Source organism: Engystomops pustulosus, chromosome 1, assembly GCF_040894005.1.
Source record: "Engystomops pustulosus chromosome 1, aEngPut4.maternal, whole genome shotgun sequence".
Classification (NCBI taxonomy): domain Eukaryota; kingdom Metazoa; phylum Chordata; class Amphibia; order Anura; family Leptodactylidae; genus Engystomops; species Engystomops pustulosus.
In genome coordinates this window covers 254,177,996-254,322,174 of record NC_092411.1, presented here as the reverse complement: position 1 = coordinate 254,322,174, position 144,179 = coordinate 254,177,996, and the positions used below count along the sequence as shown (strand labels likewise).

Sequence of the window (144,179 nt, the reverse complement as noted above, 5' to 3'; positions counted from 1 at the left end):
GCCTTTTTTAGTTTTTTTACTTCCATTTTTCACTCCCCACCTTCAAAAATCTATAACTTTTTTATTTTTCCACATAAAGAGCTCTGTTATGGCTTATTTTCTGCGTAACAAATTGCACTTCGTAGTGGCGGTATTTAATATTCCATGGCGCGTACTGGGAAGCGGGAAAAAAATTCCAAATGCAGTGAAAATGGTGAAAAAACACATTTGCAATGTTTTCTTGTGGGCTTGGATTTTACAGCTTTCACTGTGTGCCCCAAATGACAAGTCTATTTTATTCTTTGGGTTGCTGCGATCACAGGGATACCACATTTGTACAGGTTTTATAATGTTTTCATACATTTAAAAAAATTAAAACCTCCTGTACAAAATAGTTTTTTTTTTATTTTGCCATATTCTGGTGCTAATAACTTTTTCATACTTTGGTGTACAGAGCTGTGGGTGGTGTCATTTTTAGTGACTTTTGATGGCGTTTTCATTGCTATCATTGTTAGGACTGTACGACCTTTTGATCACTTTTTATTAATTTTTTTATATTTTCCAAAATGACAAAAAAATGTCATTTTTGACTTTGGATGCTATTTTCCGTTACGGGGTTAAACGCAGTGAAAAACCGTTATCATATTTTGATAGATTGGACATTTTCGGACCGGTCGATAACTAATGTGTTTATGATTTTTACTGTTTATTAATATTAATATCAGTTCTAGGGAAAGGGGGGTGATTTGAATTTTTAGGTTTTTTTAATATAATTTTTTTTTTTAAACTTTTTTTTACTTTTACTTTAACTATTTTTCAGACTCCCTAGGGTACTTTAACCCTAGGTTGTCTGATCGATACTACCATATACTACCATACTGCAATATGGCAGTATATGGGGATTTTACTCCTCATTCATTACAAAGTGCTGATAGCACATTGTAATGAATGGGTTAAAACGAGACAGCATCGGGCCTTCGTGAGACCCGATGCTGTCATGGCAACGGATCACCGCTCCCCGTGACGTCCATGCGGCGCCATCTTTTTGAAGCCTTTTTGAAGCCTCCGGCAGCATTGCCGGCGGCGATCGCCGTGAAAGCACCCTCGATCGGTGCTAGCACCGATCGCGGGTGTTACCGGTAAGCCTTTGCTGCAATATGCAGCAAAGACTTACCGGCTACGGAGAGGGCTCGGCCCGCGAGCCCTCTCCATGCACCGGGACCCGGCGCGTCGGGAAGGGGTTAATATATATGGGTGAGAAATGTTAATTATATGTTCAGGGAAATGATGTTTTCTAATAATTTGTTGTATGTTATAATAAATTGGCTGCTGTGGCCAGATGAATCCAAAAGGCGGTGTCTGATTCTTTCTTTAGGTGCAAGGGAGCAAAAACAGTGATCAGAATTACCCCAGTACCGTGTCATGTATTCACAACACATTTTAAGGTTATTCTCTATGGGGGTCATTTACTAAGGGCCCGATTCGCGTTTTCCCGACGTGTTACCCGAATATTTCCGATTTGCGCCGATTGTACCTGAATTGCCCCGGGATTTTGGCGCACGCGATCGGATTGTGGCGCATCGGCGCCGGCATGCGCGCGACGGAAATCGGGGGGCGTGGCCGAACGAAAACCCGACGTATTCGGAAAAACCGCCGCATTTAAGAACTGAAAATGTGTCGCTCGGGACCCGCTTACCTTCACTCAGACGGCCTCGGTGAATTCCGGCGCGTTAAAATGCTTTTCAGCGCAGCAGCGTCACCTGGTGGACGGTGGAGGAACTACCTTATTAAATCCCGGCCGGACCCGAATCCAGTGCAGAGAACGCACCGCTGGATCGCGACTGGACCGGGTAAGTAAATCTGCCCCTATATATCTGTTGGAGTGTTTAGGCCACTGTCCCGCTTAGGACCCCATTGACATGAAATCAGTCAAAAAGGTGTCCTTTTGGCTTACTATAAGTTGAGTTTTGATCATTTATGGCGATGAGCAAATCTGAACCTGCAATTCGGGACCTGAACCGGACACTAACCACTAAGCACCACTAACCGGATTCTAGGTAAAATGGTGGCACACACGCACCACTGGCATTTCATTTCCATCACCAGTTGTGCTAGCCAAAGTCATCAACACTTTAATACATCTGGCATTTATTTTAGGCTACATTCACACGAACATATGGGGGACATTTATACGGCCAACATTTATATACGGAACATATACACCCCACATACACTTCAGTAGCCTATGTTACTCTATGGAGAGGGGTGGGGGTGAGCAGCGCTCATCCCCTGCGCCGATGTATGCCCGTTGTACTATGGTACGGCGGCCATACATCGTGTGAAGGTAGCCTAGCATTGTACAAACCAAGAAACAATCCTTTTTAACTTGTCCAGAACAAGGAAGTGACTTTTGCTGTGGTTCTTTGATTTCAATATGCATATTCTGAACATGGGGACATAGAGGAGCATACCCTTACCCTTACAGCTTAAGTTTAAGTACCACCAAGTAATTGCATATGAAGAATGAACTAATTCTTGAACCGAAATTAAACAGGTTAGCTAAAATATTCAAAAATAATTCCCTCACCAAACTGTCTGCTGACATACCTGTGTGTTGATCTAGTGTAAGGATCCTGTAGGTCCAGACTTCTCAACAGCTTCTCACTAGTTTAAAACTGCAGCTCTTTCTGGACACTTCCAGAGATGGCACTTGTCAGAGCCCAAATTAGGTCCTTAGTTACATTGCATGACCACACTTCCTCAGTCTGAGACTGCCAAAATACATATAGCCACAGTTGATACTTCCACCCAAGCTGACTACATCTAAGAAGGTGATTAGTATTAGGATATTAGTATACTCTGCTCCCGTGGCAATTGGCAAATTTGATCCTGTTCTTCTCTGTTTTGCTAAAACAATGTCATCACCAACCTTTAGAAGTCCTTATCCTTATCCTTATGGATCCTGGCTACCCTTATGAGCAACCTTTCATAGACCAGGACCATGTTCTGCTTCTGAGCTTAAAAAGAGAAGTGCTGCCACAAAGTTGAATGGAGATCCATTAGGATCCGGTCAGTCCTCAAACATTCCACCCAGTGCCAAACCTCCACTTGTATCAATTCTCCATTGGACCTTTCATAGAAATTGTCAGTTTTGTCCAGTCAACTCCCTCATCTTGTCTTGGGGACAGCACATTCTCAGTTAGGACCATCTTCAAGATGGCAGGTGCTTAAGTCAACCAATAAGTGCTCAGCTTTCTTCTTCCCAGTCATTTCTTTTAATTTTTTCTTTAAAAAAAAAAAAAAAGATTTCAAATAAAAGCCACACAAGAAAAATTACTGATTCTTTTCAAAATGTTATTTTTACCGTTTGTCATTTACCATGACAAATTTTTCTAATAATCTCACAGTGAAGCTATTTCAAAATGAGCCTTCTGGGTCATAGCTGATTTAAGAAGGTCCCGTTTCCATTGAAAAGTGTCCACCTTAGAAGTTAAAGAGGCTCCCATCAGTTACGACCTGCTTGTCTTACACAACTCCCTATGCATAATAAAGTGGAGCTCATGAATATACATTATCGCTTCCGTGACATTGGACCAGGCCCTGGTAGGTTACTGTTCACATACATTATATGGCTTGTTACAGAGCAGGTATAATAGAAAATACAGTAACAAATGTATTTAAAAGTAGTAAAACTGCCAAAATATTATGATATGAGATATCGATTAACCCCCCTATCTCTGGACCTGTTTTCCAGGTTAATGCCCAGGTTATTTTTGTCATTGCTGGGACGAAATGTTGGGCCGAAATGTAGTTTTTAATAGCACGATTTCGGGTTTCATATGTGCTTCTGTTGAACTTTTATTAACCCTTTCTGCAGTATATTTAAAAATCACCGCAAATCTGACATTGTTTTTAATAATAAAAATTTTCAGCATTTATTGTGGAACCTAAATAACATAAAGAATTATTTTCTCTGGGTCAATATGCATACAGAAAAAACAAATTTATAGGGTTTTTATTTTAAATGTATACTGAAATCCTTTTCCATCATCAATTTTCAATGTGTCTGTAGGAGGGCTTATTTTTTGCATTAAGACCTGTAGTTTTTATTTGTTCTTTTATCGCGTTTAATTTATCGCATACATTTTTGTGTGATGGATGGTTAAAAAATGTCAATTTGTTCATCTTTTAAAAAAAGTTTTTTGTTGTGCGCGATAAATACTACTATGGATTTTTAGTCTCGGTTGGTATGGGTGTGGAAGTAAAAAAGATCTGTGATTTGGCCTTGAACTGTTGGCTGATCGCGTGACGGGATGACGTGAGTACACGCCGCTCCGCCTCCCGATGTCCGCGTCATAGAGATGCCGGTCTGAAATGAGTGTCTCCTGCTGATCTGTTGCTCCCGCTCCCGCCCAGCTTGTTTGGAATGCCGGACGCGCCACCCTACGCTGCCTCACTAGCTGTGTAGGCACGCATAGCGGAGACCCTGGATAGAACCCCGCTGTACACCACTGTCTCGTGTGAGCCCCGGAAAGCCGAGCAGTGCGGGGCTGGGAGTGGAGACCGAAACTGGCCGCTGCCTAAATGCCGCAGATGTGAAAACGGCGAAAACTCTCTAACACGCCGGTGAAGGAGTGGGGAAAGGAGTGTCCTGGGCTGCCCGCTGGGACGCGTGCTTTGCTCCCGGGAGTGACTTCCTACGTGCGGATGCCTTGCTGCGGCCGGGCATCGGCTCGGAGACAGGACCATCGAGGAGCTTGCACCGATTCATTCTCTCCAAGACCCAGGTTTACTACCGAACCGCTAATCCACCAGGTGCTCAGCATTCATCTGAAACGGTAACACCTTGCTTTTTTACTACTTGCCAGAGACATATGCATACTCTGCCTGAGTTTGGTAAGACGCTTATCTACTTAACGCTTGTTCAAGATACTCTGCAAGTTTACTAACTCTCCCAGATTGGGGCCTATCACTGTACTAACATCTGGCTAATAACTGGCTAATAACTTTTTCTCCAAGTTTATGCTATAACTCCATTTCTTCCGCCTGAATATATGCCACATTATATATTGCACTAACTCGCTGCTTCTGGAACGATGCTACACAGCATAATTTACTAACCCTCTGTTCTAAGGTCTTCTGGATTCAGGCTACACAGCAGGACTTACTAACTTCAAGTTTATGCTATAACTCCATTTCTTCCGCTTGAATATATGCCACATTATATATTGTACCAATTTGCTGCTTCTGGAACGCTGCTACATGGCATAATCTACTAACCCTCTGATCTAAGGAACGCTTTGCTGAGAGTTCCTTCCTGTTTTTTTGTTTTTTTTATTTTTTGTTGCTCTTTGTTTTTTTTTTTTTGTTTTTTTTTTGTTCAGGATACTCTGTAAGTTTATTTACTCTCTCAAGTTGGGGCCTATCATTGTACTAACATCCGGCTAATAACTGGCTGATAATTTTTTCCTCAAGTTTATGCTATAACTCCATGCCTTCCGCCTGAATATATGCTACATTATATATTGTACTAACTCGCTGCTTCTGGAACGCTGCTACGCAATATAATTTACTAACCCTCGGTTTTAAGGCCTTCTGGAGTCAGGTTACACAGCAGGACTTACTAACTTCAAGTTTATGCTATAACTCCATCTCTCTCGCCTGAATATATGCCACGTTATATACTGCACTAACTTGTTGTTTCTGGAACACTGCTACACAGCATAATTTACTAACCCTCTGTTCTAAGGCCTTCTGGACTCAGGCTACACAGCAGGACTTATTAATCTCTTGCTTTAAGGAACGCTTTGTTAGGGGTGTTTGTGTTTTTTGTGTTTTTGTTTCTGTGGTTAAAGTTTGCACTTATAACTGTTGTGTGACAAAATCTGCCAGAATCGCTGAGGTTGGCTCTTTAAGAGGAGTGGGGTACGGCTCCGGTTTGGATTTCAGGGCCTAGCATACTGTTATTTTCTCCTAAGTTATAGTGAAGTGCAGACCTAGCAAATAGGGGATTAAGCAAAGGGATGTGTTAACTTTGTTTGGCCGTAGCTGGAAGTAGCTGGAAGTTATATCTTGCCCCTACAGCGTTTAGCCCCGAGGCATTAATCCAGCTAAATCCATCTTTTGGCGCACAACTAACAGCCTCTGGCCGGTCCCGGTTTAAAGGAAAACTTGATAATAATCTGTTATAAGGTCTTTCTTTTACACGTTATATACCAGGCGGTAGAGGCCACCCGGGTCTGCTGACAGGGCCGGTTCTAGACAAAGTGGGGCCCTGGGCAAAACTAAAAGTGGGGCCCCAAAATAAAACTATTTTATGACCAGTCGCAGTCAGCAAGAGGCTCCTTTAGTATGGTAAAACAAACTGTAATATGGGAGAATTTTATAGGAGATAGATAAATGATAGGGAGATTTATGGGCAGCATGGTGGCTCCGTGATTAGCACTACAGCCTTGCAGCGCTGGTCAACATCTGCAAAGATTTTGTATGTTCCCTCTGTGTCTGCGTGGGTTTCCTCCGGGTCCTCTGGTTTCCTCCCACACTCCAAAAAATTACTGGTAGGTTGATTAGACTGTGCGGCCCATTGGAGAGAGGGACCGATATTTTCTGAAACATTTGATTAAAAATACTTAAAATTTGACTTTGATGGCAAAAAATTTAATCCAAACAGGAAATGTTTACCTTCACATCTCCTAAATGTAATACATGGACATTTGTAGAGTTCACAAATGTGCCCTAATGATATGTTCACATAAATAAATCCACATAATATCACTAAAACTGTAATAACTAGATATCTGCTTTTCAGCTAGACATTTTTAGACAGTCACAACCTGCAAAATATATCAATAAAACAGAATAAAAAGTAAAGGCGCCATAAAACCTATAGAATTTTGAAAGCAGACAACCAGGCGATGCATTTGGCAATTAACATCTTCAAAATTTCCTCTAAAATATGTACAAATCCAGATACTTATATAAAGAAAATCTACTTTCCTAAAACAGTAAGATGTGAGGAGATCATACAGAACCCACACCAATATATTCACCAAAACATGCAGCAAAGGGAACTGCAGAAAATTCACACAGATCTATCATTGTCTGTTCCTTAAACAACGGTAACCCAAATACATAACTATATATCCATAAACCTCTCTAATGAGATAATAAAAGTCACTCTTAGATGTGCGCCATTGTATTAGCCGCACAATAACAGATCCCTCCGCGCTTCATAAGAATGAAAGTGAGAACGTCATAACATAGGAGTAAGTAATGGAGGATGATGGGAAATACAAACTTTATTCCAGGACACGTGTGTGTTTTTGGTGTTACATATAACTTTAAGGACATGTTCTGGTCGCGGTGTAGTCACATTAGGCGAAGAGGATTGAATGTTCATCGTATCAGTCAATTTTCCCAACACAAAATAAAAGGGAATAAGAGAGAAAGGGCAACATTTATCACTTTTGTGCGCCTAAGTGTAGTAGTTGCGCCTAAATTCTGGTGCACTGTTTTCCAGAATTATCACAAGCTACAACCATCTGTGATAAGGTAATTTCCTGCCTCTTATTAATCACTTTACTTTAACACAGTTTAGGCGCAGTTTAGGCGCAATGTTAGATTCGGGCACTTACATGTGATCCTGCTACAAGCTCCTCTCTGCTTCTCCCACATCCCAGCATGAAGATAACACTCACAGCAGCACCCAGGTGTGTGACACCCAGCACCCAGTGACCTCCTCAGCAGGGGCTTCTCCTGGAGGGGATCCCCCAGTGCTGGTCTCCTGCTGCACCCCTGTAATTCTGCACAGTATCCCCCTCAGACACACTGGTGACACTGTGCAGAATTACATGGGGGACACTTGTATGTAGTATCTGCAACATTCTGTAACTTTCTCTTCTCTCTTGCTTTGAGCTCAGGATTCTGCAGAATGTTTTGTAAATAGAAGGTGATGAACTGTAAATAGAGTCTGCAGCTCCTGTCTGCAGAGGATCTCATGTCTGTATGATGATGTTTGTGTTTCTAAAATGTAGGAAAACAGAGATATTAACTGTTAAACTGCCATCGGGAGTGATTTTTAAATATAAAAATGGCACCCGATATTCTCACTTTAAACCTGAATATCTCTGGATCCAGAGCACCTAGAAACAAAATTCAAGATTCATTTGAAAGAAGAGATTCTCCCCTTTCTCCCAGGGGCCCTGGGCAATTGCCACCTTTGCCTACCCATAGCGCCGGCCCTGTCTGCTGAACTACCGGCCTCTGTATATGGTATTAGTATAAGTGGTATAGGTCATCCCACTCTGTCATGGCGCCAAAAAAGCCAGAAAGGAGGTCAGGGGGGCTAGATAAAATGTGGAAAGCATCCCCAACGAAAACAAGACAAATTAGTAAGGAGGACTCTCACCCCCCAACCTCCAGTAATACAGGGTCTAATCCCTCAGCTAATGAAGACTCCAACCCTGCAAGTGAGGAGATTCTGGCCCAGATTCTTGCCACGGTTCAAGAGACTAAAACATCTGTCTCAGAGTTAAAAAAGGAGGTTGGCAGTATTAGCTCCGACATCTCGATAATGAGGGAGGATTTGAATTCACTAAGGGATAAGTTTAAGGGGGTGGAGAAGAGTGTTAGGAAAACTGAGGAAGATATTAAAACGATCCAGAAAGGCATGAAGGAATTGAGGGAAGAAAACGGCCAGTTAAAAGAAAAGTTGTTAGACCTTGAGAACCGGTCAAGGAGGGCCAATATACGAATAATTGGGTACCCAGAGGAGCCTTCTGAAGGGAATATGACCACTAATATACAGAAATGGTTATTGAAAGTATTCTGTAGCGAAGAGCTATCTTCTAATTTTGTAGTGGAAAGAGCACATAGAATTCCCTTCCAGAAACCCATACCAGGGGCACCCCCTAGGACAGTGATGGCCAACCTTTTGAAGACAGATTGCCCAAAGTACAAACAAAAACCCACTTGTATGTCGCAAAGTGCCAAGTAACTTATTGATCGCTGCTGTATTACAGGTTTCACTCGTACTGGCATCATGAGATCACCAATACAATAGAAAGATGGAAAAATGTGGATTGTAGCTTCCCTCCAGGGTCCCCTGAAGAAGAATCAGGGTTCCCAGAACAGCAGCAACTCTGTGTTGGGGTGAAGGCCTGGGTGCCCACAGAAAGGGCTGTGAGTGCCACCTCCGGCACCCGTGCCATAGGTTCGCCACCACTGCCCTAGGACAATTCTGGCTAAATGTCTCAACTCACAAGACAGGGATTATATTATCAGGAATTCGAGAAAGAAAGAACAAGAGATGATGTTGGATGGTAAAAAAGTGGCCATTTTCCCAGACTTCGCGAGGGAGACACAGAAACTGAGGGCCAGCTACAAGATGGTAAAAAATAGGCTGCACGAGGCAAATATACAATTCTCCCTGCTTTTTCCGGCCAAGCTGAGGGTCATCTATAAAAATAAAACCTGTTTCTTTTTGTCACCAGAAGAGGCCTCAGAATGGCTGGAAAGGCAGGGGATTTAGATAGGGGGTAGGGAGGACAGATAGAGCAGGGTAAAAGAAAGAGGTCTGCTGTAAAGGGATATTAAGGCATATTATACACTTAAGAAAGATGGTTTAACGGACGTCGGGAGGGCGATGTTAGAAATGGGACCCTCTTGTACGACGGTACAAGCGGATCAAGTCGGGGTAAGGGGGGGAGGTGGGAGGGGTTATTGGCAAGAGAGGGGAGGAGTTGGGGTTCTTTTTTTTTTTTTTTTCCCCTTCTGTTTATCTTTTTTTTGAATGGCGAAGGTAACAAGAGTTTTGTGTTGGAATATTAGAGGTTTGAGTGATAGGAAACGAAGATGTGCAATATTTGATGTAATAAATAAACATCTGCCTGCAGTGGTAGTACTGTTGGAGACCCACTTAACTCCAGACTTAGGATGTAGAATAAAAAAACGTTGGGCTGCATGGGAATTTCACGCATATGGGGGTAATTACTCTAAGGGAGTCTCGGTCTTGATCCATGGTAGTATAGACTTTAAATTATTCGATAAAAAAGTGGACAGTGAGGGTAGGTTCATATTTTTACACTGCACTCTGAACGAAACAGAGTACCTTTTGGCCTTTTTGTACATTCCTCCTCCTTCCTCGTTGAGGGTTCTTTTGGAATTCGCCCACTTTATTAAGGATAAAAGCTGTAGTAGAATCTTGATTATGGGTGACTTGAATATGGTCTTTGACCCTATGCTTGACCGCCTTAACCTTGAGGGGGAAACAAAAGTAAACCTCAACGAGGGAACAAAATTGAGAAATTTTTGTCAAGACATGGGTTTGCAGGACATATGGAGAGCAAAATACGGGGAAAAGAGGGCCTTCTCATGTCACAACAAATCCTGTAATACTCTGTCCAGAATAGACCACGGGTTGGCTAACTCGCAGGTAGTGAGGAATATTTCCAGGATGACATATGAACCCATTGTGATTTCAGACCATGCCCCAGTATTGGTTACGTTGGGGGAGCCATCACTTAGTCGGGGAAAGTTTAAACTGAACCCCCACTGGTTAACTCTCCTTGAACCCAGCCTGGATCTAAAAATTATTATTAGTGATCTTTGGGATAGAAACATCAATACTGCAAGCACATTAGCAGTCTGGGATACGCTAAAACTACATATTAAATCTACTCTTTCTCATGCTATCAATGTTAGAAAGAAAGACTTTAGGAGGAAAGAGGCTGACTTAAAAAAACAGGTAGATGAAACATCAAAGAACCTAAGTTCTTCTGGAGACAGTACGAAAACACAAGCATATAAGAACGCTAGGCAAAAATATGAAGACTTTCTAATAGAAAAAGCCCCAAAAAAAAAAGAAAACAAAAAAGAAAAAACCAATAAAAGGGAAAAAAGAAAAAAAAAAAAGAAAAAAAAAGACAAAAAAAAAGAAGAAAAAAGATCTGTGATTTCATTTTATTTAAAATTACTTTGTCTTACAAGGGGGCACTGAAAAGAGATCACCTGATATATTTTATAATTCACTGCATAAGTGCATGCAGTGCAGTGCATTATAGTATCAGTTACTGTGAATTACATAACCTATTCAGGTTCGGGTCCGAAGATGATCCTGAAAGTTCTGTTGGGTTTGAACAGGAAACGAAACACTCACCCTCACCAGTAATTCCTCGCTAAATAAACTATATAAAACACACACAGGAGAACATACACACAGGACTGAATGCATACCCTATGGTCAGGGCCGGCGCCAGCACCCAGCTTACCCGGGCAAGTGCCGGGGCCCTAGAGCTCCCACAGTGCCCACCAGGATCAGAAAAGTCTGTTACATGCCTTGCACCCGTCCCTCCCCGGCTACTCAATATACTCAATTGCACCTACTCAATATGTACCTCATACAATATATACATGCCACTCGAGTAGTGCATAAGTACTTATATATTCACCCCAACGTTTTTCTTCTTTAATTTTGACCTGCTGGATTTACCTGCAAGATGTCCAGTGCTCCGGGCTGCTTATTACTCAGCACCCAGCACCTCCCTCTTCAACATGGGAGAGGGAGGAATCTATCATGCAGGAGGCTTGATGTCAGGCTCGAGGGGTAGAGGACCCCCTGGACCACCGCTGACGATGACGTAAGCCAACACCTGGGACCGGAATCTAAGTGGCACCCGGTTTTCAACAGAGCCTGCCGCAAAACGAGTTGGACTTGTTGCGGCGTGGTACCACCAAATCGTTCCACAGGTGCAGTGGCAGCCAAGGCGAGGTACAGTGACGTTGAGCAGGATCGTAGTCAGGGACAGGTAGGAGTTCAGAACGGGCAGCACGGGATTGGAGTCGGGGACCTAGCAATAGGTCAAGGCAGGCAGCAGAGGAGCGTAGTCAGGAATGAAACCGGGGGCAAAACGGGAAACACAATAACAGCGCAGGGCATGAGACAAAGCTTCTCTAAGGCACAGGGCATGAAGATCTGGCAGGGTGTGAAGGGAGATGCTTATTTATATAGAAGTCTGGGAAATGGTCAGAGACAATTAACGATACTCTGGCCCTTTGAATTTTTTGAAGCCGCCGTGCATGAGCCCTATGAGACAGGGACGCGCGCGCACGGCCGGAGGAGCGGGAGCCGGAGCTGGGATAGGTAAAAAGTACAGGCGCCGCGCTTGCGCATACAAAGGGGCACGGGTGAGCCCGGGACCTGCGACCCAAAGCACCCGGGACAATTGAATTCACGTATGGAAGAGGGAGTTGCAGGATGCATGAATAATTAGCAGCCTGGAGCGCTGGACTTCTGCTAATTATTAGTCTTTTTACCAGGTGTTCCTGGCATGTCAACATTAAAGAACACCACCAGGATCGGGATGAAGAGGTGAGTGTCTGTAGTTTGTTTTTTGTTATTGTTAATGGTAGTTTTCCTTTAAGTGTCTGTTTTACTGCATTTGATTTATTTTGGTGGTTATTTAGTAACCATTCCCTGCTTTTGGTGACACATCTGGAAACAAGCATTTTGTGTAGCGTATAGTCTTAGTCTAGTGTTGACCTCATATCTCTAGTGATGAGAATTTTGCTGCGGGAAGCCATGGGGATCATTATATATAAAACATTTCATATGATACTCTTTAAGAACACTTAGAGATCAAAGAGAACATGTTAATAAGCTTTATTGCAAAACTGCTTATGCCTTAAATCCCAAATTATGCAAAATACTGCATGGCAGAAAGTCTTTTTGTCAAACGTAAACTAACTTTGATGATAATGGATGATGTCTCATGTGATTTGCTATAAATGTGTCAAAGATGAGGGAATTCTGCTACAGATTGCGAGCTTGAGTCATTTTGAAATTGGCAGATATCTCTTTGTTATTAAAGCCACAGTATGTTTTCACACTCAAGATTTTACATTTGACTTTCTTTTAGATCATCATGAAACCCTATAGGCTTATATTTAAAAATACTGCTATCTCTCTTGTGGAATTGGCAGGTCTTGTGGCTGTTGTGTTATGAGAAACCAAAATTTTAGTTGTGAAACAAGGGATTAATGATTTGGTGTACAAACCAAAACATACAGAACTGTCTCCACATTGACGAAGGTGAAATAGAACTCCATAGAACAGCCTTTAGCTGCTCTATTTGTGCGCCAAAAATTGCACCACAAAACCAGTTGGAAGAATAAAAGTGCTGGAAAAGTGTGGGATTTACAAGCGGTGCCACAATTTTGCACCCAAAAACAGAGCAGGTCTTGAGTGTCGGAAAAACTATCAAAATTGTGGCATAAATAAGCCGCAGGCGGCGCAGCAAGGGTAAAAAAGTTTTCCATCTGAAAGGCAATAATTAATGACCCCCACTGAATTAAAGTTCCACCTGCAGCACCCCCACCAGGGGCTGATAATATATGGGGCAGATGTAGGCCAGGAACTGAATGGCTGGCTTCAATGCTGTAGGTTGAATATCTGTATGAAGTGAATTGTGGGTCTTCAGTCATGCACTACTGATGCAGGGGCTGGGGGCTCACCTAGAACCAGCCTCCACTTATGGCTCCACCTGTTTACCTGTGGGCCAAGCCTAACAAGAAATATTAATTTTCAGAAAATTAAAGTTAGGTTAACTCCCCCGGCTTACTACTTGATGACCCTGACCACTTATGTTGACCCTGAATGCCAAGTACAAAGCAGATTAACTTTTTGACTGGAGTCCAGATAATCTTTCCTGGAGACACTTTAAAGGACATCTACCACCAGATTACTGGTGGCAGAGTGTCTTAAATAGGCTGCTCATTATGTCTAGGGGATGCGGGGACTGTGTTTTACATATGAAAGCCTCCTGCAAACCTCCTCCTGATGCTGGCCGGGGAACTAGGATCCAGTCAATGATGCCAACGGGCCGGGGGGTGGAGAGAGTGGGTCATGTGCTATCTCCTAGTTTCCCAGCCAGCGGCAGTAGGAGGCTTACAGTGGAGGGCATGAATATATTAAAATCCAGGGAAGCCAAGAGGGCTTTGGTGCCATCAGCCTGAGCACCTCCGGCACTTTGGCAATAAAAAGATAAAAATATAATAGAAATATATGTAAAACACAGTCCCCCCATCCTCTAGTCATAATGAGCAGCCTATTTAGGACACTCTATCACCAGTAATTTGGTGGTAGTTGCCCTAAAGTTTGCAATCTGTTCTGATGGGAAACATCCATACTCTCCATACAGAATACATCCATGTTTATTGGAACTAAGCATACATATGTATGGGGGGAAACAGGAAGGATTGATATTGAATTATAGAAAACGTAAAGGGATGTTATTATAGAAAACGTAAAGGGATGTTATCGGACAAATAAAAACAAGAGACTGGTTTTGTGAGCAGACCATTTTTGTTTATTCTTAGACCACAGTAAATAATCTTGCTGGAATTAAAGTAAAATCAACATAAAATTATTGTATAAGGTAAAATACCATAAAACGGCAACCCTTACTTTTGGTGGGGCAGCCCTTAAAGTTTGTGTGTAGTACCCCACAAAAAGTTGAAAGTTTTTTCCTGTTAGGTTCAATCAGGGCCACTGACATTGCAGTGATACATTTTCTTTTTTTCCCTTTCTTCTGTATCGTCTGAAGCACATATAGTGTTCTCCTGCAAGGAATAAATATTTGATAGCAATAAGGAAAAGTGTAAAACACAGCACTCACCTTCCTTCTTTTCCTTTTATTTTATCGATGTAAAAAGCTTGCATCCATCGCATAGTGAATAAAACCACAACAGCAGGTTTTCCCTATTGGCCACTAAAAACATGCTGAATGGGAGCTTTTTCCTTCCATCAAATAAAGCAAAAAAATTGTGATTGCTATGGGTTTTTTATCTGTAATATTGCTATGCTGAGTTTATTTCACTTGTAGCTGTGCAATATTAGATGACTGAAAACAAAAACTGCTGGAAAAATTATTTACAACATGGATTCAGTGTGATTTTGAAGAATATTATTAAGGCCTCTTTCCCCCATGCGAGTCAAATCAGTAAAAATTGCTCCCGACCTCCAGATCCAAACCTCTGATCGCAGAAGTGCACTCATCATGTCAGACCCTTCCAGTTATCACAGGTTTGGGTAAGGAGACTGCAAACTGGCTGCACTTGCTTGTGGGCAAGAGACCCAAGGGGCAATCTGAGACTTACAAGCAGGGCAAGTGCAAGGGCCCAGGGCTGCTGGCCGGGGGGCGGGGATGGGGGTCAAAATAGGCTGTACATAAGGAAACCATGGGGGTGAGGGAAGCTGTATCAGGCCCCTTTTTGGTTTTGCGTTTCCATTTTTCACTCTCCACTTTCAAAAATCTATAACTTTTTTATTGTTCCACGTAAAGAGCTGTCTGATGGCTTGTTTTATGAGTAACAAATTGTACTTCATGGTGGAGGTATTTAAATTCTGTGTACTGGGAAGTGGTAAAAAAATTTCAACTGCATTGAAATTGGTGAAAAAATGCATTTGCGCTTGATGGGCTTGGCTTTTATGGCTTTCACTGCGCACCCCAAATAATATACCATATTTTCTCGTGTATAAGCCGAGTTTTTCAGCACAAAAACCTCCCCTCGGCTTATACACGAGTCAATAAAACACAAAAAAATTTCCATACTCACCCTCCGGAGGCCCGATGGTCCGCGTGGCTCCCGATGTTCAGCGGCTCCTCTTCTGTCTTTTCCGCAGCTGGTCTTCGGTCTCCAGTCTTCTCTGTGTTGTATCAGCCGGCAGACACGCGTCCACACGATCTGCCGGCTGGCGCACAATATCACGTGATATTGTGCACCAGCCGGCAGATCGCGTGGACGCGTGTCTGCTGGCTGATACAACACAGAGAAGACCGGAGACTGAAGACCAGCCACGCGGAACGGAGCATCAGGAAGCCGTCTGTAGGTGAGTATGAAAGTTTTTTTTTAATGTGCTTGGCGGCTTGAGGCTGTATACATAAGGGGGCTGGAGGCTGTATACATAAGGGGGCTGGAGGCTGTATACTTAAGGGGGCTGGAGGCTGTATACTTAAGGGGGCTGGAGGCTGTATACATAAGGGGGCTGGAGGCTGTATACATAAGGGGGCTGGAGGCTGTATACTTAAGGGGGCTGGAGGCTGTATACTTAAGGGGGCTGGCAGGCTGTATACTTCAAGGGGGCTGGCAGGCTGTATACTTCAAGGGGGCTGGCAGGCTGTATACTTCAAGGAGGCTGGCAGGCTATATACTTCTAGGGGGCTGGCAGGCTGTGACCAATGCATTTTCCACCCTTGGCTTATACTCGAGTCAATAGGTTTTCCCAGTTTTTGGTGGTAAAATTAGCGGCCTCGGCTTATACTCGGGTCGGCTTATACTCGAGTATATACGGTATATCGGGTATATCCTTTATTCTTTGGGTTGGTACAGTCACAATGATTCTAAATTTATATAGATTTCATTGTTCTTTGATACATTTATAAAAACATTCTTCATTTTGCCATCTTTTGGCTCTAATAAATTTTTCATACTTTGGTGTATGGAGCTGTGTTAGGTGTAATTTTTGCAGGAAAAGCTGATATTTTCATTGCTACCATTTTGGGGTTGTACAACCTTTTGATCACTTTTTATAACGTTTTTTAGATGTTGCAAATGGCAAAAAAGTGGCATTTTGTGGCGCTATTTTCCGTTAAGGGGTTGAACCAGGAATAACTGTTATGATATTTTGATACATCTGACATTTTGGGATGTGGAGACACCTAACATGTTATTATCTTGAAGTTTATTTTTATATTAGTTCTAGGAAAAAGTTGGTGATTTGAATTTTTCGAAATTTTTTTATTATTTATTTATTTTTTACCATTTTTCAGAATCCCTAGGTTGTCTGATGGATCCTACCATATACTGCCATATTACAGTATGGCAGTATGCAGGGATTTTACACATGATCTATTATGATGTGTCACTGGCTCATACATACAGCCTAGGGTCTTATAAGACCCAAGGCTGTCATGGCAATAGATTGTCACTCCCTGTTAACATCACGGGGAGTGACCATCTCAGCCAAGATGTCGGTTCCCAAGCACCACCGGCTGTTAAATGCTGCCGATGCGAGCACCGATTTGTGTGTGTTACCAGTGGGTGTTTTCTGCAATATGCAGCAAACACCTGCCTTGTATACACCTGCAGCTGATGTGTGACATACTAAGATGTCACACATGGGTAAATTCACTTGTTGAATTATAGATTTTAACATGGTAGAAACTTCAAAGTAGGTCTATGGGGGATATAGCTTTCTGTTCTGAAAATGAATAGACTCTTTATATTTTTCCTGTAAGAATTAACTCTGGAACATTAACTTATTTTGCATATTTCAATCTTTTATGCTGTGTTTCTTTACTCCGCTAAGCAGGACACTTTAGGTTTACACATTGCTGAACATGACATTATTGCACCTTATATAAATCCATCACTTTAGAGTTTGCAAAGTTACTCAGGCTTAAATGATACTTCTCAAGTCTTTAATTCTAAGCAGAGTGGGAGAAAGTCAGTAATGTGCGAGCATTTTATCTATAATTTCATCAAATTTATTCAACCCCCTTTTTCAAATAAGGTTTAAAACTTTCATCTGAAAAAACAAACAAGAACTATTTCAATAGCTCAATACAACTTATATATACATAATAACAAGGGGTTTCTCCAAATCATAACAAAATTAGGCTATGCACCTGTGGGCAATATCAAGCTGCAAATGACCTGTGGTCCACTCACACGTTGATAACAGTAGGAAGAGACCGCAGCGCGCTAGAAACTACACATGGCAAAAAAAGAGTGTTTGTGTGTAAGAAGCCTTATAGAAAACTAACATGGGCTCTAATGGGTTACAATGGGGGTCATTTACTAAGGGCCTGATTCGCGTTTTCCCGACGTGTTACCCGAAGATTTGCGCCGATTTTCCCTGTATTGCCACGGGATTTTGGCGCACGCGATTGGATTGTGGTGCATGGGCGCCGGCATGCACTCGACGGAAATTGGGGGGCGTGGCTGAACGAAAACCCGACGGATTCGGAAAAACCGCTGCATTTAAAAAAAATGATTGTGTCGCTGGACTCGCGCTTACCTTCACCAGGTATAGGCTCGTGCATTCCGGCGGACCTCGGGAAACGTCAGGGCAGCAGCGACATCTGGTGGACGGCGGAGGAACTACCCTAGTGAATCGCCGGAAGACCCGAATCGACCGCACAGAACGCGCCGCTGGATCGTGAATGGGCCGGGTAAGTAAATCTGCCCCATTATGTTCCGAATTTGTGAAGAAATAACACTCTCACTTTGTGGGAACCTGCCATTCAATTAACCCTCCCAAATTAAAAACTTAAAAAAAAAAAAGCATTGCCCTTATCCTTAAATGGTTCTCTGCTTCTATCATGCTGCTTTATGGATTTAGTACGGAGGGAACATCTGCCAATATTCCAATATAAACATACAGCTTCCCCTACTTTCCTCTACAAGGGCTATATGACATGCTGCACAATCCCTTGCTGGAACATTGAGAAACAGATAGGGGTTATGTGTGACACAGCACTGCTACATCATTTACCACTCCCTCAGGAATGAGGAGGCTAAATGCGCATTGGCTATGTGCCTTTGGGAATCCTCTTCAGAGAGTCACATGTTTCTCTCATTCATGAGGGGGCTGAGTTAGCAGTATCAGCTAGTTAGGAGGCAGGAAAGCTTGACTGTGTACTACAGCTCCCTGCCTCCATGACTTGAACAGATAACATCAATAAAAGTCTTTTTTGGAGAAATGTTTGCTATGCTCCCATGGGGCATCAGTGTAACATGTTTAAATCATCTAAAAGGTACTTTGTGTGGTTTGAGTAGGGGGTGGCAATGGTGATAGTTGAAGGCCACCATATATTTTTCTGCATATTGTATTGTTAGTTCACAGAATAAAGAAGTTACCAGCCCTGTATTCCATGTGAAGCTCAGTAAGCTGAACCAACCATTACACATTTAATGATTTCTGTCAGGATCAGGGTAGTGGACCCACTGTACCACTGCGATTGATGACGCAAGCCGAAACCTGGGAGCAGAGTCTAAGTGGCACCCAGAGCCCACCAAAAAGAGGGTTGGACTTGCTATGGTGGGATACAAACAGGTCGCTCCACAGGTGCGACTTTTTCGCAGTGGCGGCAGTCAGCAGGCAGAGTCGTTATCAGGCGGAAGGTCAGGGCAGGTGGAACAGGATCGGAGTCAGGGATGTAGTGGAAGGTCAAGACAAGTGGCAAAGAATCGAAGTCAGGAACGTAGCAGAAAGTCACAAAGTGTAATACATGGACAGTCAGGAAACGCTTTCTCAGTGGCATAAGGGTCCAAAGATCTGGTCACAGGAAGCAGTTGGCTATTTATAGATTTTCAGGTGGCCAGCCCCAATTAGTGGTGCACTGGCCCTTTAAATTTCAGACCTCCGGCGCGCGCTTGCCCTAAAAGGCGGGGATGCATGCGCTGAAGCAATGGACTGTCACTGGAGCGTAGCTAGGAAAGTGAAGCTGCTGGCGTGAGGGGGCACAGGGAGGTACACGGGTGCGCCTGCAACCCGGGACATGAGTCGCAGGAACACCCCTGACAATTTCTTTACTCCTAAAATGATTCAACCTGAATGGACCTGAATGGACCATAAGTGCAGATTTGCAAATCAGGTGTTGCCTTAAAGATTTTAGTAGATAAAACTCATCATATGATTGGACTGGCTAGTGAATTCTTAACTGGTCAAAAAAGTTGTTTCTAAAAGTAAAGAGAAATGATAATTTCCTTGCACAAAAAGGGACAAATTATATAAAAAGATCAGTGGACACTGCATTTTAATAGATGTACAATTGGTATTTCCAAATTCAAACTTAACCATCAGGACGCAGCCATTTTTTAGTTTTTCACTTCTTGCGTTCCAAAAGCGAATATATATATTTTTAATTTTTACATTTACAAAGCCATATGAGGGCTTTTTTATTGTACTTCCCATTGGATAAATTCACTGTATCATGTACTGGAAAGCTGGAAAAAAATTCCAGATGAGGTTTGATTTTATTCTTTAGTTCATTTTATTCTTTTGTTCATTTTGATCACTGAGAAACTAAATTTAACAGTTTTGTTATGTTTTAATCCCTGTAAAAGTTAGAAACTTTATTCATATTGCTATATTCTAACACCTGCAAATAAACCATACTTCAATATAAGTAGCTGCGGAAAGTGTAATTTTTGTTGTTGGACAAGCTGATGTTACCATCTTGGCGTCTGTATTACCTTTGGTGGAGATTTATCCAAATTTTTATGGGTGGCAAAATGTTTTTCCATTACAGTGTTTACCATAAGGAATTATTTTTATATTTTGATAGATCAGACATTTTGAGAAGCTGGGATACATAATATATTTAGGATTTTGTTTGTCATATATATATATATATATATTTTAGGGAAAGGTGGATAATTAGATTTTTTTATCTTTTACGTTTTATATTTTATTTTTTAAATATTATTTAGGCTCCTCTAGGGTGTTTGAAAACTAAGGAGCCTGATTGCTCATAGAATATACGTTTTTTCATGAGTATTTTGTGAATATATGGCGCTTCTTTTATAGCCTGCCTTATCATGGCTCTGATTTGTACCCCTATCCCTAACTGCTCTGTAGTTTGGTTTTTACATGGTGGGGGAAGGGGGAACACTGGTTAAACTACCTGGACATGGCAGAAAAAGGCATCTATCCCTGACTACCTCCAGATTCCAAAGGAATAACAGCCAACACAAACTAAGTTGCTCTACTGAGTTGGGTATCGAGGTGATCAAAGGCATCTGAGAAGAAGACAACATTTTTATCCTTTGTACAAGGGACGTGAATTAGCTCCTGTTATCTGCAGAACATATCATGTTTAGCACCGCACACACTATTACATTTTCAGCTTTGGATGAAATCTTCCACACCACAGATTAATGATAATTTGTAAGATCTTTCTCACCTCACAAACCCTAAGACCGATGTAAGCACTTAAAGGAGCGCACACAGAACAATCAATAGAGTTCACTCTTTATGTGTCCTCTTCTGGTTTGCAGATTAGATGAAGAAAGGATAATTAGCCATTTGTAGACCTTTACACAAAGCACTTTCTGGACTGTTGGTTTCCTGACGTCTGCCCTGAAAGCTACATAATTACTTTTCATAAAACAAGATAAAAACAAGATAGTTCATTATAATTATTCACTATTGCAAGTTCTGCCTTCAAACATTTAGAAATGATTAGAATGATATCAGTAGAAGTATAAGGATTTCTTTATTAGAATTAGTTGCAAATCAACAGGGAACATGGTTACAATTACATTTTATATACATTTTGTTATTGTAAAATGCTTTTTTTCCAGTGTATCTAGAGCACCTATAGAATAAAAAACTGGGAACACAGATAAGGAGAGGGGGGTTTAATTTTATAGGAATAACCTAGATAACATTTAGCTGTGTATCGTGACAAAGTCTATCAAGTGAAATAGTATCCAGGTCTGTAAGGGCACGTCTGCAACAACCATAAGGCAAGTCGAGACTTTTGCCTCAGGCAGTACCACCTGCAGCAAGATGGGTGCAGCAACAGGGGCCCAAATTATCTGAGACAAAGCACGACCTGCTTAAAAAATAGTAGGGCACATGTATCAAGCTTTTGGCTTGCTTTTTTCTTCAATTTTTGAGACTTTTCATTTGAGACTTTTTTGTGCCTTAAACAGTTTCCCTCCTGTAATTATATATATATATATATATATATATATATATATATATATATATATATATTGTATTAACTGATAAAATTTTAGAAGAAAAATTTGCGTTGTCTAGTTTTCTGCAGTACTCCCTGAGTTATCACATGAACACAGATGTGAAAGTTGCAACATTAAAAAAAAGTTGCAAAAAAGTCGGGAAATTTTGTCTCAAATCTAAGGCTGCTCCTGACCAGGCGTAGAAATTAGCTTGGAACCGATTGCAACTTTTATTTTAAAAATTAGCAATTTCACTAAAGACCAAAAGCCACCTCAATATCAACAAGGAAAAACAGCTAAGATACATTTGAACAGCAGAAAAGCCAAAAAAGTCCCAAAAAACAGACGTACAAAGCCAGACTTCTGACACATGTGCATTAGTGATAGAGAAAAACAGGACATAGAAGCTGATCAAATGGAAATGATGTCCCCTGCTTAAGTAGAAGATTATTATCTCCTTATGTCTGAACAAGTGAAAATTATGATATGTGATTATGTTCTTATGGATTGTTTGAAAGTTAATTAACAAAAACTGTGCATCATTATGGGTATCCATCAAAAAAGAATGTTCTTTTCCAACCTGTAACCCAGCAGCCAAACCCCAACTGAAACTACGGGTCCACTTATCTCTACTAATCTCTAACTTCAGACTAGCAGATTTTTTGTATGGTAACAAATCTAAAGTACTAAAATTTATTTTCGACATACAAATCAATATATCATGTAAAATAGGACTGTGAAATATAATCTTCACTGCCTGTCATGTGATATGCAATTATAAGATGATTTATTCCGCAATATAATTTTTTTCCCATGCAATTGCTCATAGCACAGCTTTCAATGCTCCCTTTAAACTCAATCTCTTAGAGTTGCATGTGGGCATTCATTTTAATATTAAATCTTGTTCTAGGAAAACATCTGTACCTTGAAAACAGATGGTTTAAACACGCAAGTCATTACCTGAGCAAAATTACCTTAAGGATAATGGAAGACTTCAGCTAACAGTCATCAACCACTATCTCTGGGCTGCAGCATTGGCAATTAGAGGTTCCCGTTCCTTTCATCATCTTTCTTGTGTGAAAGTTTTTGCAAATGAAGATACCACAGTATAACCTACTACAATTAGAAACACCAAACTAGCATATAAGAATGTAGTGGATGTGTTATTTTATTAATAATACACATTTTTTTTTTCAAAATCTCACTAATAGCCACCCAGGGCAGAAAAAGAGTAGTGCTTATATTCCTGCTACATATCCTTAGGCTCCCTGTACTGTAACGCGTGCATTTCATGGGCCCAAACAACAGGTCCATAGTCCACTGTTTGCGGCTCATATGTCAATGAAGTCTTCTCATAACCAGACTTTTTGGGTTTTAATTCGGTTTCATGGATAGGACCTGCTCTGAGTTTTGTGTCTCAAAGAGACGGCTTGCAAAAGGGGGTAGTGGTAACACCAGCCATGCTTGTGAGCTCATAGATAAGATAGCTAGGATAGCTTGAAACGCGTCAGAACGCTCAGTGCCGCTACTATGTTTTAGAATATTGAAATAAACACTGGAGCACATTTACTTACCTGGTCCCTGCGCAATCCCCGATCCGGAATGTCCGACGAGGATGAAGTCTGCCAGGATTCACTACCAGCGTGCACCTGATATCCTGCTTCTGTTGCTTCCCCGATCAGGTCCGCCGGAGTTCACCTTCTTCTTCCCGGTGCATGTAAGTGCTTGGCTTGCGACACAATTTTAAATGTTAAATCCTGCGATTTGTCCGAATCCATTGGATTGTCCGTCGGCCTGCCCCCCATTTCTGTCACCTGAAAGCCAGCGATTGGGACACAATCCGATCACGTGTGACGCAATCCCCGAAAACATCAGAAAACCCAACAGAAGTGCGGCCACGGGACCTTAGTAAATAAGACCCAATGTTTTTATAACTACTTTGGATTTTTTTATGCCTGGAAGCTGGCTAACACCCTTGTTTTTTCTTTTTGTGCTATCCTTGTTGACATATGTAGCTGTGTGATAAAATATAGCATAAATACCAACTCATCATTGGGAAATATATTTTGCCTTCAGGACTACTCTGACTTATCTGGAAATGTCCTTTTATGGCAAAGTTTGTACAACCATTACAAAGGATTGTCTGCTGTTCTCAACATCGTGATGTTAACTTCAAGAACCTGGGTCCCAATAAAACTCTTTATTGGGACCCAATGAGACCCCTTACATTGGGATCTCTTCTTTTTTTGGCGGAATATCCATTAGCCCCACTCATGCTTTAGAGCCCAGCCTCACATAAGATAATTACTGTTCTGCCTATACTTTTCAGAGAAATCTACCATCAAAATCAAGTATGATAAACCAGGGACACTTATTCATAGATCCAGACAGGGTCGGCTTCAGGTTTCAGTAGGCCCCTGGGTGACAGAGCCTCAGTGGGCCCCTTTGCAGTGAACTCACATGGCGGCATTCAAAATTCAGAATCTAAAACCGTCTCCTATTCTCTTAAATATTCCCTAATTTATCATCCCAAACAGCCCCCACATGGTTATTTTATATAAATCTCCCCTCCCCCCATTAGGATTGATCAGATACAGCCCCGCTTACCCCCTATGGATTCTTTATGTACAGCCTAATGTGGGCACCCCCGAGCAGATCTGGGCCCCGGCACTTGCCCAGGTATGCCCAGTGCTGGCGCCAACCCTGGATCCAGATACCGTGACCATGGTAATCTTCTGATCTTCTTCTGATCTTTCTGGCTAATTAGCATTATGTTCAAATTTAAAAATATAAGAAGATTACCAGAGTCATGCTGGATCAATGAGTAAGTGTCCCTGGTTTATAATGGTTGATTTTGATGATAGCTACCACACCCAATCCCCCATACACATGCTAGCTTAGCTCAGGTGAGCATGCATGTCTTCTGAAAAGAAAGCACATGCCCAGATGACTTCTGCCTTATCTTGCCAGCAAGTTTGGCCAACATACTGACTGGTTCATAAATGAAAGTCCTCTACAAGATAAACCTGTACTCATGTGTTTGCATACAGGTTGCTTTTATTAGGCAAACACTTACAACAGTGACGTATATGAGGGTGAGAGATAGCAATGGATTCACCGATGGCAGCCGATCGGAGGATAACTGTTTGATTGATACTAACTTGCTTTAGTCTTTTGTAAGGAATATTGAGATAACTGTGTAAGGATATAGTTATAGACCCAGTACATCATTTATCTTGATGGTTTCCTTGAAACTGCAGATCCCATATTACAGGTTGGATATTGAGCTCAGAGAGACAAATGTCACGCCAGCTATGTTAATCAATAGGCTACACACGGGAGAGGATAATTACCAGCAGCGCCAGCATATCTAATGGCCACATGCTAGTATTATGGTCAACATTTTGTTAAAATATTTAGCTGCCATTCATTTCATTTAGTGTAATTAGGCTTGCAGTGTCGAGGACTGCTCTTGATAAATCATAGAGCCACCACTGTTTAGCTGATGGATATAATGCTGGATATAATGCTTTATTTGTACTTCCAGCTGTGGCAGAATAAAATGAGTAAAATGTAGCTGAGACGAGATAATAAAGCAGAGAATCAGAATATTTTATACATGTGACATAAAAGTAGTGGATGTAAAAGAAATGTACATGGATCCCACCGATTATGTAAAGCAGCCGCTGGAAAGTAAAAAGACTTACTGTTATAGATTTAGTACAAACAAGGAGGTGCACAATAGACAGAATGTGATCCAAATACATAAAAATCATAAAACATAGTAGAACCTTTGTAGCAATTTTTTTTTAATTTCAGAGATGAATAAAGCAGGTGATAAAAGTAAATCTTGCAATATACTTCATTATGTAAAGCAGCTTGTTTGTGCCTTTTTTCTGCTTCTTTCTCTTGCAGTGAGCAATGTAAGTATAATCTGAAACCCTTCTATAATCTGAAGGTCCATCCACTTCAGACAGGTAATAAAATCTATTAGAAAGTTTACTATATAATTATGACTTCTATCATATATTGTTATCATGTCGAAAGTTTAGATGCACTTAATCAAATCACAGAAAAAATATTTTACATTATAGAAAGGTCTCTTTGTTGTGGTTTCTCTTTCTTTTCTGGTGTTATATTTTGGTGCGTATTTATCCTAACTAGGGCTGGCACCAGCACTGGTTATACCCAGGCAAGTGCCGGGACCCAGAGCTGCTGGGGGGGCCCACATAAGGCTGTACAAAGGGCATCCATGGGGGTGAGGAGGGCTGTATCTAATGAATCCATTGGGGGTGAGGGGGGTTTATATAAAATAACCATGAGGGGGTTGTTTGGGGTGATTAGCTATAGAATATTTTAGGAAACAGGAGCCTTTTTAGCTTCTGAATTTTTAATGCCGCCCTGGGAGTTCACTGCCAAGAGCCCCCCTGAGGTTCTGTCGCTCAGGGGCCTACTGAAACCTGGAGTCGACTCTGATCCTAAGGATCTTTTTTCTATGTCACCAAGGTTTTGCTGACATAGACGCTTTCTATAGAATGACAGCAAGCAGAGATCCAAAAATTGTGAGGTATTGATTCAAAAAGTATACTGGAAAATTGTCTAACTTTTCATCATAAAAACAATAACATTAATTTGCCGACATTGGAATTGGAATAGAAGGAGAGTAGGAGCACATGGGTGTAACATCATGTAACATCATGACCATATATATATATATGTGTGATCTTTACATAACAAAAATGTTATTTTAAGTTTTTATTTAGGCATGACTTTTACCTAACCACTTCTATTTAATTTGTGGGTGAATTATGAAAAGTGTGTGTGAGCAGAAGTGTTCTAGTTGTCCATGCCACCCAAACAGAGCGGTCCCCTACTTAAGAACACCTGAGTTAAAGACGACCCCTATTTACAAATGGACCTCTGGATGTTGGGAATTTACTGTTCTTTGGTTCTTATGACAATCCAAAATTTAAAAAATTTACAATGATAAAATATACAGTTCTGACTCGAATACAAATTTCAACTTAAGAACAAAGCTACAGAACCTATCTTGTATGTAACCCTGGGACTGCTGTAGCTGTGGGGAAAATGAAAGCTGAGCTGTGATTGGTTGCCATAAACAACTAGAACAGTTCTGCTCTCACACACTTTTGATAAATCTACCCTAATGTATTTAAAGAAAAGATACTAAATTGTACGAAGACGCTCTTAACTTTACAACATGTCAGTTAATTAAAACTATTTTTGTTAGTTGAATGTTATTTCATAATCCAGGTTTTATATACGTCCGGGAGTAAAAATTTCCATAAGCCCTTTTATTCAAAGGAGAACAAACCAAACCATAGTGACCTAGTGAGGTAAATATGATTTGTCTTCCTGGAAATGGATCATAATCCTTCCTGACACTTAATTTAGCAATACAAATATATGGATCAATTGTAAATGTCAGACACTCAATAGCAGTTACCTTTAATATCCTGGTTTTCAAGGCAGCAGTTAAATCAATGGTTTAAACAATCATAAGGGGTATGGAGGGTCTTAGTTATGAGGAAAGATTAAAACAACTAGATTTATTTAGTCTGGAAAAGAGACGACTACGAGGGGACATGATTAATTTATATAAATATATGAATGGTCCATACAAAAAATATGGTGGTAAGTTGTTTCAGATTAAATCAAATCAAAAGACGAGGGGGCACTGTCTCCGTCTGGAGAAATCAAGGTTTAATCACCAGAGGCGACAGGGCTTTTTTACTATGAGAACGGTCAATCTGTGGAATAGCTGAGCTCAGGCGCTGGTCACAGCAGGGACAGCGGAGAGCTTCAAGAAGGGTCTAGATGCCTTTTTACACCTAAATAACATTGATGGTTATGTTATATAGAATTGTTTCCCCTAAATCCCTTCCTCATCCAATCCCTTCCCTTCCTTGGTTGAACTTGATGGACAACTGTCTTTTTTCAACCGTATAAACTATGATACAATTCATTGTGATATTTTTCATAGTTAACCCATTTTAGCTATTTTTCACTCTTTCTAATGCCCATATGCAGATAACTTTTTCCAGCAGTCCTGAAAGTATTTCCCTCTCGCTGTGTGAAGGCTCGCTTGTACTTATGGCTTTCTGTTCTTCCATTAGTAATAGTGATTGCTGTGACGTTTGGTCGCATTGACTAAACAGCAGTAAATCCCAGCAGTGAGAAATCTACTAATGAGCAAGCTCCAGTCGCACAGCGCTAATACCATCTATAATAGCAGCAGCGGGGATCTGTGAAGTACTGTATTGTAGGGGAAAATCCAAAGTTGAAAGAACAGTTGCACGTTGAACAGACATGTCTCTAATCTTCAAAAAGAATCACAATATAATTTGACACTTTCTTAGACATACTTGTAATTAAAGGGAAGCAGCGGCCATTGATTTTAGAATTTCATCCCAAGTGTTACATAAACTAGTTCCTTTTTAAATTGCCTTGGTCCTCCTACATTTGGTGTGAGGTTATTATAAGGTTACATTCACATCAAGTTCTTTGGATACGTTCAGTATAAGCAGCAGGAAATATATGCTGAGCATATCCATAGACTACAATGACAGGTGCAGGCATCCTTATTGCCTCCTTCGGCTCAGAATACATCACATCCAGCAAAAGCTGTATTTTTTCATCATAAAATTGTAAATGCTTCGTGGAGGCCATATTAGCCTATGTAGGACAGATGTCACTGCATTGCATCTATCCCCGCCTCTGCTGAGTGTACACTTTTGGAGGTCTCCAGTGATATGACTGTCCACATAAGAACAGTTATGTCACTTTAGATACACCCTGGCCTGCAATCACTGGCTGCTGCCGATTCTCGCTTTCAAGGGGAAGAGATGAAAAAATTAGGACATACTTTATCCCACTTCATGCTCATATGTTCTAGACCTTCATTGTTAAAGGAAACCTACCATTTCAAATGGTCGGTGTAAGCTGTAAACACCGAGCACCAGCTCAGGGTGAGCTGGTGCCGGTGCTTAGTTTCGTTAGTGTTATAAACCACGGTATCGTGGTTTTAACACTTTTTAAACTTTATAGCAGAAGCTGCTTCGGCGCTGCGCGCGACCGTGCGCGCAACGCCTGCGGTATTTCCTATGTAGGCGCGCGCACGATCGTGCGCACGCAGCGCCGAAGCAGTTTCTGCTATAAAGTTTAAAAAGTGTTAAAACCGCGATACCGCGGTATATAAGACTAACGAAACTAAGCACCGGCACCAGCTCACCCTGAGCTGGTGCTCGGTGTTTACAGCTTAAACCTACCATTTGAAATGGTAGGTTTTCTTTAAGGTATGTTGGGAATCCACCTGGACGAGATGTGAATGCAGCCTAAAATGTACAGTTTCCAGAATACTTGGTATATTTTCCAGATTTATCCCAAAATCTCACATCTTGTCTGTTTGCATGTCAATATTATAATTTCTACAATGTCTGTGACATATTTATTAAAATATAAAATGACAAAAGTGGGTGTAGCACAGCCAAGAATGATAATTTTTTGAGCCAATGCACAAATATCAACATGAAAGCTTTCATATTTATTAAAATATCCCACAGCTCTAGATGAATGTCCCAGTAGTGCCCAAATTGTGCCCTAAAGCTCATTCAGGTTTCTGCTGCACTTACTGCACTACAGTGAGACTATTTAATGGGGCAGAGCAGTGTGGACCTGATTTCTTTAGTTTCAGTGCTGTTTTTCGCATGTCACTTTTATCATTGTGCTCTTGTTTCACCTACTGACTCCTATTGTTTCCATACTTCCACTGATTCCAATGCATTTTTCAAGAAAGAATCAGTGAGGAAAAAACTTTGTATAAAAGTAGGAGCAGAACTTTGGAGTCTGTGCACTGACATGACGTTATGAGATCTTTAAATCTCTTTTGTGAGAATTTAATAAAACACATTTTATTCAAAGACTTATTGGAAATCTGCACCTATTGGAAATGTGTTGACACCATTTCACCTAGATTTCACACTTTCCTATTAGAAGCCGGATCTCTCTCTGAAACTGCAGGAGACGTCTGCTGTGAACTGAGAAGAAGGTTGAAGACTATAATCGGTCCATTCTTGAGCATGGATCATCCTATTTTATATATTTCTACTGTCGGGAATACCGGTCTGGTCATTATTACCATAATTTGCCAGTTATTCCCACCATGTTTCTGACCTATCCAAATACTGGCTAATAAACAGCTAAACCTACAAAAATACAGTTAGTTCAATTTCATAAAATGATAAAAAAAGATATATATCTGTATTGAATAAATATGGTATGCAGACATCACATATCTACATGAGGAAAGTCTAGAACACCGAAAACAGAGAGGGGGGGACACAACACTAATCTGGGGTACATGGGTATGTACAGGTGCCCAAAGGTGTCATATTAGTCATAACTATTGGGGCAATGAACATGTTGCCCCTTCAGTGTCATCACTATACATTTATAAATGAAAAAATAGTATGCTAATCCTAGTGGATGAAGTAAAATATCCTTCATTTGTATAGGTAATTGAAAATAGGCAGCACTCCAAGGTATTCAGTGAAAAAGTGGTGTTCTTTATTCCATGTTAGAGTACATTAAAGTACATAAGCAGCGACGTTTCGGCTCCAGGGAGCCTTTTTCAAGCCAAGTGAAGACAGTGGAGCTCATATATATACCAAACAGAGTGATCACATGATTAAGTAGCCCCGCCCCCTAATTTGCATATCCCGTCTAAATTTACAAACATGATAGGCATTAAATATCCACAAAATCATCAATAAATATATACATAGTGAAAGTGCATGTGCTGTGGTACAGTACATACCATTGATTTTACAAATATCATCAAGATTGTGTATTATAAAGTGCTAAGTGCAGTGTTACAATCAAAAACAATGACAAAAGATTCCAGGATCTCACCATCCCATCCACGCGCTGCAGAGGGAAAAAACCAGCCTGTGAGCGCGCCGATAGCCTCCGTGCATTATACGCACATATGGAACGCAAGCCAAAGGAGGTGTAATGCGCATGACCGGAAATGCTGCTATACCGTTGTCTAGGAGACCAACGTCACTAATGCTCTGCTGTCACTCATATTACTAGAACCAGTCGGTGTAATGCAAAGCGGTACATTGTAAATTATATGCGTGTGTAACGCTGAATAGATTAGGGTCAATGGCACAAAAAGAGGGCATATATAGTTATACAGAGTCGGCACTTTTAGTGTCCGAGGGGCCAATAATGGCCAATGAAAGAGGAGGTAACGGGTCAGGTCCCTGCGTATTCAGGAGACAGAACCCACGGGCATCTAATCCACCCTGCAGCATCCAATTAGCTTGTCAGGGGATACGGATCCGGTGCCACTACTCCCCATGTTAACCCTACACAGGAAAGCCACTCCCTTGGCACATAATATGACCACTGGGTACATTAACTGGTACCGTGGGTACCTTGATTTATTAAGGGAAATTGTACAAGAGTAGACAACAAGGTGAAGCAACAAATCCAAAAAAGGCAAAAAACGAAAAAGTAGCAAAATTTAAAGTAGATGGCAGCATATGGTGGTGTCGGATGGTGAGGAGACTCCCGGTATTGGCTTCAATACATTCATATATTCATGTCATCTGGAAAAATAAAAGAAAGACATTTTAGTAATATTACTCAAGTGTCGTAAAAATATTTAGACATTCATTAGAGGTGTTATCACTTTGTGTCAACACATCCTATAGGATATCATAAAGGTCTCCAGGCTAGAGCATTGTCACATACATTTCAAATACCGTCAACTTAAAATCAACATTAAGACCTTTTGGTCTAAGGGTGTCAAGGACATATATCCATTCTAACTCCTTCTTTTTCAAAATGCGTTCTCTGTCCCCTCCTCTACGCAATGGGGGTACATAATCGATCAATTGGAATCGTAAGTCCTTTTCTGTGTGGCCTGCCTCAATAAAGTGTTTCGGCACGGGTAAATCTCTCCTACCGCTACGTATTGTGTAGCGGTGTTGGTTGAATCTAGTTTTAAATTCAAGAGTAGTCTCTCCAATATAGATGAACCCACAAGGGCAGCTCAGTTTATAGATCACATAGCAGCTATCGCAGTTAAGGTAGTGTTTTATTTTATACTCAACATCATTGTGAAGGAACATCGCACCTTTATCCATTTGTTTGCAGTTGATATAACTGCGACAAGGATAAGAACCCTTGTTTAGTTGACCCATAATCCCTGTTTGTCTGGTTTTTCACATGGACCCCACGTCCGATTTGACTATCCGATCTTTTAACGAGTGTGACTTTCTAAAGGAAAAAAGGGGAGGATTCTGGAATTCGGGGATATGGACTGGACCCCCCGATAGTTTAGACCAATGTTTGCGAACAATATTAGAGATGGCAATACTTTGTTCACTATATGTGTATACGAAAGGGAGTCTTTTTAGGTTAGGCTCTTTGGTCACAGGGGATAACAGTTGAGACCTATCTATTAGATTGGTTTTGTCAAGGTTTTTCTTTATAATGTTGTGAGGGTAACCACGTTGTGCAAATTTTTGCGCCATAGTATGCAAGTTATCGTTTGCTTTTTGTGGATTACTGGTAATTCGTTTCACCCTCAGGAGTTGGCTGTAAGGCAAGGTTCTTACCATTGTTCGTGGGTGATGACTTTCGTATCTTAATAAGGTGTTCCTGTCGGTGGGTTTTACATATAGGTCAGTGTGAAGTGACCCTTCCCTATGTACAACAAGCACGTCCAAAAATTGGATCTCACTTCTGGAGTGTACCAGTGTAAATTTTATAGAGTCATCAATGGTATTCAAATATGAGTGGAACTCAAACAGTTCCTGTTCGGTACCCGTCCATAGGAGGAAGACGTCATCTATGTACCTCCACCACCGCAGGCAATGCCTGAAGTGGGTGGAGGCATAGATGGCATCCTCCTCCAGGACCCTCATAGCAATATTGGCGTATGTTGGTGCCATATTGGCACCCATTGCAACCCCCATTAGTTGCAAAAAGAATTCATCTCCAAATAAGAAATAATTATTTTTAAGAACTAATTCCAAAAGGTCAACTATGAACCTTTGTGTTCTAGGTGTGTGTCCTTCAGTACGTAATTTACATCTAACTGCATTTATCCCCCTTTGGTGATCAATGGACGTGTATAGGGATACAACGTCGAAAGACGCCAGCCATATGTCGCATGGGATGTTTGTCCCTACTTCATTAAGTTTGTTTATGAAGTCGGTTGTGTCCTGGATATAAGATTGCCCTGAAACAGAGATATTACGTAAAATTTTATCCAAAAAAATTGTTATATTGGAAAATATAGAGCCACTACCCGATACAATCGGCCTACCCGGCGGGGATATGCGGCTTTTATGTATCTTGGGCAATATGTACAGTACAGGTGTAATTGGATGTTCGATAACTAAAAATCTGTACATGTCCCTGTCAATGACATCATCAGATATTGCCTTGTCCAATATACATTTAATTTTCCTAGCCAGGGAAAATTTAGGGTCAGATGATATCTTACAGTAGACCTTAGTATCTGCTAGTTGTCTGCGGATCTCTATAGTATACAAAGTATAGTAGAGTTCACAGTATAGTGTTTACTCACCCATAGCACATTGAACACCCACATCTACCCAGATGCCAGATACCCCAACACGTGTTTCGGTGCGCTGCCTTCATCCAGGGGTGGTGTCACCTAGGTAGAGGGAGCCAAGATTCCACCACTGGAAGACGCTGTGTGTCAATTACTGGGTTTCGTTGTAGACCAGACCTGTAACTTTAATACATACATAGCAGTCCAGGATTACAAATCTCAGGTGCCCACATTGATTTTGCTGAACGCCTTGAAGTCAAGATGAACGTTGGGCTCACTGTCCAGATAAGTTGGGGTTCACTGTGACTCTGTGTTCCATGATCCCTTATGTACCTGGAACACAGTTAATAGACCTAGAGCAAGTGACATGTGTATGTTAGTATTATGTTGACACTGTTGGCACAGCACTATTAGTGGACACAATGCATTGATCGGGGTAGGAATATAGTCTATCTTCCTTCTTAATTATGTGACATGCACCAGTAACTGCTCAGATCTCTCATCTTCCATTTGATAGTTTGATGCAAGTTGTACACATGAACAATCTTCTACGTATAAAGAAGCCACAAAGCTATAACTATTAGTACAAGCAATGACATAGCAGCATACAGTACAAAGGGTGTATGTTATACTGCAATAGCACTCTAACTCCGATTCTTAATGCTGCCTCTGACCTCTGCTAGAAGCCGATGAACCATAGCGTCTCCATTACAGCAGCAATATACAGGAAGCTGCATTTCCCATCCTCCACTTTATGTATCACTATACGCTTGCAGTTTACAGATTGACATCTGGATGTCTAATCTATATGACATTTTTAATGATTAAGCCTCCAATTGATCTGATATCTGGACAATGAAAAATAAACTATCCTCAGTCACTTCGCTAAGTATTGATTTCTTACCGTGTGCCGGTCTGTAAAGGAAATCTACCATTTAAAAAAATAAAAACCATGTACAAATACTCACCTCTGCTCCTCTTCATCTTGATCCTGGTGCTGTCCATCGCTAGTCTTGTCATGCCGGGATCATCTAGAAGAGAAAATTATAATTAGCAGCATAGAGCACGGGGACAAGATGTCCGGTGCTCCGGGCTGCTTATTAGGCACGCCCCTGCACCTTCCTCTCCCATGTGAAGCCATGGTTGCAGGTTTTTTTTGTGAGTTTAACCCCTTAAGCATGCAACTATTTTGTAGCTTAAATGACATCTACCACCAGGAAGAAGGATTGTAAACCAAGCACACTGACATACTGGTGTGTGCCCCCACTAGCTTCTTATGTCCTGTTTTTTACAAAAAAAAAGGTTTTTAAAATTATTCACATGAGCTCGAGGGGCTCCATACATTTTAATGGAGCCTGGAGCACTTCAGGCTAATTTGCATCGTTTTTAAAGTTTTTTTCTTAAAAACAAGGGCGAAGGAAGAATAAAGAAGAGCAGATCTTGTCAGTGTACACACCAGTATGGCAGTACGCTTGATTTACAATCCTTCATCCTGGTGGTAAATGTCCTTTTAGGCTCAATCCCTTTTTTGTTGCTTTAAATGGTTATGGCCTTTGAACACTTTAACTAAGCAAAGTAATTTTGAGATTGGTTTTATAGTGACATGTTATGTTTATGTTATATTAGTGGAAAATTTAGATTTATATGTTTTGTTTTTATTTGTTTAAAAAAAATTGGCAACATTTTTGAAATATATAACATTAGAAACCCCCTTTATATATCATCAAAAGTGCCACCCTCAAACTATAGTTTTTACACATTTTTTAGGAAGATTGTTAAGCCCTTAAGAGCATTATAGTAATTAAAATAAAATGGAGGTAAAATATTGAATGGTCTATTTTGTCTAAATTTCTCCCTATTATGAACACCATCAGTGTCTGTATGAGCACATTACTTGCTGAGTGCACGAAAAAGGGAAGGAGGGCCCTGTAGTAGCCAGTTTTGCCCTAGAGAATTTAGTGGTTTTTAGTTGGTTTATGGGTGCACCTTTAAGAGCTATAAAATATATTTTTTTCTGTTAAAGTCACTATGTGAGGTCATATTTTATCCAGGATGCAGATGCATTTTTCAGTGAATTTAATTTGGGGTGGCTACGCCCGTTACTGATTACGATTGAGTAACTTTTGTTTGTGGGGGGAGTAGAAAAATCATCAGTTTTGTAATAGATTTTTGCCTTTTTATTTGGTGTTCACCATATAGCCTAATGAACATGTTACCTTTATTCTATGGGCTAGTACGATTACGCCTTTACCACATTTCTATATTTTTCTTACATTTTACTAAGTTTACAGAATAAAACCTAATGGCCCACATTTATCCAAAACAATGCAAACTGCATTATGTGTAGAGGGTGCAGGGCGCGACAGATTCATGAAATGTGTTGCACGTTCTTCCAGAATCTGGTGCCACCTGCACAGCTACAGCAGAATGCACCAATTTTTTTTTTTGGGTGCACCTTTAACATAGGGGGGGGGATTTCCTAATTCTGGCGCAAGCACGACTGTTGGCATCGGATATCAATCTCCTGAAAGCACAGCCCAATGTATTAAAGTGGCACACGGCTGTAAGTAATTAATGGGTAGACGGAACTAATCAGTCGTGCACCATAAAAATGCCGACATCAATGAGATGTGCGCCAAACTCTTACATGGACTGCGCCTTAATTTTGCTTTCTGTTCATTATTTTCCTGGTCTTTTGTGCACCAAAATTTGTGCCTAAAAATGGCGACAAAATACACATAAATGTGACAGAAAATGTGGAAAAGTTGGCCCACGCCCACTTGCGCAAAAAAAACCTGGAGGAGTCGGGATAGTAGGAAACATCTGTTCTTTTGGGCGCAAACTCATTATAAATGATCCGCAACAATTCTGCGCCCAAAAAAAACTGGAGGAGTCGGGATAGTCAGGATAGTTTTCTTGCGCAAACTCATTCTAAATGATCCGCAACAATTCTGCGCCTAAAAGAAACTTAAAATACCAGATTTTTTGGGCGCAGATACGATAATACATGTCGCCCCGGGTGTGCGACACAATTCTGTGGAATTATGCGTGATAAATATTTCGCAAAATCCAACTGTGCATAGGAATGTTCCTTTCAGTGGAGAATTTTGTGTCGCGTTGGGTATAATGCAACCTTCTTAAATACATGTGCAAGCAGTTTGCACGTTCTTTTCAGTGCACAGTCAGACAGAAAACTGGTGCAAATGCTTTAATAAATCTGGGGCACTGTGCAGTTTGCCTATGTAGCGTGGATTCAGGAATTGTGGCTCACGTTCTTCATGAATCTGGCGCCCTACGCACTGCCTCAACACAATGCACAGCTTTTTTTGGTCCACCTTTAACATAGGGCGTGCGACACAATTCTGCCGGGTTAAATGTGGCACATGATCCGACTTCACCAGAACACCTTTTGCAGTGCAGAATTTTGTGTCGCGTCGGGTATAGTGTAAAACACATGTTGCACGGACACTTCTTAAATACGTGTGCAAGCACATAAAAGAAAAGTGTAATACAGGCGGTCCCCTACTTAAGAACACTCGACTTACGACCCATAGTTACAAACGGACCTCTGGATATTGGTAATTTATTGTACTTTAGTCCCAGGCTACAATAAACATCTATAACTGTTATCACAGGTGTCTGTAATGAAGATTTAGTGTTAATATTGATTCTAATGACAATCCAACATTTTTAAAATCCAATTGTCACAGAGACCAAAAAAGTTCTGGCTGGGATTACAATGATAAAGTATACAGTTCCGACTTACATACAAATCCAACTTAAGAACAAACCTACAGACCCTATCTTGTATGTAACCCGGGGACTGCCTGTAGTTTGTAAAGCCAGATCACATGGGGGCTAGGAAAGTTGATTTTAGAAGTAAGGAGGCCTTGGATAACACATATACCACAGTCACGGTGCCTGGATCTATGAGTTAGTGTCGCTGGTTTATCCATGCTTGATTTAGACATTAAGATTTTCTTGAATGGTCCATGCTATGTACCAGGAAGCTGGAAAAAATGCCAAGTGAAGTACAATTGACAAATAAACACATGTATGCAATGACACCTCCCCTTTATTCCTTCAGTCAGCCCCATCATGGAGATACAAAAGTATATTTTAATACTTAAAATAAATGAAGGTTTTAATTTTACTTCAAATCCAAGGAAAGGGGGGTTATTTGGAAACACTGCTACCTGCAGTGCTGCTACACATAGGACGGAGCGTAAAGCAGACAGCGCTCTGTTGTGTAGTGGCGGTGCAGCCTGTGTATAGGTGCCGTATGGTGGAGCAATCCCACGGGTTACACATAGAGCAGAGGATAGGTGTCCCTACATTATATAGAAATATTTTCTCTATTACAGTACCGGCACGCTGTTCGGCCAGCAGAGGGAACATCCTTGCATTATATTTCAACATATAATCATCTGCTCTGTGTGTAGCCCGTGGTGCCACCATATGGCACGTTTACGTGGGCCCTTACGGCGGGTTGGGCTCTCATTGATGTGAATAAGCAATGAGCCTGGGGTGAGTGTGTACACCTTATAGGGAGTTCTCTACCTCCGCCTGCGGTGTGTAACATCATTGCCCACACCGCTGATTGTTGGTTATCTCAATAATCTGTATGACCTAATGACTACAAACGTTTGCTGCATTGTTCTAGCCATAAATTATCTGCATAGTAAATGTGACTGATAACAGATCAAATATCTTTCATTGAGGAGTCCACTATTTGTAATTATGAAGTGTTGTGAGTGTTACTGGCAAGTGTACAAAACAGATATATATCTATCGATCCACATTCTGCTCTGGTTGTTTGTCTGGAGACTCTAATGACTTTTTTTAATGATATTACTCTCCGAATCAGTAAAATTTACATGAAAATCCTGTAAAAGCCACTCAGGGAAATTCACAATGTAGCATTAGTAAACAGGATCAACCATCTTAAACATGGCTCCCTGTTGGCAAATCACAGCTACATTGTGTTTGTGTTCTTCTGTGTTATACGCCCCATTGCTCTTTGGAACAATTTCGTTCTGGAAGTTGTTTTACTTTCGTATGTGCTGGCAGGCATTGAGGTAAAAACAATCATTATTTTTTTCACTGTGCCAAAAAAAAAATCCTGCTTTCATTTAGCTTTCTCATACATGTTGCTAAGATTATTGCTATGAAAAAATGATTTCTAAAACGGAGTATTAGGTGCCTTGCTTATTATACAATGCCGGTGTGTTGTAATGTGAAGCCAGGGCTCCAAGGCACATGATGGTCCTATATACTTGTGCAATTAAAATTCTTACACCACATACTTTCAAAATGTTGCATTGAACAAAGAGGAGCAGAAGGTTCCCTCCCTGTGCCACAAAAATAAATTGTGCCCTAAGCCACACCCTTTTCCCCGCTGCTAATCTCTCCTTCATAGTATTCCCACACAGTATGCTACTTACTTTAATGGCCCCCACACTGTTTATACCTCCTTTCCTGTTTATACCTCTCCTCTCCTTTCCACTTTAAAATGCTCGATCCTAAATAATTCCCTCTTCCCCCCTCACATTATGACCTCTCCTCTCCTCCACCCCTTACATTGTGCCCATCTCTCCTCCCCTCACATTGGGCCCCATCTCTCTTCCCCTCACATTGGGCCCCATCTCTCCTCTCCTCACATTGGGCCCCATCTCTCCTCCCCTCACATTGGGCCCCATCTCTCCTCCCCCTCACATTGTGCCCCATCTCTCCTCCCCTCACATTGTGATCCATCTCTCCTCCCCCTCACATTGTGCCCCATCTCTCCTTCCCTCACATTGTGCCCCATCTCTCCTCCCCCTCACATTGTGCCCCATCTCTCCTCCCCTCACATTGTGCCCCATCTCTCCTTCCCCTCACATTGTGATCCATCTCTCCTCCCCCTCACATTGTGCCCCATCTCTCCTTCCCTCACATTGTGCCCCATCTCTCCTCCCCCTCACATTGTGCCCCATCTCTCCTCCCCTCACATTGTCCCCCATCTCTCCTCCCCCTCAGATTGTGCCCCATTTCTCCTCCCCTCAGATTGTGCCCTCCTCTCAGCTCCACTCAAATTCTGGCCTCTCTTCTTTGCTTCTTCTCACATTGCAGCCACCCCTCTAATTCACCCCCTTACATTGTAGCCCCACTCTCCTCAATCCACTCAAATTGTGTCCCCCTCTTTGCGCCCTCTCACATTACATCAACCTCCTCTCTGCTCCCTCCCACATTGTGACATCCCCTCCTGTCCTCCACCCCCTCACATTGTGACCCATCTCGCCACACATTCTGGACCCCCTTCTCTGCTACCCCTCACATTATGGCACCTCATCTCTGCTTCCTCTGACATTACAGCCACCGTCTCTACTCCAGCTCACATTTTGGACTCCCTCTCCTGCTCCCTTTCACATTGTGGCCACCTCTCTGCTCCCTCTCACATTGTGGCCCTATTTTCTCTATAACCACTTACATTTTGGCCTTCCTCTCTCTAAATTTTCTCAAATCTCTCCGTTACCCCAAACTTTCTTGTTTCTGTATAATAATAATAATTTAAACAAACACTGGTTACTCACCTCTTCCAATTCCCTCGCAGCAGGACTACATACACCTCCTACACATCTACACACGACTCTGAATGACATCATCACATCGCTTCTGCTTGCCTCTGCTGCCCATAATGAACTCTAACTATTTTGTATTAACATCTGGGACTTCAATGCAGGATTCGGGATGGTTGGGAGACAAACAACATCACATGCAATATTAGTTTAGCTATTTGACCAAATTAGACACAACCTGCAGACAGTACTGTTGGAACAAAAAAATCAGCTATTGTTTTTGATCCTGGGCAACCTCTTTACTGAGGACTGAAAGGTTCCCTTGAGATGTTTTTTTTTTAATGGGAAAACGGGGTCATGGTACACATTGTAGCCACCAATAGGAAGTGTAAAAATAGACAAAACAGACTTACACCAGATTTCTCATCCAGTATCACTACCTATGGAATATTTTCACTGCCCAACTTTTAAAAAGTTTTACTTTTTGTCCTCTTACATTTTATAAAATAATAATGCTACTATTCCTCCTGGAATAAAACGACAATTGGGTATGAGCATTCCTCTTACCAATAGTGTAGGACAGTCCAATGTAAATTGTAGGAAATTTCGGAATGGAAATGCTGGTTGGGACAGTATATTTTATGTATGCAGCAGAGTAATAGTTATCTTTGTCTCTTTACAGGTTGACATAAAATCATTGGGATTTCCCATTTATAAAGGAACTCTTCCATTGAGATGGCATTGCTGTAACATAACTGCAATGTCTATGTGTACTGTAGGCTTGTACAGATATGCCAGTAGATCAGAGCAGGCATATAAGAAGCACAAAATATCTTAATGTTATTTATGCAGATGTTATTTTGCTGTTCTATAGTTTGCCATGAAAAATTTGCAGGATACTCGTGCATTAATGCAGAGAATCCAGCTTTATCTACAGCACAATAGTTTAGTCAATTTTACAATCAATCCACAGGAAACCTTCACAAAAATCAATATTTTAATCCAGCGTCTTTGTAAGTAGATACTGTATCTTTTACCTCTAATGATGACAATGTAATATTACTCAAGATCTTTATGTTGCACATTTACTGTATTATTTTCCTCTTAGGTTCATTAACCCTGCGCAGTGGATGCATGTCCTCATTTAAACTGATCTCCATGATCAGCTCTATGAAGCGACATTGATTCTGGGATATGAGTTGCACATTATATTGGATTAGATTGGTTTCTGACATACTATGTGCCCACTCCGAGGTCAGAGTCATTCCTATCTCATGTTCACATTTCTCTGCTTCGCGGCCGTCTTCCTGTATATGTATATTTAAATATAGAATTTGTTATAATGCACATTGATTCTGCACAGGGGCATAACTACGAGAGGCTGGGACCCATCGCAGACTACTCAGTGGGGCCCCTTAAATAAATATATAAATATTTGTACAGTCACAATCATACTTTTATATATATATACATACATTTATATACTTACATAGATACATATACACCATAAACATAGATACAGCATATACTCACATACATACATACAGCACATGCACACATACATACACTACTGTATACGCCCATACAGATTAAACACAGACCTACAGCATATACACATCACATATGCACACATATAGAGCACCTACACATCACTTATACATACAGTACAATACAATATACAAACATACACCAATACAAACATACACACAACACATAGAGAATATACACACCCAATACCCCAGGTGACAGGGCCCCTGATACTGTGGGCCCTATAGCAGCTGCAATGGCTGCTACCCCTCTGGTTACGCCCCGGATTCGGCATATGATAGTTGAGAGATACAGCTTGTAGGTCACGTTCCATTGAATGTTATATGTATGAAAAGGGACTGTACACATTAAAGAGGTTTTCTGGTCCATGAACAGATTTAGGGATCCATCACGAAAGACTTGTCGAAAATACTGGGGTCGTCTTCTCAGCTTTCAGCGGTTCCTAGCAGTGACTGGCTGAGCGACCTCCAGTAGTGCTGTCGGTTGTGTCATAAGACAGTCATGAAGTGCAGTGCAGAGCAGAATAGGAGCAGCGGGGAGGAGCGAGTGGTAAGTACATTAAGTAGTATGTTATGGACCCCACAACCCGTAACCTTGTAAGTGCTTAACAGAGCTAAAACTGTGTATATACTGTGTATATACTGTATATATATACTGAAGTATAACACATGGTGCCAAGTTGTAGTAGGACCTCCATGTATAAGTTATGTGTACTAAAATACAAATACTAAAATGCACCTGTGTTACAGTCATGCGAGAGTAATATAATGCAGGGACTGCACCCTATAGACCGTCGGTGCCCAACCTACGAGTTCCATCACTGATGGAAAAGCTTATTGGTACAGGAGTACATCTAACAAGTACTCACCAATCCTGGGTCTGCAGTGCCCAGTTAGGGGTAGTGCCAACTCAATGTTGGTTCTGCCAGGCACCTTCGAGGTGTCACCACATGTTTCTGCTTTCCAGAAGGGACGGTAAGGTGTGGTGCACCCTAATGGGAAATAAGTCCAGAGAGTCAGGGTCTGCAGTGAACAGTTTCCTTTTTAATGAAGAAATTCAGTTACAAAGCAATACAAGCTGACTTCTCCAATATCCCACATAACAGAAGAAGTGTTCTATGCTCAGAAAAGCTGTCCCTCTTATAGAAGGCTTATACCATGCCAATGACTAGGAGCCCAAGGTTCAATGGCAGAGTACATTAGAGACCAGGACTGTACTCTTTACATACCTTCTGTTTTAGCACAATGATAAAGCATTCCCCCATAGACTTACATTAAGTCTCCGTAATATTCTATGGCAGAAAGTTTCTAAAAAGGTAAACAACTTTTCAGACACCATCTGTCTGCTTGTCTGGCTGTCTGCTTTTCTGGTAAACAAGTCTGTTTTTCTCTATTTATTTGTAATCTAGCTGTAAAAAATTACTAGCCTCTCTTTAGTTAGAGATATAAATCTGAAATGTTTCCCAGTGTTTATTAAACCTCTCTACAGGTCTTTGCAGATACAGTACTAATAAGTAAAATGTATGAAACAAAATACTAAAGATTAATGCAAGTTAACCCTTGATGTAAAATAAAATAATAAGTTTTTTTTGCCTTTTGGATGCCTGGGAGGGTGACCTCCTTGCTTTCTTAGTGGGGGGTGAGGGGAGAACTTTTCTGAATGTCCGTCAACATTTTGCGCAAACAATCTAGTTTGCAAAATTAAAACCTGCTTCAAAAGAAGCAAATTAATTTCTGTCAATTTATTTTGTGGATTAGTCACTTGCCCAGGAATAATCCCTATTAGTTGAATTCATTGTTAGTGGTAATGTCTGCTATTGGGGACATTATTTTTACAAACAGCTCAGTAAAAGAAAGATACATTAATCGACTCAAATGCTTCACTTCTATTGATAGATAATTGTAGCAGCAATTTCCGTGTCAGTCTTGTTTGCCTTTCTATACATCTGTTCGGTGATATTTATCCGAGGTTTATTTTTATCTTTGCATGGCTTTTACATCCAAGGAGCAATTAGGCAGGATGTTGGCATGTGCCTACCTTATATTAGAAGTTGTCAAAATATGTCACGGTGTAACAGAATTAATTAATATCTAATCAATGCGCAGTTCTAAAGGTCACTCCCCACCGAGACCTGCCGGGTGCTGATGGAATCTGAATTGACTCGGTGTTATACCGTGCGCTGTCAAGGTCCTGCCTCTCCCTGCTCCTTTGTTCATCGTAAAATAAAGTATAGGAAGGAAAAGCATTTTAACTTGCTATTAAAGTAGAATACATATAGCAGAGTGCAAATATGCAGAATTAATGAAGGTGATGCAGCATATAAGAGTGAAACTGCTCTAAAATTTGCATTGTAAAATCTGTAACAAGGCCCCCTTGTAATGCTAGTTATCGGAGTGGATTTCAGTGCCCAGAAGCAAATGTTACCTTCGAACCCCTTATATCTCTAACCTTGGTAGACTTTTCTGCATACAATTTAATAGGACTTTGTTGAGCCTGATGCAATCATGTTGCTCCATGAACCTCTAGATTTTTCCTTACCTACGCACCAATAACTAATTTGCATTGAGTACTGTATTTTTCGGACTATAAGGCGCACTAAAAATCCTTTGATTTTCTCAGAAATCAAAGGTGCGCCCTTTAGTCCAGTGCGCCTTATATATGAACCGCACTTACAGACAACAGCTGCCTTGAACTGTGCACAGGTCTGCCACCTGCTGGTCATTCACCTATACTACTCTCCAACTCAATCCTGGCACCGGTCTTCTTTAGGCCCCTTCCACACTTGCGTTGCAGATCACGCCAGAGTTTGATCAGGGTGCGATCAGGGTTTGGTCAGTGAAAAACGCGCATTTTGCATCAGAGTGCAATCAGTTTTCAGTCAGAGTTTGTTCAGTGTCTCAATTTTTCACGCACGTTTTCAATGCAATTTCGATGCAATTTCAATGCGTTTTTCACGCGCAGAAAATGCACGTGAAATGGACTCAGGACTGAGCTCTATCTTTTCTATGGCAATTGATGCGTTTTTGATGCGTCTCCATAGACTTGTATGGTGCGTTTATCACGCGCGTGACTTGCAAAAGTAGAGCATGTCGAGATTTAAATGCGCGTTAAAAAAAAACGCGCGTGTGTGCGTGGAAAAAAAATGCAAGTCTGAAAAGACCCATTGGTTACAATGGGTCAGAGTGCAATGCAAGTTCTGCACGTCAAAAGCACGCGCAGAAAACGCACGTGAAAAACACAAGTGTGAAAGGGCTTTGGGATCTTCTGAAAATGAATGTTATAAAAAGCAGCCTGGAGCACAGGGACGTGATGTCCGGTGCTCCGGGCTGTTAATTATTTCCATAAGAGATGTGATGTGATGCGAGAGGCGTGAATAATAGACAGCTCAAGGAGCCGGACATCATGTCTCGCTGCTGCTGGCTGCTTTTCATAACTCTATTTTTCAGGCGATCCTGGCATGTTAAGCTTAAAGAAAGCCCGTGCCAGGATCGAGGTGAATTTGACAATAGGTATCTGTAGTTTAATTTTAGTTAACTTTAGTGGCAAATTTCCTAAAAGTTAAATGCCTCTCTGTGCAATACAGACCAGTACTATAAATTATGTGTGAAAAATAAGAGTTCATGTTACAAATTTTCTATATAGGCCCAGACCTTTTGGCATGAGAATTTTTAGAATAAGCCGTCACATGTGCACATGAGATCTAACTGTTATGGCCGTGTCTGTGTCTTGCTCGATTTGTGCTAATTGGTGGGGGAAACACTGAGGGGGTCATTTACTAAGGGCTCGAATCGCATTTTTACGTCGTTTTACCCGAATTTTACCAATTTGCGCAGTTTTTCCCTGAATTGGCCCGGGATTTGGCGCACGCGATCGGATTGTGGTGCATTGGCGCCGGCATGCACACAGCGGAAATTGGGGGACGTGGCCACCGGAAAACCCATCGGATTTGGAGAAACTGCCGTATTTTTTTAAAAAATGTGTCGCTAGTCACTTACCTGCACCCGGCCTGGCTTGGTGAACTTCAGTGCACTCAGAGGGAATTCAGTGCAGCAGCGACACCTGGTGGACATCGGGGGAACTACCTTAGTGAATCCCGGCAGAACCCGGATCCTCCACAAAGAATGCACCACTGGATCGCGAATGGACCGGGTAAGTAAATCTTGGGGGCTTTGAACTTTAGGTGCGATTTTTCACATATTCATAAAAAACACAAAATCCTGCTATTGAGGGACCTGCTCAGGTTACAAGTCACTTTGAGAGGCCTAAATAATAGTAAAACCCCATAAATTACCTCATTATAGAAACTACACCCCTTAATGTATGTAAACAATGTTCATGAAGTTTGTTAACCCTTTGTTTTACACAGGATAAGGCCTCTTCCACACTAGCGTTGCGTTTCACGTCAGGGTGCAATGCGTGAAAAACTGACGTTTTTGGCTGCGTTTTTGTTCCATTTTTCCTTGGAGTAATTAGCGTTTTTGCGTTTTTCACGCGCGTGTTGTTAGGGTTTTTTTGCGTTTTCGGCGCATTTTTCACGCGCGAGTCAATGGGAGAATCGAGCATTTTTCAAAGGGACCATGGTTTGGGATTAAAATGGGTTATTTAATTAAAAAATAATGTCTTCTGATAAGTTGCAAACATCTGCGATCTATTCTTCACTGTTTCCCGTGTATATTATCTCCCGACAAGTTAGCAGATGTGAAGAACAGTGAAGAATAGAATAAAACCAGTGAACACCAGTAAAAACAGTGAAAAAAAATGTGTGTGAAGAACAAATTGCAGATGTTTAAATACATCTGCAATGTGTTCTTCACACATATATATTGTTCTTCACATGCTATTTTGGCCGCACCGTTCCGCGCGTATCTCCCGACAAGTAAGCAGATGTGCCGAACATCTGTAATCTATTCTGCACTGTGTTCTGCACTGTGTTTTTCTCTTAAATGATCCTGTGGTCACTGTTTTCACTGTGTTCACTGGTTTTATTCTATTCTTCACTGTTCTTCACTGTGTTTTTTTAATTAAATGATCGTTCGCGAGCAGGGGAAATACTGTTATTCTGGTCACCTAGCAACCCTTACGTTTAAAACGCATTGCACTCGCATTGCACTTGCAATGATTGCGAGTGCAATGCGTTCTTGATGCATCCCCATAGACTTGAATGGGGCGTGAAAATTGCGCGTGAAGCACGCGCGTCAAAAACAACGCTAATGGAGAAAGAGCCATTGAATACAATGGGACAGAGTGCAATGCAAGTTCTGCGCGTCAAATGCACGCGCAGAACTCGCTCGTGAAAAACGCCAGTGTAGAAGGGGCTTAAAACAAAATCAGATGCAATTTAGAAATTTACATTTTTTGGGGTAAATGAATGTGTTTTTCAAAAAATGTATAAATTCTCAGTAGATAAAATACCAAAACACTCAACAAGCTTTGATACCCAATTTCCCCTGAGTATTACAATACCCCATATGCAGTAACCGACTGTATGGGCACACACTAAGGCATTAAAGGGACGCTGCGCCATTTAGAGCAGATAATGCATGGTCCCTTTGTAACGGCTATACAATCTTAATTTCTTTGGCAGTTTGGCTTATTTTCTGTGGTGTGAGATGCACTTTACAAATACTTCATTTTAGTTGGTCAAGAGCTTATTGATGAGATTTATTAACTCTTGAATGTATGTAGGAAAAGAAAATCGTAAATTTTGGTTTCCTTTCTTTTTGTATTTTTTTGGGTCGTACACCATACCATAAAGATAACATAATGGGGCGCATTTACTTACCCATCCCGTTGACGCCGTGCGTCCAATTTCCTGCATGTGTCGCTTCCCCGCTGAGGTCCGGCAGAGTTCACCTTCTTCTTCCCGGTGCATGTGAGTGCTGATCTTGCAACACAATTTTGAAACCCCCCGATTTGTGTCGCATGCAAGCCAGCGCCGATGCCACACAATCCGATCGTGTGCACAAAAACCTGGGGCAATTCGGAAAAATTTGCGAAACCCGACGGATATGCGTCCGACGGTCCCTTAGTAAATGTGCCCCATTATCTTTATTCTATAAATCAGTACGATTATGATGATGCCTCATTTATACAGTTTTTTAAATATATTTTTAAAAAATTTACTGAAGAAAAACTAATATAGAGAAAATCTCATTTGTTTTCCTATCATCATCTTTTCGGAGACATAACTTTTATATTTTTTAGTTGTCAGAGCTGGTTTAGGACTTATTGGGGGTCATTTACTAAGGACCCGATTCGCGTTTTCCCGACGTGTTACCCGAATATTTCTGATTTGTGCCGATTTCCCCTGAATTGCCCCGGGATTTTGGCACACGCAATCGGATTGTGGCGCATCGGCGCCGGCATGCGCGCGAAGGAAATCGGGGGGCGTGGCCGAACGAAAACCCGACGGATTCTGAAAAACCGCCGCATTTAAGACAAAAAATGTGTTGCGAAAATTACACTTACCTTCACCAGGTATGGGCCGGTGAATTTCAGAGCATTCCAGCGCGCCTCCGGGGAACTTCAGTGCAGCAGCGCCACCTGGTGGACGGCGGAGGAACTACCTTAGTGAATCCCGGCCGGACCCGAATCCAGCGCAGAGAACGCGCTGCTGGATCGCGAACGGACCGGGTAAGTAAATCTGCCCCATTATGTTTCTGTGTTATTCTACAGGGGAAAACATTTGTGACCTCTCCTATTGTCCCTACTTCCAAAGTAGTGGAATCGTTTTTCAACAAAGTATCAATATACATCGCTGTTGAAGGTTATGCAAAAATGTTGCTGCAGCCTCACAGTTATATCCAGTTTTAAAAAATGTGACTTGTAGTGGGCCCACAATTTTCATACAACCCAGAGCCCATTGTAGTTTATAAACATCCCTGACCACATGGCAGACACCAGACAGCAGTTATTCTCTTTTCAAGACTGAACTTTTAAATGGACAATATAATAGCGGTAAAGTCACTGCAATACTCTTGTAGGGCAGATAACATGGCCCACTACTATATTGCCACAATGGGGGTCATTTACTAAGGACCCGATTCGCGTTTTCCTGACGTGTTACCCAAATATTTCCGATTGCAACGATTTTCCCTGTATTGCCCCGGGATTTTGGCGCACGCGATCAGATTGTGGCGCATTGTGGCTGGCATGCATACAACGGAAATCGGGGGGCATGGCCGAACGAAAACCCGACGGATTCGGAAAAACCGGCGCATTTAAAAAAAAAAAAAAAAGTGTTGCGGGACTCGCGCTTACCTTCACCAGGAACAGGCCTGTGAACTTCAGTGCATTCCAGCAGGCCTCGGGGAACTTCAGCGCAGCAGTGCCACCTGGTGGACGTCGGAGAAACTACCTTAGTGAATCGCCGGAAGACCCGAATCCACCGCAGAGAACGCGCCGCTGGATCGCGAATGGGCCGGGTAAGTAAATATGCCCCAGTGTGTCAAGGTGATGCCACCATAGGCAAGTGGAGCAGCAATACATCCTAGTAACAGTTGTATCAGTAACAGTATCCTAGTAAAGATTACCGTATATGTGTGTCTTTAGAACATCAGTTTGCACATATCCACCTCCTCCACATCTTTTGCTCCAGGTCTGACCCAGAGGCACCTCTTATCTCCCCACTATGTCTCTACTGACTCTGATAATTCAATATTCAATCTTTTCCAATTTTATAGTCATTCAATAGTCATTGAATTTTTTTCCATATTGTACTGATGTTTTGGCTTTGGTTACTACCAGCCCTACAAAACTGTATGCCTATTGAAGCCTTTTTATAGCCCATGATCCTTATTACCATATTTGTTTGACATTTCCTGTTGTCATCATAATTTTCTAAATAATACTGTTTTTTAAATACTATTTTTAAATTTACTATAAAAATTCTATATCAACATTGTTATTAAATTAGTTTTATACTGTACTGCTGGTACCACTAGCCATATGCAGCCATTTTGTAACACTATACTTATTCATTTTGGAAAATTATAATTTAAAAGATTCCAAAACAAAAAACTGTATATTTTAAATTTTATTAAAGTTATTATACCACTACAGCTGCACAGCCAAATATCTACCGTACTTCCTTTTCCATCACATGTTGAATCTGCCACTACATCTTTCATTTCCATCATTTTCGGTCATGTTTTTCTGCTGCCACTACTACTACCACTGGACTGTTGGACGTCTCTTGCCATGTCCATACTGCGCGGCTGCTGGGATTGGGAAAGACATTGTGCAACAGCAAAAAATATGTTAAAAAAGTTAACTGCATTGTCACAAAATCACATCAATGGCAAACGTTTTCAGGGTGCTTCCAAAAGCTGCATCCTTTCAATAAGTTTTATGTGTGCACATACTACACATGAGCATAGATGCCCAAATTTACTTATTTCTAGTACACCATCTTGAAACAATATGCAACTACATGTTTGATGCTCTGCACATAACTGGGCTAAGCCCATCTGCAGGTAGGATCCCCTGGTCCGAGTAAAATATGAAGCAAGGACTCCCTATCTTAAAATTATGTTAATGAAGCTCCGTCGCTCCTGTTGTTGCCTCAATGCTTCTCCTCACCCTAATTATGGTGAGGTTTTTTACTTTTTAAACTTTTAAACCTGCGTTGGTGTTTTCTGTGTGTATTGTATTATATGTATGTTATAATCCTTATTGTTCATATATGTATAACTGTGATCATGGTTGGAAGTGTTGCTACTACAAATTCAATTTCCCCTATTCTATCTATCTAAATTCCGGAAAAGGCAGCACTCCAAAGGTAGTATCAATCAAAGTGCGGTGTCTTTATTCCATAAGCAACGTTTCAGCTCCTTACGAGCCTTTATCAAGCATAATGCATAATGCTTGATAAAGGCTCGTAAGGAGCTGAAACGTTGCTTATGGAATAAAGACACCCCACTTTGATTGATACTACCTTTGGAGTGCTGCCTTTTCCTGAATCTATATTATAGTCCCCTGGCCTGGGGACCTACAGTCCGTGCACCCACCAAAGTTGCTGTGCTGCTCCGAACTTTCCTTCATTTTATCTATCTATCTATCTATCTATCTATCTATCTATCTATCTATCTATCTATCTATCTAATTATGCACTGTTCCAGCCTTGTCCTGCCCAGCATAAGCCAAGAATATGTCATCACTGTGATGACCCTGAAAGGCAGAAGTAGTCAATCGGTGCCCTATCCCCCAGCTCCTGTGTATAAGTCATCCAGCTCAGGTTGATTAGTCCTGTCTGGATAGTCCAGGCAGCTCTTTTATGCACAGAAGACAGTCTGCACCCAGCTTTCCCGGGGTCCTGAATTTTTAAATAGTTTTTTTGAGCAAAACCATTCAGGTCAGGGATCAAACAAGATATGTTTCTGCATCAATGTCGCTACAGAATTCTCAAAGTATGTTAAGCTGACAATGCATAAAAACAAAAGGTAGATTTTCTTTAATGCTCCAGCCTGTTGCTGTTACAATACATTGGTACAAACTTGGAGATCATTGTGTTTTTGTGACTTACTTTATCACAGCAGTTTTACTAGACACATGGTTTAACACCGCAGATCCACCAGGATATTTAATAGCTTTATTCAATCAAGCCTGTAATTGGAGCAATTCTGGATGTGATTGGATTCGTCCGGCTATGTAACGTTCCGAGCTTTGTGCCCTGATTGCAGCGTCCAACCTATAACTCAGGCAGAGTAATTACCTCCACTGTGACTGCTTCTAATAGTGAGTTACAACCACCTCCAACCATTATGTATTATAAAACATGCACACAACAGGTAAATGTAACACAGAAAGAAAGCAAATAACAGAAAAAGATAACTATGCTTAAAAATAATTATTTTTTTCAGTTTAATATACAATTTACTTAAACCTTTAGTATAAGGAAATTTATAGCATCTACAGTGTGATATCTACAGCCTCCGATGATCTTACTTCTGTCATTAGTACGTAACTTTAATATCTTTCAGAACTGAGAAGACAAAACTCTTTGTCCCTTTGTATAAATCATTTTATAGTTACAGATTTTTATTTTTGTTTTGGATTTTTTATACACTGTGGTGGCAATTTATTATTGGGGTTTTTTGTCTATGTTTGGCGTTGTTTTGGTGCAGCTGTGGTACAAATGCCGTTTTGTTACTTTCAATTGCGCCAAATGAACATAGGACAGTGCAAAGTTATTTTGACCATTATTTGCATAGACTGGTTTTCACATTATGATTTTTTGATTTGGCGCAAATTTCCGTCTAGGCACAAGTTTCAGCGCAAATTTACACCAGTGCCGACCCTGGTTTATGTAACGACTTTTAATGGGGTTTTTTTTGAGACTTTTCATGCAAAAACCACATTGAGGGTTTTGAGACTTTTCACTGCCAAAAGTCTCACAGGACTACATACACCTCTTCATTAGTCTGGCCTAAACATAGAACTACTGCTAGTGCAACACTGTGCAAAGTCAGATTCATGACTTGAGACTTTTGTAAAAAGTCTCCTAGTCACTCCAGTTGCCGGCTGATGTATGTGCTGAGACATTTTATGCATTTTGGGACTTTTTTGGGACTTTTTGAAAAAAAAAATTAAAGACAGAAAATAGACCATAAGAACACGTGCAAGATATCGGGCACACGATCTTAGTGAATCACAGCACAGTACATTATCGTAGGACAATGCATTTTGGTGAACTCCAGTGGACAGCTAAGTAAATGAGCCCCATTTTAATGAATTTCCCCCACAGTATTCAACCCTGTTTTTGTGTTTTCAAAGCTACAAGGGCTTGTTTTCTGTTTAAGAATTTTTGCTTCCTAGTGATGGTATTTAATATTCCATGCCTTGTACTGGAAAGCTGGAAAAAAAAAATTAAAATGTGGTGAAATTAACAAAAAACACATTTGCGCCATTTTCTATTGGGCCTGTTTTACGGCTTTCACTGTGCGTTCCAAATGACACCTCTCCTTTATTCTTTAAGTCAGTACGATCATGGAGATACCAAATATATGTAAGTATTATTATGTTTTAGTAGATTTAAAAAAATTTGATCTTTTGTACAAAATAAATCTTAATTTAGCCATATAACTTTTTCATACTTCAGTGTACAGATCTGTATAAGGAGCCGGATGAGATGATGATGATGTTTCCATTGCTAACATCATAGGGTCTGTACGACCATTTGATCACTTTTTTTTTTAATTTTTATGTGTTGCAGAATGCTAAAAAGTAGTGATTTGGGGGTTATTTTCCCATCACTGCTTGGAATAGCCGTTTTTACGTGGCATGCAACTTTGCTGGAGGCAATTAAATTGTTCACACCCGCGATCGGTGCCGGCCAGTGAGACCCCTTTATACACTTGGCGCCACACCCTGACGTTGAGGTCACAGGTTAATGTTATTTTGTCATGATATGTCTATAAGTTGGCTATGCCCTTCTTGTAAGATGAGTTGCATGTGAAAGGATTTACTAGGACAGTGATGGCGAACCTATGGCACGGGGCCCAGAGGTGGCACTCGGGGACCTTTCTGTGGGCACCCAGGCTGTCCCCCCAGGACAAAGTTCACCAGACAGAACTTAAATCTTTTAAGGTACCATTTATTTGTCTGATTGGAACTGCAAGAGGAGTAAGAAGGTGTGAACAGGGCCAGAATTTTTTTGGAGGTCCTACTACTGGCCCCACAATTCTTCCTGTACAGAGAGACCCTGGAGAGAAGCTACAATGATATCTGAATTTGCCTTCCTGCTTTCAACTGTATTGGTGTCCTCAGGGCGCTGATACGATTGAATGTTGTGGAACAAAAGAGAGCTGTTTAAATTGTCAAGGTGGCGCTTGATGGTAAACAAGTAGGTTTTGGTTGAAGTTTGGGCACTCGATCTCTAAAAGGTTCGCCATCACTGTACTAGAATGTCCTGAGTATGAATTACTTTTGTATCATAATGTTCCTTAGAGTCTTTTTAATAGTCAATCTATTAAATGGTTGTCCCTCCCCCCCCCCCCAATGACAGCCAACTCTGCCGACCTGCATGGCCTACTCAATGCCCCTCCATGCCCACTTGGTGTGAAGGCATAACAGGCCTGGCCAGGAACTGTGAATTTCCAAGGCTTTTGTGCCAGTACAAGCCTTGATAAATTCCTCACATTGTATATAACACATTCTGAATCGTAAACTAGAAGGAATAAAAAGTAATAAAAAAGAAAAGAAATAGTCCAAGCTGGAGATGTATTTGTGTTTTATTTCTAAGATGGTGGTCATGCAAACTAAATATTTTACCGCATTTACACATATTTCAGAAGTTCATGTTGGTAAAATCTACAGCACACCTCCCAACATTGAATTCCCAAGTCAAGAGTCACATTTAGCCCCACCCCACTCCACCTAAAATAAACTCCAAAACACCTTTTAATTTGTAAATATTTCCCTACCCGTCACAGCTTGGTTTGTGGGGGAGTCACAGGATAAGGGTCTGTTGGGAGGTACTTTCCGAATGTTCATACTGTTATTGTTTTTTTTTTTTTTTATTGTAATTAATGTTTTCACAAAATGTAATATTAGTGAATGAAAAATTTCAAACAGTAGAAGTGGTCCCTTGAAGACATGCATGGTATGTTGTTATCTGTTGTCACCAGAAATTTCTTGTGGAAATTGACAGTTTCTATACCAGAACTGTTGGCGTTTTAATTGTCACAAAATTACAACTTAAAAATTCATATGCCAGATGCACAGAATTCTATGCAGTACATCGAGGTCGTGAAAACAAGGGAACTCAGTAGAGGAAAACACAAACACCCATCATGATCGGTAAGGAGGAGATTCCTATAAATCATATTTTTCTAATAATTCCATCTGCCATGGTCGTTTTTTCTCCGGAAAATAATCTGGAATTTTGATTTTCTTAAATTCTTGAATACACTTTTTCATTTCCTCTTCAATGCTTGGTTTCTCACAGACTTTCCTTTTCGAAAGGTTATTATCTCTAGATTTACTCATCAGGGATTGGAAGAGTTCACTGTTCCTACGTTTATCAGGTTGAGGAACCCACTGGACTGTGTTTTTTTTGGATGAACGATCCAATGTTAGGGTACTAGGTTGATGAGAACTCGATTGTTGGAGCACAGATACATTTTCTTGAGGGGTGCTAGCTTCTGATTGGCTATCACAACTAGACGTAGACAGTTCATTACATGATGTTCCACTTTCACTACCTTTGTCTAACGCTTTTTCACACTTTGCTTCTTCACAGTCCGGTTTTGGAGATACTAACTTTAGAGGGGATCCTGTGAAAACAAAATGACGAAACATAATTATAATGATATTGGTTGTATTATTAATGAGTGGAGGTCACTCATTAGTAATAATTAATAATACATAAAACACTGTCTGTATATTAATCCCAGCTTAATCATATGATGTCATAACTATCTGATAACAATAATTCTTTATTTATATAGCGCACACAGATTACGCAGCGCTGCACAAAGCATGACAAATTGATCCTTGTCCCCATTCGGCTCACAATCTAAACAGCCTACCAGTATGTTTTGGAGTGTGGGAGGAAACCAGAGTACCCAGAGGAAATTCACGTAAACACAGAGAGAACATACAAACTCTTTGCAGATGTTGACCTGGGAGGGATTTAAACACAGGTCTCCAGCGCTGCAAGGCAGAAGTGCTACCACTCAGCCACCATGCTGTCCACATTTCCCACCTCTAGGACTTGCCATCTATTGATAGAAAAGAGGTCCCTTAACGCAATGCTCTCGGTTTAGTGGCCCGAGAAGGGATTTTAGGAACAGATCAGTTTTCTTAGCTATGCTATGGTCCTGAGAGCATGAATATAACTCCAGGTTTAATGATTTAATTAGGCTCTGTCCGTGGTTCAGTGATTTCCACGGATGCCTCACAAAGCCATTGAGTTCCATGGATGTTTTCACATTGGTTTGTATTTTCACTGATTATTGTCCATTTTAAAAAAAAACTGGACAAAACGGAGAAAAAATACAACAGATGCGCAACTGAAGCTGAGCACCAACGTAGGAGCAACCAGGCAGGGTGAAACATATTAGTTAATAAACTGTAGAGTGCTTTTTGTGTATGCTGTTGGAAAGTATATGCTCGGAATTTAGGGAATAAGTATAATGTGAACATTGGTGAAATTGCATATTACTCTAAATGTTTTCAGTGCCTTGGTTTTTAGAAGTCCATGGGTTATATTGCTGCTTATAACAAGTCTGACTTATAGGGCAAAGCATGATAAGCAGCTGCTTCAGTTATAAACATCCAGCACATTATGCATTAAGTAAAAATCATTGAGCTTTTACTTCTCCGTGCCTGTTATCTTTCGTAGCACACATTGTTTTTCTGCAAATGTCACAACACTTCGCACCAAACACTGCACAACCATGATGATGTGATGGCGAGTGCACCCCGAAATACTGTATCATTCATATAACATTCTAGAATAAGACTGCAGTACTGTGTCAGATTTCCCATAATGGACTCTTGGAAAACAATGTACAAATCCCTAGAAAAGTTGTAAAAGCAACAATGACAATTATCTCTATCTTTTCAATCAATAAAGCTTGACTCAGTGATGAGGGCAAATTTATCATAATGATTGAATAAAGCATATTGTAAACTCTTCTCCAGTATCTACGGATCTTAGGGCCCTCCCACCAAATATGAGAATGGGTACCTCTGCCACCGCAGTCCATGAAGCATAGCATGGAATGTGTAGGAACCACCTGTGCTCTACATGTAAGGACCATGTACTACCTCAGAAGTACCTTATAATTAGCCTCCACCAAAGCCATGTTAATGGATATCTTTGCTGTATTCTGCCATTCTCATAATGAAACAGGTTTCCAAGCCAACATAAAGCCTAATTTTTCTGTGCTTCTGTTGAGGAAAGAGTATATAGTAGACAGGACATGCATAGTGCTTGGAGAATTCAGGCAGAGGCCCTCGAAGGGTGTATAAAATGTAATAACTGGGTAGTCATTTTTGAGACTCTGCATGAAATTGTATATCTGATGGAACCTGAACACTTCAGTGTCTGGCAATGCGTAGGTGGATTTAAAACAAATCACAAGATCTGAGACACCGACTATCACAGAAGTCTCCAATTTGAGGCCTTTATTAATCCACCAGAAAAACTGCCAAGGCTGAAGTCCTGGAAAAAATTTGGTTGGAAGTTAGGCCACTGGGATATGCAGGGATTGTTATGGGATTAAAATCACCTGTCTATCTTTAGATCTTAGCCAGGGTAAGGCATCAAGAGGTACTTGTGGACAGGCACATTGTTCAATTAGGGCTAATTGGGGTAGGACTTTTCTCCTATACAGAACTACCAAAGGCACCAGTCTGACTGCATAATAATGTTTTAGTATATTTGGCACCCCCAGGCCCCCTTGCACCTTGGATGTATATAAATATACGGCTGTGACTCTGCTTCTTCTTGGACCCTGTATAAATTTATTTATATCCCTCTGAAGGTATTTCAGACATGATGTAGGGATGTCGTTGGAAGCAGTATAACAGCCGCAGCAGCAGGGTCATTTTCACTGTTGCAGTGCGGCCCATCCATGACATGTTCAGGTTTACCCATCGGTTCATATCAGGCTCAGCCTACGAAAAAGGGGTTTATAGTTAAATGCGACTGGCATTCGATGAAGTCAAGTTCATGCCGAAGTACTGTTTTCTCTCCTCCCTCCACTGGAAGTCAAAATTTAGCTAAAGAAATTTAGGGCCATAAGGGGAAGGACAGAAATATTCAGGTCCACTGAGTTATCATTATTTACTTCTAAACCTGAAACAGCCGAAAAGTATCCAAGCGTCTTATATAAATTAGGAATGAAGGTCAATACAGAATTTTTGGGGAAGACAGTGTTAACAATATGCCATCAGCAAAGGGTCATCCCCCCAATCTTGAGACCCTTAGTGTCAAGAGTACAGGGAATAAGGGACGTCCCTGTCACGTGTCTCTCAATATCACCATAGCTGACGGGGAGGAGTAAAGAACTTTCAATAAGCCTAAGAATTTGCTCCCAAATCCCCATTTGTTAAGAGTAAATAGTATATAATCCCAATCTAAGGAATAAAGCGCTTTATGTATGTCGTGCGATAAGCACATTACATTATTTATGGGGTCCTCCCTCCACTCCGAGCGAGCTCAAGTCAATCAATCTACATGATTGGTTCACAGCTTGTGGTCTGGGACAAAACCCACCTGGTCAAAGTGAATATATTGTGCAATGAAGGAATTAATGCTTGAGGCCATGACCTTGAGGAAGATTTTTAGATTAACATTAATAAGCAACATAAGTCTAAAATTCTGATATAAAGAATTATCTTTGTTAGTTTTGGGTATAACGGAAATCAGGACCCGCAGGGATTCCGGGATTGGATGGCGCCAATCAAACAGTTGGTTAAAATATCGGACTAAACGGGAACTTAGAACAGAATTAAGTTTTGTAATACAGGCCCAGTGCTTTGTAGGGCTTTAGGGCATTAAATCTTTAGTTTTTATGCCAAAAGAGAATGCAAGGTTTTTCATATCATCTTTTAAATTCCATTAGCCAGCATCCAGACAGTATGTTTGTGTCCCAAATTTCATGCTCTTTGTTTGTGAATCAAGACAGAAGTGTGAGATGTGTTAACTTTGAGGGGAAAACAAAAACTTAGCTTACAGTTAAATACAGATATTAGATGAGATCCTAATCCCCAGTTTCACTAATAGCAGCATGGAGATTGTTATACAGCAGTCAGGAGCAGTGATGTCGAAAAGCCTGCACTTAGTGGAGATGGTAGCTGCAGCACATCTGTGTCTTTGATTCTATGTTACTCTCTTTGCAGATGCTCCTACAGCCTCGTTCTCCAACAACTGTAACCTAATCTGATAATTTGTGGCTTGCAGACAGTGAATAAAAAAGGTAAGTTGTGGGAGGGGGCGGCAGTGGAGTCTAGTAAGCAGGCAGTTTTTTCACCACTAACATTATATCTGCAGAAAAATAAAAAATTAACTGAGTAAAATGAACATTTCCAAAAGTTGAGCTATAACTTCATAAGAGCCAGTCACAAGTAAACGCTACAGAAATGCTATTATATGAAATAAAAGGAAAAAGATGGTAACAGAAATGCAGAAAATAAGTACTTTACACTATTCTATCATAATAAATCCTGAATTACCACAACATAATGTAAGACAGATGCTTTGTACAGTACACAACACCTACAGGTTTGCTTAGGAATTCATAAAATAACTTATAATTCCTAATGGGGTTGCCCAAAAGTGTTGAACAGACATAGTGCTACAACACAACCGCAAACAACAGCTTGTACTTAAATCATGAGATGAGCAGACCCAACTTTCAAGTTGGGTTTCGGCCTCCTGAACAGGAAGTATTGCCCAAGAGCCAATCTGCAAATGGGAAGATATCCTTGACAATGATTGGCCAATACAGCAAAATATCTGGGTCAGGCGTCTGAACTCGAAATTAAACGTTGGGTACGCTCATCTCTAATCATAACTAAAAGTCAGTGTAGTTTTTCTGCAGGAAAGAGGGAATCCTTGCATCACATATCACTGTCTCCACCACAGTGTTCAGTCTCTGAAATCTGGCCACCACATGATCCCCGATTCATGGGCCAAACATTGTTTTAGCCCTAAAGCTAAATCGGCATTTCAGTTTTTCATTTTTGAGGAAGAGAGAATCGGGGAGAAAAATTGTATTTGTGATAACATCCACAACATCCATTTCATTGGGTGTTTATATATTTCAGTTTGTTTTCTGTTAATTTAGTTTTACGTAAATGTAAACAATAAATGTTCATTTCCATCAGACTCAAGTTTTTGAATGGTCACGCCAGCAAAAGCGTTTCCGCTAAAAACTGGAGTCTGACGGAAAAGGAAAGGTCAAGTATTTTTTCATTGACATGTTTGGGGATGAACAGAAAAACTGAGAGCACCCTTGATCTTTCCGTATTTTTAAAAAAATTCCTTTAAATAGTAGGGCGCACTGTTTTTGGTAAATTAGCTTATACTAAAGCCAATACTAGCCACAAGATTGTTCATTTTTATTTCCTTACAGCACACAGAGAGAAAACCCCAGAAAAAAAATAAAAGGTTCCCACCCCCTTGACTAGTAAGAGTTCATTCATACATGGACTGTCTCGGTCATATCTATAGAATGAGAGGGCAATTTAATAAGAAACAAAAACCTTATACAATTATTTAGAAGAGGACCCATTTAAAGGGGTTTTCCCATGAATCAAAGTTAGGCCCTATCCATAGGATAGGGCCCAACTTGCTGATTGGTGGAGGACTCAGTGAAATCTCCGTCAGCTCCAGAGTGATTTATGGAGCAGAACGGTCATGCGCTGCCGTCTGCTCCATTACTCTCCAGGAGAGATGAGGGTTTCAACTGAGGACCCCATCGGACTCCTCGTTTTTGAGATCATCACTGAGACCCCCACCGATCAGCAAGTTAGGCCGTATCCTTTGGATAGGGCCTAACTATGATTTGTGGGAAAACCCTACTAATGTCTATTTGCTTTTTTCATACCTTACATATATGACCTATTTAATGGCTATATTTATCATTTCTTACTAATAAAATATTCCCAGTTTCACTCATTTCATGAGCAGTAACAGATAACTATGCTAAGTGAGGTAATCGAGCAAGATTAACTGCCTTGGGCTTGGAAGTACTATGATAACAGACCGGAAATCTCCCCAGGGAAACTTTATGGATGTGCAGATAATTGATGTCAGTCTTAACATTAAATATTTCTTTGATTTAGCGCTCAACCTACTGTGTAAATGTCAATCAAGTCCGCCAGCCACATGTCTATTAAATATATGAAGAAGAAAAGTGATGACATCTCCTATTTGATGTTCTCAATATCCATGAATACGGCTCACGTGCACGATCGCTGTCCCTTATCCCAGTACAGGGTACATGACGCTACACGTAGCACAGGCCTCGTCATAAATTAGGTGCATGTTCCGCTATAATTGACTCTAGTCTAGGGAACTGGAGTCACCCTTTGCCTACGCCATTGCTAAAATTCTTCCCATTGAGTGAATGCAGCGTTGGATTCATAGGGATGATGTGTGCCACACCCAAAAACAAAACTTTTAAAAATGTTAACCTCAGCTTAATTTTCGAGTCGAAGATAACAGGACTTAGTTGTAGTCGGTAGTGGAATATAATATTGGCGGTTTGGGTGACAAGTCTTCTAGGGGGCCCATGGTCACTCAAACCACTCAGGGCTGGGGAAGGGCTGGGGCCTATAGCTGCTGGGGGGCCATACATTAGACTGTACATAGGAAATCCACAGGGGTGAGGGGGGCTTTATATAAAATAACTATAAGGGACTTTTTAGGTTGATAAACTAGGGAATATTTTAGGGAACAGGAGACTGTTTTAGTTTCTAAATTTTTAATGTCGCCACATGAGACCACTGAGGCTCTATCATCCAGGGGTCAACTTAAACTTGGCGCCGACCCTAAAACCACCCACCAAATTTTATACTGAGTAGGACCTTCACCTATGAAATCCTTGTACATCTGTTCCTGCTCTCACTATACACATGTACACATGAACCATTTCAGGACCTTTGAAGGTCCTCCAAAGGTCCTGAAACCGTAGATTGAAAGCGACAGAAGGGAAGGATCCTCCATTCCCCAAGAAGCTTGATTCAAGTATTATATGCAGGAAGTGATTCCCATACATCTAGGGGTATAATATTCGTACCCATGGCAGTCTTAATCCTCCCCTGGTTGTAGTACTACACACAACCTGTAAACGGGTGTGGTGCTGTTTTTGGGAGAAAGCAGACACGTTTTTCTAATCCTTTAAAAAATTTTATTTTAAACTAAGAATAGTATATTTATGTAAGTAGTATGCATAAAAAAAGCAGCAGCACTGCAAAATAAGGTGAGAATAAGATGGATTTTATTGCATCTCACACAAGTAGTATGTAAGTGATAAGATTATATGAAGAATGTAAAAAAAATTAACAATAAGCTTTATGTTTGCATATTTTATAGGGTTTTAAATTTTTTGTTGGGTTTTAGATGGGTTTAGTAGGGTTTTAAAAGTTTAGTTGAGAAGTGGTCATAAAACTTTTTAAATAGGATTAGTTAAATTAAAATATTTTATATTATTATTTTATTATATTATTATATGTTAAATGTTCATTAGTGTCTCAACACAAAGCAAAATCTGAAAATTGCTGTCAACTTGCCATAAAACAACTAAAAAAAAAATGACTTATTACTTACATCTTATTATTGCTGCTCAAATTTGTTCTTTCACATACGATGAGATGCTAAGCTTTCAGAAAGCCAAAAATACATTGGGTTGGAAATTTGGTCCTAAAAAGTAAAGCGTAGGGCTCTGTAAATATCAAGTACATAGAGTTGTGAAATTATCTACAGCAATAACACGATTTTGTAAGGCTGAACAATTTTTAGATTTTACAGAACACATGGACGCATTTTAGTTAAAATACTACAATTCTATCCTCTAATGTGAGGTCAATAGATTTCTATGTAAATGGTTAATAGATAGAACTGGTTATGATGAAGATTCGGAATCCCCCCTCCTTCCAGACTCCAACTACACTACTTACATAAATGCAAAATAAAAGTACAACAGCAAACTACGACAACAAATATATATATGAATCTGTATGCTAAAGCATACATCATTTATTAGGACAAAAGCTGATATTTATAAATAGAATAGGTGTTTAAAGAGAGTGTACCAGCAATTTTGACAGTTCAAAGCTACAGACAGTGTTATGTATTTGCCCTGGAGATATTTGTAACCATATCTTTGTGTGTTGTTAGTACCAGCAACCGGACTTTAAAAAAGTATTTTATATTTCCGGATTGTAGCTGGACTTAGTGCTGTGTGAGATCTCTTCACTGGACATTGCGGAGCCCCATCCCCTGTTTTGTGCATCTGCAGACCTGCAGATCTGTAGACAAGGAGCTGCGGAGCAGTTTGAATGAAAAGTGGTCAAAGTCTAGCTACAATCCTGGAATAGATTTTTCATAGTCCTGCAGCTACTTAGTACATAAACACAAAGTAATTTCCCAAACTTCCAGCAAGTGTATCTAACACTGCCGGCAGCTTCACATGGTCTTTAATAAGTGATAATTGGCCTGCTACACACGTCATCCTTGGTGATCAGCTAATTGAAGCAAACATCTCTACCCCTAGTGTAGTAGCCATCGTATCTTACTGCCACTACCATCCCCATTATTTCCCACATGGCCTCATTTTGTTTTGTTTATTTTTGTAATGCATCTCAAGGTGAGTAGACCAAGCTCTTAATCCCTAAAGTGTGTCTCATTCTAAATTGCACATAGTGCAGAAATTTTATGTATATAAAAAAACTCTCAATGACACTGTAAGCAGCAGGAACAAGTTGCAAATGTACCGTTTTTAGAAAATGCAATGATCCATAGATGTGTCCTGGTGCAATCATTGGATGCAGGAGAAAATGGAAAGCAAAGGACTACAAGACGTCATGAGTAAGTCCTCGCTTGTATTTTTTCTGCTACTGACTGTATCTACAAGATTGCAGCTGGACTTAATGAACTGAAGGTGTGTGCTGCTATTTTCTGAGATTTCTTCATTAAATAGCTCTCCCCCCCCCTGGGGAAGCAAAGGAAAGGGGCTTTGGAGAAGACCAATGAAGATATCTAAGAGCACAGGATACTCCTTTATTGTTTCAATTCCAGCTGCAATCCTGGAAAATAAGTTAATTCAAATAATGTTTTTTTCTTTACATTCTGTTTATTATCACTGCATCTGTATAGACTAGTAAAAGGCTTAAAGAACATTGAGAGACATTTCTGATTTCTGTCTATCTATCAGAGAAGTCAGAAATGTCCCAACTATAGCAGAAGTTGTTCTGTAGAAGAAAAACATATTTGTTTACCAGACAAGAAGACCGACTGACCTTTAGAATGACAGGTGCTGTCTGGAAAATTGTTTACACTTTAGAACCCTAGAATATTATGGAGACTCAGTGTAAGTCTATGGGAAAAGGCTTGGGTGGCATGGTGGCTGAGTGGGTAGCACTTCTGCCTTGCAGCACTGGGGTCCTGAGTTCGAATCCCACCCAGGTCAACATCTGCAAAGAGTTTGTATGTTCTCTCTGTGTTTGCATGGGTTTCCTCCGGGTCCTCCAGTTTCCTCCCACACTCCAAAAGCATACTGTTAGGTTGTTTAGATTGTGAGCCCCATGGGGACAGGGACCAATTTGTCATGCTTTGTGCAGCGCTGCGTAATCTGTGTGCACTATATAAATAAATAATTATTATTTATTATTATTATTATGCTTTGTCATTGTGTTTGTGCAAAATGTAACCACTCCTCCCCTGGTAGAAGGTATATGAGGAGGACAGGCCCAGTCCACAGTGTGTTGCAGTTAGGGAATAGAAGTGAGATGTTCTGCCATAGACTCTGGGCTCAGCTAGTCCAGGCCTTTCCTCAGCTTTCAACTAAAAAAACTAACGATGATCCAGCAAATAAGAAAAAACATCCAAAAAAAGTCTACGCATTTCAGGTGGAACAACTACACTTAATCATGACATAAACGCCAGCATATGATAAATATCCCCCCAGTGTCTAAATAAGTGAAGTAAGTGGGGGGGTTGGATATGAAGGCATCAATGGTGTGTTGGCCAATAAATAAAAGCACATAAAGCAGAACTATTGACAAAACCGTCTATCCCAAGAAAGATTGGTAATGTAAATCATCCCTCTGAAGAAACAACCTTCAGGATGTGAGTTAAAGAGATGCCTGAGGAAGGCTGCATGAGTATTAATAATGACCTGGGTACAAATCAATCCATCTACCTACAGATGTTGCTGTTCATTCTTGGATTGTGTGATCTCCAAGACTACAATAACAAACCTTAAGGAAGAAAATAAGAACATATAACATATACAGGCAGTCCCCAGGTTACATAAAAGATAGGGTCCGGAGGTTTGTTCTTAAATTGAATTTGTATGTAAGCTGAAACTGTATTTGAAATTTTATAGCTGTTGATCTAGATAAAAAATCGGAGTATCAAAATTTTTTGCTGTAATGGGACCAAGGATTATAAATAAAGCTTCATTACAGACACTTTATAGTAGATCATTGCAGCCTGGGACTAAAGTAACATCCAGAAAGCTTCATCAGAGGTCACAGTGGGCAGAGAGGTCATATGTAACTAGGGGTCGTCTGTAAGTCAGGTGTCCTTAAGTAGGGGACCGTCTGTATCCAAATGAAAAGACTACTGATATCCAACAGTTTATTGCATAAGAATGAAGTTCAAGGAGCGACACCAACACTGGCGACCTTGTGTTTGCCTGAAAACATCTAGATATTCCACATTGCTACCAGACAATTTTTTGGGGGGACAGATGAGACAACTATAGTGAAGCATAAAATACAAAACAAGCCAAGTGAAATAGTTTCCTGATTACTCCACTAGGGATTCATAACAACGATACAATTGTGGAGATATCACTTTAAAACAAAACTTTTACTCCATCTAGATAAAATGAGGAGACCCCCTCACCTTTGGCTTATGCACTTAATAACATTTTTTACACTGTTCCATATCTTACTAATCCTAGAATCTGGGGATTTAGATGATTAGGAAAAGTGAGCCCATTTAGAGACAGGTTCCAGTCAGGGGAAAGCAATGGTAATCATTTAGGATTGTTACTCCGAGTTGAGGCTTTTTTGGTGTAATAGGGTACATTTCATACCATAGGGCCTATTAGGACTCATTATTTAAAAGTAACATCCTTGTTGAGTCACTTGGTGTAACCATCTCTGTACCCCTGTGTCTCTTGGCCCTCTTTACCTGTCTCTTTTTGTCTACTTCTTATTTTGTGTCCATCTGCCTCTTTATATCAATACCGGGCATATACAACATCTCTATAAAAGATTTCCCGGATCATCATAAATGGGCATTAGGAGGTATGAGGTTGTATTTTTATACCTTGTCTATGCCAATATTATTCTCTGGCTGATAGACAATTCTTAGGTCAGTGGTATCATTTGCTTGCTGGCTATATCTTTATTGTTCTGCATGTATAGGTGGGTATATTGATTAAAAGTTATGTTTTAAAGTGGTATTTCCACAATTGTATCGTTTTTACTGTAGTGATGTATGGATGCAAAATGCTATTTGGAGTAAAACGAGCACTGAAGATCAACAGCAAAATCCACAAGAAATGGGACTTCCTAATTGGTGACAGTACAAGACCTCGACCCCCATGGTTCATGAGAATGGGTTCCTCCAGCAATTAGAATTCGGATCCCCCTCTCACTAATGGATGGAACTGGAAGTGTGCATCCTGTCTCTCCATCCAGTTCTATGGGGTTGTCATTTGTGCTTGGCAATATCCGGCAATATTTTTTAAGCAGTGTTTCGGAGTTTGCCGTGTAGCAGTAAACCTCGTTTGCACCTAATTTGTCTTTATATTACTCCTTCTTCCAGAAGTTTGCGCCTGATTTAACTTTGATTTTCGCCTAAAAGAGAGCAAATAATTGCGCAAAAACATTCTAGTCTTGACCAAGTGTAGGAAAAAAGATGGAATGAGTTGAGCAAGAATTTCACATAAAAAGTATAAAAAAAACCTGCTTTTGACTAAGAGCTGAGACCACGAAGAGAACTGAGGGGCAAAAAAGACTCACTAGAGCAGAAAGAGCAGAGGGAAGGGGAAAAAAGAGAAATATCCCCAAAGTCTTCTATATTGGAGACACAATTGTGAACCTATGACGCATACTATTGTCTGCTCAGGGGGCATTGAAAACAAATAAAAAATAACAAATGCAATATAATAAGAAATTGGTCACAGTAAATTACACGCTCCAAATCTATTCCCCTATTTTCATTTTATTTTCACTTTTTATGCCAATATTGACAGTTTTGAAAAGTGTCCAGTTGTTCTGCTTAGCGGCTGTGAAGTATATTAATAACCGGGTTATTATGAAAAGTTTGAGCTTGGAACATCTTCTATTACTTCTGCCATTGTTACTTGAAATTCACTGTGTGTACCCTGCGAGAGGACGCAATTTACTAGAATTGCTGTGTTCTAGTAGACTGCTGCCATTTGCTTTGTTTGCACTATTTGTGCTGACTTGCATGTCTGAAGAAGTTCATCTAAAGTTATTAACTTTAAGCTTTAAGAAACTTCCGTTAACCCTTGTTATGGTAACACTTAAGTAACACTGGTCTGATAATTTTGTAGATAATATTTTATTATGTATAAGGGCTCTTTCAAATGATTTTTCTATCCTAGTCCAATCATTGAAAAAAAAAACTTAACAGATAGTCAATGGCTCCATTCAGTTTTTTTCACTGACCTACAATTGTTGAGAAGAAAACTTTGTTTCACGCATTGTACTTGTTTCACCTGCATTTTAGTCTCTCCCATTTAAAGGACACCTGTTATCGGGTCTGTGTCATTTGTGCTGTCACCTGTTGGAGCAGCTCACAAGGATCCCATCCCAGCCTTTATCTAGTTATTTCATACATTATTCATTGTAAAATCATCTATTTTTTATCATGTAAATGAGGCTGGTCACATGGTCAGAGGCAGTGATGTCACCCCTGTTACTCCTCCCCTCTCCTCCCCCTGCTCATGTCTGTGTGTAATGTATAGTAAAGCATTGCTAGTGTATCTGCTGACATGCTGCATCCTCCTAATACACAGAGACACAGACATCAGCTACACATGAATCTGACATGTTCTGCTGTAACATGGCTGCCTGGAGCTGCTGTATCTCTCCTATACACACACACATACACACACAGGCTGCAGGGGGTGTGGCCACCAGCACCAGGAAGCACATCATTATACAGCCTCACATCATTATACAGGCTGTCAGTCATGCACTGGGGGTGTGGCTGTGCCTCCCACTCATGAATAGAGTGGACAGTTTGAATATGCTAATGCTTCATTGGACATTTCACAGGTCATTTGCATACAGCTTTAGGACCTCATTGCTTAGGTTTACAGGCATGTAGAAGGACAATGAAGGGATAGAGGCAATGCTCTCTAATGGCAGTTTATGAAAATATATTTAGTTTAGGGGGGTTATTTTGCATGACGGGTTCTCTTTAAGTCTATGAGTAATAGGACTTTTCCATTACAGTCAGTTGTATCCACCAAAAGCCCCTGGTGTCCATATTGTAAGGGATCCATCACTGCCCCCTATTTAGATTTTCAATTAATTAAGGGAGATTTGGCAATAAGACCTAGCCTACAGCGACAACTTCTAATATCCACTTTATTTTTTTAAAAGTGATTGAACAAGTTTAACCATATAGAAAACTTTTGACAAAAGATTTAAACTATCTTAAAAAATACATTCATGGAGAACTGATCCCTGGCTTCTCCTTTTTTGATACTGCTCATGTCCCCTAATCTATGTGGTCTCTCACAGGAAATGAGCGCCAATCAACCAATCATTGCCACTTCCTGTGTGTCAATAAAGACCAGGAAGTAGTGACCTGTTGGGGCCTCGAGGAAAATTAGAACACCTGAAGCTCCAATCTGAGAACAGACCCCTCTTAAAGGGGTTGTACCTCTTAAAGGGGTCGGACCCCCCACCAATCATGAGAACAAGGATTCTTTTCTTAATAGATGGAGTAGCAGGCTCAGTTTGCAACTTGCCACTTCATTCAAAACTAAGGAAAAGGAAGTTGTCAAGCACATTGCTCGCTTATCTCTGGCACTACCATTCACTTTGGTGTATGAGAGTGCCAGATATAGCTGAAGGGTATACTTAGCAATTTTTGAAGCTCCAATTGTTTTTCCCCTATCCTGTGGAAGAGGTTAACAATCAAAAGTTGTACAAGTCATTTAAGACATATCTGTTGAACATATCTGTCGTTTCCTCTGAATTATTTACATTCTGGCAACATTGCAATGGACCTGTTTGTTTTAAAGAAATCCAAAAACAACTGCAGTGACTGACCACATTTTTTATTCTCTGCATTGTGGATTACAAACTGACACTTTGAGCTATTTTGCTGTTAAGCTACGAGTGAACACTGCACTGCAAAGACTGCACTGCCGGACTGAGATTACAGCCCGTCCCACACCATGGGCTTAATGCGGCAGTCACCGTCTCCTTGTCCCGCCCCCTCATGAATACGCCGCACCGCTGTAAGCTTGGTCCTGCATTCTGATGGTATGGTAGTGCAGTGTTTGCTAGATTTATCCGAAAGCTAGCAGTTAACACTGCTAAGAAGCATCCCCTAGAGCGTTTTTTTTAGGGTGACAGGTCCTCTATAAGGTGGCTGTACATTGGCGAGATTGTTCAAATAAACTGACATAGTGGGGCACATTTACTTACAAGGTCACCAGAGTTCACAGAAAGTGCATTGTCCCACTCTAATGCACTGTGCTGCCATTCACTAAGATCGTGCACCCGTGTCGCTTCCCCGCTCAGGTTCGACAGAGTTCACCTTCTTTTTAGTGGTGCATGTAAGTGCTAGGGCTTGCGACACAAGTTAAATCCAACTCAGTCCGAATCAGTTGGACCAACCGATGGCACACCCCCTAATTTGTGTCGCATAGAAGCCAACGCAGCTGCGCCAAAAACCAATCAAGTGCGTCACAATCCCAGCGCAGACACTTCTTAAATAAAGCCCTAAAAACAGTACAAAAGTGTGCGTGCGACCCTTAGTAAATAAGTCCCAGTGTCTGTGGAATTTACTGGCCTGAATTTAGGACTACTGGCCAAAAATTCCCACAGACATATGGAGCAACTTTGTCAGAACAAACTCACCTATGTACATACTGCATTAATATGTGGGTTTATTGTAGTTAGGATTCAAATCAGACAATATTATTGCAAGGAGGACTGGGACTCAGAAAGACAAACAGGACAGTGAGCCCTAAGCTAAGCCCCCAAAGCTGACACCTGCCTATTGCCTCAGCGAGTCCTAATGACCCAGAGCAACCAGAACACAATCCCTCCTTAGGTCTCTGTGCGAACACGGAACAAGAAATACAAACAAAAAACACAATAAGCCGGAGTGGAGCAAACAATGACAAAAGTGAGATCCAAATGTATAAGGACCAGCAGGTTGTATCGTGTCCCAAACAGTAGTGGATTATAACATAGGCGGTAGGGGCTCTTATACTAAATAGAATTTTAACTCATGAAATCCTCATACATCTGTTCCTGCTCTCAATATACATGTGCACAAGAGCCATTTTTTAACATTTGAAGGTCCTCCAATGGTCCTGCAACCACAGACTGAAAGCAGGTAGAAGGGGCTCATCCTTCATTCCATTAAAAAGCTTGATTCTCATTCTATATGTACAAAGTGAATTCGGGGCTCGTAGGGGCTATAATATCCATACAGCCCAGTGCCCATGGGAGTCTCTTAATCTTCCCCTGGTTCCAAAGTGCCCCAACAGTTACCCTTTAGCTACAAACGGCAGAAAGGCAGAGTGCAGAAAGGGGGTGGCAGAAATCAGATCACTCAGCCACTAGAACCCAGTTCAGACTGCCTGACAAGTGAATAGCAGAAAAACTCAACAGCCCAGATTTATCAAAAAGGAGGTAATGAGTGCACCAGATTATTGAATACTGTTGAATTTTATTATTGAATTATTGAATACTGCACTGCTTGGAAAGTGTGCACCATATTTTTTTAGGTGCAACCTTACCATACAGCGTGTGACACAATTCTGTCAAGTCGCTGTATGAAATGTTTAAAAATTGGATTTTGGCTGCACACTTAATCAAGTATTCGATGCAGGTGCACTGGAGAGGGTCCCAATCCCATATAGTGTAAGAAAATCTTGGACTCCAGTCACACTGTATAGGTTGCAGGGAGTTTTTTATTGATACAAACTATTATACGTGACGTTTCGGTCAACAATAGACCTTTATCAAACTCAGTCTGTAAAGTGGAATCAGAAGGAATAGCGGTCTGTGCCGCTTAGTGGAGTGTGGCGCCACACTCCACTAAGCGGCACAGACCGCTATTCCTTCTGGGCAGCGCTACATTGCTACAAGCATACCTCCCTTTACTGATTCCACTTTACAGACTGAGTTTGATAAAGGTCTATTGTTGACCAAAACGTCACGTATAATACTTTGTATCAATAAAAAACTCCCTGCAACCTATACAGTGTGACTGGAGTCCAAGATTTTCTTATGCTGTATGAAATGTGTCACAAACTCCAACTTAGTACTAACATGCCCCTATGGCGCAGCCAGTTTAATAGATCTGGCCCAATGTGTCCTCAACCAACTAGGAGGGGTCGAGAAAGATGCTGACACAGATGTGACTTATAGCAGGACACTCAATCCTATTCTTTCATGTTTTTACTTTGTAACATATTATTTTATTTGTTTATGACCTCCAACCCCCCCCCCCTCATATGAAATATGACAGTGCTATATAAATAAAGATTAATATTATTATTAAACAATATCATATCGAAATGCAGAAAGTGATAGCAGTAAGGTTTCAGAAAATTTGATAATCTATTGTCCTCTGGATTATTGACAGTAGTATGACATTGACTATGGTACATCTATGCCTCCCTTAGGAGGCATTCTACTAGAAAAGACACTGGTCCACATTTATTAAAGTGTTTTCTGTCTGACTTTGCACTGAAAAAAAAACGTGCAAACTGCTTGCACAAGTATTTATAAAGTGTCCTCGCCAGTTTTGTGTTGCGGCTGCACTGCGTACAACAAGACAGCAAAAAGTGCACCTAAAGGGGCTGTTACTGCTTTTACGTCACATTTATTATTGATGTGCGCCACAATTCGGCAGCATGAACAAAGTGCACCACTTCCCAAACAGTGCAGGGGGTGCCAGATTCATGAAGACCGTGCACCAGTTTTGATTATTTTGGCGCCCCCTGCACACTCCACAGGCAAACTGCACATAGTACAGACTGCACTCGTTTTGATAAATGTGGCCCTATAAGTTTACACTCTGGGGTTCCGATGTTACGGCTATTTTTCATTAAATAAAAATAAGGTAAGACATGTGGAATAGAGTTACGTGTTCAGAGACAAATTCGTGCCAACGTTGAATTATATTAATATCTCCTGGGACTTATAAAATAGAAAACGCACATCACAGCTACATGTTAAACAATTCGCTCTTGGCTTTTTGGACGCACACAATAGCCTTAAAAGAAAATGTTTTATGCATTTCCTTGTTTCACTGTCACTTTATAATTTGCAGGAACAAACTTTTAAATGGATTCCCTTATCAATTTTCAGCAGCTGAATGCCATTACAGAAATGGTTTAAACCTGCTTTCCTGTAAAAACCCCTGGGTGCATAAAATCTCCAAGTTGGCAGTAAAAATGTCTACTTGCCACTGTAAAGGATAATTAATCTCATTAATAAACGTACAAGCGAGCTGCTGCTATTGGACTGGTATACGGTGTCCACTGCAGTACACAAACAGCAGTCTTACTAATACTGAGGTGAGAAATTCTAATGTGCTCTGTGTGTGGAGCTATAGACATTGCCTCTCATTGCTGTTTGTACAGTTTAAGGCTACATTCACATGATGTATGCATACATCGGCTCCGGGGAGTGAGCATTGCTCACCTCTCCCCTCTCCATAGTAATATATCATAATTATATCATAATAATATATGTCCTAACTTTCTCCCGGCTACGGAATGGTACGGTGCTGCACCGTACTGCTCCCGTATGGCGCCATGCGCCCATTGCCGTGTATGAGGGACATATATACGCCATATATACATCGGCCTTATATACGTCCCCCACACGTTCTTGTGAATGTAGCCTAAAAGAAACCTACCATCAGAAATCAACCTTTAAAGATAGATTTCATTGGAGGTGGCTAGTACCAGGCTAAACCCTAATCTATTTTTACCTAATCCTTAAATAATCCCTAAACTAAACTACATTTTATCTAGCTAATATGCTAATTATTGGCAGAGGCTACTGGGGTGTGGTGCAGCCTTTGCTACCACTGTCTGAAGAGGCTACTCCACACCCCAGTAGCCTCTGCTGATAATTAGCATATTAGCTAGATAAAGTGGAGTTTAGTTTAGGAAGAATTAGGTAAAAATAGTGTAGCGCATAGCATGTTACTAGAAACCTCCCATCAGCTTTACCTTAACAGGTAGATTTATGATGGTAGGTTTCCTTTAAAGCAAGTTTACCATCAAAGTCAAGTATGATGAACCAGGGACACTTACAGTCATGGCCAAAAGTTTTGAGAATGATACAAATGTTAATTTTTACAAAGTCTACTGCATCAGGTTTTATAATGGCAATTTGCATATACTGCAGAATGTTATAAAGAGGGATCAGCTTGACAACAATTAATTGCAAAGTCAATATTTGCCTAGAGAATGAACTTTTTCTCCCAAAACACATTTCAACTTCATTGCAGGCCTCTGCCTTAAAAGGAGCAGCTAACATAGTTTCAGTGATTGCTCCAGTAACACAGGTGTGGGTGTTGATGGGGACAGGGCTGGAGATCAATCTGTCATGATTAAGTAAGAATCACACCACTGGACACTTTAAAAGGAAAATATAATATTTGTGTCATTCTCAAAACTTTTGGCCACGACTGTACACATAAATCCAGGCACTGTGACTGCGGTAATCTTCTTATATTTGTTATCCATGTTCTCCTTCCTTCTAAAATCAACTTTTTAAATTATGCCTGAAGGACTATGGGTGTGTTAATGAAGTCCTCTGTGCTCTGGCTTCACAAGTTGTTACACTGCAGCAGCACATCTCAGTCTCACCCTCCCCTCTGCACCTCCTGTAATCATGGCAGCAGTGAGCACAATGTGGAAGCGGGGAAGTGCTCCTTCAGAGTGTATCAGCCTGTGAAATTGCAGCACAGAGGTATAATTAGATAATCAGTTCATTAGCATAATTTTAAAAGTTGATTTCAGAATGAAGGAAGCCATGGATAAGAAATAAAAGAAGACATTTTATTGATTTTGATGGTCATTCAGTTGTAAAGACGACCATAAAATATTGCCAGTGTTACGTCTCCAAATCCAGTCCTTACCATAAAATATGGGCTCCGCTGGGAAGCCTTTTTGGCATATGAGATGTTATGGTTTGCAGATTTTTGTGCAACTAGTTTTAAACTTTTTCCTATTCCATTTTTGGGGGAGCTATCATGGATTGACAGGTGCTCAAAAGGACAGATGGGGCAGTGATTGTTAGGATTAGAATGCTAAACCCCAGTAACATAAGGACATATTGGTGGTTTAGGGGTCTAACACTTGGTGGCAGGTTCTTCTTAACAGGAAACAAGATCAAGACACTAACATTGATTCAGCACATGTCGAGCAATACTAGAACAGTTTTTCTGAGATAAGTGAAAAACCCATTGGAGGCCAAAGCAGATAAAGGAAAAAAAATGAGGGATTGTCCACGATGGGATAACTGATCCTGCAGTGGAGTTGAGGTTGACCACATTGGTTAAGGGATCCTCACCAACTGGGACCAGAGACAATAGCTAGAAGTGGACAAAAATCCCTTTTTATTTTAAAACTTCACTTTTCTAGTTAGCTCCTAAATCTCCTTTACTGTGCAACCCCACAGCATCGTAAGAGCCTTATTTTTCAGCTCTACAGCAAAGAATTAAGACATTATCCTGTGTCTCCTATACGTGTCAGAATACAATAATAAATATTAATAACAACCGGTGAGAGGCTGGCTGCATCCATATATCACTACACAACTGCAGGTCATGACCGAAAACAAGTGCACATTACTATTCAGTGATGCTTCTAACAAGGACGGGATTGTCACATCTCCTCATTGATTTTCACGAAAAGGAAAGTTGTTGTCATATTAAAAAGATGAAAGTATATCAGTATGCCAGCATGGGGAATCTCATCCATCAAAGGAGACGAAACGGTAAAGTAAGGAGGAATTAAGAAGGTAACATGTGACATACAGAACATTTTGGTTAAGGTCACCTGAATTTATTTACATAATTTCTCAAATTGTCCTCCATTGAAACTTGTCTTGTTTTCCCCTCTCCTTAAATAGGTTTTTATCACAAAGGACATGCATCCCCTATATATCTTTTGTGCAGGTTTTTAAAGTTTTTATCTCTCTGCTGAACATCTTAACAGACCCTATAAATACCTGTTTCCCCCAGTGCAGGTTATAGTACTCAGTGTGTAGTGGAAAAAATTCAGTGAAGTGTTACCTATGAACCAACACAATGGGGGTCATTTACTAAGGGCCCGATTCGCGTTTTCCCGACGTGTTACCCGAATATTTCCGATTTGCGCCGCTTGTACATGAATTGCCCCGGGTTTTTGGCGCACGCGATCGGATTGTGGCGCATCGGGGCCGGCATGCGCGCGACAGAAATCGGGGGGCGTGGCCGAACGAAAACCCGACGTATTCGGAAAAACCGCCGCATTTAAAAACCGAAATGTGTCGCTTGGGAAGCGCTCACCTTCACCTGCTATGGGATGGTGCATTCCGGGGCGTTAAGATTATTTTCGACGCAGCAGCGCCACCTGGTGGACGGCGGAGGAACTACCTTCTTAAATCCCAGCCGGACCCGAATCCTGTGCAGAGAACGCGCCGCTGGATCGCGACTGGACCGGGTAAGTAAATGTGCCCCAGAGCTCATTCTGGAGATGTATAATATACTCACTGTTACTATAGATCGAATATAATATAGGGAGCTAATACTTAAAGGAAACCTACCATGAGGAATCTACTATCAGAAGAAGATCTGATTGTTGATCCCTCCTGCCTACCTCTGCCTTAGGCTACATTCACACAGTCGTATGGGGGACATATATATGGCCGATATACGTCCCCCATAATCAGCAATGAGCACACGGCGCCCTACGGGAGCGGTGCGGTGCCGCATACATGTGGCACAGTAACGCTCCGTAACCCGTGAAAAGATAGGACGTGTCATATCTTTTCACGGCATACGGCTCTGTGCACCATATATCCCTATGGAGAGGGGCGGGGGTGAGCGGCACTTAGCTCCTTCTCTCCCCAGCGCCACCGAGTGCCCGCTGTGGGCAACGACTGTGTGAATGTAGCCTAAATCTGTAATTTAACTATCCTGGGATCAAACCTATTTTGTTAAAAACTTTTTCTAAAATTAATATTTAAATTAACTGCAGAGGCTACTGGGGCAAAACTGAGACCTGATACCCCAAGGAACTTGCATCTGAAATAATTGAAAAGCAAGTATGGGGGACGAATAATAAATGATCCAATAAATTTAGTTTCACTTCACAATTGTGTCCCATTTGTTGTTGACTCTTCACCAAAAAATTACATTTTTTAGATCTTTATGTTTGAAGTCTGAAATTTGGCAAAAGGTAGGAAAGTTCAAGGAGGCTGAGTACTTTCACAAGGCACTGTACACATTAATAAAATTAAGTTTTTAACAAGTTAGGTTGGGTTCCAGGAATATTAAATTACAGATTAGGGCAGAGGCAGGCAGGAGGAATCTACCATCACATCTACTTCTGATAGGAGATTCCTCATGGTAGGTTTCATTTACCATGTATAATGTACTCACCTTTACCACAGTTTACACAATAGACCAAATTTATTGACTGTGTACATATATGATACTTGTCATACATAGACAACCAATCAGAGTTCCTCTTATATTCCTTTTACTGCTCAACAAAATGAAAGCCATACTAATATAATTTGCTGTGGGCAACAGAAAACTTTTTTGTCAACCCTGTCAACATGGATAGCCCTTGACCAGCTCTTAATTGTTCATTGCCTCCTCACCCCTCTCCGCCAATCATTTTTACTTCACTAAATATATTTTAGGTAGATTTAGGTAATTTTTTAAAAACAGCGAGGTGATAAATCTCCCCCTGAAAAAAGCCAGGGAGTATTTCTTCATCAAAGATCTGCATGGGTACTGGAAGAATTGGAGAAGAGTATGTAAATATAAACTGTGGTTAATTGGTTGAAACGTCAATTAGGGAAGCAGTGATTGGTTAGCAGCATGGCCTGTCTTTATTAGGTGTAATATGTACGTCCCCTGGTGTTTTTAGCATGTTTCTAGGTTGCAGAATGAATGAAAAATCATCTTTTATTTTTTGGAGTTGCAGTCAGACAGTCAAGCAACCCATCCTCCTGCAGTCAGGTAATCCCGCCTCCTGCAATCAGTATGTCTGCCCAATCCATGCCAGGGCTGGGAATTCAGATGCATGGTGTGGGCAGAGCAGACTGCAGGAGGCGGGGTTAGTTGTTTACAGGAGACAGGGTTTCAAAAATTCTGAGCTGGAATCTGTGGAAGCTATAGCAAATAATAAACTGAACAATTGTTTTTCCTTTACCCCTTAAAATCTCATGAAGTCTTCTATTGCTTTCCTGGAATCCTAGAAATCCCAATGCGGTTGGGGGCATGGGCAACAAAAAAAAAAAGATAAATATACCGCACCACTTATGGAGTCAGGGCGAGTGTGAATGAAGCCTTTATTCATATACCATTAAAAATTTAAAAAACATTTCCCTAGAAAAAAACAAAAGGACCAGAAATGTTCACATTTGTGTACACAAATACAATAAGAACTTGATGATACTTCTGTGACATAACTAAACTTCCTCTTTGTATGAGGGAAAAAAGAGGAAGTTGAGTTATGTCACAGAAGTATCATCCAGTCCGGTTTTTGAGACTTTGCATCTCCACCAAAAAGTAAACCAAACTGGACATGTATTACTCATTCCAGTTTTTGAAGTGAGATACTTCTGAAACACATTTGATGACTGTCTACTGATTAGAATGCTTATATTACAACACTAAGAACAAAAGCTTTCCCCTGCTGTTAGTGTGTAGGAATAGCAGCGATGGACTTAAGGTGCTGGAAACTACAGTTTGGACATTCCAACCTAACGGACATAATGGGGCACATTTACTTACCCGGTCCTGTTGCGATCCCCGAAGTCCGACGAGGATGAAGTCTCCCGCGATTCACTAAGATTTTGCGCCCGAGATCCTGCATGTGTTGCTTCCCCGCTGAGGTCCGCCGGAGTTCACCTTCTTCTTCACGGTTGTATGTGAGTGCATGTCTTGTGACACAATTTGAATTTGAAATCCTGCGCTTTGTCCGATCAGTCGGGTTGTCCGACGGCCATGCCCCCCAATTTGTGTCACATGAAAGTCCGATCATGTGCGCCAAAAACCCCTGTTAAATGCGGCACAAATAGGAAATAGTTGGGAAACCCGACGGAAATGCGGTGTGACAACCCTTAGTAAATGTGCCCCATTGTGCGCACATGCTTGTGGAAATATATGAGTTTTTATCGTATTTTTATCGTATTCACTCTCTTGTCCAGGTCACCAGGACCAGATAGCGCCGTCCTGACAGCCAGGGTAAGAGCACTTTATTTAAATTTTTTTTTAACCTTCGTGAGTTTTCCAGGAGTCCTAGAAAAACCCTTTTAGGGTCAGACCCCAATAATCCTGAAAGAAAGTTGTAGATTATAGCAAAGAAATCATTCCTATGGGAACATAATCGTCTTCTTAAAATGGTTGTTCTTAGGTCAGCACTTGTCTCCTATACACAGAATAATGCATAAGTGTCCGGTCATTGAGGATCGCACTGCTATTTTAAAGGGGATTCTATCAGCTGGTAGGTCCTATATAATCTAAACATATGTTTTTGCAAGATCAGCGCTCTGCATCATAAGCATGCTTGAGTGCACCTTAATTGTCATTCATATTTAAATTAGATTTTCAGTGCACTATGGGTGTGGCATGGGGCAAGTGCACCTTTTCATGTCAAGTTTAGCAGGGGGAGCAAAGCACAGTCGAACATGGCTAAGAGGGAGGCAGGGTAACTGGGTAAGATCTCATCCACATGACAATTGTGGGGGCCGTGATATAGCTGTTAATTGGCTGCCAGATCACAAGGAGGTCTATGACACCCGGGCCATTGGACGGCGAGCGTACAAGGTATGGGACATGTTGTATATTTCGTTGTTACAGGAGAGTGTTGGGGTGAGGAGCACTCACCCCTCTGCGCTCCTGCACCCAGGAACGGGCTGGTCCTTGTTGCAGCCCAGCGAGCACACATGGGTGCACTGGACCTCAAAGCCACACCCATAGTGCACTGAAATGCGTATTTACATATGAATAAAAATTAAGATTTCTCTTCATTCAGACCTGGCTTATGATGCAGGGCACTTCACTTACGATATCTTCACTTCACTTCTGCAAAGTTTCTTAAACTCGTCAGATGCTCCTCGTGGGTCTCATATTGAGATTTCTGGGATTTATTAAATATTAGCTATTTGTCGACCTGAAAGAAAATATTCATGTTTGAGTGAACACAATATAAATGATCCCAAGGTTTTAATTTGCAGCTTTGTATTTGCAGTTAGTTTTTGCATACATATACTGTACATATTAATTTTAAGCACACAACACCAGTCTTGTCTCTCTTCTTCTGAAGATCTATTTTCAGCAGAATGTAAATAATTTAATACTCAATTTTTGCTGCATGAAAACATTAGAAAACATCAGAATCATAAAAGGAACACAAGACTTGATGTATCACAATGTTGGGTAAATCCAAGGTTTATACAGTATATAACACAGTATTAGGGCTTATTCAGAAGGGCGTGTCCGCTGTTCAGTCCATATTGTATTTTCATTGTTGTTTGTTTTTTTTTTTTGCGGATGTGAAAAAAATGGATGGTTTCCTAATGTTTTTTCTGCACAGGCCCAACTGCCTGCCTAGCAACATTTTAGAAAAAACAAACTACATACGGATGTCTATGTGTAGTCAGTTTTTTTTTTGCATATTCATTGACTTCTATCTATGGAGGTCCGAGGTCCGCATGTGTGCTGCACATCGGGGGAAAAAAAAAACAGATGTGTGAACACAGCCATAAGAATCAATGGGTCGGTATGTCATCTGCAAGAACACAGATAGCATACGAACCTTAAAAATTCCTGTCTGAATGAGCCGATAGTTGTAGGTATTGGGAGTATTGGAAGTATTGGGAGTGGCAGCGGAGCCTAGGTATCCCAAAGCAGCCAAAGGTCCTTTTGGTGGAGGAGAAGAGATTAAAATTATAAATAGCATACAGTAGGAAAGTATTTCAGACTAAGCCGTATGCAAAAATGGCAGATTTTTTTTTTAAATGAGAGGTACATATTGGGGCACATTTACTTACCCAGCCCTGTCGCAATCCCTGAGGTGCATTGTCCGACGAGGATAAAGTTCTGCACGATTCACTAAGATCCAATAAAATCCGATCGCATGCGGCAAAAAGCCCTGTTAAATGCGGCACAAATCGGAACTAGTCGGGAAGCCCGACGGAAATGCGGTGTGACAACCCTTAGTAAATGTGCCACATTGTCTAACTATATGACACCAATAAAGAGCACTTACCATATCGTAGTATTAAAACAACATGCAGTCTTCCCATTGTGACAAGATTAGTTAAAATTATAGGTATTTGATGTCACAATCAACCACTGTGTATTAAAAACATAGGCCTACAATTACTAAAAACAGTGCAAGTTGCATTAAGTGAAGTTTGCCTGTGTATAGGGCGCCCAATTCAGGATTTCTGGCGCACATTCTGCATGAATTTAGCGCCCTTTGCACTGCCCCAACAGAGTGCACCACTATTTTTTGGGGCACCTTTAACATAGTGCTTGCGACTCACTTCTGTCGGACTTCCCCTTTTTGTAAACTAGTTGTGTGTTGGAAAGGGTTAAATCTCCCACAATATTTTCAAAATAAATCTTTTCTTATAATTGTATTGATATGTTTCGCTCACTGATGGCCCCATGAACTACTCAGAAAATCTGCTTTACCCTAAGGCCCAGAAAAAAGAAGCTTAAGCTTATTCCATCCCATTTACTTACTTAACTATCAAAATGATCCTCCAGCAAGTTTTCATCATTCAGAGATGTAGTACATTCTGATTTTGCTGATCTAAGGCATACAGTAAAATTTACATTGATGAAGAGGAAGATGCAGCACTTGACTATACATGATAGATAATTAATTCCTGATTACATTTTCCTCAAGTTACATAATTGCACATTAACATCTCTTTCAAGGAATAAAAAGATCCTAAAAGTTATTATGCTAAACTGATATTCTGTGATTTGTAATTTGCAGTAATGTATTCCGTGTGCTACACTTACTGAAAGGGAAGGCTCTGTGGTTACACACCCCAGGGCCTCCACCACGCTCTATTTCCCCCTATTCCTGTATCCGTGCCTTGGGACAAACCTGTACTCCTGAGTGCTATGTAGTATAGGTAGTCATAAACCTCCTGTACAATGGTGGGTCCTGGTTTCTGCTGTGGATGAGGTTGACTTGGCTGCACAAATTGTGGCCAGATCAAGGCCACAATAGAAGTCTATAGCAACAGTGTAGTGAGAACACAGTGTGTTTTCTTGGGGCCTGGAGCCCAGAATACCACAGTGGCTGGCAATTGCGGCCTAGGCACGCTGATGTCATGGTGCTTTGTATGTGGCCCCGAGGGCTGTCCTACAGTCTGACAGGTCTCCAGCAGGTTTTGTGTGCAAGAAATATGGAGGGAGAGGCTGATGTACTGGTTCTCCCTGGGGCAACCCCTGAGTGTATGTAATATAAGTCCCTGGGTAATGGATGGGGAAGCCCTTGGTGGTAGACAGCAGTATACTGGGATCAGACGGAGGCAACGTTGCGCAAATCAACTCACGGTTCTTTGTTGAACAACAGGTAACAGGCAACGGGCCTGAATGGTCTAACAGCAGATTCGGATTCTGGTACTGGAGTGGTCGTGGTGAGTGGTCCTCGGGAATAAAGCACCAGCCTGATAGCAGATGCAGGCTGGGAGAATTGAGGTGGATCTGTGTTCAAACTGCGGAAGCTGCAGCTCTGGGTTAGAGTCTCCTGACTCAGTTCCTGGGATTGGTTTCTATGGCGTCACTGAAGGTGTTCTCCACACTCTACCTCTCTCTTCACTCTGTCCATGTGCTAAAAGACCTGTGCTCCCACTGCAGAAGGGTTTTATACTCCCCCTGGTCAGGTGGTAGCACCTCTCCAATCACAATACAGCCTTACACCCATTTAACTATTGCCTTTCCAGGCAGAGGCTACAGCTGCAGATTACCTGAGATCTCCCTGCATTATCCCTTGGATGAGTTGCCCAGACTCACCAGATGGATCCTGACAGGTAGAGGGCCTTATTCACAACTACCCCCTTGCCTATACGTTGGCAGGGGTTCTGCAGATTTATCATGGATTGTACGTACAAAGCCAGGGATGGTGTTTATTTTAGTCCTATGTCATCCTCCTAGTGCAGGTTATAGCAGAATTCTCCGCTAGGCCCAGACCTGTAATATAATTCTTTCAGACATCAAAGCCACCAAAATATATAATTCTTTATATAAAGAATTTAATTCTTTCAGCACCAAAATATAACACGACTACTAAGCATTATATATGTACATTATATATATTATATATTTATTGTGATTTTTAATTGTAAACTGTACAGTCACAGCATATAGGACGTGTAGTGACTTCACAAGTAAACCTCTTCTGTTAGCCAAAATAATAATTTCTATAGAAGGACAGCAAGCAGAGATCTAGAAATCTGTTAGGAATTGATACAGAAAGTATATTGGAAAAATGTATAACTTTTTATAATACAAACAATAACATTAATTTGCTGAAATGGGAATAACCCTTTAAGATTGAAAGATCTATGTATCTGTATTATATACAGGCAGTCCCCTGGTTACATACAAGATAGGGTCTGTAGGTTTGTTCTTAAGTTGAGTTTGTATGTAAGTCGGAACTGTATATTTTATCATTGTAATCCCAGCCAGAACTTTTTTGGTCTCTGTGACAATTGGATTTAAAAAATGTTTGGTTGTCATAAGAATCAATATCAACACTTAAACTTCATTACAGACGCCTGTGATAACTGTTCCAGCTGTTTATTGTAGCCTAGGACTAAAGCACAATAAATTACCAATATCCAGAGGTCCGTTTGTAACTAGGGGTCGTATGTAAGTCGAGTGTTCTTAAGTAAGGGACCGCCTGTATATTATATATTTATGTGTGATTTTTAATTTTGAACTGTAGAGTCACAGCCTATAGGACATGTAGTGACTTCACAATTAAACCTCTTCTGTTTGCAGATAAACTATCAAAACCATCGGGTGTAGAAATATGGCTTTTGCTACTAGTCACCAGCTTGTTCAGTGAATCCTTATAACATCTAACAAGTATAGCCAAATTGCCAATGAGTTGGAGCAAACATTAACCTGACAAAGAATGTGTTTCATGGCATTGAATGGTACATAATGCATCAAATGTTAAAAGTTAATGTTTGCTATATCTGTAAGTATTAAGAATCAGCTTATTAGTCGCCATCTGCTATATCTGCCTGTGTCATGCGAAATTACATTGGGAACAATATGTTGTCTGGCACTTCTATACAGTAACAGTTTGCTATTTGGTTTTACTTAGTGTCTTCTACTGTCGGGACAATATGCTATTGTACTGGCACAATCGCTGTGTAGTGACATATTATTTCTGGAAATAATTGCTGGAACACTGAATAATTATAGTGCATTACTTGTATGGGGGAATATATTATCTAACATGACACATTTGTGCTATATTTCCCTTAGTAATGGGCTAAAAAGAAACATGGCAATTATTTGCACTACTCAAGTCAAAGCTGGAATTATAGGTCTTATACTTGATCACGCGGAAATGCACAGAGAAAGGCAACACAACACAAAGTATTTTTATCAACCTTGTTTTCTTTTATTTCATGAGAAAACAAAAGAAAACAAACTGCTCCTTTATGTCCCGGGTGGCTCTGCGTCCCCTGCCGGATCTTTGTGCCTCATTGCCATTGAGAAAGCTTGTTACCTATGCCCTATGTGCTGATATTGCAACTTCCTGTTGTGACCCCGGTTCCTTTATTGACTTTGATCCCTTGCTACCTGCCCTGACCTTCCGCTATGTCCCCGACTCTGATCCTGTGCTGCCTGTCCTGACCTCCTGCCTGCCTCCGACTACAATTCTGCTATACGACTTTGTACTTCGCCTTGGCTGACACCCCGAACAAAGTCGGGTCTGTGGAGTGACCTGGTGGTACCACGCCACAGCAAGTTGATCCTACTTTGTGGTGGGCTCTGGTGAAAATCGGGTGCCACTCAGACTCCGCTCCCAGGTGTTGATTTACGTCATCGTCCACGGTGGTCTAGTGGGTCCACTACCCTTGGTGCCTGACACTTTATTTTGTACATAATCATAATTTATTTGATTGTTGTATTATATTTCTAGTGTGTACAAACCTGAGGTTGTGGAACACTTAAGATAAAGTATGTACAAGACATCTACATCCATTGTATTTGCATAGTTTTGTAATGTTTTGTACAGTTGTGCAATGTTCAGCTGACACCATACCCAAGAAGGACTATACCATGAGTGAAGCCATTGTAACGACTACAGACTAGATTGGTGGGTCCTCGTTAGTTCTAGAAATAGAGGTAGACTAGAGGTGCCACAGTCGTATTAGGGTTGAAGAAGGGCTACACAATTCTAGGTCCAAAGATGTCAATGACTGTGTGTGGAAAAAGTAGAACATTTTGAATTTCGAAAATCGAGAATTTTTCCAAATATTCACCAAATATCTGATTTTCTCATAAATAAATGCAAAACATACCACCAACATTTTTTAACTAACATGAAGTACAAAGTGTCACAAGAAGACAATTTCAAAATCACTTGGATGTGTTAAAGCGTTTCAAAGTTATAACCATTTATAGTGACACAGGGCAGGTTTGAAAAAATGGGCCGTGTCAGGAAGGTAAAAAGTAGCTTTGGTGTTAAGGGGTTAAAATAGTGATGAAAAAAACATATCCAGGACTACCCAGGACTGCAAGAGGGGGCACTGAGTCACTCAATCTGTCTGACAAATTCTGTGCTGAGTTGATGGCCTGGGTGCCCACAGAATCTGAGTGCCACCTCTGGCACCCATTCCATAGGTTCTCCACCACTGGTATAGCGCATCGGTGGACCCCCCATGATTATTCCCACTGGTGGGCTCAGGAAACCCCAATTTCACAGTTTTGAATTAGAAAGAAGCCCAATTAGTATTGTTAGTATTTTGTTATTTATTGTCTGTGTAATATCTCTTTTTACAGTATAATACCATTCAATCTGACTTTGATCTGGATATGCTCTTAGCATCTTTCTCTAATCCGGGAATGAAAAAAAAAAAATCTAAAAAGCCTCTTATCTCTTGACTTGCAGCAATATACTGCCTTGAAAATGTATGCAAAACTGGCATTTTTTTGACATGAAGAATTTGCTGATGCGTGTCTTATCCTAAAAGTAACTGATTCCCTCCTATCAAGTAAAAGTAGCACTTATCTGCATATTTCAAATAGTCTCCAGTCTGATTACATTTTCCACGACTCCGGCAGCTGCGGCATCTATTTAAAAGTATATCGCTACCAGCTTCATTTCTGAAATTAGGACGGGATGTGAGTTAATCATGGAATTAGCATGATACATATTGATAGAGTAACGCTAAAGGGATTATAGAAGCAAACTTTTTTTTAATCAAATATGGGTAAACTTTATTATAAAAATTGGGCTATTACAAGTAATCTAATAGCCATACGCAAAAGATGTTTTACTTTCTTCCATTTTAAGGGTTGTGCAACAAAAGACACCTTTTCCTTAGCCCACAGATAATGTAATTGTGTGCTTGTCAAGGGCTGGACCACTGAGACCCCCAGCTGTCGTAAGATCTACACTATTCATTTGACGCACACAGTAACATAACAGTACAGAAATAATGCACACCAGTGGTTGAAACTGCAAATAGAGGGCCCATGTCCTAAAAATGTGCCCCCCCCCTATGCATGTCATATGCACATCCTATGTACAGTAAGAAGACTCACAGACACGTGACAGTGAGCAACAACACGTATAGCACACCCAGTGATGTCACAGTGCAGATATACTACACACAGGGATCTCACACTATAGGAATTATACATACAGTGTTGTCACGGTACATTAATAAAGTGATGTTTCAGTACACAAATAAAGCACACAGTAATGTCACAGCAAAGGATAATGCACACAGTAATGTCACAGTCCTGGGATAATACAAGCAGTAAATAAATAAATCACACAGTGATGTCACAGTGCAGTGGTAATGCATACAGTGATGTCACAGTGGTAATGCATACAGTGATGTCACAGTTCTGGGATAATACAAGCAGTGATGTCAAAGTTTATGAATAAAGCACACAGTGATGTCACAGTGCAGTAATAATGCACACAGTGATGTTACAGTACAAGTATCATACACACAGTGATGTCACAAGCCTGCGATAATACAAGAAAAAACAAAAGGAAGCAGCACTCCTTAATGAATTTGGTGCAGTTATTCACCAGTAATGAACTGGCAACGTTTCAGCTCTTCAGCTTGCACCGATTGTGGACTTTGATCCAATTTTTTACTATACCACTCCACACTCTCTTTTCATTTGGATGGCCTGGGATAATACATGCAGTGATGCAACAGAAATAGTATAATGCACACAGTGATGTCACACTACCAGGATGATCCTTATTGAGTGACATAACTTTACAGGACAAGTCGGAACTGTATATTTTATAATTGTAATTCCAGACAAAAAAATTTTTGGCCCCAGTGACAATTGGAGTTTAAACATTTTTGCTGTAATGGGAACAAGGATTATCAATAAAGCTTCATTACAGACACTTTACAGCTGATCATTGCAGTCTGGGACTATAGTAACATCCAGAGAGCTTCACCAGAGGTCACAGTGGCCAGAGAGGTCCGTCTGTAATTACGGGTCTTCTGTAAGTCATGTGTCCTTAAGTAGGGGACCGCCTGTATATGTGATTGGACGTTGGCCCAAGATTTCAAAGTTTGAAACTAATAATCCTCTGTGGGTAATGGCCACCTCCACCAATTTTTATTAGATGAAAATAATATAAAAATCATGTTACATTATGTATTAAATATCAACGTCTTCTTGGTTTCATAAAGATTATGATCTAGAATAGTAATAAATCTACAGAAATTTGTCCACTCTTCCTTAACACACCGACCCGTTTAGAGGGTGTGAAATGACAAATTAGACTTGTCTGCAGAACAATGTCCTAGGAAGCCTCTATGAGTGATAGTAATATTACCACTAATGTCTCATCTAGAAGTCATCTGTCATGTCTACATCACAACCATTTACAAGATGACTTTGTTTCCGAGCTGAAGTCATATATTATTATAATGTCTGCTCCCAGACTCATGACTTTTTTGCTCTTTACAGAGACAAGGAGAGATGCTCTTTGCATTTACTTTTATTAGTTAACCTCATCATCAACAGTTTTATAAAGTTATGATGAATCATTGTAATAAATGATCACTTATAGGGAGAAAATTCATTTTTTAAAGTCTTTCACCTAAGATCCATGATACTGCTGCACCTTGCTAGGTCAGCATAAGCAGATTAAGAGCGCCGCACCTACTCATTGCACACTTATAGGGGCACACTTATTGGGGCACAATTCCCCTAAAGTTCTATCCAGCTATCCTGCAATTATAATGCCCTTGCAACTTACCCTTCTTATAATGCCCCTTTTCCATAGCAGCTCCTTATTATAATGCCACGATCCTGCAGCTTCCCCTCTTTTAATCCCCACTTTCCTGCAGCAGAACCCTTATGATGTCCTTTTTTTACACCAGCCCTTCTTATAATGTGTCTTTTCTGCAGGAGCCCTTCTTATAATGTGCCCTTTCTGCAGGAGCCCTTCTTATAATGTGCCCTTTCTGCAGGAGCCCTTCTTATAATGTGCCCTTTCTGCAGGAGCCCTTCTTATAATGTGCCCTTTCTGCAGGAGCCTTTCTTATAATGTGTCTTTTCTGCAGGAGCCCTTCTTATAATGTGCCCTTTCTGCAGGAGCCCTTCTTATAATGTGCCCTTTCTGTACGAGCCCTTCTTATAATGTGCCCTTTCTGCAGGAGCCTTTCTTATAATGTGTCTTTTCTGCAGGAGCCCTTCTTATAATGTGCCCTTTCTGCAGGAGCCCTTCTTATAATGTGCCCTTTCTGCAGGAGCCCTTCTTATAATGTGCCCTTTCTGCAGGAGCCTTTCTTATAATGTGTCTTTTCGGCAGGAGCCCTTCTTATAATGTGCCCTTTCTGCAGGAGCCCTTCTTATAATGTGTCTTTTCTGTACGAGCCCTTCTTATAATGTGCCCTTTCTGCAGGAGCCCTTCTTATAATGTGCCCTTTCTGTACGAGCCCTTCTTATAATGTGCCCTTTCTGCAGGAGCCTTTCTTATAATGTGTCTTTTCTGCAGGAGCCCTTCTTATAATGTGCCCTTTCTGCAGGAGCCCTTCTTATAATGTGCCCTTTCTGCAGGAGCCCTTCTTATAATGTGCCCTTTCTGCAGGAGCCTTTCTTATAATGTGTCTTTTCTGCAGGAGCCCTTCTTATAATGTGCCCTTTCTGCAGGAGCCCTTCTTATAATGTGTCTTTTCTGTACGAGCCCTTCTTATAATGTGCCCTTTCTGCAGGAGCCCTTCTTATAATGTGCCCTTTCTGTACGAGCCCTTCTTATAATGTGCCTTTTCTACAGGAGCCCTTCTTGTGCTTTTCATGCAACTGCCCCTCTTGTAATGCCTTTTTTTCCAACCCCCTTTATAATGTCCCTTTCCAGCAGTAACTTATCCTATAAGGCCACCTTTCCTGCATTTGCCTGCCTTTTAATTTCCCCCTTCCTGCAGCAGCTGCCAATTATAATGCCCCTTTCCTGCGGCAGAAACCTTATAATGCCCCCTTCTTGCAGCCCACCGTATACTGTCCCTTTCCAGCAGCAACTTCTCCTATAAGGCCCTATAAGGCCAGTGAATTCCTCCTTTTCTGTAGCAGCCTCCCGTTATAAAGTCTCTTTCCTGCAGCAGCCTCCCTTTAACCCCCCATTTCCTGCAGCAGCCCCCACCCCTACCCTCCTTTCCAATTTGCTGTAAAAAAAATGAAATGAAAAATCCATCGGACACCAATCCCTGTTCCCTTGCAGCAGTGCTGCTCCCTATTTTTGCATGGGTGTGCACAGCTCTGGCTCTAAAGTCAGGAGGAATAATGTAATGACATCTTCAGGGGGGATGGGGAAAGGTCTTATTTTCATTGACTTAACTCTACCACCAAATAAATAACTAGCACCAAGTACAGTGTGAAATGTCTTTTATAGAATTCACTCTTTTATGTTAAAACTCAGCCTATAAAAACCACTATACAGTAATATGTAGAGAAGAGTTGCTTTTGGTTTAAGATGAGTCACTTTTTATTTATTTTTTAAAATAGTCTTCACACTATACATACAGCTTAAGAAGCAATCTCTTAAATTAAGAGCAGTAAAAGCAATAATGACAACAAATCAAAGAACTAAATAAAAAGAAATTCCAGGGGGTCCTGGGACCCACTTCAAGCAGTCACTGACCTCCTCAGTCTAAAATAGAGAGTCTAAAAATAATTAAGAAGTAATACTTACCTCTCTCTGGCACTCCGGTACAGCATGGCACCACATCAACAGCTTGTATCCACTATACAGACCGCAGCCAGGGGCTGGCACTGATTGGAAGCGCTGCTCTCTTAACCTGGTATGATTAGGATATTTTTGTATTTTGATAAGAATTGTAGAATTGTGGCAGCCCTGCACTTTCTATTCAGTCCCTCCCACAGGTAGTGACAGTCACTGGTGGTCCCGGCAGGACCCCCTGTGATCTTCTTACTTTTCTGAGATCTTCCTTATGATAAAGAATTTTTCCATTTTGTTGTGGTTAGTGAATAAATTCTAGAAATATTGGATAACAGATAAGATATCGTATTTTTTGGACTATAAGGGGCACCGGATTATAAGGCGCACCATCAATAAATGCCTTCTAAAATGTCTAGGTTCATATATAAGGCGCACTGGATTATAAGAAACATCATCAATAAATAGCTGCTAGAATGTGTAGGTTCATATATAAGGCGCACCGGATTACAAAGCGCACCATCAATAAATAGCTGCTAAAACATCTAGGTTCATATGTAAGGCGCATCGGATTATAAGGCGCACCTGATTATAAGGATGAATGACCGGCAGGGGGCAGACCTGTGCACAGTTCAAGGCAGCTGTTGTCTGTAAGTACGGTTCATATATAAGGCGCACTGGACCATAAGGCGCACCTTTGACTTCTGAGAAAATCAAAGGATTTTTTGTGCGCCTTATAGTCCGAAAAATACGGTATATTTTAGGATACTACAGGAAATGATACTGGACTCATTAACAGCAGCAAATTAGTCAAATGACTCATTTAAGATATAACTGATTACTTTAATCTGATGTGTGTGGAAGGTAAAATAAAGGTCACTTATAGTTCATTAAACACTCATTAAATTATATGAAATTAATTTTGACAGTGAAAAAAAGAAATCACACAGCGTTTACAGAGAATGATTGGTGTTTGGTTGGCACTTATTAATTTAATCCAATTTATGGACATTTAACCAGGCATATAATTATTTTTATTAGTGAGATAATGATCATCTTCCACCTTCAGATGATACTAGATTATCTCCGACTATAAATGACTACTGCTATCAATAGTGAAACAACCAAAATAATAGTATACCATATATTGTAAAATTGCCATATCATATCCATTAAAAAAAACATTAAAACAGGCAAACTTTAGGAGCCTTAAAGGGGTTGGCCACCCATATTTTTTTAATGTGTGTGTAAGTGTAAGGGGCAGGATATTAGGTGATTTACCAATATACATCTAGTAATAGCTCTGCCCCGCTCTCTTCATATGTAAAGTGAAGCCTCCTGTCTTTTACCTCATCAGCCAGAGATTCCTGTCCAAGAGGATCAGGTGATATCTAACTGTCCATGAGCAATTGCCCTGCCAGGAGCTTGATCTTCTATCCATGAATACTTTTATAAGGTTCTGACAGGGCGATTGTTCATGGACAGTTAGAGATGACATGACCCTCCATCTGTGTCCATTTTATGGACAGAAATCTCTGGCTAATGAGGTAAAAGACAGGAGGCTTCACTTTACATATCAAGAAAGCAGAGCAGAACTTTTACTAAATGTACAGAGGGTACGGAAAGTATTCAGACCCCTTTAAATTTTTCACTCTTTGTTTCATTTTAGCCAATTGGTAAAATATAAAAAATCTCTCCAAGTATTTATGGAGAGACAAGAAAATTGGTTCTTACAAAATTCACCATCCTACCTGAAGGAACTATATAATATCTGCAAGGAAGAGGCAGAGGATCCCCAAATCCAGGTGTGGAAAACATGTTACATCATTACCAAGACATCATTACAGTCATGTCTGTGCTAGATGGGGTGCAGAGTGTACATAAAAAGGGGTTTTCCCAGGAAACATGTTAGGCCCCATCCTCAGCATAGGGCCTAACTTGCTGATCGGTGTGGGTCTCAGTGATAAGAATCCCACATATCACGAGAACGGGGGTCCGATGTGGGTCCAAAGTACCTCTGTCGGACCCCCTCATCACTCCCCGAGAGGAGCGGAGCATCACTGAGATGAGATGGGATGATCATCACTCACAACCACCACCGATCAGCAAGTTAGGGCCTAACTTGTTTGCTGGGAAACCCCTGAATACTTTCCGTACCCACTGTATATTGGTAAATGACCTAATATTCTGCTCCACACACTCCCACACACATTACAAAAACATGAGGTAACTGGGACAGCCCCTTTCAGTGATCCCTAAGATGTCAGGACCTTATTGTTCAACTTTATGCTAAAAGCTTCAAGTTCTGCATCTGGTAAACTTTTTGTAGATGTAGAGGTTTATTTTATGATTAAGGGCATATACAGGCAGTCCCCTACTTAAGAACACCTGACTTACAGACGACCCCTAGTTACAAACGGCCCTCTGGATATTGGTCATTTACTGTACTTTAGACTTAGGCTACAGTTATCAGTTGTAACAGTTATTAATGGTGTTCGCAATTAATATTTATTGTTAATCCTGGTTCTTATGACAACCCAAAAGTTTTTATATCCAGTTGTCCAGCTGGGGTTACAATTATAAAATATACAGATCCGACTTACATATAAATTCAACTTAAGAACAAACCTACAGAACCTATCTTGTAGGTAACCCGGGGACTGCCTGTATATATACAGCTTAAGAAAGCAAATACAAATGCTTAAATAGCAAATGCTTAAAGGGTTATCCATCTGGACAACTTCCCTCAATCTGATATAGCTCATATAGGGGAAATCTCCTGTTTAGGAATGACGTCAGCGTGTGAGATCCACTTATGCAGCACAGACAGTAAAAGAAAACTTCCGAAGCCAAAAATTTAGGACAGTCATATTTTTATATAAGTGTCTGATGGTGGATGATTAATCTGGTGAAGTTTAAGACAGTCTAGTTATACTTTAAACCTCCTACAAGTTAAATTACCCCTTACTTTTGGCAACTTAGACCACCATCGAATGCCACATCTCTTAGTCAATCATCATAGGCCACATTCCTTTTGTTGTGGCAGTCAAAAAGGGGGTAAAATCCATGATAAATGTTCCAGATTTCTGTCATGAACAGATTGATAAATATACCCCTTTGTGCCAATAGGTGCATCATTTATGTTGACTGGAGTGTCATGATGTATATTAAAGGAAAACTAGTGAGATAAGCTAACTATACTTACCTGTCGGCTTATTCTCCACAATCCATAAACACATCTTCTTAAGCCTTGACACATGGCGTTCCTGCAAAAGAAAAAAAACTTTAAAAAATATGCTAAATAGCCCCAGGCAATCTGTGACATATACAGAGTGTGCAGGGTTAATAATTATGCATGCCTCCAACAGACATACTTACCTTTTCTCCCCTGCTGGATCCCGGTCACGTCACACAGGAGGCGTGCATAAATTCTAATATATGCACGCCTCTTCCGTGATGTCACCAGGATCTGGCAGGGGAGAGGAGATAAGTATCTCTGTATGTCTTGAGGTGTGCATAATTATTAACCCCCATTGCTCTGTGTACAATGCCCAGAGCTAATTAGCATAGTTTTAAAAGTAATTTTTACAGGAACACCGGAGAGTTAAAGCTTAAATGTGTTTATGGATAGGATGCCAACAGAGTAGACCCTGAGAGTAGATAAAAAACAAAAAGTTACAATAAAAAATGTGTTCATTTTAATTTAACAAAAAGTAAAACGTTCAAGGATAGAATGTAAGGATCTAAAGATCACACATCCATAATAGATCTTGTAGAAATGAAGCTTTTACTGGAAGGTCCCAATGGGAATGAAATGGTTTCTTAGTTTTGCATCTTCTGTTAGAGTTAACCTCTCCTGACGTCTTGTCTCCAGTGAGAGTTCATCTTCTTACAATGCGCCCGCACGGCCTTCCCCACACAATTGTTCCTCAAACTGTATTTTGTAATGTCTAAGCTAATATTTATTGTCCCAATAAGTAAATGTGACAGTGAAAGTGACATTTCACTGTGGTAAAGTGGGCATTTATCCGGTGTCACCAGGCTAAAGTGCTTCTCATTGGCCACTAAGCAAAGGAGGTTGATGTGATCACGTGTTCCTGCACTTATGTGTGATGGACAGCTAATACTCTGCACGCTTACAGTGATGTGTATTACACCAGATGGCCTGAAGAATGACACTCATATCCCTTGAGTTTCCATTGATGTAACGTATTACAAAAGCAAAGCATCTAGGGAAGAATGCCTGGGTAACCAAACACGCAAGGATAGTTATCCATTGACATACATATATCACCTATCACCAGGATCCCACTTATTCTAACACTGAAACCCCTACAATCACTAGTAGAGAGGTCTGAGTATATTTCAGTCGGCGCCATTATTCCCATAGACGTTTAACACTTTCACAGGCTCATTTGTGACCACCGCTCTAGTTTTCCGAAGTAAATCTGAAAAGATTCAGAATCGTTTTCGTGCAAGGAAGATGGCAGATTTTCACCATGAATAGAAAAATAAAAACATGGCACTATATCTTTTAGTGCAAAATCAGTATTAATTCATAAATGACTATGGGCACTGTATGAAGTACTAAAGCACTTTTAGGATAACACTTTGTCACAGTCAGAAAAAATTGCTAAAATGTAAAAAACATATACTTTATACTGGACAAAGAATAGGTGCAGACCCTACGTTTTCCCTGAATCCCTGTCCCTGCCTACTTGCCCACACTGCACCAACCCGCAGGTGACAAGTGGATAATGCATCATACTCTGGGTAAGTGCACAGAATTAATACCAGAGAAACAGACAAACAAAAAGCAAACTCAGGTTAATTGGGTGAAAACAAAGATGTTGGCGAGGTACAGAATCATGAAGTTAATAGAATAGTGGAAAGGTCCCATCAAGGTTCAGAAAACAAATCAAATAGCAGAATATAGAACTACAAGTACAAGGAAACTTGTATAACCGAGACTAAATGGCGTGAGAAGTGAGTATAATTGGAGCTCCAGCAGCTAATCCTTCACTCCAATAACAACCGAGATCACCCCCCCCCCCCCCAGCTCAAAGATGTCTGAAGATAAAAGCTCTGCCATCTGTAGGAGGACAAAAAGCATGATTGTTACACTAGGCAAGAAAAATTCTAAAGAGCTACTCTTGAATTAGTTCTAACAATGGGGCAGATTTATCAAGCTGTCTAAGAGTAAGAATGTTCGTAGTTGCCGATGGCAACCAGTTACAGCTCTCCTTTAAAATACCCATGAGCACTGGTAAAATGAAAGCGGCGCTCTAATTGGTTGACATGGGCAACTATGATCATTCTTACTTTTAGACAGTTTGATAAATCTGCCCCGATGTTTTTATGATTTTCTCAAGTTTTAATAAAAAAATTTAGTTTAAAAGTAACAATTCAGATCAAAAAAATTATTCAATAAAAATCCTGTATTTCTTGTGAAAGTTAAAGCCATTTAAAGAACTAGTGCAGAAACCTGAAAATTGTGTCCAGACTTGAACCAAATTGACAAAGCCAAGTTCTAGTACCAGACATATTGTGAGGATGGGTGTTGTCATATGTCCAATAATGAATGGATTTAGCCATGACTTGAAGGATCTAGGCCAGTTTTTCAGCCTGAAGAGCTTTCTACTCTCTGTTATAAATTGCTCCCCATTGCAACAAGTACGAGCTGTATCAGGATTTTGTTTGGATGCTTACAGTTACAGTTACTCAGCAGAGAGGAGGCTGTAGGAGCTCCAAACCTGGACTAAAGGTTCACTTTTCAGTCTTGCTGTACTCATTAGGTTAAAAGACCTGCAGGTAGGTCCAAAACTCGAATTAAAAGTTCACTTTTCAATCCTCCTGTACTTACCACAAGCACAAAGATATAATTACACATATGTCCAGGGCCTATACCTAGCATTGTCTGCAGTCTATTATAGTCATGAGGACAATGGATTCCCTTTAAATGACTGTGACACCATTCGGCGAGCAAGGAAAGTATCACCTAAGTCAAAAATCCAGAAATGAAAGCTGTAAAAAATTGAAGTTTGGTTTTGAACATCCAATGTGATATACAATGTGCATTTATCTAGTGTGGAATGTGGTCACAAATATTTCATCTATTTCAGCAATTATAAAATACTGTACAAGTTGATACTCAGAAAAAATGATCATGTCTATTCTCCAAATTGTAGCCTCATTAATCACACAGTATGCGGCAAGAAAGTGAACAGAAATCACCCAAATTGACAATTAAAAGCCACAGCCCTAAAGTTGTTGTGTATGTAAATAGATAATTAGTGTAATGATTTTGCTATAAGCCACTAAAGGAATCATTAGCATTTTATGTTCCTAATGTAATGTTCAGGGAATTATGTATATTGAATAGTCTGTCCTGCTGAGAAGGCGATGAAATCCAATAGAAACTCCGCTGTCATTGTTTTAACCTAGGATTTGTTAGGCGTGCTAGAAGGAGCCAAATTAAATATGAGATATGATATTAGTGAATGGCATTGGGAGAATTTCCCGCTGGACACATCTGATGGGTTATAGACGTATCTCACACATGATCAGCTGGCTCATCAGCTTTGTAAATTTGGTGAAATTGATCCTAAATAATAGTCGGCAGCAATTATAACTATGTTTAGAGTTAACCCTATGTGTTATACATGTGTGTATAGTCATGTTAGGATGGTGGTGTAGACATATTATTATCACACACTGGTGCACCATGCTTGGAGTAAACCTCACCCCTTCCAACATGCTGGATATATCTAGGGCAGTGGTGGCGAACCTATGGCACGGGTGCCAGAGGTGACACTCAGAGCCCTTTCTGTGGGCACCCTGTATTTCCAAGCAACTTAAAAGATGGTGCTTTTAGTCATAATTTGATACTTACTTTGCAACTTGGGAATGTAGGAAGAGGGAGAATGAGTAGACAGGGCCGAATTATCTTTGGAGGACCTCCTGCTGGCGATTTTCTCTGTACATGTAATTTTCCATCATTCTACTGTGTTGGTGTCCTCAGGAGGCCAATATGATTGAAAGTTGTTGAACAGGGAGCAATAAGTTTCTGCTTTAATTTTTGGTTGGCACCTCACGATAAATAAGGGGGGTTTTGGGTTGCAGTTTGGGCACTCGGCCACTAAAAAGTTCGCCATCACTGATCTAGTAGATACGGTCTCCCGACATATCTGGCGGTCAGCATGCGGCTGGGCAATTGTACCCCAGGTAAACTGGTATACAAGCTTTGATATATCCACAAACATTGTTGTCACATGATGTCACTGACCTGAATACTAATGTAGGCCAAGGTGGTATTGTTTATATTACTTAAGAGATTTATGAAGACTGGTCTTTGGATAATAACCAACAACAACTGAACTAAACTTTACCTGTATCAGACCCTTGACCCAGAAAACTTCCAGTACTCATTTGGTAAGTTGAATAAAAAAGAAATATAAAGTAATTAGTAGACAATAAGAAGAGACCTCAAGGACCTAAAGAAACTAGACTCGGACAGAGGTGTAGCTTGAAGCTCCTGGGTCCCAATGTAGGAGACACAATTTCCTTTTAATGTCTGGACCCCCTAAAGTTTGGCTCCTGGGCTAGAGACATGGTAAAGGAACTTTCTATGAAGAAAATTCTCAGAACAACTTGAAGAGAAACTCTGTAGAACTTGAACTCTTGGCAAGTAAACCCAGGTGTTTTGCCACCTTCTAGGTCGACATCCAGAAAAAACATTTATACTCCCTCCTTACTCCATTTAGTCTCCACATACTTGTAATGAAGTCCTACACTCTCTTTTGTGCTTTTTGCTGTGTTTTCTAACCTTGCTTGGAACCTTTGACTATTCTTTTTGCCTCACGATTCTGTGCCTTGCCGCCATCTTGCTTTTGACCAGATTAGCCTGAGCCCACTTTTATCTGTCTGTCTCTGTTTGCTTGTTATTGGCTCTGTCGTCCAGTTGTCACAGCGTGGGCAAGTTTTTAGAGGTAGAGGTTCTGGGAAAGCACAGACCCTGCATCTCTTCCTTGTCCTGACAGGAATATTTTGTAACCAACTTTCTTTACCTAAGTATTCAGTTTTGACTAGATAGCATTCAACTCTTCAGAACTCTGATTATTTCCATAAAAATATTCTCTGAGGAAGCAGATGTTCAAAGCCATCCCATAAACTGTGTCTACACTGTCTGGGGAAGTATGCATTATTTATTCAGTAGAACGGATCACGGGCTGTGCATCTGTGCTGCTCAACGCTAACCAGAGAGGCTGACAGGTGCAGGTGCACCCTATTCACAGGAAGAAAATTGCATGCTAGAAACAGAATTACAGTTATAGAGTTTGCCAAGAAGCCAACTGGAATTAATAATTGAAACCACAAAATATGCAGTGGACTATAGAACTATAAAGTGCATTAACTTTAATCAGGACGTGTCATCACCCCTGTCATGTCAGTTTTACTTACAGATGGTTGGAAATTCATTCATATTTATACCCCGTGGACCTTCCCTTATTTGTAAATATTACAATCACAAACGTTAATGTACTGTATTGATATGTGATCGGACTTTGGACTTTGACAACACATGAATATTCTTTGGCTGTATGACTTGTTGTCCTCCTGGAATGTGAGCCTACGCCTCAGTCATGAGTCTTTTTCAGCCTCTTTTTGGGCATCCTCTTTTTGGGCAGCCTCTCTTTGGGCAGTCTCTTTTTGGGCAGCCTCTCTTTGGGCAGCCTCTCTTTGGGTAGTCTCTTTTTGGGCTGCCTCTTTTTGGCCAGTCTCTCTTTGGGCAGCCTCTTTTTGGGCAGCCTCTCTTTAGGCAGTCTCTTTTTGGGCAGCCTTTCTTTGGGCAGCCTCTCTTTGGGTAGTCTCTTTTTGGGCAGCCTCTTTTTGGGCAGTCTCTCTTTGGGCAGCCTCTCTTTGGGCAGCCTTTCTTTGGGCAGCCTTTCTTTGGGCAGCCTCTTTTTGGGCAGCCTCTTTTTGGGCAGCCTCTCTTTGGGCAGCCTCTTTTTGGGCAGGTTTTCCTCAAGGATTGTCCGGTATTTAGCTCCATCCCTCGTCCCCTCACATCTGACCATATTCCAGTCCCTTCCGCAGAGTATCCCCCCAGCATGACACTGCCACCACCAACACAGTGGGGATGGTGTGTTCAGGGTGTAACTTTGCAGGGTTGGCTTTCCTCCACACATAGCATTTGGCATTTAGGACAAAAATTTTAATTTTGGCCCCTCTGACCAGAGGCCTTCTACCATATTCTTCCGGTTTGGCCTACAGAGACTTTTCCAAAGTGAAATCAGGACTTCTTATGGCTTGCTTTTAAGAATGTCTCTTTTTGGTTACTCTCCACAAAAGGCAGATTTATGGAAGACACAACAAATAAGTGGACAGATTCTCCCACCTGAGCTGTGGATCTCTAAAGTTTCTCCACAGTGACCCTCAGCCTCTTGGCTGCTTCTGCTTATCTGGCCCTTCATTGTAGGTGGACAACCATGTTTCGGTAGGTTACCAGCTGTCCTGGAGCCCTTACATTGAGCTATTATTTGAAAACCTAACACTGCAATACACTTTACCACAACTGCATCTTGAGCTCTCTGGTGTATTCCTTGGATTTCCTGATGCTTTTTGTTCACTTATGTTCTCTAACAATCTTTAGAGGCCTTCACAAAAAATTATTTAGTTATACTGAGAATAAATCACATAAAGATACCCTGTATTAATAAGGTACTTTCTACAGGCAATTGGAAACAGCATTTTATTTATGGTATTGGAGTACAAGGGGCCCATTACAAATCCAGGCTGTATGAAGTTTCTAATTTGCTAATTTTTTTTAAAAAGCACATATAATTTCCTGTACTCTCCACAAACAACTGTTACCAAATAGGCAAATCTCCTCTCTACTTATACTTGAAGTATAAACTTGCTCACCTCCGGTGCTCCCTGCAGCTTCTTCCTGTGCAACAACACATACAGAGATGGGTCCATGTGCTCTGCCCAAACACACACTGATAACGTCTTAGTGTGGTGCAGGCAGTGTGCATGGACCAGTCTCTACACATGCTGCTATAAAGGAACCACAAAAGAAGAGGAGATATGGGGAGTGGCAGAGATAAGTACTGAGTTTATTTTTTTTTATATAACGAGGGGCTGCCGGGATTTCATAACTGGGGGAGGCTGCTGGGTATTTCATTAGTTGGCTGAGGCTGCTGGGCATTTTATTACTAGTAGAGGCTTTTTCACATTTCATGAATGAGGAGGCTGCTGGGGATTTCATTACTGAGGGGAGGCTGCTGGGCATTTTTTTTATCAGTGAGGGGAGGCTGCTGGGAATTTCACTACTGAGGAACCTGCTGGGCATTTCATTAGTGAGAAGAGGCTGCTTGAAATTCAATACTGGGGAAGGCTACTAGGCATTTCATCAGTGAAGGAAGGCTGCTAGGAATTTTATTGGTGAGGGAAGGCTGTGATTAATGCATTTTCCATCCTAACCTTTTTCTCAAGTGAATGGCCCACATTTATCAATAATAGTGCAAACTACGCTATGCGCAGTTTGCCAGTAGAGGGTGCAGGGTGCAACAGATTTATGAAACATGTTGCACGGTCTTCAAGTTTCGCACAGCCCACATTTATTAAAGCCCTTCACTCGTTTTTTGTTTGACTGTGCACATTCTTTTCAGTGCAACCTCCTTGCACATGTATTTATACACAAAATTCGGCAAATTTGGTCTCTGCGACAATTGGATTTTAAAAATGTTGGGTTGTCATAAGAACCAGGATTAACAATAATTCTTAATTGCAGACACCTGTGATAAATTACCAACCCTGCAGTAAATTACCAACATACAGAGATCCTTTTGTAACTAGGGGTCGTCTGTAAGTCGGGTGTTCTTGCGTAGAGGACCGCCTGTATATTGTACTTTGTGTTTTACATAAAATATCAACAAAATACATTTCAATTTATGGCTGCAAAATTTATATATGAAGAAAAGAAGGGGTGTGAACACTTTTGTAACCCACTGTATTAACCATAAAAAAATTATTCTAAGACAAGAGCTGCTATTAAATAGTCCGAAAACATGTTTTCCCCTTATGCCCAGTGCTGTACACCAGATTTAAAAATAAAATTGCAAAATATTGTCAAATATCTCCCCACTAAGGGGAAAGGTGATGAATGTTAAATAATATCTGAAGATTGATAAGTTCGGCACTAATCATTAAAACGAACTGTAAAAGATCCACACATGATAAATCTCCCCTTTGTGCGCATTACATAACTGCATCCTCTCTGTATACCATATGTGGAACGTATCAGGTTTCATTTATTGGAACATTTTTGGCATCGTAGTGTAGAATAACCTTCTCAAATGATAGTTGTGTATTTATACTTATAGGTAAAATGCTGAGCCTGTTTTTCCAGTTTTCATTATGATACTTAACTGCTGACCTACAGTAAGGCAAACCAGAAGGAGGACTATAAAAAGTGCTGGCACCTGACACATATACATATACTGTCCAATCAGCATCATATAACTGTGTAAACAATGGAAAATCCATTGATCTGACTTGCATAAAGGCACAGAGCTAGAAGAAGCCAGGGGCTCATTAGAACTGCAAGAAATGAAATCTAAGTATCTACTCTAAATCATTTTATTCTGAATAAACATTTTATTATTTTATTCTGGGGAAGAACTTTAAGGGCCTGGGCTGTTTCTCTGTTACTCACAATGTTTCAGTAGGCCCCTGGGTGACAGAGCCTCTGTAGGCCCCTTTGCAGTGAACACACATGGCAGCATTGAAAATAAAGAAACTAAAACAGTTCAATGTTCCCTAAAATTTTCCCTAGTTTATCATTCCAAAGAGCTCCCTCAAGGTCATTTTATATACAGCCCCCTCATGGGTTATATAATATACAGCCCCACAATGTTCTATTATAAATAGCCCCCTTATAGTTTAATTACATACAGCCCAAACTGGTTTTATTATAGACTGAGATTTTGCCATGTGAACTCCCCAAGCAGCTCTGCGCCCTGGTACTTGCCCAGTTATGCCTGCTGCTGGCACCGGCCCTAGTTATTTGACAGGTGGGTGTTACCTGTTGGGGCATTGTCTCTACACAATCCAAAACTGTCCAACTAGGGCTGATAATATAACACGGTAGAGAGATCCAGTCACCACAATTCAATCGTAAATATTCAAGAGGAGTAACAGAAGAACAACATATAGCAAAGTTATTCGAATTGTTTTTATCATGGGCAATGCAAGTATTTTACTAAAACAGACAGGTTAGAAGAGGTGATAAGTCTCCTTGAATAAAAACTAGTGTCCAAAGTGAAATTTAATAATTTTTTCAATTATACCGAAATAAATATATATGTATTTGTAGTCATGGAGATTTAAATGGATGGTCCTTTCTTTAGTCACCCTGAAGTTAACTAGTAGTGTTGAGTTGACCAGCACTGGGTCTGTGTTCAGCTCAACCCCGTCTGATGGCAACGCCATCAACGTTCCCCGTTAACATAATAGGGAGCAATGATCCTTTAAAACATGGTCGTGGTATCGCATGTGTGCAACATTGATTTTAATCCCCTTTACCAGCTTTACTGATGACATTTAAAGAGTTAACACCACAATCGGGGCCAGCATCAATCATAGGTGTTCCTTGTAGAGTTTCATGGACCTGAACAGACTTTTCAAGTTCGTGTTCGGCTGAGTTTGTTAATTCTGCTCATCACTAATAACTAGTGTTGAGTGGACCCGAACTTTGTAAACTTTTAAATTCCTCTCAACCCCCATCCCCCCCCCCCCCCCCGGGTAAAACGCCAGAGGTGTTCCACCCATTTGGAGAAGGCGAGCAGAAATGCTGAATGGCAACATGAATAATTAGCAAACAAAGGAGCCAGATGAGGCTTCTGGCCAGGAGCCCCTGAGGCTCACTTGCATAATTTTAAAAATATTAATGCATTTTTCTCCAAAACTAATCAAAAAGAAGAGCAGATCCTATTTTGGGGAATCACACACCAGAGGGTAAGTGTACTCGGTTTAAAAGCACTGCATCCATGTAGTAGATTTCCTTTAATTTCCTTTCATCTCCTTGATAATCTTCAATACATGCAAGTTCTCAAAGTAGTAGTATGTAAAGAGTTTATTAAAGTCACACTAGGGACTAGCACACATCCAAAAACAACGTCTGTGCTGAAGTAGCCTAAGACTGAGGCCAATGAGCTACTTTTTAGGTGCTAAATTCGGGGAGAGTATCATGTCAGAAATCATTCATTGCATAAGTAGTCAGTACTGTGTAGCATTAGCCATAAGCTGCTGAGGTATGATAGGCAAGTGGGATGGTGCTATAGAGCTGCCGTATAGTATATATTGTGGTGCACGGCCTTACTTTATTAGCGCACCGTAAGATGAACAAGTGACAAACAGAAATGACAAACCACATTCATGAGGGCGCTTTGTAGTTGGGACACTTTCTTTTTGTTGGTCTTATTATGTGCCAAATATTGCGCCAAAAAAAGTGTCTGGAAACTACAAGTGCAGGAAAAGTGTCAGGATTCAAAAGCTGTGACCAAATTGACAAGATTAAAAATGTGGGAACAATAAGGCTTTTGTGACATACCCAAACCCAGACCTGAACAAAATTTACAAATTCGAACTCTAGCGAACCCAATTTTTATCGGGTTTGCTCATCACCAGTCAGTACCTTTCCACAGCATAGATGCGTTCACCTATAGGTGATAACCCCCAGATATGCCCGGGAGGGTGGTGATCAGTATATACCCAGGTGACAGAAATGGAGGTCTTAGAAGGAGAACATTACCTTTAAAACAATTAAACATGAAATAAACAGAAAATTTTTTGTAGTTATATTGTAGAAAAGTTCAAGGTTTCATAGAGTTCCTCATAAATTAAAATTTTCATTTCAAAAAGGTAAAAAAATGTATATAGTTAGCAGGTCATTCTTGCTACATGGTGAATGCTGCAAAAAAGGGGAAAAAATTCCCACTCATTACACCAGGTCAATAAAAAATCTTAAAGGAGTTGCCCAGGTATATAATTTTGTAAATATATCTAGCTGTGGGGTTTTAAAAGTAATAATGTGCATATACTCACCTTCTCCTGTGCTCCCATTCAGCTGTGGCACCAGCGGTGGTACTGCCAGACTTTGTTTGTGGACAGAAGCAGGCAGTGCCGTGCACCTGCTACAGAAATAGCTGGGGTCAGGACACTGCCGGCCTGTGTAAACAAGCAAACTCTCTAGCCATATGAAAAATATTTTATAAATTTGGACAGCCCCTTTAATGTTATGCTACTGTACCAATGTTATCAGGTGGTAGGTTGTTACATATATCCTGTCCCATGCTGAAATGTTCTAAGTCCGAGATAAGGACAGATTTGGGAAGTTTAAACTCTTACATGCCATGGCCTAAAACAATGGTTGTATCTAAGTGGTCCGGGGTTTCCTCTTAAGTCACCACTGGCCCCTATTTAAATCATTGAGGGATGCTAAAATCCCAGACACAACCAGTGGACATTGTTGGCCTTGTGTAAAGGAAAACCAAACCACATAGGTGAAATGTTACAGTATCTAAACCTGAAGTATACAGAATTTAGGTACCCTAGTGTATGATTAAACCCCGCCCCTTCCGCCATGCCAGATCTATCCAGAGGCTTCCTGTCTGGCGTAGAGTTGCAGGCTTTAGGTAATGCACCAGCATGCATGTGTATATGTATATATATATATATATATATATATATATATATATATGTATATTTGTGTGAAAAGGTTTATATGTGTATATGTGTGTATAGGTGTACACGTCTGTGTGTGTGTGCATATACTGTACATATATACACATTTGTGTGCATGTAGATATGTGTGTGCACTTTTGTTTATGTGTGTGCAGGTGTATACATATGTGTATTGGTGTGTATATACATGTGTGTGTTTGTGTCTATTTCCATATAGAAATATGTGTGTATATGTATGTGTATATATATGTGTGTATTTGTATGCATATGTGTGTGTCTATGTATGTGCATTTGTAAGCATATGTTCATTTGTGTATTGTGTGTTTCTGTAGTGTTCATATGTGTATGCATGTGCGTATGCATGTACATGGGTGTGTGTTTGTACCTGCATATATGTGAATGCATGTGTGTGCACATATGCATATATTTATGTGTGTACATTTATGTAACAATATGCATTTGTATGTGGATGTATGTGTTTGAGTTGCATGTGTATGTATGTGTGTGTTTATGCGTGTATTGTGTGTATGTATGTGTATGCATATCTATTTATGTGTTTGTATGTATAGGTGTGTGGCTGAATATATATGTGTATGTATATATGTATGTGTACACAGAAGAGTAAAGCTGATGAGACGGTATATAGTAGAGGGTATATGCAATGTTACATAAGTGGGGGATGTAAGGGAAGGCAGCATATTATGTAAGTCATATCTCAATCTACATACTGTAGAGTTTGGCCCCTAGTTTAGCCCATATCTATTCTCAGTCCTGACACTTCTGTCAACTTTTACCATTGTGTTCCTAATGCATTGCTTTTTTCCTCTCCTCCTCTATATCAGTAATTGCTGTTTTAAGCCTCAAAACTATATTTGATGGTTTCCAACCCCCCCCCCCCCCGCCCTTATATAAACTGTTAACACAGCAATATCACGGACTATCCAAGTAGCCACCAATGAGATTATTTCACTCCGAGCCTTTACATCAGTCTAAGAATCCCATTAAACTGTTTGACTCATGACGGAAAAAATCCTCGGAAGTATTTTCCTGTTCGTCTTGCAGATGACTTACCATTAAATCTCATTACTCAGGACTACTGATCTTTAGTGTACACTTAGGAGACACTTAAGAGGTTTGGGTTAGCAACAAATGTAGAAACAGTTTGCAGAACGATGATTGTATGTCAAGTGGAGAGAGAATATAGAATTCTCCTTGCCATAGACTAAAGTAACATAAAACACTTATAGTCTTGTGTTATAATAGTAGGTGCCTGGTGGTCTCTGTCTCTACTACACAGCACATCTGCTCTCGCCCTGTATATCTGTTGACTTTATAGCTAATGAGAAGGCGAGGAATCACAGATCTGCTATAATCCTTTGTGCCAAAACAAATGTGAGCAATAAAACAAAGCCAAACCACAACGATTATAGGAATGAAAACACAACTGGAGCCCTCTGATAATACTTAGCAGCTTTTTTATATCAAAGGCGTTCAATCAAACATCATTTGGGGGCACGGATCCATCTCTATTTTTTTCCTTTGATTACAGAGGAAGCTATGCAGAGATGAGTTTGTCACGCAGCACAACTTTCATGCCATGAGGATGTGTTATCTGAGATTTTCCACATGGCTGCAGGTGCCTCATAGCGCACAGTGATCTGCTTCATCTGCAATGCCCAAAATCGGTGACATTTATATTAGATTTCAGGCTAAAGTGTAGTGACCCTATTACATTTACTACATGACTGATGCCAGTAAGCGTATCTAATTACTATAGTGTGGCTCAATATATATAATCAAGGCATAAAATCGATGTAAATTAGAAGCAAAGCGACTTACTGTAAAATATGTACTCGGTGTAGCTACTCCAGATTTTGTCATCCCTATACTGGTTTACGAAAGCAGCCGACCCAGTGGAATTGCAGGCTACCATGTGAAAGCCAGCTTCAGAGAGCCTGTCAAAAGCTTGCTCCAAGTAAGTAAATTTTAGGTAGAATCTAGACGTGTACTTTTCTGGGGGGCGATCAGGGTCTCTACTTTCATTCAAAGTTTCTCCAAAAACTTCTTTAGCCAAAGCTATTCTTCCGCATACCATAATACGAGCAACTCTTCGAAACTTGGCATCAGCCTGGTTATCTCTGACCATGGTGTAGGAACCTCTGTAGCCTATAGTGATAAAACCAGATTTTTTGTCCAGGGCTGCAGTTCTGAACAGGTCGCTGCTTTGTGAGTTCTCTTCCAGGTCACTTTGACAACCTTCATCATTCAGAGAGCTCTGTTTGGTCACTTTAGGTGTCAATAGCTTCACCAGGTCATTGAGCTGGAAATATTCAGCCTCTCTTAAAAGTCTTTCCTTTTCTGGGAAGTGATCTGGGAGCGAGAGCTGCTTGTCCCTTAGATAGTCAAGTACGTACCTGAAAAGGAAGCCGTCTCTGTCTATAAAGAATCGAGACCTGTTATCTCTGGGAAGCTCCTTGACATTGTTCCTAGAGAACATGCTGTAGAGAGTGCTGTCCGGTACGCTGGTGAGTGTAGAGTACTTTGTAACGTAAACTTGTCCGCCAACATTCAGCTCTACCACATCCGGAAAAGGATAAGACATTTCGCTGATAGGCAGGATTGTATCTTTCAGCGCCATATCTCCACATCAACATGCAGAAAGTGATAGACCTCAGAAGACAACGTCCAGTTCCTTGAGTTAAATCCACACCCGGTAGACTCAGCGTAGACTACAATTCAGCCCCAGTCACAGCAGCTTTCAGAAGCATAGGAAGTGACACATAATAGTCTGTGTAGTCCCACAGCAGAGGACAGCAGAACATAATAGGGTATGCTCTACAGAGCTGAGCAGTGATCAGCACCGAGGACAGCAGCACATTACAGTGGAATAAGCCGGCAGCACCACGGACAGCGGCACATAGCACACACTGCACCCAGAGCTTCCAGGGAACTGAGCTGACGTCACTCCAACTGCAGGCTGGGCTTCAGGAAACTTTTCCCACATCTGTCTATTAAAGGAGCATACGTTTCCTATGCAGGCTCACATACAAGTGCTGAAAATCCTCCTAGCATGCAGTTCCATCTTGTAATGAATTTTCTCTTTTATACTTTTTAATAAATTTCAGGCTATTTTTAACACTGACCACAGCTGCAGGAATATATGTTTGTCTACTATGTGTTCCTAACACCGAGTACTAGAAGATTTCTACTATAGACCACCTCTATGAGAAGACCACCTTTTATCCAGATCTTTTTGGTGAAAACCACTTCTCAATGCAATTTGAGGTGTTCAATTGAAAAAGGTTTCACTGTATTTAAGTCCGTCAACTATGGCTACTCAGGCTGGGTTCACATTACATTATTTGCCATATGTTGTAAGGGCACATCAGGGGGATTCCGATGTGTCCTTACAACGTATGGCGCTGTATGCCACTGTTTTTCAGGGGACCACCCTGGTCAGATACTGGTAGGTTGATTAGATTGTGAGCCCCATTGGGGACAGGGACCGATTTGGCAATCTGTGTGCGCTATATATATAATAAAATTATTATTTAAAAGTAACGGGCTGAGCCTTAATGTGCAAACTGGCTGTGTCCTTAAAGGGTTAAGAAAACAAATATTATTTGGATTCAGATATCTCTTTTGTTAAATAACTTTGCATTTTGTTTATTCTTGTATAACAACAATAGGGGTTGGCCATTTTACCTCATGTTTTTTGTAATGTGTGTGTAAGTGTGGCGGCAGGATTTTAGGTAATTTACCAATATACATCTATTACTAGTTATGCTCTTTCTTGATATGTAACTAAAAGCTCCTGTCTTTTACCTCATCAGCCAGATATTCCTGACCAGAAGCAGGATCATATGATCTCTTACTGTCCATGAACAATCACCCTGCCAGGACCTTATGATACTTTTCAAGAATATAAGATTAAGGTACTGGCAGGGCAATTGTTCATGGATAGCTAGAGATCACATGACCCTCCATCTGCAGCCATTTTATGGACAGGAATATCTGGCCGATGAGGTAAAAGGCGTAAAATACGGTATATCATATCTAAACATTGGAAATATCCTATCCAATCTAACAATGATTTCAGCAGTGAGTTAAGTGGAACAATCAAAGGTTGACCTGTGACATATAAAGTCATGTAAAAGAATGTGGTTGCATTATAATCTGTTTTCTCGTGACCATGACATTTGATCAGATATTTGCCAAGATGTTGCAATAAGAGGTTCGCAACTTTCTATAATTGTGGTGCATTTGACGCCAGCAAGGATTGGGTTAAGCTGGTGTGTATGGAGAAATAGGACTGTGCTTCTACAGACGTGTTTCTGACGGCTTCATGATTCCTTCATAAGGTTATTTCATCACAGATTCTGCTGTCACATTCCATTTATATTACTATGATTTAAGACAGAATAACATGTCTCCAGAAATTACTTTTTTCAAGAACATGAAGCATTTTTGCTACATTCATGGTGATTCTATGTACTGATTTAAAGGGTCTCTACCAGCTCCCACATCACCCCACATGTAAATCCAACAATGTGTAGGACTCGTAATAGGATTTCATAGACATCTGTCTTTGGAGAACAAATTCCTATGTTATCTTTATGCAAATTTGTTTGTCAGCGATGTTATTTAGGAGATGGTAGATGCACCTTAAACCATGAAATAGACTGCATTGTATTTTTAGTAGTTTATGATACAGGCAGTCCCCGGGTTACATACAAGATAGGGTCTGTATATTTTATCATTGTAACCCCAGACAAAATTCCTTTGGTCTCTGTGACAATTGGATTTGAAAAATGTTGGGTTGTCATAAGAATCAGGATTAACAATAAAGCTTCAATTTTAGCTATTTATTCTAGTCTAGGGCTAAAGTACAATAAATTACCAATATCCAGGGGTTTGTTTGTAACTAGGGGTCATCTGTAAGTCGGTGGTTCTTAAGTAGGGGACCACCTGTAATTTATTACCTGAAAATACATCCCTTATCTTTCTTCTTAGTATGTGGCATTCTATGACCAACTTTACAGAAACTATGATTTTGGGTTAGTCCTATATGTTTCTTTGAGTTCTTTCTTGTGGTTGTGTTATGTAACCTGTTAAGAGTTTTGTCGATATGTTGTGATATTGTAATTTATTTGGATCTATATTTTTTCCTAAACTAATAAACATCTGTATCTATTCTAGGGAAGAAAATAATATGTTCCTGGGAAATGGAGGTGGAGGTTCAGCTTTTTTGAAGACTGCGTCAAACTTATCAATTGTGATTAGGGGACCCTCTGAAATACCAAATTTTAAAATCCTGTTCAGCTTCAGGTACTAACTTGACCGGATCCCCAGGTCTGGTTGGTGTTACAGGTTGGGATACCTGGAATCAGTAACACCCGCAATTGGTGCTGGCGCTGATCATGGGTGTTAACTGTTTCAATGCCACTAGCAAAGGTGCCAGTGACCTCTAAAATACTGTGGGCATGCACACTGCAATTTTTGGGATGGTTGTTGTTTCTGAAGATGTTATCATGGAGCGACGATCCTCCCCAAAATGGCGGCCCCCAGCACCTCCAGCTGGTTAGTGGTGGTTCATGGCTGCAGCCAATTAAATGCCACTGGGGATTTTACCAGCACTGATCCCAGGTGCTAACCGGATGCTGGAAGTTGTGCCAAACTTTCTATGGCCCAAATGAAGTTTGGAGTTGGGTCCATGAAACCCAAACCCTCGTACTTCAGTATCAACCCAAACTTTGTTGCTCAACACTAATGATCAGTCATAGATAAAAGAAACTCTCCAGTCCTCCCAACTATGGGGGAGATTTATCAGAAGTTTCTGAGGTAAAACTGTTCTAGTTACCCATGGAAACCAGAGATCAGCTTTAGTTTTCTAAACAGCTGTCGGAAAATGAAAGCTGAGCTCTGACTGGTTGCCATGAGCAATTAGAACAGTTATTTCCTCAGATACTTCTTATAAATCTCCCTCATAATGTTTATTTAATTATTTGTGACCCGTTACTTATCAGTTGTGAAATCTCCATATAATGATGTATTTTTCAGGGGCTTTGAATTCTTGATTTTGATGCCTTGTCCTGGACTAGAGGAACATCTGTCATGGTTGTGAACTGGAAGAAAAGTAGGAAATACAGAAATATTGTTTTTGCCCTCTCCCCACCCTTTTTCAGTACAGTGGGGCACATTTACTAAGGGTCCGAACGCCGCATTTTCGTCGGGTTTTGTGATGATTTCTGATTAGCGCCGCATATAACAGGGGTTTTTGGAGCTTCGGCGTTGGCTATCACGCAACACAAATCAGGGGACTCGCCGTCGGACGATCGGATGGATTCCGACAACGCAAAGGATTTAACATTGTAAATTGTGTTGCAAGATACGCACTTACAAGCACCGGGAAGAAGAAGGTGAACTCCGGCGGACCTCAGCGGGGAAGCAACACATGCAGGATATCGGGCACACGATGTTGGTGAATCGCGCCGGACTTCATCTTCCTCGGACAGTCCGGATCAGGGATCGCGACAGGACCAGGTAAGTAAATGTGCCCCATTGTCCTCCCAGATGAAACTCAATATTGGGGGAGCTTTAACAGAACTGTCTGAAGTAAAACTGTTCCAGTTGCCCATGAAAACCAATCAGAGCTCAGCTAAAATTTTATAAACAGCTGTGGGAAAATGAAAGCTGAGCTTTGATTGGTTGCCATGGACAACTAGAACAGTTCTGCTCTCAGACACCTCTAATAAATCTCCCCCAATGGATTTATTTATTGCTATGCATCCATATTGTCACAGGTGCTCCCGCGATCCCTGTCTCGGATGGCGGTCGCACCCGTGCCATCTCAGGGTCCGGTCCCCGGCTCCTCTCACCTTCCCCGGCTCCAGCGGCGTCCTCCGCAGCTTCCGCGGCTCGGTGCGCGCGTCCCCGTCTCCTAGGGCGCGCGCGCCGGCTCGCTAAGATTTAACGGACCTGCGCACCAATAATTGGCGCTGGTCTGATTTAAATTCCAGCCCCTTCCTATTGTTCTTGCCGGATCTTCAAACTTCCCTGAAGAGAAAGCTCCTGTGATTCCTGCGTTCCTGTGATTCCTGCGTTCCTGTGATTCCTGTGTGCCAGTTCGTTCCTGTGGTCCTGCGTTCCTGTGTGCCAGTCCGTTCCTTTGGTCCTGCGTTCCTGTGTGCCAGTCCGTTCCAGTGGTCCTGTGTTCCTGTGTGCCAGTCCGTTCCTGTGTCCTACGTTCCTGAGTGCCAGTCCGTTCCTGTGGTCCTCCATACCTCCGTGCCAGCTCTGTGTGCCTTCCTGTGCTATTCTCCTCCCGTCACTCCGGGTACAGACTGTCTCCTGTGTTACTACCTTGGTTATTACCTTCTTCTGTGTTACTACCGCGGGCTAGTCGCACCTGTGGAACGACCTGGTGGTTTCTCGCCGCAGCAAGTCCATCCTGCTTTGCGGCGGGCTCTGGTGAACACCGGGTTCCATTTAGGCTCCGGTCCCAGGTCGGCTAGTACCACCTCCCGCGGTGGTCCAGAGGGTCCACAGACTCCCAGTCGTGACATTAAGATTCGGCCTTGGACCCCGCCAAGGAGCCACGTCAGATACTGGCTGAACTTTCCAGTGTTGTCGCCCGGCAGTCGCAGCAGATTGCTGCTCAAGGAAAACTTTTAGGCCAAGTCGATTCCACTCTACAACAGCTGCTTGACTCCAGGCCTCAGCATCAAGTTCCGGTGACTACTCCTGCAGCTGTTTCTTCGACTACTCCTGTGACTTCGCCTGTCATCCCGGCTTGTTCCCCGGCACCAGAGCCTAGGATGAGTCTCTCTATGCCTAACAAATATGATGGCGATCCCAAACAGTGCAGAGGATTCATCACCTTGTGCTCGCTGCATATTGAACTAATGTCTTCTCAGTTGATCAGTGAACGTTCCAAGGTGGCCTTCATCATCAGCCTCCTCACCGGGAAGGCCCTGGCCTGGGCTACTCCTCTGTGGGACAGGAACGATCCACTTACAGCCACCCTTACCAACTTCCTGGCAGAGTTCCGGTCCGTGTTTGAGGAGCCAGCACGAGCCTCATCTGCGGAAACAGCATTACTGAACCTACGCCAAGGAGACTCCTTGGCGCACCTTGGCGTCTGAACTCAGTTGGAACGAGGTGGCTTTATGTGCAACCTTTAAGAAAGGCCTGTCCTCACGGGTTAAGGATGCTTTGGCTGCTCGGGATCTTCCGACTACTCTGAGTGGTCTTATCACCTTGGCCACCCGGATTGATGTGCGGTTCCTGGAAAGAGCTGAAGAATTGCGGCACGAGCGACCTCTAGTCCGGCTCCCACGTTTGGCTCCCGTTTTCCAGAAGCCATTCCAGCCTCCCGTTACTCAGTCTGCTGGTGAACCTATGCAGGTTGATAGAGCTAGACTTACACCTGGGGAACGATCCAGACGTTTCCAAGAACGCCTATGGCTATACTGTGCCAGTCCCAAGCACCTCATCGGGACTTGTCCAGCGCGTCCCCAACGTCCGGGAAACAGCAGCACTTTTGGGAGAGGCGTCCCTAAGTGTGAATTCAGCTTCTCCACGTCTGATTATTCCGGTTTTTCTCAGTATTGGCACCGGTGCAGGTTGCAGCATTCCTGGATTCCGGATCGGCGGGGAACTTTGTGGATGCTGCTCTCGTTTCCCGGCATCACATTCCGGTGGTTCCTCTTAAGTCTCCTCTCGTCATTTCTTCTGTAAGTGGACAGCTTCTTTCCGATCCGGTCCGGTACCGCACGGAACCTATCCGACTTCAGGTGGAGCCTTACATCAAGAAGATTTGGTCTTCTATGTCTTGCCTCGCTCCACATCAGCTCTTCTTCTGGGTCTTCCCTGGCTTCAGCTACATGCCCCGATTCTCAATTGGAAGACTGGTGAGATCCTGCGTTGGAGTCCTGAATGCCAATCCCGATGTATGGTGGCTCCACTCCCGGTCTTATCCTCTTCTGTGTCTTCCAACTCTCTGGAGGGTCTGCCAGCTTGTTACCAGGACTTTTCTGAAGTTTTTTCTAAGAAGCAAGCAGAGACCTTGCCACCACATCGTCCCTATATTTGCCCAGTGGATCTCCTGCCTGGCACTACCCCTCCCAGAGGTCGAGTCTATCCACTTTCGGTTCCAGAGACCGCAGCCATGTCTGAATACATCAAGGAGAACCTGCAGAGGGGATTCATACGCAAGTCCTCCTCTCCGGCTGGTGCAGGTTTTTTCTTTGTCACCAAGAAAGATGGCTCCTTACGACCCTGTATAGACTATCGAGGGCTGAACAAGATCACAGTTAAAAATCGCTACCCTCTGCCGTTGATTACAGAACTTTTTGATCGCCTACGCGGTTCCAGGGTGTTCTCCGAGCTGGATCTTCGGGGTGCATACAATCTCATCCGGATCCGCAAAGGTGACGAGTGGAAGACGGCGTTTAATACCCGTGATGGCCATTTTGAATACTTAGTAATGCCCTTTGGACTATGTAACGCCCCTGCCGTTTTTCAAGAATTTGTGAATGTGTCGTGGACTACCTGGATGACATTTTGGTATACTCTCCAGACCTTGAATCCCATCAGAGACACATCAACATCAAGTTCTTGGTCGACTTCGTGCCACCATCTGTACGCCAAACTGGAGAAATGCCAGTTTCACCAGCAAAGACTTCCATTCCTGGGTTACATAATTTCCGATAGAGGCCTTCAGATGGATCCCCAAAACTGTCTGCTGTTCTTCAATGGCCACGCCCAGAAGGTCTCCGAGCCATACAGAGATTCCTGGGGTTTGCAAATTATTATCGACAGTTCATTCCCCACTGTCGTGGCCCCAATTGTGGCACTCACTAAGAAGGGCGCCAATCCTCGTGCCTGGTCTCCTACTGCTGAAGAAGCCTTTTCCAAGTTGAAGTCCGCATTTGCCTCGGCACCAGTCCTCTCTAGGCCTGATATCAACAAGCCTTTTTATCTTGAGGTGGATGCATCCTCTGTAGGAGCTGGAGCAGTACTCTCCCCGAAAGGGCCTAAGGGCCGAACTTCTACATGCGGCTTCTTTCCCAAGACCTTTTCCCCAGCTGAAAGAAATTATTCGATTGGAGACAGAGAGCTGTTAGCCATCAGGCTTGCGCTAGAAGAATGGCGCTCTCTTCTGGAAGGCGCTCTCCATCCTGTGAGTGTGTACACTGATCACAAAAACTTGTTATACCTCCAGACAGCCCAGCGCCTGGATCCCAGGCAAGCCCAGTGGTCTTTGTTCTTTTCCCGTTTCGACCTACTGATCCATTTTCGTCCGGCGGACAAGAATGTCAAGGCTGATGCCCTGCCCGGGCTTTGGATATTGTCGGAGAAGAACCGGCTCCTCGACACATAATTTCTCCGGACCAGCTTGTTGTTGCAGCTTCAGTGGATCTTCGGCAGCTACCTCCCGGCAAGACGTATGTTAGACCCGCTCTCTGGAAGAGGATTTTATCTTGGGGACATTCTTCCCGTGTGGCTGGGCATCCTGGGGTGCAACGCACCGTGTCCCTCATCTCCCGCTACTACTACTGGTGGCCAGACCTGGTCCAAGATGTTCGGGAGTTTGTGGGATCCTGCTCCTCCTGTGTCCGTAACAAAGCCTCCCGTCTTAAACTGGCTGGACTGTTACTGCCGTTGCCGATACCCAGTCGCCCATGGTCCCATGTGGCAATGGACTTTGTCACCGATCTGCCTGTCTCCTCGGGCAGTACTGTCATCTGGGTGGTGACGGACCATTTTTCAAAGATGTCCCATTTTATTCCCCTTCCAGGTCTTCCATCTTCTCCACAGCTTGCCAGTCTATTCTTCAAACACATCCTCCGACTGCATGGTCTTCCGCTTCATATTGTGTCCGATCCAGGAGTCCAGTTTATATAAGAATCCTGATGTTCCTTATGTAATCAACTGCAGGTCAACCTTGATTTTTCCTCTGCCTACCATCCGCAGTCTAATGGTCAAGTGGAAAGGGTGAACCAGACTTTGGGCTGTTACCTCCGTCACTTCGTTTCAGCCCGTCAGGACAACTGGGCTGACCTTCTACCTTGGACGGAGTTCTCCTACAATTCCCTGGACTCTGGGTCCACCGGCTCAGCTCCGTTCTTTGTGGTCTATGGTCATATTCCTCGCCCGCCTCTCCCGTTGTCTACTTCCCCTGATGTCCCTGCAGTAGAAGATTTGGTGCAGGACCTCAAGTCTGTTTGGGATCAGACCCGCCAGTCTCTTGTACGAGCGACGGACCGTACCAAGATCCAGGCTGATAAGAAACGTCAACTTCCTCCTGTCTTCTCTCCTGGTGATAAAGTATGGTTGTCCTCCCAAGACGTCCGGCTTAAGATACCCAGCTACAAACTTGGTCCTCGGTTCCTTGGTCCCTTTGAGGTAATCAAGCGCATCAATCAAGTAGCCTACAAGCTCTGCCTTCCTCCATCTATGCGCATCCCGAACTCCTTCCATGTCTCCCTCCTGAAGCCAGTCATCCTGAACTGCTTCTCCCAACAATCCCCTCCTCCTGCTCCTGAAGCGGATTCCCCAGATGTCTATGAAGTTAAGGAGGTTCTGGACATGTAGACCTTAAGGGGTAAGTGGTTCTTTCTTGTAGACTGGAAGGGGTTCGGGCCTGAGGAGAAATCTTGGGAACCCGAAGAGAACATTTTTGATTGGACTCTCCTCCAGAGATTTCTTGGGACCAAGAAGAAGAGGGGAAGGCCGAAGGGGGGGGGAGTACTGTCACGGGTGCTCCCGCGATCCCTGTCTTGGATCGCGGTAGCACCCGTGCTGCCTCAGTGTCTGGTCCCTGGCTCCTCTCACCTTCCCCGGCTCCAGCGGCGTCCTCTCACCTTCCCCGGCTCGGTGCGCGCGTCCCTGTCTCCTAGGGCACGCGCACCGGCTCGCTAAGATTTAAAGGGCCAGCGCGCCAATAATTGCCGCTGGTCTGATTTAAATTCCAGCCCCTTCCTATTGTTCTTGCCAGATCTTCAAACTTCCCTGAAGAGAAAGCTCCTGTGATTCCTCTGTTCCTGTGATTCCTGCGTTCCTGTGATTCCTGCGTTCCTGTGATTCCTGTGTGCCAGTCCGTTCATGTGGTCCTGCATTCCTGTGTGCCAGTCCGTTCTTGTGGTCCTGCGTTCCTGTGTGCCAGTCCGTTCCTGTGGTCCTGTGTTCCTGTGTGCCAGTCCGTTCCTGTGTACTGCGTTCCTGAGTGCCAGTCCGTTCCTGTGGTCCTCCATACCTCCGTGCCAGCTCCTGCGATTCCTGACGTGAGTCCTGTGTGCCTTTCTGTGCTATTTTCCTCCCGTCACTCCGGGTACAGACTGTCTCCTGTGTTACTACCTTGGCAGCCACCACGGGCTAGTCGCATCTGTGGAACGACCTGGTGGTTTCTCACCGCAGCAAGTCCATCCTGGGTTCCACTCAGGCTCCGGTCCCAGGTCGGCTAGTACCACCTCCCGCGGTGGTCCAGGGGGTCCACAGACTCCCAGTCGTGACACATATACAGTGCTCCCTCAAATCCCAGTTAATGCAAAAGGACGAGGGTAGTGTTATGACGTAATTGTTCTGCCTGTGTCCCCAAACCCAAAAACGCTAATGTCGGAAGACAACAATGTTAATCAATATGTTGTCTCTAGATGTTTTTTTGAATACCAGTAGTATCAGGAATACATCCCATAATGTTTGCAGTTAGTGCCCCCTATGTCCTGTGTTGGCTGAGACGCCAGGCGTGCTGCGACACTGCCATACAATTATTGCATTTCGACATAACATGTTTATTTTCTGAACATGTGACAGTCCCATCTCCAGCGTTAATAGAGAAACCCATTTATGCGTATCCTCAATTATGGAATATATTAAGCACCTTTGCTTTAAAGTGGAAGCGGGATTAAGCCATATTCATGTTGCGTGTAATTCACTGTAGATGTTTGGAAGTGGACAAGGCTAATGTAACTCATTTCAACATCATAAATAACACATCATCAGACCAAGAAAACATATCATGGAAGATTAATACAATGTTTTTGTGTGAATTGGTAAACTACTAGCCCTTCAGTTAGGGTATGAACTTTCCTTTATTCCCCCTGTTTACCAATAACAAATCTCCCCTCAAAGTCAGGCAAATATGACTCTTCTTACCTCATTTTTACATGAGATGAGTCAAGTTTAGTGGTTACAGGGTTAGTGTCAAGCCCCTATCTTTGGTTCTCTAGAACCTAGAAATGTGATCTAGGTGTCGTATTTAAGATAGGGAGATCATCTTTCAGATCACATGGAATATGGAAATTAGAGCTACAGAACCAGAGGTACAAGCAGCTAAATTGGAAATGCAAGCTGCAAATAAAGATCCAGTTCCTGTGTAATTAGTTCTAGCCTATATGTCCAATTCTGTAGCTCCCAGAAACATAAGCCTGATGTGATATGAAAGAAGAGATTCTTATCTTTAATATGATACAAGTAGCATGTTTCCCTGTAATAAAAAAACTAAAGATAAGGGCTTTTTAAACTGATACTCTCCCTACAACCATTAAACTTGACTCATCTCATGTGAAAATAAGGTAAGAAGAGTCATATTTGCCCGACTTTGGGGTAGATTTTTTTCTAGGTAAATGGGTTAGAGATCACTGACTACCTATATGTATTCCACTCACAGCTAGTAGAGCGCTGGTTAGTTTTCTACTAGCTCTTTGGATTGTGCTTTTCTCATTATTCTTCTATTAATCTATTATTTCTGGTTATCCAATCTTGGCTTATGTATTTTGTCTATCCCTTTATATTTCAATTTTGCCATATCTGCTATTTCTGCTGTGACGTGGACCACTGATTTCTCTTTTGTGTTATTTGTTTTCTACTCTTGTTTTTGAGTCCTCGTTTTGGCATAATAAGGAAATGTCAAACAGTTACTGACCAGTGGTTAGGAAGGACCCAGTAAGCAGACAGGTAACAGTTTTGGGGACTCAGTTCAGGACTCACTTTCGTGTTTGTTTTCCCTGAATCCAGTCCCTTCATTACACAGACATAAGGTGCAATGGAAAGGCTTGCTCCTCTTCTTTGAGATTCAACACTCCTGGTGGGGGCTCACAACAACTAATACAAAAAAACTGAGGAAGTAACTGAGATGTGAGCTGGTCCTTTCTCTGATTTGTAGCCAAGGCTTAGCGATGTCTCAGACTACATAGACGATTTAGGTTAAGAGGAGTCACAACACCCAGGTCTCCATCCCCCTTCATTTTAGAGACAACTGCAGATTATACATAAAGCCTGCATAGGACAAAACTGATGAAAAAGGAAGATTGCAGGTATTAGATCCCCAGTTCACACACTGGGCTTCCACTTATTTTAAGGATTGTTAGAAATGAGGGAAAAGGGCAATTTTGTAGTTATGGGAGAAATCAGACAATCCTGCTGTTTTCATAATGCAAAATCATTGGCAGACTCCTCCTATGTGGATCAAACCTACAACCATATCTAACAGGATGACTATCCCATAGCTACAGACTATACTTCCATTAATAAATATAATACTTAAAGGAAATCTACCATTTGTTTTCATGCATTATGAACCAAACAAACCTTTACAATGCTGTAGCTACACTGATGCAGAAACATATCTTGTTTAATCCCTGTGCTCAGTGGTTTTGCTGAAAAAAACAATTATAAAATTATAATAATGAGGCTCTGTTGCTGCTGTGGCAGCCCCGGCCCTTCTCCTCTTACCCTAATCATGCATTGCTCCAGCCTTGACCTGCCTTGTCCAGCATAAGCTAAGAATACCTCATCACTGTGCTGCGCCTGACAGGCAGAAGTAATCAATCGCTGCACCGTCCCCCAGCTGCTGTGTACAAGTGATCCAGCTCAGGTTTATTAGTCCTGTCTGGACAATTCAGGCAGCTCTTTTACGCACAGGAGCCATTCTGCACCCTGCTTCACCAAGGTCCTGAATTTTATAATAGTTTTTTTTCAGCAAAACCAGGGATTAAACAAGATATGTTTCTGCATCACTGTTTCTGCATCTGTGTCACTACAGCATTTCAATGTATGTTTGGTTTACAATGCATTACAACAAATGGTATATTTCCTTTAAATAGAAGTGGTATAAGCTACACATGCATCTAGTTAAATTTTCTTTTTATCTTACGGAACCCATAGCATGTAACAAAACATATTGAAGAATTAGAAATCTGTTTGTCAATGCACGTGCGAGGAGTCGGATTGCGCATTCAGATATAATGTCAGAGCTGACATGCTTGAGAGAAGAAGAATGATCACTCGTAGGTGGAAAACCGGAACAACACATTCAAAGAAAGAAAGAAAAATGTGCTTTTTTTTTTTTTTTACAATCACGAGAGTGAAAAGCACATTAATGTAAAATGGTAAATAGGAAGCAGAATCAAAGGAGTGAAGTTGATTGAAATTTATACGACGGGATTATCCAGAAGTACTTATCACTGTTAGCTCTTACACACCACGCAAAATCCCTTGAGGAAATACATTAAATATAATTTCCTAAGCGTATCTTGAAAATGGCATTTCATGGAGTTCTCTCTGTCATGTTCTTACCCTATAAAAATAGAAAAACAGATTGTACCCTGCATTTGATTGAGGTAAACTGACAAAGATGATTTTATGCTGAGATATTCATGTCTGGAGAGAATCACATTTGCAAAGAAATTGACATTGTAGAATACACTGATTACTATATTCAGTCACAGGGAGAGGTGGAAAAACAAGCAAAATTAAATGGTTCCATATAGATGTGAGCGTACGTGTGACCGTGAGGGCAGGCTTATTAACCAGGTATAAGAAGAAACACACATATGCAAATGGGAATGCAGCTCTAGAGTCCTTCAGAATAGGATTATGGTCTTTTAAAGGATATAAACCTCTTCTTAAGGTGGTTGGATAGAAGGTTTGGAACGGAGCTGTAATAGGACTGCCACAGAGCAGAATGAGACCTCTACTGCAGCTCCATGCACCTCTGTACAATGGAAATCTTATGAAGCGTATATCGCTGGACTCTAAGTACCGTAGTTGTGAGTAGACATGGGGAGTAGTGTAGGAATAAATAGGCTATACCAGGTATAAAGTGCATAAAACTTAAACTATACTTTAAGTATCTGTATCTTTCCACATTTAAAGGGGTTGTAACTAGTTTATTGGTCATTTTGCTATTCAGTGTTCTGAATGCTAAACAATGTGATCAGTGTGGGTCCTACCGATCACAAGTACTGTGGCTCACTACCTACCAATGAATGGAGCGGCATGACAAGCACACCTCTTGCTGCTCTATTTAATACTATAGGAAAGTTGTAAATTGCTGAGCACAGTGCACGGGTATTTCCAGCACTCCAGTAGACAGTGAAAAGGAATGTCAGAGATAGCTGTGAAAAAATGAAAAAAAAAAGGTTTAAGGAAATCTCCCATTTGATTTGATGCATTATGAAGCAAACATACACTGAGAATGCTGAAGCTACACTGATGCAGGAACATATGTTGTTTCATTGCTGAGCTGAGTGGTTTTGCTGAGAAATCAATTATAACATTCAAGACCTTGGAAAAGCTGGATTGCATTCTGCCTGCTCTACATAAACACTTTACATGGAGCTTCCTGAACTGTCCAGGCAGGACTGGATGACTTAAACACAGCAGCAGGGGGATGGTGGAGCGATTGATTACTTCTGCCTATCAGGCGCAACACAGTGATTCCATCATTCTCTGAAGCAGTGCAAGAGGAGAAGCACCAAGCCAGGCAAAGAAGCAAGAGAGACTCATTATCCTGAATTTTATAATTTTTTTCAGCAAAACCACTCAGCTCAGGGATTAAACAGGATATGTTTCTGCATCAGTGTAGCTACAGCATTCTCAAGTTATGATTGGTTCATAATGCATGAAATCAAAGGGTAGAATTCCTTTCATAATCAAATTTGGAGAAATTCCTTTAAATTGGCGTTTAACTATTTAACACTTTTTCAGACTAATACGGGTTAACAGGTTTGTAATGTTAGGTAACTGCCCCTTTTGTGTGTTGAATAAAATAAATAATGCACCTTAAGTCATGTTAACCAATGTTACATCAGTATGACTTGTATTCTGCAGTGTCTAGCTGTTTCCCTTGTGAAAGCGCCATCCCAAATTCCCAGTTAGCCCTTAGCGAGATTATGAAGAACAGGCCAGCACTAATACGAATTAAGCATTTGTGCTAAGATAGAAAAACTTACTATTAACTGCTGCAGCTTTTGTGAATACATCTCTCCCATTTTGTTCTTGCATCTCTCCGTACTCCAGCTCTGATATCTCTATGAGTTGCAGTTTATCTTGTAAGATCAGGACATATTCTTAACAGGTACATTGCAGGGCGACTTCTCTCTCCACCCACCCAATTTCTTCAAGGCACCCTAGCACCCTAGTCAAATGACTGGACCTAGAATCACAGGAACCTGGCTGCTTGTAGCTCCTCTGTCTCTGTTACTTATATAACATCACCCTTTTACCACCTGGAAGCTCAGTAGTTCTTTACTACAGGGTCACATTTAAAGAGGACCTGTCACCTACATTTTCAGCACTAGGAGCTGCTTACTAAAGTAAGCAGCTCCTAGTGCTTGAACAAACGCCGCAGTGTTAGAGTGATAGCGTTACCGGAAACCTCCTGTAACACTATCTAACACTGCAGCGGAGTACAATGTAATCAAGCTGTCCGATGTATTCCGTCACTGCCGGCCAATGGAGCGAGTGGGGTGGTCCGGGGAAGAGGCAGCGCCACGGACCACCCCACTCGCTCCATTGGCCGGCAGTGACTGCCGCGCGCTAGGTGGCAGTCACCGCCCCTAGCGACGCCCCAACCCCGTCCCCTCATGAATACAATTACACTGTACCCCGCCGCAGTGCTAGATAGCGTTACCGGAGGTTTCCGTTAACGCTATCACTCTAACACTGTGGCGTTTGATCAAGCACTAGGAGCTGCTTACTTTAGTAAGCAGCTCCTAGTGCCGATAAATTGGGTGACAGGTCCTCTTTAATGTCTCCCACATTCTATAGGATAGGTATTTTTGAATACCTGAAGGATATGCAACTAATTTGCACTAATATAACCCCATGTCTGTGCCATTATTGCATCCTGTGCCACAGATAACTGAGATCCATGTTCTCCGATTTACAGTACTCTCACACTAGCCTCCTGCCGATCCCCCCATTAGCGATCAGTGGGGGTCCAAGCAGTTGTAACCTCACCAATCAGCTTGTTATCCCCTGGAACTTATTATCATGGGACTTGAATGTTGCTGAAGACAAGCTGTGACACATTTCTGAACAGTTTCATAATATCTGTCCAGATATGAACACCAGTTTTTCCCCCACACCTATAATGGAGTGAGACTGAGAGAATTTTTGCAACTCATTAAAATTTCCCGAAACGGGCTAACCATTTCTCTGCCACAAACTGGAGGTTTGTTGTGTCAATGCAAAATGTTGAATAATTTTTACACAAGTCAGACCCAGATTTGTAATTTTTGCATAAAACTGATAAAAGTGACAACCCCCCATTATTCTCGATTACAGTAAAAATTCTCGATTCAGCAAAATTGCCCTTAAAAAAGGCACAAATCAATCATCAAATCACAAAAAGCCTCTCGCCATATAAACCTCAGATACCGCACTTGTACTGACAAAATTTCTGTGCAACACATCTGAATATAAAGATATGGTGATCTTCTATTTCCTTCTTCAAACATTAATTGCATCAATATAAAGCCGATCAAACAGAAACCTAAAATAATGGATTCTATATAAAAGTCCAATAGGAAGAAATAATAGAATAGAGGAAGTGAGATGCTTTATAGTATGTAACCTTCAGACTAATTAGCTTGTCTCTGTAATATCCCGAGGTTTACTCATATGTCAGGTTTATTTATTTAGAGGACACTTCTCCAGCACTTGTAGCCATTTCCATTCACAGGAACACATCCTGCTGGGAGCACAGCTGTTATACGATAATGAAGAGCTCCACAATCCGGATCTCAAGGGGTGTCTAATTAGGAGGAGCACCTAGACACGCTGCCATGTAAAAGCTAAGCCATATACTCACAGCTGACTTTGAGAACAGACAGATGATGCGCCTTTGTTGTTTTATCATTTGCAACGATGGAAAGTTATTTAGAGTTTTTGTAGAATTCTCTACTGCTGCAACTATATATATATACATATACATCCAGTACCATATAGTACAGAATGACCCACATTACTGCTACAGGTCCTGGCTCAAGTTTTAAGTAGCAAAACTATTATAAGTACAGGCAGTTAAGGGGTTACGTACAAGATTGGTTCTTTAGGTTTGTTCTTAAGTTGAATTTGTATGTAAGTCTGAACTGTATACCTATTAATAATGTAGCTCCAGCAAAAAAAAAATTTTGTCGCAGTGACAATTGGATTTTCAAAATTTTGTGCTTTAATGGGAACAAGGATTATCAATAAAGCTTCATTACAGACACCTTACATTGATCATTGCAGCCTGGGACTGAAGTAACACCCAGAGACTTCAACAGAGGTCAAAGTGGGCAGAGAGGACCGTCTGTAACTAGAGGTAGTCTGTAAGTTAGGTGTCCTTAAGTTGGGGACCTCCTGTACTTTGTTCGCTCTTGGAGAATGGTCATGCACCAGATATACATTGAAAGCGGCCACACGATTCACCGGTTTTTAACAAATCACTTCCCTATGTATATGTACAGAAAACAGAAAAAAAAAACATACAGAGGATGGTACCTCGGGTGATACCTTCTAATAAGAAATTATATAAACCCAACCTCAATAATGGGGTGCTTACCTGATTCCTGAGTACAGGTGAAATGACCCCAGCTGGGCCGTCAGTGTGCTCTTTTCTTGGTCCAAACTTTGAGAAAGGAGTGTCCTTCCTGACACGCGTCAGTAGAATGTAATTTTATCTCAAGATTTTATCCTTTTAAAATAAATTTAGCTCATTACTCTGGAGTTGATACTCCGTATACCACTGATGTCGCTGTAGAGCCATAACATTTTTTACTCCTGTACTATATTCCCTATAGTATAATCTTCTCAGCTCATCCAGGTTATCTGTTAGAGAGGGTAGTGGTTCAGACAGGAGTAGCAGTGACAATGTTGTTCAGCTACCTCATTAGCATGTGGATTGAAATAGGAATTTCTTAGAAACAGCACAAAGGACAGAAACAATCAACATATTTTAGAAATCACAGGGCATTTATTACTAACAGAGAAAGTCAGAAACAAAACACAAGAACCCTATGATACATGTGGAGGATAGTTAGGTTGCATACATTATATGATGTTCTTTTACATTTAGAGTCAGCTTTATACTACATGGCTGCCTGGAGTGCCAGATAACAGTGAAGTATAGCTAATGGATTCATTATGGAGATTCTGTAGCTGTCGGCTTGTCTGGTATTATCCTTAAGAACAACCATTGCATGTTCTGTAAGATCTATGTAGGTTATGATTACCCAGTGAAATGCCTTCCCTAATATAAAACAGTGGTCTTACATACGTTCAGCATTAACATTTATGAGAATTTGTTGTATTGTCTGTTTTTATTCCCAGGTATTGACTATTGCATTGGTACAACTCATACTGCATTGCTCATATGATCCACAGTATTTACAATTGAGACATAATTGATGCATTGTGTTACATTAGAAATTCTACCCCGTCTACTTAACCCTACTTATTTTCTAATAATTACAGCAGATGTCATAGAAGAAGGTACAGAAAATGTCCAAAACTGTTCATAAATGTGGTATATAACCTAGCATACATGCACATTTTTTGGCTGCAAATTACTTTCGAACTCTGGTGTAGCTGGAATAGTTACTATAACCCACTGCCCCCTCCATTGCTGTTCTATACAATCTAAAAACCTCACAGATTATTCCACCTTAATCTTAGTATAATCCATGTCTGCTCATCTCTCCCTGCACCATTCTCTGCAGTCAAGCACTAGCTTTCAAAATTCCCATCAAATCCATGCATTTCTGGGTCTGTTTTGGGAATTTAGTAATCTGGACTCTATTCTACGGGATACCTTATGGGTTGGTGGGGGTTTTAATGTTGGGAATCCCATGGATCTCAAGAACAGGGATCGAAATCAATGGAGCAGTATGTCAGACATGAGCGCTACCATTCTATTCACTTTCTATGGCACTGATGGAGGTTGACTACTGCGCTCAATTATTTGCATCAGAGCCATACAGATGAATAGAGCAGCAGGGCACATAAAACATTTGAAGCCACAGAGGACCCCCATTCTTGTGATCCCAGTTACCAAGACCCCACCCATTCATTAAGTTACCCCATATCCATAACTTATTCCAACTGGAGCACCCCTTTTTGTATCCAAGTTAACTAGATTCGCATCCAATATTAGTGATCTGTGTGTCTCCATTCTGCTCCCTCCTGCTTATCAACATATACGCTCAGCAGAAATCATTAAAGCCATGTGGTATGCATATATGGCATCCATCCTCAGCTTCTGCTGAGCATTAAGCGAGGGAGATTCCCAGTGATGTAACCATCCTTATATGGACACACTGACAGCAGTCAATTACTGGTTGCTGCAGATTTTTTACTCCTACTCCCACAGGAGGGAGGAGAAGAACAGAACAACGTCTTTCACTGTAAGTGGACATGTCCTAGCCCTCCATTGTGAGGACACCTTGGGTAGAATTTCTAATGAAACATATACACCAAATATGTTCCTTGCAGAGGAGAGTTTAAAGCCTAGTGGAAATGTATCCTTTGATCGACAATGATATTGAACTTCTAGGTCCAAGGATGGTGAGCCAAATTTCATTTCTTAACCACCAACATAGCTTATCTTGAACCTTTGAAATTGAAAATCCTCCTAAATACTGTGCAGTAATGTCAGGATCAGTGGTAATGGATCTTCTGTACCACCGCGGACGATGACATCAGCCGACAACTGCGATAGGAATTTAAGTGGCACCCATTTATCACCAAAGCAGATCAGACATGTTGTGGTGTGGTACCACCAGGTCGTTCCACAGGCGCAACTTTGTCCTCGGTGGCAGCCAAGGCGTAGTACAGAATCGTAAAGCAAACTCGTGGTTGGGGACAGGCAGGACTGAATCAGAGTCGGGGACGTAGTGGTAGGTTAGGACAGGCAGCACGGGATCGGAGTCAGGAACGGAATAGAGGTCACAACGGGAAATCAGGATAATCGCAAAGGGCTTGGAATGCAGCTTTCTTTTAGGCATAGAAGCTCAATGATCCGGCACAGGTCACAGGAAGAGGTTGAGCATTCATAGGTTGTCAGATGGCCAGCGCCAATTAGCGGTGCGCTGGCCCTTTAAATTTCAGATTGCTGGCGCACGCGTGCACTAGGCGAGAGGGACGCACACGCTGAAGCGAGGAGACAGTCGCTGGAGCGCGGCTAGGTAAGTGAGACTGGTAGTGAGAGGGGGCACACAGTTGCGCCTGTGACCGGAAAGATGGGTTATGACTCCAATTTCTCATTAGGCTGATTCCATCCAATACTGTGGCACGCAGAAAAAAAATTAAATGTGCAATACATAACATAAAGAGAAATATATAGGCTATCACTTCATGACACCATATTACGGAAAAATATTGTCCTGAGAAGACAACCATCTCTAGAAACACATATCTGCTCATGTGCAACCAAGAATAACCAACCTGCATCGGGGACATTCCCGACTGTGTAGAAAGAGAATCCTCAATAATTGCTTGAACATTTGAATCTCCCTTTCCTGATAAATAAAAGTAGCATCATTTTGTCCCGATAAAACACATAACCATCTAAATGCCGTATCGAAAACGACCTTGGATGAACTTTGCCAGTAACTTTTGCTGATTCAGAGAAAGGCAAAGGGATGTGCACCTCTAATGAATACAAAGTATTTCAGTTGCCGTGCAGTGATAGACTATGTATGCAAAAAGTGAATCCACTGGTAAGAACTAATTCGCAACCAAAAGACAATTTAGAGCCATTCCATAATTCTTTATATAAATGACTTACAGTAGCTGCTAGGAGACACTAAGTAGTTAATAAATCTTAAGACGGAGAACGAGAGTTTAAGAGTAACCTTAGAAGTTTAATTGTAAAAGTAACTTTATTAGCTGTGTTGTGGAGAATCCTTAATTATCTTTTACTGCTAAGACGTGTGGTCCTCCAGACTACTTATTACCCCATTATGGCTATTGATATAGAACCTGCCAGCTCAGCCTTAAAGTACTTTCCTCATAAGGTAGGAGAAAAGGTGAAGAGCTGAGGCTTCCATGTAACATGACATATTCCATATTTTACAGTCTGTATAACGATCACTAATCCTGTTATGTTTGCTGGTTTATTGACTGGAATTGAAAGTACTGAAGGTATCGAATGTTGTAAGTTACACCCACGGTATGGATAGGAGGAAATCCAAAATACTTAGTAGGTATCATTGTATTAATGTCAGTGTTCATGTCTTTAAAGGGATCCTATCATCAGGGAGGTAAATTTTTACATGATGACAGGTTCCAATAGCCTCTGACATTTTGCTTTTATCGTGCATCTGAATAATTCCAGTGCTTTCTGATTGTTTCTTTAACAATACCTGGCTCCCTACCAGCAGTGTGTGGTGAGTCCCGAGGCGAATGGGAGAGTTCAAATGAGAATTGCTTGCATTAGTGAGCTGACGTAAGCAGGGGGGGGCAAAGAGTGAGGAAAAGGGAGGAAGCATTGAAAAGAAGATGACTTGTGCCATTTGAACTGCCCTTCCCCAGGACTCAGGGAGCCAGGTAATGTTAAAGAAACGTTTAAAAATTGTTATTAAAAGTGTAATTATTCAGATTAAGTACAAAGGTATGTTTTAATTAAATATGAGGCAATTGAAACCTGTCTTCAGGTAAAAATGATCTCCCGGATGACAGGTTCCCTTTAAAATGACTCAAAATTATTACATCTGTCAAATTGGGCCAAATGTAAAATTTGTAACTTCTGCTCTAAAGTTTAAAAAGTGTTAAAACCGCAATACAGCAGTTATAAACACTAATGAAAGTAAGTACCGGCACCAGCTCACCCTGAGCTGGTGCTCGGTACTTACTGCTTACCCCTGCCATTCTAACTGGTAGGTTTCCTCTAAAGGGATGATCATTCTTAATATTTGGCCTTTGAGTAGAGGTGAATGATTTTCAGAAAAATTAGCATTTACTAATTGAATACTTGTTCACATCTTTTATAAAACACCTTAGAAACCTAAAACATCATTTGTTGACAGCATATTGCTGCAGGTGCATATAAAAAGGACATTGTTATGCAGATACTGTATTTTTCGGACTATAAGACGCCTCTTACTATAGGACGCACCCCAGATTTAGGCTTCCAAAAAAAGGAAAAATATATTTTACACCAATTAAAATATCCCTGTTGGTTGCACTAAAGCACAGCACATACAGACATACAAATACACACTCAGCTCTGCATGATCCATAGTTACACAAACTCAGCTCTGCATCATCCATAGTTCTGCATCATCCATAGTTACACGCTCTCAGTTCTGTATCATCCATTCAGATACACACACTCAGCTCTGCATCATCCATTCAGATACACACACTCATCTTTGCATCATCCATTCAGATACACACACTCAGCCCTGCATCATCTATTCAGAAACACACACTCAGCCCTGCATCATCCATTCAGAAACACACAGCTCAGCTACACACACAGAACCACACACACAGAACCACACACACAGCTACACACACAGAACCACACACACAGCACCACACGCTGAGCTCAGCTACACACACAGAACCCCACACACATCTAAGTTACACACACAGAACCACACACAGCTCAGCTACACACACAGCACAGATACACACACAGAACCACACACACACATACTTTCCCCATTCCCCTTCTTCTCACCCTGTCCCATCGCAGCATGGCAGTATCATACCTGTGGCGATGTAAGAAGCATGTGATCAGTCACATGAGATTCTGACATCACCGCAGGTCCTGTACCTGTAGGAGAGAGCAGTACGGAGGCTCTTCTCTGGGAGATTGGGTGCAGCTCTATATCAGGGCATCACCCGATCTCCCTGACAGCGGTCAGGAGGGTCTGGCAGTGCTGAATCCTCCTGATCTTCGGTCTATAAGACGCAGGGACTTTTTAGCAAGATTTTTTCTTGCTAAAAAGTGTGTCTTATAGTCCAGAAAAGATGGTAAATGCTAGTTGCATGGGAGTGAACAATCCATTCTGTGATCACAAGAGAACTTTCCTATTCCGTGAAAGAATACCTCACCTTTCAAGAAACATTGCATAAATCATTAAAGCAGTGTGTGTACATGGGAAATAACACTTTTTTTGGACATTACATGACTTATTTTCTACAGAGGGTCTTTTTAGTTCTACCTTCGGTGGAAACCTAGCTTTTGTCACTCCCTGCTCCTCTGCATGGAGCTTCCATGTGATCTTAAACTTCAATGTTCTCCTTTCTGTTTTGTTTCTTTTTCAGTGTGAAGATCAATTTATCAGGCGGCCTTAATTTGCAAACTCTCCATAAGGAGAAACAGCGCAGTCTACAGTTGGAAGTTTGCTCCTTCCGGAATAGATATACTGGTTTGGCCACATCATGTTATTAGGTTTCTTGTATATTATATTATATTAGGTGTTAAGGGGGCTGCCTTTCAAGGTAGCAAAAAGAGGCATTGTTTTCCTTTTCCCACCTCGGAAAACATATTTGCCTACTTCCCAGATCAATTTATCATGAAGGAAAAGAGCATGAAACTAGCCTACTAAGTGAAGCTCTTCATTAAAGTGCTTATTGTATTCACCCTTAGGCTATATTCACACTGCCGTTGCCCGCCGGTACCGTACCGTAGCGGGCAACGGCAGTGTACGGGGAGAGGAGGAGGAGGTGAGCGGAGGAGGAGGTGAGTTATGGTGCACGGCGCCGTACTACGGACAAAGATAGGACATGTCCTATCTTTTTCCGGGGTACGGAGTGGTACGGTGCCGCACGTGTGCTGCACCGTACCGCTCCTGTAGGGCGCCGTGCGCCCATTGCCGTCTATGGGGGACGTATATACGTCCCCCATACGGCAGTGTGAATGTAGCCTTACTGTTGAATTATGTTTGATGGAAAGGGACTATTAAGTGTGTAAAGATTTAAAGTGTACCTCTGAGTTAATAATCATTTTAATATGTACCCACCCCTTTCAAAACAAGTTCCATATTGTGTTGCTGACCTTTGTCTTTCCTGATGTATACAATTGTTTTTTGTTTTACACCTGCTTGTCAGAAATCTTGCAGCCTAACCTCTTCCTTCTTTTGCCCTAGAATTGAGACTATTGCATTCTGCCTTAAATCCCCATGATGCTTTGTGTTCTCTCATGAAGGACCTTAGCAGCAAATACAATGCAAGTTCAACATGTAAATACACTGAGCTCTCTAAAGTTTCTATAGGCTCTACATAGAGCAGCAGCATGTAGCTTTCATCACATGTAGGAACATGGGATAAATAATTGAAACAAGCAGTGAAATAATTACTTGAAATCTAGCTTGTGTTGTGTGAGTACTTAGGGTGGACAGCTTCCCTGATTTGAAGATAGTGTCCATATGGCAGCAGCTAGGAAAAGGGACTCCAGGGGAAGGAAGGAGTCTATGATACAGTTTGCAGTACAGAGAGAAACACAAAGTTGTGCAGAATCACAGACTAGAATAAAGGGGATTATTGGTAACAGAGGGATCCTCTGCCACCTTAATTCTTTGCAGGACACTTGTCCAGCTGCACGGACACAAGGTTCTTCTGCCAGGTATAAAGAAAGGAGTCAAAACTGAGTAAAAAGAAACAATAGTGATCTATTTTACCATTACTTTACCAACATCTGATAACAGTGTGAGGCTTATGTATAACTCATTATATATAATTTCCCATTTAGGTCATACCTTCATAAGGCAGATGATGATAGTAACAATATTTTATGAAATTGAAAAAATTCCATCTTGCGGAGGAAATGGCATTTAGCGATAACATACATCTGTTATTTACACATGAGCCAGCGTGTCAGGATATTTTCCCCTGTTGAAAATTATTCCTTTTTAGATAAGAACGTCTGGAAAGATTAAGATGTCCTTTGCAAAAACTTCAAAAGGGACCGGGAAGAGCTCCAACCACAGGAATTAAAAAGATTGGATGTTTCATGACTAGATACGGGATTTTAATAGGTTGGTGGGTATTAAATCACAATCTTCAAGGGGTCTCACTTTTGTGGTTAAAAAATCCTTCTGTAAACTTTAGTTTTTTATGTTCTGAAATTTTACTTTTAATGTGGACACCGTAGGCTGATGTGTCCAATCCAAGTAAAGAATGTGTTCATCCCAAAAGTAAAATAAGGCTATTAGTACTGTATGCACACCACAATAGTAAAAAACACATAAAAAATCTTCTCTCTATTTTAGGATGGTGACAAATAAGTTGTTTTGGGAGCAGCATGTGGCTTTTGTTTCCCAACAGATTTTTGCATTGCAAAAAGGTGGGAAACCAGCACTAAAAAAACTTCAGCATAAATTGACTTGAGGCAGAATCGAAACCTGCAGCACCAGTCACTTTATGCTTTAGGAACACACACAAAATCCTGTAAAATGACAAACCTTGAGAGCAATATCATCAGCTTATTTTTCATTTCCAGGCTTAGTGTCCCTTTAATTCCATAACTTGAAGCAAAAGAGTAGAAACGCTCATTAAAGTTTCAGCACTCTTCCTAGCATTACCAAGAAAAAAAAATTCTGTTAATAAAATACAAGCTACACAGGAGAATAGAAAACACCCAGCATAGCATAATACATGAAGCAAAAGAACCAACAATATAGAAAGGGGGTTCTGCCTTTTTAAACACAACAATACTATTTTATATTCCTAAATATTAAACTTTACCATATACAATGCTAAAGGTAACCCAAACATGGTATGTATCCATAAGTATGGGTTCTGTGTAATATAATGATCATCAGTAAATGCCCAAAGACAAGATAAGCAGAAGAAGGCTATGGGCAAAAGAACAGCTGAAAAATCTAAAATTAAAACTAGACAGATAGATTAGATAGATAGAAAATTAAATGATACTATCATTGCCTACTTAAAGGGAACCTGTCACCTGAATGCTCATTTTTACTAAGGACAAGTTTCCAAAGTCCATTACCAGAGGCGTAACAATCGCAGTCTCAGAGGGTGACCCAGACCCGGGTCATACTTCACTGATGTGTGCCCCTCCCTCTGTGTCTGTGCTTCCCCGAACACTGGCCGGCATAAACTTTGCCCGCCCAATCTCCGAAAAATGCCAGCCAGTCCGCCTGCCCAAACTCCGGCCGCCCACCCCTCCCTCTGTGTCTGTACTTCCCCGAACGCTGGCCTGTCCAAACTCCGTCCGGGCCGCCCACCGAGCGTAATCTCCAGCTGGCCCACCCGCCCGAACTCTGGCCCAAACCCCCCTGCCCGAACTCCAGTGCCCCCCCCCTTCCGAACGAACTCCGACCGGCAGAACTCCTAGTACTAACTAGTGCGCGGAGCTGTGTGAGGTGTCATTTTTTGCTAAATGAGGCAACGTTTTCATTGCTACCATTTTGAGGACTTTGCGACCTTTTGTTAACTTTTAATTACATATTTATCTGATATAAAATGGTGTCACGGGGAGCAGCAATCTCCACAAAGATGGCGCCGCCCACCAAATCATTGCTAGCACCAATCGTGGTTATTAGCAGTGGTTGTTTGATGCAATATGCAGTGAACTAAACCTCTGTATGAAGAGGGCTCACACCCTTTGTAGCTCTGTACGGCACAGAGCGTGAAGGAGATAAAATGTGTGTAATTGTATAAATATGTTTGTACAAATATGTATATATTTTTTTTCAGGGGAAGGGGCCTCTCCTAGTTATGCCACTGCCCATTACATTAATATTCCAAAGGCGTTTTTGTCAAATTTCAGAATAATACAATTTCTTTACAATGAATTACCTTAGATTATTGGTTCCTCTGTCATGTGCCAAAACAAAAGAGTGAAATGCGTCACTCACCGAAATTATGTGAAAATGCTTCCTTTATTATTGTAGAGGTACAGAGCAGAATGAGGAGCTGCCTCGCCAAGGCGACGGGCCGTTTCGCCTGCAAGCTCGCTTTTTCAAGCCTTCACTGTCATGTGCACTGAGACATAGGGGCACATTTACTTTTCCATCTATAATGCTGCATTTGGCGATCCACTAAGAACAAGCGCCCGCACTGTTCCGATAGAGTTCATCTTCTTTTTTGTGGTGCATCTTTAACATGGGGCGTGTGACACAATTTGCAAGCTATATACGGCGTTCGGTCCGAATGAGTCAGACCGTCCAATGGCATCCCCCCTGATTTGTGTCGCATGGAATCCAGTTCAGCTGCGCCCCAAAAGGTTTGCATGCTCAATAATCACAGCGCACACTTTAAAAGTACAAGCCGTTCAAGCCGTTTTAGCCATGAAGAATGTGCACAGTCGACAAAATGCAGCGGGCGACCCGTAGTAAATGTGCCCCATAGAGTGTGCTGCCCATCCTGTTACTATGTAGCGAGGTGGTACACAACTCACTTCGTAGTTTGCATACCACCGGTGCCTCACTGGCTAACTACCGGACAGAAGGTACAACACATGTGTACTGGAGATAGATCTGGAGAAAAATCAAACAATTGCATCAAACTAAGTAATCGGTGGAGCAGAGAGGTGACCAAGTATCTGACAATCTGCAAACATTGTTAGGTATTGCCTTGGAGATCTGTATAATCACACCGTTTTGTGTATTGGTAGTAGCAGCAGAACTATGGAAAAATGAATTTATATTCAGGAATCTTAGCTGGATTTGGGGCATTCTGTTGCACTGGTGTGAGAGATCTCTTTATTGGACTGCTGCACAGCCCCTCCCCCTAAGTAATTGCTGTTGTATTCAACCAGAAGTCTGTGCTCCAGAGTCTTCAAAGGACAGCTACAATTCTGAAATACTAATGCAGTCCTGCACTGCAGCCTAAGATGTTTCAACTAAGTACCAAGTAAAAGTTCTGAATACTTATGTCAATGTAATTTTTTTTTTATCCTTTTCAATACATTTTTCAAGACCTACTGAATGCAGAGCGATGGGGAAAACTCGAATTTTTGTCATTTTAGCACAACGTAACAAAATGTGAAAAAGTGAAAGGGTCTGAGAATGTCTAAATGCCTTGTACATTGCTTTGTTACAGTTTATTCTAGAATAGAACTAAGAACTAAGTGTTCATTGTAGAGTTCAATCATGTTGGTTCTTCAAGGTATTATCTCTTTAAGAATAGCACCACGCATCATGGAGTTTTCCGACTTGCCGGTAGCTTGCTTTTTGAAGGTAGGTCAAAATTTGTTTGCTTGGCATTTAAATTATCTCCACGCCTGACCTCACCTAACATCCTCCGCTCTCAAACATTCTCCGTTTTCCATCTATGCACGCCTGGGAGAGCCTAATTTTTATACCACTCCTTAAAAAGAGTTATAGCAACATGTCACCGAATACCATTGTTATATCTGAATTCCTGACTTTTATGAGAAGGTCTGAGCAATTTTCTTGCGCTCCGCTCAGTGCAGTTAAATCTGCATTTCTTGCTCTTTGCAAGCCAGAACTGACAAGCTTATCTGGGTCAAGTCCTTAGATTTTTATGATCCTAAATTATTTATAACAAATGTTTTTTTTTTCTTCATTCTTAATGTGATTTTGATGTTCCTCTGTGGTTCAAATGTGTTAGTAAATTATGTAAGTTGTAATTTAATTTGCAAAAGGCTTACTCCAGAGGCCAATTGAAGAAAGTAAAATATAGCGTGACGGACAACATTAACATTATATTGTTTGGAGAAATCTGGAGGAGATTTACCATTTTAGAATCTTTACAAGTTTCTTAGATCCCATGGTAAAAAAAAAAAGAATGCTAAATATTTAAAGTGCAATTCTACCTTCAGCAAATTTATATAAAAATGCAATCGGCAACCATGGATGAATTGGGCATTGGGGGCAAATTAAGAAAAATAGCCCCTCAAGCCCTGATGTAATGCCTCGGAAAAAGGCTTCAAATCAAAAACTTTCCTAGTGCCAGGTCAAAGTGCCACACGATGATGATAAGTAGCTTTTAAGGAGGTCAGTACTGGCCTCAAGAGATGGAGAACTACTGGAGGATGCTCTCAAAATTCAGCCAGACATGTTACTAATTGCTGAAAAGGAGGGAACAGGCTTAAGGGATACAGACCATCTTTCAAGAAGGTACGTCATTAGTTGAGCGGCATTTACAAAAAGTCTCAATAGGCACAATTCTTTCTCTGCAACCCAGTATCCCAGTGGATATTCCAGTATCCAAAAAAGCAAGGTTTCAGATAGTACACACAATTATTTTATATATAGTCACGATGGGTGTTGAGCAGTGATAAGTGGAACGAACCGCACCTGTAACCTGCACTTTAGCTAGAAGTTCAGGTTCAGTGTTTGGGCTCACCCATCTCTTAAGATTACAAAGGAGATCCCGGCACTCGCCAAAAATATGCAAATAATATTTTATTGTAAGATCAACTTACAAAACGGGAACCCTGCACAGCATGCTGTAAGTTGATCTTACAATAAAATATTATTTGCATATTTTTGGCAAGTGCCGGGATCTCCTTTGTAATCTACATTGAGGCTGAGGCCGTACCCGGAGCACCGCACACCTACGGAGTGCCGTCCATCTACTGCTTTGTTCACCCATCTCTTAAAACCCACCGCTAACACATGCAATCAGTGCTGACATTGATTGTGTGTGTTAACCCATTAAATGCTGATGATCTCCGGTATTATTATACTTTTGTTCCAGGTTAAGTAGAAGCCGGCAAACTCAGCTGGGTCCACTTATCACTAGAGTTGACCCCCTCTTTCCATGGTTGCCATTCAAAGTCGATCATAGTGTCTTCTAATATTGCTTTTAATAATACTGACCCCATTTGGAAGCTCATAAGTAACAGTTACCCCCATTGTGCCACAGATGTAATCCACCCATTGGTCAAAGTGCTCACATTTGTAGACAAATGGTAATTATGCCCCCATAATTAACCCCTAACAAACTAAAATTATTTTTTATATTGACACATAGGTTGGATCATCAATCTTACCCCTCTCCTAAACCCAATGGAATAAAGATTCACCCCATTTCTGGAGTGCTAGCTATTCTTGAACGCATATATCTAATATATATATATAAATATATATATATTATATATATGTATATGTGATTTGGTAATGAAGAGAAACATATCAATGACTGGTGTCAAACCGGGGTATGATGGGCCAATAAGGTGGAGATCTTGAGGGTCCATCCTACATCTGTAAAATGTGGGATGTATATGCAACATCCCCCACCGGGGCCTAGCCATTTTTGGTGCCTGGAGACAGGCGGGGCCCAGAATACCGGAGTGGCTGGTGGTTGCGGCCTAGGCACGCTAGTGTCACGGTGCTTGCTATGGGGATCGGAGGGCTGTCCCATAGCCTGGCAGGTCTCCAGTAGGTGTTGTGTGCAAGAAATTAGATGAGGGAGAGGCTGATGTACTGGTTCTCCCTGGAGCAACCCATTAGTGTCTGTAGTATGAGTCCCTGGATGATAGATGGGAGCGCCCTTGATGGTGACAGCCGTATTAGGGACCAGACGGAGGCAACGTTGTGCAAAAATAACTTACAGTTCTTTATTTGAACCAACAGCAGGCAACGGCCTAAACGATTCCATACAAATGGCCAGATTACTGGGAAGGATTCGGAGTACTGGAAGTGCTCATGGAGAGTGAACCACAGGAGTTTGGTCACCAGCCTGGTTGCAGATGCAGGCTGGGATGTAGCCGTGTCTAATGCTGGAAGCTGCAGCTTTAGTCCTGGATTGGTTGAGTGTCAGCCCTGATGGTGGACACGGGATCTCTCACTGTGTGTCCTCAGGTGGATGATCTAGATGCTCCTCAGTCAGGAGCTGGGACTAAAGAGAGCTTGTCATTTCCTGTCCAGAGGTTTTGTTACTCCCTCTGGTGAGGTGGTGGCTCACTCTCCAATCACACTCCAGTTTACAATGAAGCATTTAATTGGACAATAACAGTATGCAATAATATTAACCCTTGACTTTCTAGGCAGAATCTACTGCTGCGTAATTACCTCTAGATGTACTGAATGGTACAAGGGGCTTATTAGCAACCACTCCTCTGCCCATACATTGCCCGGGTGTTGCATATCCATAATAATATCTAATAACATTCATCCTATAAGAAATAGACCACAGGTAACGTGATTGCTCCATTGAATTCCAAATAGGTAAATCTTCTGTTTAGGGGATATTTGGAGATATTGCATAACATGGTGGAACATGGTGGAACTTGGGCCCACTGGGGGATTCTCTTGTACTTTGGTGGCCCAGTCCATACCGGAGTGACCACCATCTATTCAGTAAGTTAAACAACTCTCCATATCTCAGCTGCCTGAACTCTTGTAATACAAAACCTAAAGTCAAACCTGCACTGAAGGTCTTGGGTCAATTTATATTTCACTAATATACAATATATATGTAAATTAGCTGGTGCACTATATAAACACTCCAATATAGATCTGACATTAGGGAGGCCTTAGGAGATAAAGATTAAATGTCTCTGAGAATAAACAATGCAGGCAAAATGCAGATTGCTACAGTGTAACATTAAAATGGGACAAAAGGGAACAGATGGATGAAGACTGAGGATATCATGTAAGGAACTCATTACCGTTCAGTTCAATAGCTCTGATGGAATGAGCATTAAAACAGAGGGTAGCACAAAATACTTTATTTACAGCAACTCTATGGGGGATACAGATGAAAGTTCTAGTAATGAACACAAAGGCAGAAGGCCAAAACGGAATTACATACCATGAAAACACATCGTGGTGCAATGGGACTAAACATACGATACCAGGGGTAAAACCATGGCGCAGTGTACAATGCTAATATCTATCTTCCTAAATAGAACAAAAGATGGTAGCACTTCAAGATGTGGAAGTAGAAACATTTTTTTATTTATCAAGTGTTTACTTGCAATGTTTCAGCCATAATGAGTCTTTTTAAGTCTATCTATTGGTTAGCTTTCATTTTTTTAAATTATCCATCCATCTTATATCTGTGTACAGTATCTATCTATCTATCTATCTATCTATCTATCATATATCAATCTATCTATCTATCTATCTATCATCTATCTATCATATATCAATTTATCTATCTATCTATCTATCTATCTATCTATCTATCTATCTATCTATCTATCTCATATCTATCTATCATATATCAATTTATCTATCTATCTATCTATCTATCTATCTATCTATCATCTATCTATCTCATATCTGTCTATCTATTTATCATCTATCCATCTTCCTGTTCTAAAAAGAAGTAAGATATAGACCCACCTTGTTACGAGGTTGGATTGGATGGTGATGGTGATTTCCAAGTTCCCCTTGTTGGTGTTGACCCTTTCACTCCTGTAGAGAGCTCCAGACATCACTACAATAGGAGGCTACCTCTAAAAGTAGCGCGGTACTGGGGGCATTTTGCATAGGTGAATTATTGGACCCTGGTAGAAAGTAATAGTCAGGCAAAGGCATAAAAGAGAGTTCAGGGCAGAGAGCTATGGATCAGAATCAGTCCAAACAAAAGTTGTCACCAGAAACAAACTTGCAGAAACAGACCAAAGGTCTAGAAGTCCCTTTCCAATAAACTAGTGAGCTAAAGACCTTAAAGGGGGTTTTCACCATTCGATAAACCTTTTCTGATAAACCGTCTCTGCACGTATATGTACCTGTGTCTTTGCCTCCCTTGAAAGATGCAACATTTCCCTAGTCTCAGCATGCTGGCTTCTGCATATATACATAGCTGCTGTCTCTGTATCTGCTCCAGATCGTCCATATGATTTCCCCCTCTATATCTCTCCTCACAGTCCATCCATACTGACAGGGAGAGGGAGGGAGCATGATGAGTAAAAACTCTGCTGCAGCTGCTGCAGCTCCTCCTATGCAGCAGAGCTCAGAGATGTAAGATAGAAGCATGGAGAGTGTGCACACAGTACAAAAGTAAGTAGCAGGACTGCTGAATCGCTTGATGATTATTCAGGGATTATCTATAAGGCATTAAAGGCAAATGAGCAACTCGTGTAAAAGAGTGACCAACCTCTTTAACGGTGAGGCATCTTTCAGGGTGAAAAGTTGCCTTTTATAACCATGGTGTACAGCATTCAGAGGGGTGCAAAATAGGCATGCTCAAACCCATTGGGGCTCATTTACTAAGGGTCCGAACGCCGCTCTTTTCGTCGGGTTTCCCGAATTTTTCCGCTTTGCGCTGAATTGCCCTGGGATGTTAGTGAATCACTCCGGACCCGAATCCACGTCGGACAACGCACCGCGGGATCACAACAGGACCTGGTAAGTAAATCTGCCCCATTAAATCTGAAACCTCAACCCTGATACCGACACTTAGGACCTTGCATTGTGTTACTCTTTTAAATTTGTCTTCTTACTTGTTTATTTAATAAAGCTTTCCATTATTTATTGGGATCCGCAATGGTTGTTTTTGTAGGAGTTGTAGTGTATATTCCTCCACACACAGTATGTTAAACATATAGTGAAGGTTCATTTATATGTATCTTATTATTGCATTGTGTCCTTCTATCAGCTTTGAAAATTGGCTACTGAAATATTAATTTTAACCTTTCCATTAAGGTTTATCAGCCATTATAATGGACTGTATATCTCTTCCAATCACAACAGTTTGGTCGCTGTAACAATAGACATCTCTAAGAATCCTTTGAAGGATGGAAGTAATACATCTCCTTAGGAAGACACAGCAGGAGGCCGCACTCCATAGGACAAAACACACAAAACTGTCATAAAAAAAACTATTAAATGCCTTTCATGTGGTGTTTTTGTGGTGACCTTATAGCTGAATATGTGACTATGAGTCTTATAACATGACCCTAGGCTCATGTGGAGGACAGATCGGTAGGCAGACTGTTATCTGGTTAGCTAGGAGACGACTCCATTAGATGAGGAGACATGTGCATCTCTTTAGGGAAAAGCAGTAATGTGGTCTTCATGGTAAAGCAAATATATATATATAGCCATGAGAATTCAGCTTTATACCCGTGTCTTGTAGTGCGGATTATATAAATGGATATCAACAGTTGAACATCAACCGTTGGGAATATGGTGATGTATCAAGCGTTTCTTCACTTGATATGTATTGTGATTAATGTGAATCAATGTAAATGCAAAAAGTATTTAGATAAAAGTTGTTTAAAACTAGGTGTTTCTGGTTTGGGTCAGCGATTATTCAGACTTATATGCGGTTAAATAATGTTTGGAGGACTCCCTAACGCTGGCCCATTGTGTCCACACTGTGGTCATTAATATCTGAAGTGGTTGTCTTTATGAGAAAAAAAGTCCCCTTTGGTGGCCATACAGATTAATCATCTGGAACCACAGCTTTCAGCAGATCCGTCAGTCACCTAAGGACCAGAGAGATCTCCCATACAAATTGAGGCTTGCTCTGTTTTTTAACAGGATACAGAGGCGACGTCCACTTACCTGTCCCCGATCCTGTCTCTGCTCCCTCGGCTGTGCGCATGCATCCCCAACTCCTAGGCCGCGCGTCAGCCAAGGGCCAGCGTGCTGTTAATTGGTGCTGTCTATTTCCTAGAATACCATTTAAGCCTACCTCTCCCTACATACCCTGCTGGATCTTTGTGGTATATGTCTCTGAGAAAGCTTGTATTGTTGCCCTGTGCCTGTTTATTGATTTCCCCGGACCTGTTCCCGTTTACGCTCCTCCGCTGCCAGCCCTGATCTTCTGCTCTGCCTCTGACATTGATCCTGTGCCGCCTGCCCTGACCTCCTGCCTGTGCCCAACCACAAACCTGCCTTTCATGTTTGTACCTCGCATCGGCTGCCACCGCGGACAAGTCACTCCTGTGGAAGAACCTGGTGGTACCACGCCTCAACAAGTCCAACCGCTTTGCGACAGGCTCTGGTAAAAATCGGGTGCCACTTAGATTCCGGTCCCTGGTGTCGGCATACGTCATTGTCCACGGTAGTCCAGTGGGTTCACTACCCCTAGCACCTGACAAAGAGTCAGGAATTACCATTTGCATAAAGTATTAACCATTATAAGGAGCAGATTCTGGACCAAGTCAGATCTCCATGTGAGATAAGGGGAATACTAGTAAAATCTACTTTATTCATACGATACCATTAAACCTTCAAGAAGATCTCACAAAACAACCTTTGAATAAACTGCAAGGATCTTATGTAGTCAGTTGAAAAGGTCAATGCAAAGAAAATACATTGGAAGTAAAATCAGGTTTTAACATCTGCTGCGACCTAAGGAGCGATGAGAAATGTGTAATTTTTCCTACACATAAAGCCGCAATGTGGACAGTCCTGACCTTTTCCCTCCTGTCTCCATTACATATTGTATGATAAGAAGTCTATAAAAGTGATACAAAATCTTCAGCTTCTCTTCCTAATCTGTTATCGTGTAAATTGCATTACGTTCATGCAGTATTACAGAAGTGTAAGGCCACATTCACATCTCGAATCTCGTCCTTATTCTCTCCTACACCCTGAAAACAGGAGGTGGAGTGAATATTGGCAGCATCCAGAGAGTGGCAGCTGCTGTTCATGATGTCTCTTCTGGTGACGTCACTTTCCTTATATGGACAGTTACATCACTGTGACCCCCTAGACTCATGGTGGTTCCAATATGTTGCATTTGTCCACAATAGGCTCCACTGGCCTCCGCTGAGTGTATACTTGGCTAAGCAGGAGTGAGCAGGAAAGATGTAGCTTGCCGGCCGAGCGTATAAAAAAAAGAATGTACCCTTACATGTAGCTGTAGCACTTGACATTAAAGAATAGGACATCAAGCTGAATGTCAGATATGCATAGAGTTCATAATAAAAATTGAAAACAAATCAGCAAGTATGTTGATTAGGAAGGTCCCACAATTTTTAATCCATTTTCTATTAATTCTAAAAAACCCCATGGAGGAAGACCTGCTCCATTGCCTGGTTCCAGATTTTCTCCTACCGTCTTGTCACCAACACTCCTGACAAGGATGGAATTGTCAACGGCACAAGGCACCCACTTTCCGGAGTGTTGGTGAACAAAAGGCAAAAATCTGTCATGGAGATACACCAGGTAAAAACATTATTTTCATTTTTTTCTAACGATTCCTTGGGACTCCATGATGAGTTTTTTACAATTCCTGGAATACCATTTTAATTGAGCTGCCATAGATATTATGCTTAAAATACATTACAGGAGGTCCCTGACCTAAGAACACTCAACTTGCAGACAACCCCTATTTACAACGGACCTCTGGATATTGGTAATTTACTGTCCTTTGATAAGCTGTAACAGTTATCACAGGTGTCGTAGTTCTTCGTAGTTCTTATGACAACCCAAAATTTTTAAAATCCAATTGTCAGAGACCAAAAAAATTTTGGCTGGGGTTACGATTATGAAATACACAGTTCCGACTTACATACACAGCTGAAGAACAAAATTACAGAACCTATCCTGGGGACTGCCTGAAAATCAAATTGAAGCAGCTGGTTGATTTCAGCTCTCAAGCCTGCAATATATTGTGAATATAGTTGTAATATTGTAAAAAGCTATAACTTTGGAATAGTACACAAAGGCAATTCAAAAAAATTCCCTGATAAGTAGGAACATTTTAGTCTTGTTCATATGTCCCTAGCCAGGCCAGTGCTTCCCATATTCAATTGTTCAACTTTTTTGGGGTACTAGAGGTTGGGGTGGGGAAGGGGCTATAAATGTAGTGGAATTCAGACAGTTATTAAAAAAACACTCCACTTGTTTTAAACTATACCAATGTTCACAGGACACCAATAGACTTTAAAGAGAACCTGTCATAGGACATATACATTCACCGGCCACTTTATTAGGTACACCATGCTAGTAACGGGAATCTCCCGTTCCACCACATCCCAAAGATGCTCTATTGGATTGAGATCTGGTGACTGTGGAGGCCATTTGAGTACAGTGAACTCATTGTCATGTTCAAGAAACCAGTCTGAGATGATTCCAGCTTTATGACATGGCGCATTATCCTGCTGAAAGTAGCCATCAGATGTTGGGTACATTGTGGTCATAAAGGGATGGACATGGTCAGCAACAATACTCAGGTAGGCTGTGGCGTTGCAACGATGCTCAATTGGTACCAAGGAGCCCAAAGAGTGGCAAGAAAATATTCCGCACACCATGACACCACCACCACCAGCCTGAACCGTTGATACAAGGCAGGATGGATCCATGCTTTCATGTTGTTGACGCCAAATTCTGACCCTACCATCCGAATGTCGCAGCAGAAATCGAGACTCATCAGACCAGGCAACATTTTTCCAATCTTCTACTGTCCAATTTCGATGAGCTTGTGCAAATTGTAACCTCAGTTTCCTGTTCTTAGCTGAAAGGAGTGGCACCCGGTGTGGTCTTCTGCTGCTGTAGCCCATCTGCCTCAAAGTTCGACGTACTGTGCGTTCAGAGATGCTCTTCTGCCTACCTTGGTTGTAACGGGTGGCGATTTCAGTCACTGTTGCCTTTCTATCAGCTCGAACCAGTCTGCCCATTCACCTCTGACCTCTGGCATCAACAAGGCATTTCCGCCCACAGAACTGCCGCTCACTAGGGTTTACAGTTTACACTCTGTAAACCCTAGAGATGGTTGTGCGTGAAAATCCCAGTAGATCAGCAGTTTCTGAAATACTCAGACCAGCCCTTCTGGCACCAACAACCATGCCACGTGCAAAGGCACTCAAATCACCTTTCTTCCCCATACTGATGCTCGGTTTGAACTGCAGGAGATTGTCTTGACCATGTCTAGACCTAAAAGTAGGTCTAAAGTAGGAACTGACAGTCTTATACTGTCATCTCAGTGGTAAATCTGGTGCAGCAAAAAACAAGTGTTTTCCAGCTAGAGACTAACGGAACCTGAGACACCTTGTTGAATCCTCCCAAATAACTGCCTGAGCTGCACCATGCACCGATAGTCGCTAATGTTACCATTATTTCTTCTCTTACTCATGACAGATGGTTCTATTAACCCCTTCAATACTCCGGTACACCAGGGGCTGCTTGACAAGCTGGAAATCCACTTATTGTGGCTTGTGAAATAAATATTCTCTTCCTATCAAGAGCTAATTAAATTATTATAAATATTTGAAAATAGTTGTACTTGTCCTGGTAGAAGAGGTCCACATGATGTTTTTCGTGATTGATCTGTTATCAC

General features: G+C 41.3%; 1 protein-coding gene across 1 annotated transcript; it reads right to left on the bottom strand.

Moving 5' to 3' along the window:
* Positions 1-53,660: 53,660 nt before the first annotated feature.
* On the bottom strand, positions 53,661-106,726 carry KCTD8 (potassium channel tetramerization domain containing 8). Its single transcript, XM_072124932.1, has 2 exons — positions 105,621-106,726; positions 53,661-54,722 (listed from the first exon to the last, which is right to left on the bottom strand). The coding sequence occupies exons 1-2, from the start codon at positions 106,417-106,419 to the stop codon at positions 54,262-54,264; spliced, it is 1,260 nt and encodes a 419-aa protein (XP_071981033.1). The 5' UTR covers positions 106,420-106,726; the 3' UTR covers positions 53,661-54,261.
* Positions 106,727-144,179: the final 37,453 nt, after the last annotated feature.

Excerpts from the sequence above, each read along its gene's own strand:
- KCTD8 (XM_072124932.1), bottom strand. The coding sequence starts at position 106,419 with ATGGCGCTGAAAGATACAATCCTGCCTATCAGCGAAATGTCTTATCCT. Across the intron at positions 54,723-105,620 it reads CACCGAGTACATATTTTACA|GATCCCCTCTAAAGTTAGTA; the intron begins GTAAGTCGCTTT and ends TTGTTTTCACAG.